Below are 144,179 nucleotides of genomic sequence, written 5' to 3'. Positions count from 1 at the left end.
TTTTTTTCTGCTTCCACCTGCTCCGTTTTACTCTCTATTCTTAAGCAAACCCAATCTAATAATGTTCTTTGCATTGGCACTCCAAGGTGTTTATAATTACAGTTACTTGCCGTTTTTTTTGTTTGTCTGTAGTATGTTTTAATAATAAAAACACATCACTTTCTCTAACGTTCTATAAAATTTATAAATGATTATAACAAATATAACTTTAAAAACTTTTTCTAAATTTTAAATATTTTTCAACTTCTTAAATCTCTTTTATTTTTAATTACTTATTTTTTTGATTAAATCATTTTTAAAACTTTTTCTTTTATACCTATACATACGTATTTTATATATAGCAATGTAATAATACTTATATTAATTACATTATAGCCTTATTTATAAAATTAAATATCATAAACCAAATTTTATTACAAAAAAGGCTTCACGGGTATATCCAGCGAGAAAAAGTCCTTTCAAGCTGCGAAGTGAACAGCCTCTTGCTAGATCTGGATCCTCGCTATGTACTTTCTTATCAGCTTAATTTGGTACCTCTTATGGACGTTACCTTTTTTTTTGCATCAGAAAGTTTTTTTTCCGACAACATTTTGTCTTTTCAATATGTGCAATGGCCACGTGTTTAATAGTGATGAAAAAAAGCGGCTTACAAGTTACTTAAAAGTTTGTGTAAGTTTTTACTTTTGACTTTTTTTTTAAGAAAAAATTTTTCTTAATGTATAAGTTTGTTTGGAATTAGTTTGCTATTAATAAAATTTACTTTTAATATTTAATGCACGACTTTTTTGTTTCACATTTAACTTTTTAGCATTTTTTTAAAAAAAGATTGGATTTAATAATTTTATTAGTCCTTTATATTTTTTTTAAGTTTCTACCTGTAACTTGGTTGCCGTTTAAAATAATTTCTTTTTAAACTTTTTTTTTAGTAAGTTTCTGTATTTTTATATAGATAAGGGTTTTTTTCTAATTGCTGTTCATCTTTTAATTGAGTATATAAATAGTATAAAAAGTTTTTATTTTTTCTTTTATAGTTTTTATTAATCTTTTTGAATAAAAGGATTGAAATTATTTTTAATTTAACTTAGTAAATATGCACTACTACTATTTAATGTGCTTTATGGCTTTAAATTTTTTAAAAATAAAATTTACTGTTGTTTATTTTATATTATTAATTGACTTAATTTATTCAACGATTTTTAAACATAAAATTGATTTTTTTAATATATTTTATATCTTTTAAAAGTCATCGATTTTTTTGTTGCAGATTGTTGATTTATTAATTATTTGAATATAAATAACGTTGATCTGTGGATTTATTTTTAATACTAATTTTATTTAAATTAAAGAAAGTTATGTAGTTTTACTATTCTGTTGCAGACTTTATATTATTATTCTTAATATGTTTATAACAGGATGCTGTGATTGTGGATCCTCCATTCGGTGCTCTGCCTGTACTAGTCTCTTCGGCGCTGCGCAAATTACTGGAGAGTGTATACATTTTTAATTTAATTATTATTATTGTTTCTTAATACAATTTTTATTTTTTTGTTATACTTCCTAAATTAATTTAAATTAAATTAATTTAAAATTTAAATATTACTTTTTTATTTAACTATTTAATTTTAATTGGTGTTTTTTATATTTATAATGTTAAATTTTTTTAATAAATATTTGTTATAATTTATTATATGAAACGTTTTAGTTTTTTGTTATACCTTTTACAAATTAATTTTTATTTTATTTTTAATTTTATAGATTTATTTTATTTACATTAAATTTTACTGGCCTTTCCATATAATGTAACTATTTTAAAAAAAATTATAAATTTAATGATTTTGATTTTATTTTTTATAAATTTTCTTCCAGTTTATTTACTATGAAACGTGATTAAATCTTTTTTTAGGGTTTTTCATTTTTCATATTTATTTTTTAAAAAATTCTTTCTTTATTTTTTTAATAGTTAATTTAAATTATTCAAATTTTTTTGATTCTAATATTTGTTAACCTTTTATTTTTATAACCTTCCTAGCTGTATTGTCATTTTTTATATTATAATATATACAAAAGTAGCGAATAAAAAAAATTTTGTTAAACGTTTATTTTTGTATAGTTTACATAATTGAATATTATTTCATTTTATATAAAATTTGTAAAGAAAAGATTTTATACGTTTATTATTTTTAATTTTTAGATTATTTTAGCAATTTTTTAATGTCTAATTTTTGACTAGATAGAAAATTTACACGAGCAATTTAATTTTATTCTAAAATCTTGTAAAGGCTGTTTCTGTAGTCTTTTTATTATATTTCAATTTTAAATTTTAACGAATTTTTTGTGAAGAACTTATTTTTATTGCAGATAATTATATTTTTATATTTAATTTATTATTTTATTTGTATATAAATTTGATTTTTTTAGTTTTTTAAAAATAAATCTAATTTTTTTATAATTTTTTTTTATTAAATTTTATATTTAGTTATTATAAGAAATTACTAACTTAATGAATTTATAACTGTATAATTTTGAAATTTATGCAGGTTTTATTATATTTTAATGAATTTGATTGATTTTTTATAGGTTTAGCTCATTATATTTTCTGATTCTGGTTTATAATTAACTTTTAATAATTTACTGAAAAGGCATCTTCGAAATTTATTAAAATCTTTTGGATCTTCCCTATTTTTTTAACATCGTTATTGCAAACATGCGAGCCCTCACTGAAGCCGCTTCACTACCGCGTCAACTACGACAACCACCACGTGTTTAAGAAAAGAAGGTTTTAAATTTGCTTTATATATAAATTTAATAATTTATACGTAAAGAATTTATAAATAAATATTATTTTTAAAATATATTTCAGCAAAAAGATTTTTTATATTTTTTTTTTGTATTTAAAAATTTTATTTTCGAAATATTTAATTATGGTAAAGTACTTGAATATAATTTGTATTTTCATTTATTTTTATTATTCATATTAATTTTTTTGAAATTTTTTTATCAATTAGATAAATTTAGCCTTTTTAATTTTACTAATTTTAATTGGTAATTTAATTTTTTTTAACTGTTTCGTTATTATGGAAAAGTAGTTAATTTAAAAAATATTTATTACTACTAGAAAATTTAACATTTATGCATTGGATTTTCTATACTTAATTTTTATATATTATATTTTTTTATATTTTTCTTTTTGATTTATATAATTTTTTTAAGTTTTTAATTTCTTTTGAAGGTAGAATGTATTTTCTTCTAGTTTAAGTAAATTTTAATTTACGAAATTTTTGTTATAGAAAAGTATCTTTTTAACTTTTTATTTTAATTTTTTTTTCTTTAAACAAATTTTTATTAAAAATTTCTAATTTATTTTTAATATAGAATTTAATATTTTTTAAGTAAATTATAATTTATTAAATTTTTGTAACAAGAAAGTTGTAATTTAGATAGTTACAAAGGTTTTTTATTATTAACTTTTTATATATATTTAATTTGTTACAAGTAAATAGCATTAACTATTACTTATATTATGAATTTTTTAATTAAACTTGAATTTTATTTATAATTATTTTTAGAAATGAAGATATTTCATTGGTGAGAATATTTACGAACGTTCCTTTGAAGCAGATTTCTTTAGCAGACGTTGATGGTTTATATTTTTCGCAAATTTATAAATTTTTAGATGAAATATTCATTGCATTTTATTTTTTTATTTCTCATCTTTTCGCAGTTTATTTAATTATTAGATTTATTACATTTTTTAATTGTTTTAAGCAAATTTTGTTTTGTTCAGAGATTTTCAAGTTTATTTTTTTAATTAAGGTAATTTATATTTTTTTTAAGTTAAAGTTTTTCAGATTTATAAATTTAGTATTTGCTTGATGTGAATTTTTTATTTATTAAATTTACTTTTATATAAATGTTTATTTATTTATTTTTCTTTTTATAATAAAGAATTCGGTCTAAAGAAATTTTAAGTTGATTTTAAAATTCTATTAAAAAAATTAATATGTAATCTTGCATTTTTTTTTTCAATTTTTCTAGTTTTTTTCAAGTTTTATAAATGCTTATAATTCTTTTTCTTTTTTTTGGTTATATATAGATTTTCTTTTAATTTATTAAGCAATTTTTTAAATATTAAGCTTTACATTTAATTTTAAATTATATAAATTTTTGTATGCCGGTTTAATTTTTTCTAATTTTTTTTCGAATTTTTTTTATTAATTAAACTAAACTTTATTTTAATTTTTTTAAAAAATAAATTAATTTATAGACCTTTAGGTCATCCTCAAATTATTTTATTGATTCAGGTTCTTGTTAGCAATCTTTAAGGCACTTTTATAACGCTTTTGCTCTTTTTTTTTTTAATATTTATAAGTAATTTTGATAGACTCCCTGATTGTATAAAAATTTTTATTAACTAATATTTTGCACGAGCATTGATTATTTATAAAATCTCATTTTCGAAGAAAGGATTACATTTTTATTTTAGTTTCTATCAAGTTTTCTTTTACTAATAAAAAATAGATTTTATTTTACCACAACTATTTTTTTAAGGCTATCAATTCTGTCGGTATTGCGAGATTTGGGTCAGCCAATACAATTGGCACTGCCGGCGTTGCAACACGTGCACTTCCGTTGCGGGGCGGAGGCGGTATGTTCACTGCAGCGAATGCAACACGTGTGTCAAACCTCACTACATGCACTGCGTCGCCTGTAAGAAATGTCTCCCATCTCCTCATTCCTGCGAAAAGTTTTTCTATATATTCATTTTCTCGTTGACTTATTATTATTATTTGATAAAAAGAGAAAATATGAAACTTTTTGAAGAGAACTTATAAAATTTTGAGAGCAGCATGATTATTTTTTTAAAAAAATTTAGTGCAAATTTAAATAAAATTATATTTTTATTTATTTTACTATTCCCTTTTTTATTTATTATTTATTATTTACTCATTAATTTATAATATTTTTTAATATATGAAAAGTTTAAGTAAACAATGCCATTTTTTTTTTTCAACTTTTTAAAGTTTTTTCTAAATAATTTAATTTAATAATTTACAATTCATTTTAATTTATAAATTTATATATACACACATTTATTTTAATTTGTATGAAGATATATTTTAACTTTTATATAAAGTTATAAATTTCGTTAATTTCTTGGTTTAATTTTTAACATATTTTTTGGAAGTTTTTATATATTTTAACTTTTTTATATTGAATTAAATTAATAAAATTAATATAATCGAGTTCATCTAATTTATTAACTCAATTTATCTTATATTTTTAATTCTGCTTTTATTCTTATTTTTGCAAAGTTTTTACTAATTTAAACTTTTATTTAATTTATTATGAATTATATTAATTTTGTTAACTCGAGTTAATCTTTTTTAATTCCTTGATTTTTCTTTTTTAATATTGTATTTTTATATTTTTATCAATTCTTTTTTCCTTATAAAAACTTCTAGATTTAGAACTTTTCAGGAAAACGTAAAATTTTGTGTTGTTTGCGGTGAAGAAGGCCACACCCGTAAATACTGCCCTTCAAAAGTTTTTTTTTTAAATTTTATAATTCAGTTTTATTAACTTTTTATAATTTATTCTAATTTTTTTTAATGACGAAATTAATTTAAGATTTTTATTTGTTCTGCTCTTAAAAAATTTATACTCAATTTTTAATTTTTTGTAGCGATTTCTTTAAAATTTATATATTTCAATTTAAATTTCAAAATTTTCTCATAAGTTTTATTATATAACAAAATACGTCAATTTCGTTGCTATTTTGCTATAATTAAATTTTCAAATTTTTTTTTATTGTACAATTTTCTTAAAAAATTTTTAATTCTAGAATTAATTATTTTTTGCCTCTTTTATAAGTATTTTTATTTGTAAGCCTAATACATATTTTTAAATTTTAATTTAGAATTTATATTTTATTATAACCTTATAATTATTATTTTTTTAAATGTTTTGTTTAAAATTTAATTTCAAAGTTTCCAAACTTCTTTTCGCAGTGAATTTATTAGCTATACTGAAATTTTCAAAAAATAATTTTATTTTTTGTTATTGCCAAGAAAAAGTTTATTCTTTTTTAAAAAAAAATTATCAATAATCAGTAAACTTGAAAAGTTCTTTAAAGAAGAAGTAAAACCATAAAGTAAATTTAAATTTTTGTGTAGATGAGTAAATTAATTTACATATTTTTTATGTTCCACTCATTTTTTAATCCTTTTTTTTTTTAATTTTTTTCTGGTGAATTTGCAATTTTTAATTAGTTTTTTACTTTACAAATATTTTTTTTATTTTTTTTAGATTTTAATTCTAAATAATTATTTATTTCGTTTAATTTTTTCCAAGTTTATTGTTTTTTTTGGTGGATATTAATTAAAAAAACATTTAAATTTTTTAGTAATAGTTTTTTAAATAGAATTCAAGGAAAAGTTGAAGTTTGCATTAAGAATTTCAGCAGGAAGTAGTCAAATTTGAATTTTGGATTAAATTTTTAAAACTTTATTTTATACGTATTTAATAAAAGCTTTTTTTTTATTACTTTTTTTTTATGACTGATTTTAAAGATACCTAATTATATAAATTTCTTTTCGGAAACAGTATTATTACTGCCGCTGTTAAGTTAAGATTTGATTGCAGCTTCAAATTTATGTACAAATTATTTAGAGATTGAATTCGATTATTATAATTTTTAAATAAAGGACCTTTTTTCTCTTTTAGAGCAATATTTTAACTAAAAAATGAGAAATTTTTAAAATTTGTAGCACGTTTGGTTCATTTGGGACTTTCTTGCATTCACTTATTCGTATTAAGGAATAGCGCGATTAATATGAGTATTGGTACGAAATTCTTGTTATCTTTAATATTTTAAAAGTAAACTTTAAATTTCTATTAATTGTAGAAAGCAAATCTAATTAAGAAAGATTTCTACTACCGAACAATTGTATTTTTTCCCTGGCATCACCGGTTTTTTTCTAGCAAACCAAGATAAACTCTGTGTTTTCTACAAAAATGGCAAAATTTTTTTTTTAATAAAGTTCTGTTCTATGGAACAAAAGGAATACTTGCATATGAAAGGATTTTGTCAAATCTTTTTTTTAATATAAAATTTTTTTTAAAAATATAGTTGCTTACTTTTTTTTTTAGATACATTTTTGAATATTTTGGTTAAAAGTAAATCTGTGAAACTTTATAAAATTCTCTCATGCAATTTCGATTGGGCGTAGTTTGATAAATGATTAATTAGTTCCTTTTTTTGTCTTCGTACGTGCGCTCAATTTCCTTATGCAAAGCTTCATATTTCATCTTTTCCATTAGATACTCCTGCCTGCAAAAGTGCCTGCGCGTATTTGTATAAAGTAATTTTTTTTTTAATTTAGAATATTATAAAAACGCACCAAGCAACTAGGGAAGCCAAGGAAAAAGTATAAACGGCGCTATTGCAAGCTAAGCGGATATTTTGTTTAAGTAAGAAAAGGCTAAATCCTACTCCGGCCCCGGCTGTGTTGTAATTTAAAAAAATTTAAGAGATCTATTTATTTTTAGAAAGTGAAAGGTAATCTCTTTACCTACAATCCCAGTTAAAAGAGAATCTCTAAAACAAGGCATTTTTTCAATCGCTGTTTTTAAATTAAATTCTTTTATACGAGCTTTAAGAATTTCCAAGTCGAAATTGCCCATTTTTTAAAAAAAAAAAATATTTATCCTGTTGTGTAATGCAAATTTTTTTAAGCGGTAATTTCGAATATAAAAAAAAAGTTAAACGGTTTTTCTGAGTACAATTTTTTTTTATTACTTCAAGTTTTGTAGGAACCAACTTTTTTGGTATTTAAAGAAAATAATTTTATTAAAACCCCAGCTCACTGCCTTTTTTAAAAAAAAGCTTTTGTTGTAGGAATAATGCTTTAAAGGTAATAGTAACTCAGAAAATTTTTTAAAGAAGCCTATCGTGGTGTTTTCCTTTAACAAGAACTTAAACGGCTGGGAGAGGCCTCTGGGCAGTGCAGTTCGGTGGAAATTGTTAAAACCTTAGATTGTCGCGCGAAGACCCCGTCATTGCAAAAATGCGTATTTTCGCTGGAAATAATATTTTATTATAAAAAAGTTGTAGCTGCTGCTAAAACTATATAATCCTTAAAAAATATTATTTCCTAAAAATAATTTTTTAACGTAAAGATTTTGAGAAGAGTTTTTTTATTATGAACAAGACTTCCATGCTTCCAGTATTGCTTATTTTCAAGTAAGGTTGACCCTTTTTTTAATCTTGTTGCTAATAGAGTCGTAAAGGTTCTTCTATAACGTTTAGAATTCATAGAAATAAAATTATAAAGGATCTAAATACTTTAAAACGAGTCAAAGTTTTTTTACACTACAAAAACTTTTATGAAAAAGCTCACCGCGGTCATCTTATAGTACCTACTAGCTAATAACACTATTCATACAGTACGTATACCCAGTGCCAGCTAAGACGCCTAAATACAGTTACATATCGCCACCAGTTCCACGATACCTGCAAGTACCCAGCGTCCCAAATAAGAGACGGTTTTTTACCCCCGAGCATTATTTATTAGTTTAACCTACTTGCGAAATTAAAAGGAGGACGGACATAAGAAACAAAATAAAGGTCACTCTAAATTCGTAGTTAATAAATAATAACAAAAAAAAGAGTATAGAATTAGACTTTAGGTTGTTACAATATTATATATAATGGGTATCGTAAATAATGTATATGGAGTTATAAATATTTTTATTAATAATAAAATCTGCTCAATTAACAATAGATAAGCTAAAATGACCTCTGCTACTCCAAACATATATTCTTAATACTAGTAACTTTTTCTATACAAGGTGAACTTTATTTAAACTCACTTTTTTAAGCTTAAATTTATAGTCCACTTCAATTTATCTTTAAAAAAGTTTTCTACTTGGCAGTCAACTATAAATTTTATTATAGTTACAATAAATTTTTTATAAAGAATTGTTCGTCACTTATTCTGAGCAATAAGAATTTTACACCTTTTTTTATAGCCCATTTATTAATACTAAAGTTCTCTGCTAGACCGTCGTTTATAAAGTTAGTAGTTTTGGATATAAAGTAATTAAAGGTTTGTTCGTCATAATAATAGTTAAATTACTTCAGTATAAATTTAAAATACTGGGCATTTTTGATTTGGCGTAGGATTTTATAACTTCTTACTTAAGAGTTTTTTTTTGTTAGCAACGAGTTTTGAAAAAGGTAGAAAAATTTATTTATGGAGTCATAAAAAATATAAAAATCTAGGAAATGATAAGCTTAACTACAAAATCCTTTTTCTTTTAATAAAATATTAGGAAATTTACTAAAGAAAGTTTTAAAGATTTATTATGGTTTTTAAGTAGTTCTTATAAAAAACTTTAATAGCGTAAATAGAAATTATTTGTTTAATATAGATTTAAATATTATTTATTTCTTTGTACCATTAAGTTTCCTTTACACAACAAAGAATAAATTTAATCAATGGAGTGAAAATGGATCCCAATGCACTACTAAATGTAAATTTAACTAATAAACTAACGCTAAATCAAGACTATAACCCTTTAAACCATGACTATTACCCTTTCTAACTATAGCACTTCTGTCAAAAAGTCATTCGTACAAAACAAACTAAAGTTTAAGTGGGAAAAAAAACCTTGCTACACTTAACTTGTCAGATGTAAATATCCTTTCGAAAATTTATAGACTGCTGAATTTATTGTATTTAAAAGTAAATACAATTATCAAAAGAAAAAATTTATTTATATTTTAAAAAATATAGAAAGAAAGTTAACTATGAAAATTAAAAAGCAATAATAATCTCCAGCAATTTGTTTTCAAATCATGTGGCCTGAAGCACGTGTTTTGTTCCTACGTGTGTCTCACATTTTTGCAACAGTGCAAAGTAAAGTTACAAGTAACACACACTTGAAATTTTTATTAAAAAGCAGGTGAAAGACAATCAACTACATTTGAGAGAATCCAAATTCAAAGACCACGAATTTTATTAAATAATGAAAACAAAAAATATTTCTAGTTTTTAAATTTAAAAAAAAATTTTAAATTTATAAATTAAATAAATTATTAAAATTAAGAATTCATATTAAGAAGAAGAATAATAATAAATTAATGAAATAAAGAAGAAATAGAAAATATAATAAATTAAATAATTAATCGTAAAAGAAAAAATTAATAATATAGTTTATTTATAGTAAAAATATTTAAATATTTAATAATTTAATAATTTAATAATTTTTTTTAAATTTTAAAAATGTTAAGCGAAGACTTAATTTTATAAGTAGAGCAACAATGCTAGCGCTTTTACTTTGAGAAAAGTTAAATTTCTTTCAAGAATTGTCCGTAATTCAAATTTAAAAGTAGAAATCTGAATAAAGGAAAATAAAAATCAAAAAAAACTAATTAACAATAAAATTTAACAAAATTTTCTCTTCTTTTTAAAAAGATGATCAACAGGGAACAAAAAGGAACGGAATCCGCAAGAGCCGTTGATAAGCTTAAGAAAAATAAATAGTGTTACCATAAAAATTAGATTTCTTATTAAGAAAATAATAATTAAATTAAAAAAAAAACTTTATTTATAAAAGATTTTATATTCAATTCGAAATTTTATCATTAATTAATGAATTAATAAAATTAATACTATAATATTTACATTTAACTTTAAATTTAAGGAAGTAAAATAGTATAACAAACTTTTAGAAAATCTTAAATCGATAAAAAGTTAAGACTGAATTTATATTTTTACTATTTTTATTATTTAAAATAATAAATTCAAATATACAATTTAAATTTAATTATTAAGTAAAATCTATAAAAAACCTCTAAAATGTCTAAAAATTATTAATAAACCTTAAAAAAGTTAAAAATTATTAAAAAAAAAGGTTTACAAGATGCTTTCAAATTCAAAGCGAATTTTATTATTAAATTTAAAAATAAAACTAAAAGCTGAATTTAACTATTATATTTAATTACAATCAGTTTATAAATTATTAAAGAGGAATTTATAGATTTCTATTATTATAAATTTACCATAAAACGACTTTCTTAGAAGTTAATAAAAAAAATCAACTTTTTAATTTAAGTCTTTTTGTTATGAGTTGTTTTGTTGTTTACTTAATAATTAATATAATTCACGTTAATTTTAATTTTAAGTCAAAAAAATTATTTTATAAAAATAAAATTTAATTTAAAATGAAAAAAAATTTAAAAACTCTATAATAAATAAATTAAGAAGTTTTAAAGTAAAAACACAAAATTTGTTTTTCTTATCTAAAAACGTTAAAAAAATTGATCTTAATTTTTAATTGTTTACAAAATTATATTTATAGAAATATAAAATTTATAATACAAAGAAAAATTATAAAAAGGGTTCAACTTTTAATCAAATCTAGAAATTAATAATTAAAATAAAAATTTATATAAAAAAGTTCACATATAAAATTGTTCTTGTAACAAAGACAAAAAAATAAATGATCTTAAAATTTAAATTATGATTAAAATTTATCTTAAAGAAATATTTTACTTTACAAAGAAAATTTATTAAAACTGTTAGACTTTTTAAACAACATTAGTATTTAATTTTTCTATAAACTAAAAAAAAATTGGTTATATTAAAAAATTTAGTAAAAGTGTGTAACTTTTGATGCAACATTCAGAAAATTAATAAATTAATTAAAAAAAAAAATTTTACTTTTCTATAAACAAAAAAATAATTGATCTTAAAAATTAAAATTTAGAATAAAAGCGTTAATAAAAATTTTAATTTATAATAAAATTTAATAAAATTGTTAAATTTTTAACCAACATCAAAAATAATTTTTTAAAAAAATAACCACAAAATAGTTTTCTTGTATATAGAAACTTTAGGTTAATAAAGTGATAAATTTAACGATAAAGTAAATATTAAATTCCTCCACATCGTTTTTGTATTTGAAATTTTATTAAAATGCTTTAAAAAAATTTTATTTATGAATCAAAATTTAATATGAAACGAAAAAGAACAAATAAATTTTAATTAAATTTGCAAATACTAATTTTTAAATAAATGAAAAATATAACGAAAAAATGTTTCAAAATTAATTTCTATATGTAATATATATATATATAAAGCAAATTTTAAGCAACGTTATAGTTAATTTTTAATTTAATATAAAAAAAGCCCATAACCTTTCCGCAGTGAATTTATTGTTTATAAAAAATAATATAATTTTTGGTAAAGTCAAGAAAAAGTTATACTAAATTTTTTTCAAAAAAAAATAAAAAAATGCAGTAAACTTTAAAAGGACTTTTAAGATGGATGGAAACAATAATATAAACTGCGAGGTATAATAATTGAAGAGTAGAGTTTTAAGTAATTTTTAAGCAAATTTTATATATAAATTCTTTTAAAATGTACTTAATTAACTTTTTTTAAATGTATATCTTAGTTAAACTATTAATAAAATTTTTTTAACTTCGAAATTAAAATTATTAAGAAATTTATAGTTATCCTTTATATTAATATTTTTACAAATAGTATTATAGATGACCACAAAGTTTTGAGTATTTTTTTTTAAGTAAAGTAATATTATAGTCAATCATATTAGTAAGTCGAAGAAATAATCCAAATAAAAAGTAAAAAAAAGATTTTTTCCTCAATCCAAAAGCAAAATTAGATAAACTTATATAATTTTTTAAATTTAAAAAAAAAAAATTACTAGCATCCACTTAAAATAATTGGGAAAAATTAAATTTAAGAAATTTCAAAAAAGCAAAAATTATAGTTAGACTTTTTTATAAAAGTTCCAAGTTAAATTAATATGAATGAGGAAAAACTTTTCAGCTTGCAAAACAAACAGTTGAATGCAGTCACGTGACAGCCGTTCCACGTGCTCAAAACAGAAGCCAAAAAAGTCCATCTCCGTGACCGACCACATGCGCACACCAACTGTTGCTTTCAGTGCAGCGCTATAGAAATAAAATTTAAAATTTAAAAATTGTAAATTTTCTGAGAACTGAGAGATTAATAAAATATTGAAGCAGAAGATTCAAATAATAAAATTGAAACATTTTTAAAATTCTAAAGGAAATTAATTGTAGAATTGAATACAAATATAAGCTAAAATAATTATATAAACATTATTTTTTTGTCAGAATTTAAAGAGGGGACGAATAATAAAATCAAAAATATTAAGCTTTTAAAAATTTTGCTAGAAATTTTAAAGTTTTTTTATTTTTTCTGAAAATTTGAATATGGCAAGTAGAAATCGTTTGCTGCAAAATTCCAATCTTAATAGAATTAATACAATATAAAAAACAATCTAAATATAAAAATTTATATAAAATATTTGCTTCATTTATAATAATAATTTCAAATGTTTGAAGCTAAAAACTGAAGGTGACTAAATATGATTTTGTTTTGCTAAAAACTTTTTTAAAAATAGAAAAAAGAAAATTAACGAGCACAAAGTAAAATATAATCATTAAATTTCTTTTATGAAAAAAGTAACGTAACTCGTGAAAATATTTAAAAAAAAAATTTATATAAAATTTAGCAAAATTAATTAAAATTTAAAACTAATTTATAAAATAAAGAAAACCGACCATAAAATTCTGTTTCCAAAGAAAACGTCGTTGTAAATCTTCAACAACTTTTTAAAAAATTCACATTTATACATTTCTATGTATTAAAAAAAATTAATTATAATTTAAAATTTTTTTTTATTTTATAAAACAACCAAAAGAGTTTTTAAAAAGTGGATCAAAAAGTTTTTCTACAAAAGCAGCCGGAAATGCTTGCGCTGCTCTAAAAAAAGTATAAGGAAAATTATAAAAAAAAAAAGTGAGCTATTAGAATTAAAAAATTAAAAAAAAAGTAATAAAACTATTTAAAATTACCAAAAACTTTCATATTTTATATCAAAGAAATATAAAAGAAAATCAGAATACTAACAAAATTTTAAAAAAATTAAAATTAGTTTGCAAAAATAAAATTTTCTTTAATAAATGATTGGAAAAGTTAAATTTACCGATTAATTATAATAAACTCAAGTTATCAAAAAAGCAAAAAAAAAAATTAAAAATAAAAATCTTTACACAATTAATAATTATAATTAATAAAAATTTAAATAATGCTACAATAAATAACAACTTCAAAGTAATATAAATAAAAATGTTAATTTAAAATCTTAATTAACTTTTTAATTATAATTAAATCAAGTTGCAAGCAGAAAAAAATTAAAAATATATTTATATTTAAAAAAATGAATTAAACTTTAAAGAAAAGTAAAATAAAAGGAAATGTTGATTTACTAAGAAGTTTTATTAAAGTTTTTTTTAAAACATAATAAAAAGAAAAAGTTAGTAGAAGTCACACTTTATAAATATTTAAAAGTTTTACTAAATATAATAGGTAAAATAAGAAAGTATAATAAGAATTTTTATTTACTTGGAAGTTTTAGTAAATAATAGTAAGGAAAAGAAAAAGTTACAAAGCAGCGACTTCTACAAGATTACGTGAGGGCACAGCCTTAATTTCTTTCAGCTTTAAAATTTTTTTTATTAATTATAAAAATATTAACAAAATTCATAATAATAGAATAAGTATTAATTTAAAAAATAATCCAAAAAAATTATTTTAATTTGAATTTATAAATTATTATAAAAGTTAAAAAATATTTAAAAGTACTAAATTTATTAATAATAATATTTGTATAAATTGATTTACATAATGAAAAAGATTTTAGACTATATTTATACAAAAAAAAAATGTTAAAAAAATTTTGCTTTATGAAAAATCCAAAAAGCGGAAAAGTTGAGAAACAAGCATATGACATTCACAGATTCTCAAACTTTATAAAAAATAATTCTAAACAAAACAGTCGATCTAAATTTATATTAAATTTCTAAAAATTTTTAAGTACTGACTAACACTCTTTTTTCAATTATTTCAAAAGAATAAAGAAATTGTTAAACTATAAATTTAATTTCCTAAAAAATTTCAAAATTATAATTTAGAGAATAATTATAAATGTTTTACCAACATGCGACTAATCAATAACATAATTTTAAAGTAAAATTTATATTATTAATAAAAAAATAAAAAATTTAGTAAAAATAATTATAGTTCCGTTAATTTGCTTATTATTGGTAACTAAACAAAAATTAAGAAAGCAAAAATACTAAATTTCATTAATAAAAATAAATTCTGCAGTCAGAAAACTATTAATATAATCAATTTCACTAATAATAATAAATTTATAAAATCATTAAACAATAAATTAATAGAAAACTAATTTTTAAATAAATGATTTATTATAAAATTTTAAAAATTAAATTCTGGACTGAAAGTAATTTTAGTACTAAATTTCTTTTACTAACAAACTTTTAATCACTATATTTTTAAAACTTTATCAAAGTAGTTTTTGTGAATAATTCTTTTTGTAAAAAAAAATTATAATTCAATCTTTTTTAGAAGAATTAGAGCTAATAAATTTCTTAAAAAAGGCCAAACAAAAAAAATAATTTATAACTTCTAGCTGAATTTTTAATATAAAAATCTTTTTGAAATTAATTTTTTTTAAAATTTAATTAAAAATCAGCGCAAAAACTTCTGTTAAATTAATTTAATTGTACAAGTTTTTTAATTAGTTACCAGAAAGAAATAGTAATAAGATAAAAAAAAAAAAAAAAGCAAGCATATTTTATAGTAAATAAATTCCCCCGTTATTTTTTTTTTATTTAAAATTTACTAAAGCAAATTAAATTTAAAAAGTAGGTAAAAAGAATAAGTAGAATAAATTTACTTTAATTTGAATTATATTATTTAATTTATTTATTTTTTATAGAAATATGAACTTTAGTTATTTTTATAAAGAAAAAATAAAACAATCTGCGAAAATAATATTTTCAATACTAAAGTAAAAATAAGTACATAAGGAAGCACAGCAGAATCAAAAAACTGGCTGGCGCTGGAATAGCTCAAAAGTAAACAATTAGCAAATAAAATCTTTAGTGAATCAATAAGAAGTTCTTCTTTTTTGAAAAGTTCAAGACGTTCAAGAAAATACTGAAACTATAATTGAAATTAAAAAATTTAAAATTTCAGAGATCACAACCATAAAATTATTATAATTTATAAATAGAAACTTTTAATTTAATAATAAATTATAAATTGTTAAAATATTACTTATAAATTTAAATATTATTATTTCATAATCACAATCAAAAGATTACTAAATTAAAATATTCAAACTTCTAAATTACTTATTAAATATAAAATGTTAACATTTTTTTAATTAATAGTAAATCAAAAGTTTAAGATTTTTTAAATAATTATTTTAAAAGATTTGATTATTATTAAGGAACTACAAATATTGTTATTAAATAGTAGTAACGATCAAAAATTCAAATCTTGCAAAAATTTATTTAAATATTTAAATTATTCTTTAATATTTTATAAAAGTTTTAAATTTATAAATTCATAAAGTTTTTAACGTAGTAACAAATATTTTTAAATTAAATTAATTTACAAAAGAAATAGAACTTTAATTATTGTTAATTTATTAAAAATTAAAATAACAAAAACTATAGTAAATCGCTAAAAAAAACCTAAAAGAAGAAATTTAAATATAATGAATTCTGAAAATATTATAAATAACTTAAACGTTATCATTTCTAATATTAAAAAATCAAATTTTTTCAAAAAATTTGCAGATTTATAAATTCCTTAATTTTTCGTAGTAAATTAAACAAATTTAAAATTCTAGAAAATTTTAAAATAATAAAAATTTTAAATTTTGAGTTGAAACCAAAAAATAAAAAATAAAAAATTATAAAAATCGCCTGAATAGTAGGGAGCTCGTTTATTAAATTAGCAAGCTCCACAACTTTTTCATTCTCAAAATGTTTCAGTCGTGTAAAGGAAGAAAAAAGTTTGCAAAATATTCCTTCATCTGGCCGATAAAAAAAATTTTTTTAATTCATTTTTTAATAAAAAAAGTTAAACGAGAATTACTGATCTCGATTGTATCAGTAGAGAAGGTAACGAGTATTTCATGATCTTTCATATTTCCCTCATCTAACTAAAAAATTTTACAAATTTGCTTAAAAAATCATTTAAGGAAAATAATGACCTAATCGGCTGATCTTTTCTTCAACAGAAAAATTCGGATCTTCAAATGTACCTTTGTTACAAAAGAGCTCTTGAAATTTTTCCAATTTTATAAGTTGGCTTTGGTCTGTTTCTGTTGTTCCAGCTTCAGTAACAATGATCTCCTCACTTTTAGAATCTTAATTAAAAAAATTTACAATGAAATAAAAAAGTAAAAAAAGATTCGTTCTATAGAAGACAACCAACATGACAAGCGCCGATATTTTCTTTATACTTTAAAAATGAAAAATCCTGAATTAAATTCAACGAACGTAAAAAAGCTGAGATCGTATTAGCAAAAGGATCATCTTCTATCTTCACCTCTTCTAAAAAAATATTTATAAATGGATGAATTTTCCATTACTTACATATAAAAAGAAAGCAAACAGAATTAATTCGCCTAAATTATTTTGATAAAAAGTTAAGAGAGACCCCCATATATACAATCCGCGCAATAAGGACAAACGTAAAGTTCATGGAGTAAAAAACTTAAACGAGAGAGACTTGAGAGAGTATATTTAACTAAAACGCAATTAATTTTTATAAGAGAAAAAGATAAAATATATAAAAGAAAAGAAGCAAAAAATTACTATTAGAAAGAGCGTCGTGAACGAACTCCAAAGAAAGAGGTAAAGGTAAATCAATGTGATGGCAAAGAAGGAATTCAATTATGTTTTCGCAAAACCATTCTGGGATGGAGTTGAAAAAACTTACACTTAAATAACAATAAATTACTTAAAAAGAAAGAATAATAAAAAAAGGTGGAACTACCTAACCAGCAACCCCTTGGAATTAATAAAAACGCTTTTTTTGCTTAAAAATTTTAGTAATAACTGCCAATCTGGTAACGGTGTTAGCTTTAATCAGCAAAACTTACAAAAAAATTTTTAAATAAAAAAATAGTGCAGTCTTACTTTATTAAGAAAGTCTGTTGCGGTGTTGATCGGATACTCACAGTATTTAAGACAAGTCAACACACCAAACCAGCAAGAAGGGATTATAAATTGGGTCATGAACGGAAATAGCTTTTTTTATCGTATAACTAAATTGAGGACTAATAACAACTATAATAGTTTAAAAGAGTTCCATCGATTTTTTCAAAGCGGGTTATGGCTAAATAAAAATAGTATAGTGTGCTTTCAAGGATTAAAATTAATTAACAGAATCAGGTAGGCGTTTTACTGAAACTGGTGGAGCCAGTTGGCAATGTATTCTTTTAAAGGCAGTCTCTGATTTGCTTTTTAGCGCTGGTATACTACGGCCGGGCTTCTTACTAAGACCTTAAACTGCTTAATCTGAATTTCTCTCTTCTGCGGGTGTTGGAGCACGAGTGCACAGCAGTATACGCTTTTTATAAGCTATAATTACTCTCCCGAAGGACTGAAAAAGCGGAAAATATCGGGCCCGGGCTCCAGTCATTCGGCCTATTGTGGTGGAAAACCGCTAAGAACCACCAGCGAGAGAGGCAGCCTTGGGCACAAGACCCGAGGCAACCTGAAGACACCAGCTACCATTACTGCCAGCCAAGTCTCCCCGATTATGAGCTCCTCACCCAGTAGAGGAGCTCTCTCTTTGACTTTAATTTTAACTTTATTTATTTAAGCGTTTCCTGGTGCTCGTCGAGTTAACAACTTCGAATACACGAGCTCTTAAACAGGTTTTTAGTTGTCCACGAGTTCAAGTAAAATTATTATCTTAATATTTGTCCTTGACGTTCAGTTTAATCCCCCAACTTAGCTTTCAACCGTTCATGCTAGGAGTGCATCTCGTAAACGGCGGTATTGTGGCACCGTTCCACAACTCATAAGTGTGTTCTTTCGTTAATAGGGGATTAGGGTGTCCAGCTATCTGTTTGTAGGGAACGACGGCGTCATTTTTATAGAGTGGTCAGCAACTCAATCAGTAGTCCTTGGTGCAGTGCATCATTTGCCAACAAACCACGGCGCGGTAGTTTGTTTCGTCGCACTTGAAGAGAAGACGTTATTACCGATAAGTCCTAGGCTCAAAAAGAATAAGCATATGTTATAATCGGCCGAATGCACAGCGCATAAAACCTTAAACGTAACTTTACTTTTGCTGCAGATAGTATAGCACCTGGGCCGCTACCTTGACCTTCGCCACCACGTAATTTACGTATGGACGCCACGACAACGATTACTATAACGACCTCCAGGTGTTTTCCCTGGGCACACCACGGCATTTTTAATGCCGTTAAAAATGAAAGAAGTCGGCAGCGCATGGCGTTTCTTCGTTATAAAAAGCGCCTTGCGCTTTGCTGTGTTAATGGAGAGGCCCCATTGACGACATCAGCTGGCAGGCGCGTCGAGATAAATATTGTAAGCGCTGACATAGTAAAACGGGTAACTTTAACGAAGAAAAATCATCGTATCATCCGGTGTTATGAAGATCCGCGTGTGGTGGTGAACTGGAAGAGAATTGTCGCTCGTTTAGAGCTCGAATAGCAGCGGAGATAGAAGAGAGCCTTGCAGGGCCCCCGCGGTAAGATAGCGTGGCGGCGTCAACGCAGTGCCTACTCGCATGTTGGAGACCCTGCCGTTTAGGTACAACTTGAGAACTTCTCGTCCGCGCGGAATCGACAAAGAACTTGGGTTGCTTACTAGGTCGCCGTGCCATACTCGGTCAAAAACCTTCTCAACATCGAGAAAGACCGCTCCGGTGACTTTTTTAAAATTAAAGGTTCTGGTCGTCCCTGCAGTAAGGCGAAGAATTTGTTTGGGTCATTGAGTGCCCAATGCGAAATTTAAACTGAAACTCTGGTAAAATTTCACGAGCGTCCTTAACCGCCGTCAAACGATTAGGTATCAATGCTTCAGCTATCCACTGCTGACGAAAGGCTGATAAATCGATGGTTGTGAGGCTCTGATGCCAGTTGCGATGCCTTAGGTAACATCACGACTACTGCCGTTTTTCCTCGCCCGGAATTAGCCGAAGGTCAACACCGAGTTGACGAGGCTGCATAGATGATTCTGATCAGCCTCTGGGTCTTTTTGATGCCGTAAGGGCAGGGCGCCTTTCGCTTCGACAGTAATTTGAGGAATGACTGATCTCATCCTTGGTAAGGCCTCCAGAAAATCACTTGTATCGGACGAGTTAAAAATTAGGCACAAGGGGAGCGGTGTCAAAGGATGAGGGGGTAGACGGCGAACACTGGGCAGCTAGATGATCAGCAAAAAGTTTCGCTTTGTCCTGATCGCTTTCGGCTACGGTATCACCGTTGCGAAGTGGCGTTCGAGTTGAATGGACACGATTTTTAACTCCCTTGACAAATCCAGGCGCGACTTATGTCACCAGCTTCCAATACTTCGTTTAATTTGTCACTCCATAGGCAGTTTATATGCCATCAGCTTTTCCTGATATGCCGGTGGAGGCGGTTTATAACTAGTTTCTCTGCTGCGCATTAAAAGGCCGTGACTTCTTTGGTGAGTCTCCATCGCTCGCATATTAATGCCTTTAGCCCCTCAGAAAGGCGTTTAAGGCGGTACACAACTTCACGGGTCATCGTTGCTTTGCTGTGAGCTCCTGTCACCGCGCGCTCAAATTCGATAAAAGCAATGTTTAGTTTGGTGAGAGTTTCGAGCAATTCCAAATATTTGTTTTACCTTCGTGTAAGAGCGGGGGGCTGTCTCTACTGCTCCCTTTGCATCGCCCAATTCGAGCAGATCCAGGCAAATGATCCAATGACAATTCATTCAGCGCCTCAATAGCCATTTAAGGCATATATTTTTTAACACGGCGATTTCATGCCCATTGTGCCCGTCTTCCTCGCCATGTGTCTCAGCAACTGTGGTCCTAGAACTCCCAACCCGCGTTCCTCAGGGTAAGACTCAAGGGTGTAGCCGTTCCGATTTGCAACCCGGCTGTGCCACACAGGATGTTTACAGTTAATAGTCCCGCATAGAATGACCGGAAAGTTCCGCACTGTAAGAGCGTCAAGATCGGACAATGTGACTAGTTGGCTGTGCGGTTTATATATCGAAAATCACAGCCATGGACCCCTGTCTAGCCAGGTGAGGGTAGCACCAACTGCCTCGATTCCTTGCAGAGCTGCTGCTAACGCTATTAAAGGATGTTGGATGTTTCGTTTGATAAAAATCCTACGCCAGCACCAGTGTACAACCGAGCCTGACGATACGTCGCTAAGTTGTAGATGTTAAATGACACTTAAGGAAAGAGCTGTTTTGCTGAAGACACTGATATCTATTCTTTCGTTGCATTAACTCCTGCAGAAGGTGTTTTTTCTTCTGGACGCCCTCCGCGCTCCAAAGCAGCAACCAGATGGAATTAAGCATTTGAAGTTTAGAAGTCATTGCAAACAAATTCTAAACCTTTCACTGTTTCGAGCATAGTCGAGGAATTCGTCCTCAAGATTGCTAACAGCTGCCTAAGTCGGTTGCGATCGCAGTCCTTGTTGTTGAGTAAATAGCCAGTATTATCAATGTGAGTAAGATTATTCGAAGGAACTTTTTTAAGTTAAGTCTACCACAACGTGATATAAATCATACCTTAGTGAACAATGAAGGATATAAAAAATACAATATAATTTACTGAGGGCGGGACAGTTGTTCATACCCCTACTGAGGACCAAATCAAGAAAGCTGGTCGTGACCTTGATGAGGCCTATATATACCTAATTTCAAATAATATTAATAAAATTAATCACAGTTATTAATGAAGTGCCAACGAGTGTGAGTGACCTTAAGAAGACACAGTTAAACTCAACTTGTCTTATGTCAAGAAATTTAATCCTCTATACCCTTTGACATTAATTAATAAGGTGGTTTACTTTACTTTTTTAGTCCGCTTGTGTTTATCCTCTTCAGGAGGGGTTGTAGCCTGAAGGTGTATTATTATAAGTTACGAAGGCGAGGTTAATTTCGCAAGAGTTGGAGAGCGAAAAGACGCGTTGGTGGGAATGGAACTCACGAAACGATTAGAATGCTACTCTGATGAACCATCTTGGACGCTTGGGGATTTACGTACAACATTAAGCCAAACTAAAGTAACTGGAAATTTGGGACACGCTTTTTTTAACATGATATAAGGACAGCCAAACTTTCTAATAACGCATCTAAAGATTTATATTCGGCCCGTATGCAAATAATTGCGTTGACTCTTGGAGAAGTTATTTAATTCTCGAAGTTTTACGTATGTTTAAAAGAAATTTTTAAATTTACCACCTAAGATCTCCGATCAAAATCCGCAAGAACTATAGGAACAATTGAACAACAATTCTAACACTAGAACAGAAGCTGAAAGTAATGCTGATACGTTTTATACTCCTGTTCAAAATTTCGGAAGTAATAGTAATATATTAATATATACAAGTAAAGACCTTTCTGTCAAAAGTAATAAGAGCTACGTTTCGCTTGAATTCAAAGAGTACAAATAGGATTTGATATAGCTGGTGAAATAATTTGTTTTAATACTACCGTTATTAAAGTGAAAAGAAACCGTGATGAAATAAAATTTGAGGACGGCGAAGTTATTCATGATTTGTTTAAAGCACACCAAATGAAACGAAGTTACCATTTTTAAAAACCCGAAAGAGGCGCTCTTAGATCAGACATGGAGCCAGCTGTGAAGGAAGAACTTGCCATCCTTGAGCCGTAAATAATATTTGGGATATTGTTGACATTTATACTTTTAAGTATACAACTTGGGCATTCAGGGTTAGAAAGAATGGGAAACAGCTAAGATTTGTTTTAGAGGTTCCTACAAGTGCATGGAGCCTATTACCCTGAGTCCACCTGCTCTGTATATTTAAAAGACTGCCCGACTTAATTTTAGCTCATCAATATGAACTGGCGCAGTTGCAAATGCATATGCGAATGCTAATCTCGGTTTTAAAGTGTTAGTTAAAGTTTTAATTGAGTATCACTTTAATAGGTATACTTGGATAATCTACCTGCTGATATGTCGCTGTTGGGCAACATAGAGAAAGGTTGTCAAGCCCTGTAGCCTTACGCATTCATTATTCTAAAAATATTCTTCAGAAAGGTTTTAATACCTTAATGTCTTGTCCCACTAAATTAATAGTCGCTGACGAATTTACCTAATTTCTTACAGGAAAGCCTTTTAATACTATTAAGTAGTTTCAAGTCCCCATAGTTAAAATAAGGATCCGGGGGGGAGTATGAATTTATTATATCCTAATATTTTAAAAATTTATAATTATTTTAGAGGACCAAAATTTAGTTGCCTTTCAATAACTAGTTTCTAAAAAATGGTTCGAACCGGTAGGCAGGACAGGAAAGACCAAAGATTATTTATAAACAAGTTTCTATGTTATTAATATATCTATAAACCTATTAAGTAAATGAAGCGGCTACCATTTTATCTTTATTTTCTTGAGGCTGTCAGAGTTGCTTCACACCTAGCGCACGTTATGTAAGAGAGCGTTAGGGCTGTTTAAACCCAGGATTAAAGAGGCAAAATTAAGCGGTTTAAGATATTCTAAATTACAGAGTTTAATGTAGGGAAATTAATTTATGATATAATTAAAACTGTCCCTTTTTCCAATCTTATTCAAGGCAAAACTCGCGTCAGTGTATATTTCTATAAGTTTTTTTTTTTTGCTCTAAATTTTTCAGCATATTATGCTACCAATACACCCTGCCTACTTTGCTCTTCATTGACTTGTTTAACTACAAAAAATCTATTTAACTCTTTTTTTTTTTCGTTCTACTAGACTCTAATTTTCGAACAAACTCGCCTTTATAGTGTTCTGTCGCCTTATCTATGTTTGCATTTTTTGTATACATACTATAAGCTAAATTGAGGTATAGTTAGCAGTGATAAGCAAAACCCTTAAGAATCTTGTCGTCCTCCGCACCCTCACTTTATGTCCTTAATAATTTCCATTCCCACAATTTTTTATGTCTGTAAGCTTTCCAACTTCAGAGTATTCGTCTTATAATCGTTGATTCATGTTAAGGTTTTTCCGTGTGGCCCATAGATGTGCTTTTTTCTCTATTAGCTACTCTGTTGCCCGTGTCAGAGTGGAAATGTTTGTCTCTCTACGCCTTCTAAAACCAATGCATCACTTACACTGATGTTACCTCCTATTTTACATCCTATATAATGTTCGCATAATGGCAGAAAATCACTGCATTTAACTGGTTTATCATTAGCTCAACTAGCAGTAGTGACTCTTTTTGGTGGCTACTGCTTTTTCAGAATCCAAAATAATAATTATCCTTTGTCATACAAAATTCTTAAGCGGAGTAAATTGCTATCGGTTTTAAGGATGAACTGCCCAATGATACGACTTAAAAGGCCGTAAGAGGTTTATGAGGACAATAAGGGGCTTTAAAGTCTCAAATGTTAAAAAAGTTAATAATAATAAGTGTAAAGCATACCAAATAGGTACAAGTCCTTATAAACATAATAATGTATGAAAAAGAGAAAAAAATAGCTAACAAAACCACAAAAGAAATTTAGAAGATATAAGGATCAAAACCAAGGACATATAAAGAGACACAAGACGCACTTAGCCGTAGAGAATGTATTATCAATCGAGGAGCTTTCCACCGAGCGCAAAGGGTAGGTGGTAATTAGATGCTTAAGGTAATAACGTCGTATCACTCAAAGCCTCTATAGTGACAAAGTTTCTCATTATACTCTTAAAACACCTTCGCAACCATTAATAATAGAGAAACATAGAATTTATAAGTGCAAGCACAAACTTGATATTTTGGTTAATAATTAAAAAAATATTTTAAAATTTAAACGGAAGTTATCAAAAAATGGCTTTTTTCATCGTTCGATCAAATTGTAACTATGAGTACTTTGAGCTCTCTATCAGAAGCAGTGACAAATTCTAGCTTGCGATAAAGCGTTCTTCTTGTAAAGTACACAAAAATAAAGACAGTGCTCTTTAGCGACTAGGTTTCACATCAAATCATTTTAGAAAGATTAAATAATGCCTTCAGGGTAAATTACTCATACTTAGCATGGTTTCCCTAATAAATCATGGAAACTAAAAAAAATCAACGTTTGGAGTACAAATTAAGAATAGGGTGCACCGTTAGAAAATTAACTTTTTAAACTTTATAATGCGTTATAGTAATAATAAATTTTATGAAATAATTGAGAACAAAATGAAAAAATAAAGACATAATACTAATAGAAGAATACAAAAAAAAAGATTAGAGAGAAAACGCAAAAAAAAATAATAGGATAAAGCTTGAGGGCTGAAGTTATTGTAAAAACTTCTTTGCATTTACTTAAAAAATCGAATTCTAAAAGTCAATGAAAAACTCAATATCACCAATCAAAATTAGTTTTAAAATTGATTTTATATTACTTTCTTGTTATATAGTTATAAATTAAACAAATTACAGAACTACGAACTTAAAGTCCCAATACTTAAAAAGACTTTAGCATGCTTAAACAATATACCTAAAGGCCGTCAATATCACTGGACGAAATACCCATTAACAATTGCACCCTTAACAGGTTGTTATAGAAAATTAAAAGGCACTTCATTGAAAATCTATACATACTCGTCAAAGGAAAGCGAAATTACTCTGACGAGCACTCATTTTTTCATTTGGTTTTGAAAAGACCTAATTTAAGGATTTCTAAAACGTTACACATCTCACTTTTAATAAAACAAAACCTTTTAACGATAGATGGAATTCACGGGGTTCAACCGCAGTAATATAAATATTTTTAGTACCGGTTTATTTATTATACAATTTAATGATATTCCTACCAACAAAAGTGCCGGCTTCACGTTGAAAATATTAATAAATAATGCAAGGCTTATCGTTAAACGCCTTCTCCAACCGAAGCGTATTTTATTAAACTTTCTATAGACTGAAATTCCTACCGTCTGAATAATTAGAAGTTACCTTTTTACACGGGACTACTTTTCTTCATATTAAACTTAAAAAATGTTATTCATGTGTATATACAAGTCTATATCTCATAAAGGTTAATCACCCAATTTACCATAGGAAACTACATTTAATGGACCACGATAAAAAAACTCTAAATGTATACAAGGAGTGATACTTGGCCAATACCATTAACACATCTGTAGAAAGTTTATTGTGAGATGACCGCCGAAACTAAATATAGTCTAATATAATATAAATTGTTTGTGATTAAGCAGTCTGCGCTCGACATTACCGAGCATCCGCACAATTCATTAATCATATAAAAGCTTAGAGCTAATTGTGTACGCTATCACACTTTTAAGTGCTCGTAAATTCGGTGTTGCCTTTAACGATCAGATTGAGCGCCCAGAAAAAAGTGATGTGAGAAAATAAAAATGGGCTTCCAATGAAAGAAACTGACACAAGTGTATCCCTCTATCTAGAAGTTCAGTAAGCAACTAGAAAAAAGGGTTACAAAAACTAATAGAGGCGCAAACACTCTTTTTCATGCGTCCACTATAATAACACCTCGGGCTCATAAAAAATATTAGCAAGGAAAAGGTTAGTTGGCCCGCCACGAGGTTATTGATTACAGCTAAAGATAAATTATTAGTTTCTTTAAAGGAAAAAGCTACGTTATTTTATAACGGGCTTAATTCGAAACCAAAATCACTTAAGTGTAGGACAATGTTTAAAGAAGTTTTTCAGGAGCTACCGCGTACACTAAAAATATGCACACAGATTATATAATTGTTCACGGCACACAAAAAAAGTTCAAGGAGTGCCAAGCAGATAAAATTCTAGCGTTTAGTTCTTGGAAATATATCTAGGATTATTGGAATATCAGTGATAATCAAAGGTTTTCAAACAATATAGAAATTTTCACATAAAATTTATTATTTATTATTGTGACGCTTTGCTAATAAAACAAATAAAACCGGAATTAAACATCGTAAGTTCTACGCTGATAAGAAGACTAAAAAATGATACCTCTGACAAGAGTATAGTTATTTGGATATTTTTATTACTTTAAAACAAGAAACTAAAAAAATTTTATTTAGTAATTTATCATTCAACATACTACATTCGTTGCCTCTGCCCTAATATAAACTATGTAAACTATCATTAGTTTCACAGGAAAGGTTAAGAAGGGTAGTCTCAGAATATAGAGCTTTTTTTTAACCACACAACTCTTAAATTATAAAAGTTTATTATCCTTTCTTCCTTTTTCCCCGTATATATACAATAATAAAAGCCAGTTTGAAGCCGTAGCAGTACTGGCATTTTTAAAAATATACTCAAGTAATGTTACAATCGTTTATATTTTATACGCAGAGAGGTAGGTTTATGGCCGTTTGTGACTAAAGAGATAAATTTAACATTAACGAGGTAACTGAGAGTTTCACATTAACCAAATTGTGCTTGTAATCATTCTGAGAAGGTTGCTTTGAAGAATCCGGAGCCTGTTAACATGCAAAACCGTGCAGTAGAACAGGCCTAATGTATATTTCATATGAAAGGAGTTTAAAAAGATAAAAGACAAAATTTAATTTTTAATTTATCATTACAAAATAGTCAATATAATGCTTCCATTTTGGTGAGGAGGTAATAATAACTACAAAGTGTTTTACTAAACCGCTTCAGGGAATGATATAACATCTGCGCTTCAATTATCCCCCTTTTTTTATATCGTAGAGATGAACACCGCGTTATAACACAGGCTAAATATATGCCTTTTCAAAATACCAAAATAATTTTTATTTATATATATTAAGTTGACTTAGGTTGTATTAATTAAATGTTTACTCTGGCTCCATGTTTAAACATGTTATAGCCGGTAAGTACCTTGAATTTAATATCAGAGTCGGTTAAATTTTATTCAGCAAAATGTTTGATTATGATTTTAAAAGAGTTGGTTATTGATGTCTCTGTATTATAGTCATATATAGACCTCTGTAGGTAATTGTGTTTTGTTAATGCTATATATTCTTAATAAAATGTTAATACTTACAGCGACCTAGTCGACATTTATTCAAAGAAAAATTAGAATTAGAATTAAAAACTATCGATAAACCTAGTTTATTACAATTTTTATTCTGAAGCAGTAATGGAAAAACAAATTTATATATCGCGAACTAACCATAGAGTTAGTTTTACGCCACAAAAAACCTCATAATAAAAATAAGTTACTTATCTATACTGACCAATAATCTCGAGCTAATTATTAGATAAAATGTTTATTGGAATAGATAATTTAAAAATAGATCTAAAAAACTAACAAAAGTTTAGACGGTATTCATCAGCTGAAACGTTTTAAATTAGTTTTACTTTTCGGCCGACTCTTAGTAAATTCACGTGCAGGGCATACATTTGGCAAGTTCAATCTACTCATAAACTATTACTTTCCTCTGAAATTATCTATAAACTTTTGTAATATGAATTTATAAAAATTCTTATTTTCATCATTAAAAAACCCCTTTGCAGGATATACCCACTTAAAAAGTTTTTATAGTCAACTTAGGTAATACAAAAAAGAATTGCCTAGCTTAATTTTTTTTTTTAAGTAAAAAAAATTTTCGTTTATCATAAAAATGATTTCAAAATATTTTTTAATCTAATTTTAACTTTTTAAAACCGTTTACGATGGTAAAATAAAGGTATTTTTTCGTTTTACAAAAAGAATGTTTAGGAAACCTCATCTATACCACCTGTTTTCAGGCAACTGCTGCACTTTTATATATATTATTCCGCTCATCCGGACTGGATAACTTTTTTTCCAGTATTCCCTCCTTTGCTTATAGCGCTTCGAATTTGAAATTTTTGATAGGTACCCGCAATGCCTTAACATTTATTTTTTAACAATTTTTATTCAATTTAAAAAATTATTCTTTGGTACATATATATTTTGTTATTTTTATTTTTCATTTAGTTAATGAACTATAAGGTTGTGGTCAAAAACTTTATTTTAAAAATTTGAATTCTATTTCTAGCTGCCTATTATATCAGAGCTCTTGTAATAAATAATATAAATCTTTTTTTTATCTCTTAAAGAAAAAAACCTTTTGAAATGGAACCTAAAGGATACGTTAAAGAAGTTAAAAGTTTCGAAGAGTTAAAAGTTCTTTTGAAAGAAAACAAAAAGGTAAGACTTAATAATTTTGGTTAATACGTATTATTTCTCTGCGCATTTAAATTATAACCGTGAGACCTGTAACTATATAAATAGGTTGTTGTAGATGTTTCAGCTACCTGGTGCAATCCTTGTAAGGCGATAGCTCCCGTGTTTGAAAAGTTAGCAGCGGAGCATCGAAATTTACTTTTTTGCAAAGTATAATATTTTAGTGTAAACATTAATAACATTAAATTATAAAAGACTACTAGGAGTTAAATTCTTAAAAATTTCTGTTTTTGCTTGCAATCTTTTATATTTATATAATGTTAAGCTTTTTTAAAATAAAATGGCAACTATAATACTGAATATTATTTCATTCTGCAACTTTTATATCTTCAATTTTTTTGTTATATCATAAATATTAATATTATCACTGCTTTATAAACTTTTTGTAGTAAAGATTCTTATAATACTCATAATAATGTGCTCGCGTGATAGGTCGATCTGGACGAGTGCGCTTCTATAGCGGATGCGTATGAAATCTCCGGCGTCCCTGCCTTTTTGTTATTTTTGGATGGAGAATTATTTGACCGTTTAACTGGAGCAAAGTCTAATGAACTTACTAAAAAAATTGAAAATTTAGAAGAGCACAAATAATAAAAATTATTAGTTTCCAATAATAAAGATAATTTTTGTTTTTAGTGTTTGCACTTTTTTGATAAATGTTTATGTATAAGTACCTCATAATTAACATAGACGAAATAGTAGCATTTTTAATTTTTTTATTTTTAAAAAAAGTTTTTATCAGAAGCAAAGAGATAAATACAACCAATTAGTTTTTTCAAACTTATTTATTCTTGGAAAAAACATCTTGAATAATAATTAATTGTAAAAAAGGCGCTAATTTGTTTTATTTGTATTAATAAATTAAAAATTGATTAAAAAAATTTTTTAGATGGACCATTTTTTATTGTAAACTATTTTAAAGAAATTATTTTTAAAAGAAACCTTTAAAAAAAAGGATGTTATTTTTAAGTTGTTATTTATGCTATTAAATTTTCTTTGCGGAGTTGGCGCAGTTAACTAAAGTCTCAAGTAAATAATCTGTCGCCTTCACTATAATGAATTTCTCTTGCAAAGAAATATTATATTATTCCCAACGCAGTATAGGTTATATTGTACACTTGAAAGTGTCGCGGTAAAAGTTTTTTCTGTAGTAAAATAAAGTAAAATTTGTAAGGAGACATTTTTTAGTAAAAGTATAAAAAATAATTGTAAAAGAAATTAAGTTGAGAATAATTTCTTTATCGTTTTCCTTAAAAGTGTTATATGGAATGGCTCGTAAGATCTTATGGGAAGTATTGTAAATAATAGTTAAAAGGTGAAGTGCACTTAAAATTTAACAATAGTAAAAACATTTTTCGAGGTTTATAAAGTTTCTTGAAACTTTAATACGCTAAAAGACTTAGTATAATTTTAAGATAATCGTAAATCGATAAAGTAAAGTTGCAATGGTTTTGTTTTAAAACAAATTAACAAGATAAAACCTTTTGTTTTACCCAAAGAAAACTAAACTAGAAATAATAAAATAAAACGTGTATATTAAAAAATAATCTAATACCTCAGATTCTCAAGTTTTTATTTGTGTGTAACTTTACAAGGTTTTAATTTTTTTTCTATATATTTAATAAATATATTTTATTATTAATACATTTAAAAATTTAAAATTATGCAGTTTATTAAAAATGTGGTAAAACTTTGTTAGTGGTAAGGAAAAAAAGGCTATAAATTTTAATTAGGAAAACAGTAAACGAAACAGAAAAACTAGCTGGAAGTACGAAGTTGCACTCTACTCAGCTACTCAAAAAAAATTTATAAAAATTTTGGTTTAAAAAACTTAAAATTATCCATGTATTTCTTTTCAAGTGCAATAATTTTTAGTTAATTTAAAGTTTTTTAACGCAGATATCACGCTAACTTATAAGATATTAAAAATAAAAGTAAAATAAATTTTTTTTTAAATTTTTATAAATTAAATATCTAGTTACTTGCAATAATTTTTTTTATAAAAAAGCATAAATTTTAAAGCATCCTCCTGTTTATATTATCAGTTAAATTTAATTCACTACTCGAAAATTATCGGTGAAAAATTAGAAACACTAAAGGTACCTTACTTGAACTATAAAGGAATTTAAAAATTTACTTTTATATTTTTTGCTTTACGGAAAGAAACCTAAATTAGACTATAAATTTTTAATTTTTTGTGTTTCTTAGTATATTTTTAATTCAAAGGCAGTATAATATATTTTATTGCTGTAGGAATATTTATTTTAAATCAATGTCTCACAAAACTCTTGAAGAAAAACTGCTTCTGGGACTTGAAAAAACCAGCGATAGCAGCAATAACGACTCGGATCAGTCCAATATTGAAAGTGAAGAAGAAAAAAATTTGGAGCCCTATTACGAAGTTTAAAATAACTACTTAAAGCCTTGGATTTTTTTATTCAACACTTACAATGAGAAACTTATAATAATTCTACTATTAAATATGACAAGGAAATTCCAGCAGTAGATGCAAATAAAGGCGCAAGCTCTGGCCCAAAGGGTGTACTTCAGGATTACAGAAGATTTTTACATAAACAAACAATACAAAATGCTAAAAATAAATTAAAATTAATTGAGGAAGCCAAACGCTTCTCCGTTCTCGTGAGTACTTATAATATAATTATAAGTATGTTATAGCCTCTTAATTATATATAATATTATTAGAAAAAAGAAGATGAATATGAAGAGCCATTTTTTGATGATCAGTTTTTAAATGAATATAAACTGAAAAAACTCAGCGAAATTACAAGGGAGATAGATTCTCTAAAGTAATTTATCCATATTAATATAAAAGTTGTTCTGTAAAAAAGTTACTTTTTAACAATTCGCTAAATTTAATAAGTCGTAGTTTCTTTGAATTATTTTATAACTTTTACTTAGTAGTTAACGGTTTATAGATTTTATAAATCAAAAATTGGTAAATTTAGAAGAATTTTAATCAATAAAAAATTATTTAGATCTAATCTAAAATAAAGTTTTTACACAATTTCTGCGCTTTTAACATAAACATTTTTATATTTATTTTTTTTATTAAGACAACTATAACTTAAAGGTCTACTAAATATTATTCTATCGGTTATTATACAAAAAAAATATATAAAAGTACGTTTTCTTTTTTTTTTTTTTTAAGAATCGAAACTTTTAATTAAAATACAGTGTAATACTTGATTTCAATAAAGTTCTGTTCTTCTTTACCCTTATAAATGAAAATATCTCGATTTAGTAATTTATCTAAGTAAGCTTGCTATTTTTAACAAAAATAATAAATACGCAAAGACAAGTAGTATTTTCATAGAGAAATAAGAAGTTTTCTTTATTTATTTAAATTTATTATCTAAATAACAAAAAATAGGCGTTCTTATATTTTCTAAAGTTAAAATTTCGTAATTATTTGACTTAAAATCATTGTTTTACAAATAAAATTTCAACTTCTTTGAAGCGATTTTTTCGGCATAATCTTGTGTATTCAAATTCTGTTTCGTGATATATAGAATTTAATTTTATTAAATTTAAAAAAAGCAAGTTTTTCATTATAACTTTAAGTAAATTATGATCTTTTAACTGAATATAAAAAAAAGCGTGTCGATATACACTCCCTCTGTACTAAGTAGTTATAAAAAATATAGTAATAACTTTTTTACAAAACGATTTCTATTGTTGTTTTTATATTATTTTACTATATTACACGTTTTGTTAATAATAATTTATTAAGTGATAATATTAATTTGGTTGTAGGAAATTTGGAACTTTACGCGAAATTAATATAAGCAGCTACTTAGAAGAAATTGATGGTGAAGATCGTAAAACAAATGTAGTCGTTCACTTATATGAGCCGGTTATTATTATTTTATCGATCCTTCTTGTTATATAATAAAATAAATAATAATGTTTTTCTTATTATTTGTTGAAGTTTTTATTTTCTTTAAGTATATAATTATAATTAAGATATTTATAAAAACTATTATTTATTTGACAAGTTATAACTTCTTACAAGCAATTTAATAAATAAAATGAATAATAAAAATTATAGAAAAGATTTTATTGAATTTAATAAATAACAGTTACAAAAGAAAACATTTTCTATAGAATTAAATAATTAACCAAGAGAAAACGTTTAATTATGATTGAAACTCAAAGAAAACGAGTTCTTGTATATTACAGACTACTAAGTGGTACAGTTTTTAGGTTTGTAGAGAGTGAAATAATATTAAGGAAATAGTCTTGAATCTGGAAGGTCGCTGGAAATTTCTTATGAAAATACAGCCTTTGCTTTATTGCTAAAAAAAATTTAATGGTGCTTTAGTTATATGAAAAGCAATAATTTCGTTAAATGTTCATTATAATCTGAGAAGTAAATAAGTTTTTTTAGGAATACACCTATTAAAATAAAATATTTCTACTACCTGCAATTCATTATTTTATGTACTTTTAACTTCATTTCTTGCTTTTTAAAAAAATTCTGTTTAACAAATTTCTTAGTAAGATTTTACAATCTTTTCTACTGCTTAGCTATTTGTAGGCTTATAGTCCTTTCAATATAGTTTTAACTTTAGAGATCAATCTTTGATGAACAACAATTATTAAATAAATATATTAATACTAGTTAATAATTTGTTTAAACCAATTTATTGCTAAGCTATATTAAAAATAAATTCATACTAATTTTTTTAATATTATTTTTCATATTTATAAAAGAGCATTCCTTTATGTCGCCATATGAATACTTGTTTGAGCCTTCTTGCACGCGACTTTCCCCTTGTGAAGTTCATCTATATCAAAGCTTTGACAGTTAGCGAAAAATTTAATAGTGACGTTGGCCTTCCAGCTATACTTATTTATAGAGGCGGTAAATTCTTTACTTTTAATACCTTTTGCCTTTATACGTATTGTTGGGCAAAAGCGACTTTAGAGCTTCCCGCTCAATTTATATTATTTTAGTATCAAAAACTTAAATTTTTTCTTTAAAATTTTTACTTTGTTTTTTATATTTTTATCCATTTTTACCATATTTTTGGTTTTTTTTTAGATATATTTTTATATTCTAACTTTTCATTCTTAAATCTTATAAAAGTTTGAAATTTTTTAGTAGAAATTAAACTAAAATTGGTATAAAAATATATTTAAAATAGATTCCATAAAAATATAGAGAACAGCATAATATTTTGATTCTAAATTTTTTTATTTTACAATTATTATTGTCAAAGAAAGGGTGATTGTTTTAAACAAATTTTGAAATGTATTTTGATTATAACAAATATATTTTATTTTGTGCAACTCTATTTTCAGCACATTTTTCATAGAAATAAATATGAAATATTAATTCGAGACTCCAATATAACTAAAAGTATCTAAAACCTTCTTTATTTATTTACCACCAAGCAAAGTTTACTTTACATAATAAGCTCTGCAGGTAGTTTAACTATGAACACATAATTATATACATAGTTAATTGTAAATTTAGTAACTATTTACTTCTATTCCTTTTGAGCAAAGCAGATTTTCATTTTTATTCCTTAAATATAATTGAATATTTCCTGTACTATAGCTGTTACGGTTATTAAATTATAATACATGCAAAGTTGCTGTTTTTAAAAATTATATATTAAAACTTTTGAACACCAAATATACTTGACAAGGAAAATCTTTACTTCCGAATTCACTAAAAAATGATTAGTTAATTATTATAACATAAATTTCTATGTTGAAGCTTATAAATTTTTTTTTGCATTTTTATTGTAAAATATACTTTTTTGATTTAATTTCGGAGTAAAATCGTATAATCATAATTACCAGGAAAATTAGTTGCTAATCTTGTTAACGTCGTTGACTATGTGGGAATGAATTTTGCAATTCCAGAATTGAATCAAATGCTTTTAAAGTACTTTTATAGTTAGTAAGCGTTTCAAAATTAACTTATTATATTGATGTAAAAGATTCAAAGTTATTAGTGAATATGATTTGCTGACACTAAAGCAGAAAAATCAAGAGGATTTAACGAAATATAATTAGTTCTTAATCTTGGAACTTTTTAATAAAAGTTTAAAACACTTCCGAGTATGCTATGTTGGTTTCGGTCAGTTCCCATAATATTTTTATTATGCTTGATAGAAAACTTATGTAAAAGCTTTTGTAGTGATAATGCCTTACTTTCTCCAATCGAATGCAAATTAAATTTACTAAATAACTAAATCTAATAACTTTCTTTATTACATTTTTTATTAACCGCATCAAGAAATATACCAGTTTTCTAATCCAGCTGCTTTGGGAAAATCTTCTCTTGGTGCTACTAACTATTTCTTAATGATATTGAGCATTATTAAGTAGCATTAAATAAATTTTTTTATGTTTTTAATTTAACTTTTTTTTAGGCACTAAAAATGATTAATTATATTATTCTATAGGTATGCGTTGATATTTATTTTAAATTAACTTATCTTTTAGCACTCTTGTATATTTTTTTTTTTATAAAAATTATTTTTAATTTTTGTAAGCGCACAGGCATGATTAGGGGAGATTCATACTACCCTAGTTTTTAATTGCAAATATAATAAAAATTTTGGTAGTTACTATTTATGATTTTTTTAAGAGTAAAAATTTAAAGACTCTAAAAAGTATTTGGAAGAGCACTGACCTAATAATAAGGTGAGGATTCGAAAATTATAACAAAAAAAAATTAAAAAAATAATGGGCCATCAGCACTTTTAATTTTAATTAGACGTATCTTTTTATTAATAATATTCTTTTAAAAACTTACGTATTTTTTTCAAATGTTTTTTTGAATTATGAAAGTTTCTTATAATATTTTTTGCTTGTTAATATATATAAAATAACTAAATAATGGAAAAAGTCCTCGAACAAGTAATTAAATAAAATATTCTGCAGGAAAGTGGCAGGTGCCTCTCTTAAGTATAAACGCTAATCACTTAAAAGTTAATTAATTTAAATCATCACTATGTGAAAAATAAGTCTATTCAAAAAAATAATTATAAAACTTGAAGAACTAATTAATCTTCTTCTGAAAAGAAGGAGACATCAGTCTCCGATTCACTTCCAACAGCACACGCTTAATATTAATAAAAGTAGAAGGTTAAACTACTATTAAATAATAATGAGTAAATGAAAATAACAAATCTCGTGGGGTTCCACTTTTTCGAGATTCGAATTTTTCCTTTCAAACGAAGAAATTTGTGTTTCCCGTTTAAGTGCAGTATCTTCTTGTATGGCTGTGTTAAAAAAATTATCAGCAAAAATAATTTTTATATATATTTTTTCAACCATCTAAACGAGATAATTGGGAGTGTAATTTGTCTAACTCTGAAGGATATGGCCTGCTAAAAGGATGAAGTTCGTAAGCCGAATTCCAGCGGGGAGGAGGGGCAACAGAGTAGGCGAGTAGGCCCGCATACTTTATAATATTATTTACGGGAACTTCCCTTTCTAAAATTAAAATTAAAGCTATTTAACAAATTAAAAAAAAAATTAAGATAAACTATTTTCAAAAAAGGTGCGATGCTTTTTGCTCTTCTCCACAACCTGCTCTAAATTGTTCTCAACTTGTGAAAAATTAAAATTAAAATGAGAGTGAATAAAACCTGAAGCAATAAACCTTTTTTTAAAACGGACAAAACATCTACTAATGCTTTATCTACCCGCTTAATTAATTCTTCCAAATAATTTATATGGCTTTGGAATCTTTGATGTTCAACTACTATCGGAAAAAAATAAGTATAAATAATAAAATAAAAGTTAATAGAAGTATTATTAGTATAAAAAAAAATACATGTTCTTAGTCCTATATTTAGTTCTTCGTCTTTTTCAAATATTTTGGTCAGAACATCAAGGCTGGACTCTGGTTTCTTATTACAATATTTATTTAAAAGTTTTATATCCTATTGTATTATAATGTACCAGCGAATCTAATGAGCTAAGAAACTGGTTAAATAACTCTTGATACTCACCCACTATTTTTTTTAATCCGTATTGGATGGGAATGCTTCGAAAAGTGTCTAGTTTATCTTCCATACACTACTCTTTTATCAGGTTAGTGTCAACAAAAGTTTTTAATCGTTATAGGTAGGCCCATCTGAGATATATTTCTAGTAGTATTAAAATTAAAACTAGAAAACACTACTATTTATAGTGTTTTTAATAGAAGGACATGAAACTTCGTAACTTCTATCGTTAAGCGTTGGACCGTCTTCAGTGAGAACACATGATGAACTTTGGGGTGTTATTCTTATCACTTTGGTCAAAACGCCAGGAACTCTGAAGTTAACTTATTTTCGTTAAGATTTTTTAACAGAATCATTTTTTTTTAAAAAAAAATTAACTTCCCCTGTATAGACTTCTGAAAGGGAGGAAATAGAAAGAAATTAGCTTCATGCATTGCAGGAACTGAAGACGTGTTAGTATCCAAAAAAAATTCGCTAGTAAAATTCTTTTAGCTTACTTATTTGCAAATGTATAGGTATATCAGGAATTTTTTGTTTAGTTGACTTAGGTTTCACCCTTTAACAATGCTTTTCTTTTAATATAACGAACTTTTATAAATACTATTTTTTTTTGCCTTTTTTTTTTAATGCCTCTAAGTAGAAAAAGTTTATAAATAGTTGTTTAAGCTTCAATATCACATCACTGAGAATTATAGTTATTATTGACAGTCATCGGTCTGTGTTTGTTAAGCACACCCATTACAATATTATTTAGTAAAATAATATAGTAATAATATATAATATTTTCACGCCCAACTTGTCCCTCTTCTTCATCTACGAGTTCTAACAGTTAGTTATCACGAAGCTGTGGCTCCAATTCCACTGGTAGATGAAAATCTCTTTTATAAACTATAGTGTTTTTTTCAACTCCACATACCCTAATTTTTGAATGTAATAATAGTAATATTTTGGGTGTATTAATCTGCAATTCTGAAGTGTAATATTTCAATAGCTTTTATTTCGTTAATACTTAATAACTTAGAAGAACAATACAGTTAAGAAATAAACTGGCAGCTAGCGAGTTAAAGATACGTTAATTTGTGGATCAATTTTAAGGACCGAATACTAACAGACTAACTATATATTCCCATTTTATATTCATTATAATGTAGCCCTACTCTAATTAATTAGAACGCTCACATATATCAAAAGCGCTACAGAAAATTCAACTCTCTTCAACTTATCCTTTGTTTGTGTCATCAATATATGTGTAGAGTGAATGGAATAAATAGTAATCTTGCAAAGTACTAATTTTATTATATGAAATAAACAGTGCGTTGAAGATTTAAGGGGGTTAATAAAAATTTATTAAAATTTTAAGGCATTCCAGCGCTAAAAAGAAAAAGATATTGGCAAATACTACTATAGACTAAAGGCTATCATAAGTAGCCAGACATCGTAAACTATTAAATGGCATACTTGAAGTCGTACGCTATAATAGACAAGCGCCGACACCAATATTTTTTAGGGTGAAGCAAACAAATACCAAAAAGCTAATTTATAAATCATATCAAAAATAAAGAAACAGAGTATGTAGGCAATTTTAAAATTTAAGTATAACTTTACGAACTAATAACGATTATTATTCTAAAAATTTATCGCATCTGTATAACCCAGTAATTTAATAAATATTAAAATTTTTATCGTAATTTTCTAACTTTGCCCCAACCAATAGTTAGGCAAGGTCAAAGTAATGAGCGCTGTTCATAATAAGTACATCCATGTGAATAAATAAAAAAAGTCGAGGCATTTCTTTAACAAAAAGTGCAATATATATCATACTAGCGAAATAAACAGGTGTGGGTCTGATGTTCTTTTTCTCTCAGTATACTCTTTTGTTTTTCTTGTTAAATTCTTTTGATAATGAATAGTGTGCCAAGCGATCCGTTAGTAAGGGACTACCACATTGTAAGGTTAAATACGTAAAACCATCGTACCGGAGTCGAGAGTTGTCGTCGTAGCTCAGCGGTTAAGAGCACTGACGCGCATACTCAAGGTCTTAGGTTCAATTCCCACCGTGCGACTTCTTTTTCAGTCATTGATGGTCGTGTATATAACCTCGCCCTCATAAAATCTAATAAATTGTTTCCAAAGAAATATTGACCAGATGTTATAGCATTAGTTCGCTGTGCAACGCGTAATAGGCACAATCCACGGACTGTGCTTTTTGATGGTTTTGCATTTTGACGTACTTGGAACGAGGAAGCTATTACTAATGTCTTGAGTCCAGAAACCATGGTCAGTTGAATTCATAAGTTTTTTGCTGTCCATTTAAATATTTAACGTTTTAATCACTGCCTTGGCTTTGTCACTACATACCCCTCACGTAGGCGTCACGATAGAAATAATCTTACGTGTTGCGGTTGCCGGGAATGAAAGGGTTGTCTCCTTAACTTAAATGGTTGGAGAATAAAGCACCTATAATTAGCCTCGTGGGTTCGAGTACCTTCATTGCAGCTCTTATTATCTGAACTTGGTGAACATGGTTAGGCTTCTTAAGAACAACTCTTAAAAAATTTAAATATTTATCAAACACCGAGCAATTTATCGTATCCCAAGTCGAAGGCGGCCTAGCGGAAGCAAACGTTTTTTATGGAGAACGAATAACAGCACGAGGAAGACTGTTAATGGGAAACGCTTCTAACAGGCGTTAGCTAAACCCTCTTTTAACAAAAGCAAAGAATTTTTGGGTTTTACCTGGAACTGAATATTGTTACCAAGTTTGGGTTTCCTGTTATTTTCAAAGTAATCTTTTTTGTCAAAAACACGGATCTTATTAGTAAGCTTCTCATGTGAATTTTATTGACCCCCCACGTTAAAGTATGTAATGAAAGAAAAGATTCAGCGAAGCGACGAAGGATGGATTTTTTGTATACAAGAAATAATTAAAGATAAATTACATAGCTCTCTATAGGTTTGAGAAATTAATTTGCTTTTTTCAAAGAAGCCTTTACTCTTTGAGCTCATTTCAAAGGGTCTTAGTAAACCTTCACTCTATTTTGATCAAAAGTTTTTCGATTTCGTAAAACACAGAAGCTTATTACCTTTTCAGAATAAAGGACGTGGCTCGTCCACGCGTTCTGCAACTGCCTATTCCGGCCACCTTTTCCACCACAACAAAAAGCTGATGGGTACCGATCACAGCTAGTTGTGGGTCATCACCGAGTTGACGGAACAATATGTAATTCAAAATAGCTACATAAGTTGTTTAAGCAGGATCATTAGTGATGCCTTCAGGGTCGGGTTCTTTCGGCTTGGTGGTGCTATAATCGTTTTTGAGGAATTCTGTGGCATTCAACTATAATGGTCGAGAAAAGAGTGGCTCACGCACTGAGCACAGTAATTAAGGGGTGGGCGGCGGGCGCTGAGCAGTAAAATGCTTCCCTTTATATTTGTCAATTTCAGCTATATCATTATAATTGCGCAGTGGTAGATGTTGTGTGCGTTTGCGATTTTTAACTCACTTGCAAATCAAAGACGTTTAAAAAGATTGTCAAAAGTAAAAGTGCAAATTTTTGCTTTTGCTATAAACCGACCAATTTTATTTAAGTTAGAGGCACAACTCTCAAATTATAATAATTGTCCAGGCACTTTGAAGCATTGGCTACTTAGAAGTTAATGATTGTGCTATTAAATCTTACTCTGGTTGGGTAAAGGTGTTAATAACTGGTTCTAACATGTGGTGCGGTAACTATTTAGAGGTTAAGATTGCTTATACTTAAGCTAATCTTACTTAAATCAGAAAAAGCTATGAGCCATATATAATTAATAAGAAATGCGCTTTTACACTTTATTTCTACTTTGTACTTTACTTCTTGTATTGCTAGTAGGAGGCTCTTTTAGCGGTCTAGGTACGCTAGCAAGCTTTTCTTAGTGTAGCTGGTGTAGCTTGCCCTTAACGCGCTGGGCAAACCATTACCGCTCGCGCTCTAGGCATGTTATTGTTTGGCTTATACTCGTATACAACACAAATATTGTGCGTTTTTAAATATATACATCTTATATATATACATATAAGCAAATTAATATATTACATTGACTTCATATTAGTTGTCTTTCCGTAAAAATTGTTACGAAAAATCATTAATTCCCGGTCGATTCAAGTTTTTATGGTGCAGTTATTCGCTTATAGTAAAATAGTTATTTACCTTCTACGCCTTTATTAATTTTCTTTTAGAATTATCAAGTAAAGCACAAGTCAGGAAATCTAATACTAAAAAATTTATCAAAGAATACTACTTTTCAAGAATTATGTCGAAAAATATATGAAGAAACCCGCATCCCTGCAGAAAACCAAAATTGTGGGTGTTAATAATTAGCTTTTTTACTTTTTTTATTTAAATATGATCTTAATTCTCGGTGGGTTCTAAAAAGAATTTATTTCATCTTGATCTTGAACATAGTTAAGTCCTAGTGAGTTTTTATATACATATATATTATATACGCATTATTAAATTCTATAGGGGTTTCTTTATCTAATTTCTTTCTATAATTTTTTTAAATAGTGTTGTATGGTGTTCCTCTGAAGCCAGTAAAGTTTCAAATGGAGGATGAGATTTGCTCTATTTTGCCGAATGGTTCGTCAATGTGGCTGGAAGAATTAGTAATTTTTTATAAAACTTTTGAAGATGAAAGGTTTATTTATATTGTAAATTTTATTTAGAATGCAAGAAAGCCCCCTCCTTACGATAGCGTAAAGATGGAAAGGCATGTAGTACCAGCTGATAACTCATGCTTGTTCAGATCAATTTGGTAATTTTTTTTTAATTTTTTTATGGAGAGTTATAAACCTAATTAAAATATTTGATATAAATTTTGTGTATGTTTAGCTTTCCGCGTTGTAATCTTGTATTTCTCGAGTATTTTGACCTATTTTTTAATATTTTGGTTAATTTTTTAACTAAATTTCTTTGATTTATTAAGCGCCGCTATCATTAAAAATCTTTACTAGTTTTATGTTTTTATTTAGTTTTAAATTTTATTAATTTTTTTAATCTCTGCAATTTGTTTAAATGAGTAATTATATTATATAATTTGAAAAAAAATTAATTACGCTTGGAATTTTTAAATTTTAATTTTTAATTTTTTTTTAAGCTTTTTATTGGAAATGGAAGATTCAAATTCTCCCGACTTTCTGCGCAAGATATGCTGTGAAGCTATCAAAGCAGATCCAGAATTTTATAACGAAGGATTTTTAGGGAGCCCCAACGAAGTTTATCAAAATTGGATTCTCAATTCAAATAATTGGGGAGGTAAGCAAAATTAATGTTACAACTTGATTTTAATTTTTTTAATTTATTTATTTTTTATTAAATTAAATTTAAAGTGGTGTCAATTTAAACAATTTAATTTAAATCAAAAATTACTTGTATATTTTAATTTAATATTTAGCCTTTTAATAATCTGTAAATTCATACGATTTTTTTATGTAAATTATTTTGCTGTAGTATTAATTTAACAGTTTTATTTGAGTTAAATTTTTTTCTTTAATTTTATTAAGCAATATTTTTTTATATATCCACTAGCTCAATTCCTTTATACGAATTTTTATCTATAAAATAATTAGTTTTAAGATATTCTATTATGAATATAAAAAAAAAGTTAAATAAGGTAGAAAATTAAATAATAAAGTTATTAATAAATTTATCTTTCATTTTCAAATACATGAAACTGATTATAACAAACAATATTATATTATTACATATTTATTTTTTTTATTTTCTTATTATTTATTTTTATTATTAGTGAATATTTTTTTTTAAACATTTATATTTTAATTTTTTTTTAGTTTTTTTCGAGCTGGTATTATTATATTATCAGAATATATAATATAATATTTTTCATTTATTACAATCTAAATTATATAATTTATATATATTATATAAAAGTTCTGTTTTACTTAAATTTTTTTAATTATATTTTTATAATCTAAATAATAAATTTTTTTATATATAACTTAAATTTATATTATTTTTTCAAGTAAAATATTTTATAGCAAAATTGGCAATTTTATAAATTAAAATTTTATTATGTTTTCTTTTATGAAATAAAAATATTATAGAAAATTCTTAATTATAATTTTTTTTTATATTTATAAATTATAAATTAATAATTTTGAATTTTAATTTTTTTAGTTTTATAATTATTATTACTCTTTTCCATTAGTTTTATATCTATAAAATTTATTTATTTCATTTTTTGGTTTCTTTATATTTTTATATATTTACTATAATTTATAATATTCAAATTATAAAATTAAGAAATTTTAATTTTTTTTTTTTAGTTTTACAATATTTTTTTTGAATCTCTTAATTTTTTTATATTTAGGGGCAATTGAGTTGTATATATTATCGAAATATTTTGAGATTGAAATTTATACTTTTGATGTCCAATCGAACCGAGCCGAAGCGTTCGGGCAACAAAATCAATTTTGCAGGAGAATTTATTTAATTTACGACGGAATTCACTACGATCCTCTAGTCAGGAGTATTATAAATTTTTAAAAAGTTTAATAAAAGTTTTTAATAGATAATCTGATTTCTTTATATAATGTTTATAATTTTAGATAAATTTAGAAAAAATATTTTATTTTTTAAAATTTATCTTTTAATTTTTGTGGTTTACTTTTTTTTTAATATTATTTTACTCATTTTTTATTTTTATATAATAGTTTTCAAATATTGTGAAAAGTAATTTAAAATTAACTTTTATTATTTTCAAAGATTTAGCGTTGCGCTTGAAACTTTCTTTTGTTTATATAATTTTTTAACTGAATTTTATAAAAAGTAATTGAAATTTATATCAATAACAATTGTTTACTGTACTATTGTATGTTTATGATTTTAGTTTATTTATTTTTTATTATTTCAGTGGAACACCCACTGAAAACCTGCTATTTTTATAGATAAAAGTTTATAAATTTAGAAACTACACGTAAAGCATTTGATATTTTTACTAGTAATAGTTAATAAAAATTCATTGGAATTATTAAGATTTTATAATAAATTTAAAATTATTTTAAAAGTTAATTAAAAATGATTTCAAGTACGACGAATTTTATTTTTTTCTGTTTTGCTAAATTTTAGAATATAAATAGAAAAATTACTAATTTTTTTATAATAAAGCATAAAAAAATTTTAAATTTAAGCATAAATACAACTTTATCTCTGTAGCTTTTAAGCTTGTATAAATGAGACTACTTTTATTATAATCTTTATAAAGCTTTTAAAAATTATAATTAATTTCAAAAAATATAATCTAATTGTTTTAAAATTTCAGAAATTTTTATTAAATTTTGTAGATTTTTGTTTTTATTTTTATAAAAAAAGTTAATTATAATTTTTTTAAAACTTTTTTTTGGGTTTTTGTATAAATTAATTATAATTTTCCTGTATTTTTATTAAAGTATTACAAATTTTTAAGATAATTGTATAAAATTTAGAAAACAAAACTTTTTTATTGGAACGTTGAGTTATTGCTGATTTTATATAAAAATTTATTAAAATCTGTTTTTTGGACAGCTCTACTTTTTAGTATTATTCTTACTGTAGTTAATTATTTTATAGTAATAATAATAATAATAATAACACTAAATGCTGTTTTTTTGTTCAGCATTGAAAGACTTTTATAATTAAAATTATTGTTTAAAAGTTGTTCGGCTGTTAAGTTATATTATTATTCTTATTGTTTTTATAGAAAAAAGTTTATATTTTATAAATGTAATTTACAAATGATTATCATTTTTTATAATGTTAATTTTAATGTAATTTTTGTAAAACATACTAATTTAAATTTTTATTCGTTAGTATTATCGAGTGTATAGAATTAATTATTATTATAAGTTTTGTTAAATTTTGATTTAACTTTTTACCAAAATGTATAACAATATATATAACTAAATTGTGATAAAGGATATAAAAACTTCATTAATTTGTGTAATTAAATTGTTTTTTAACTGTTTTTAATAGTAATAAATTTTATTATCTGTAAATTTTAATAAAGATTTTTAATTTTTGTTTACAAAATTGGATTATATTTCCTTTTAAATGAATGTTTTTCCTAAAGAAATTTTTTTAATTGTTATTCTTTTAGAGCGAAATTTAATTACGTAAATATTTGTAAAATTTTTTTAACTCGATTTTAATAATCCAAGAAATATAATATAAAAAAAACTTGAAAATAGGAATTTTGGGGGGGAAATTATTGGAGATTTTAAGTTCAAACTTTTTTAAAAATTCCTTTTTCTTTTTAATTAACATTTTCTTTTAATAAAAATTCGACTTAATTTGATTTTTTATGCTAAAAAATACATAATTTTATTTTAAAAGTTAATTTATTTTTTACATTTTTCTTTCTAAATTTTTTAAAAATTAAAATTTTACAGAAACAAAATTCCTTTATTTTGGAAATTTAAAGTGTAAATTTTTGTTAAATTATTTAATTTTTTTTAATAAGCATTTTTCTATAAAAAAATTTATATTAGAAATTAAAAGTGATTTGTCTTTGATGCAAATATATTTTATGATTTTATTTAACTTAGTAAAACATTTTTTTTAATAGTGAAACAAATTAAATTAATTAAATTTTCTTAAAATTTTTTTTAAAGAAATTATATCGTATTGGAAATTTAAAGTAATTTATTATTGATGTCAAGAAATTTCAATTTATTATTTTGGAATTTTTTATTATAGTAAAGTTTATTATATAAAAATATTTTACGTAAAGCTTTGTATTTTTTCTTAAAAATTTTATTCAAAATAGAAAATTTTGCTAAAAAACTTTTTTGTATTGAAAATTTAAAGCTCCTCCTTTTTTACAAATTCATTAAAATTGAATTTTTTATTTTATTTTAGGAATTTATTTTTGTTATATTCTTTAAATTTTAAGTTTTTAACAAAAGTTTAATCTTTTTATATTTTATTACTTTTTTTTACTTTTTATTATATTTTCATGGAATAATTTACTTTAAATTATTTATATAATTTTTCAATCATCTAATTTATAATGAATTGTATATATTTTACTTTTTTTTTTAAATTTCCATTATTTTAATTAGTTATAAGGATATATGTTACCAGTATTTAAATTTATTGTTACTTTTATAAGAAAAAAACTAAATATCACAACAAAACTTATTTTAAAAAAAGAATTTTTTTAAATGTTAAAATTTTAATCTTTTACGAATCTTTTTAAAGAAAATAGTAAATCTATAAAATATTATTAAATTACTCAAGTATTTTAATTTATTTTAAATCGATTATTAATGAATTTCGATAGAAATTTTTTAATTTTTTATTTAATCAGGAAATCTGGATAATAAAGAATTAACACGAGTTTTTGATATTACTGATGAATTTTCTTTTTCACTGGCTAAAAGTTTTTGCAAAACAGAATATAAAGTTTTCTCTATCATCATTTAAATTTTTAATTCTACAAGTTAATTTTCTTTTTAAAAAAAAATTTTTACTTTTTTTTAGGAATACTTTTTTAATTTTGGATTATTTTGAATTTTATTTATTTTTTTGCTAGAGAACTTTAACATTATAATATTTTAAGTATTTTTTTAAATAATATTATTTTAATTTTTTTTCTTCATTTTTATAAAGGCTGAATTCAAGGTTTTTTACTTTATAAAAATTTAAATTTCTTTTCTTTAAGTTTTTGAGTATTTTTTTTATTTAAATATAATTATATATCATATACAATTTTTTTTGAAGTTTCCTATATAAAATAATATCCCGTTTTTTTTATAAAAGCTGGAATTTGTTTTTATAAACTTATTAAAAATTAAAAATTAGCTGTTTTTTTTATTACGTACTCGAGAATTTATATTAAATATAATATTTTTTTTATACAATTATTGTAGTAGTTTTTTATAAAAGGATTAAATTACTTATTTTTTAAATACTAAAATAAATTTATTCAAAATGTAAATTAAATTTTGCTAATTCTTTTTTTATATTTTTAATATAAATTAGTTTTTTATTTTATATTAACTTTTTGCTTTAGTAAAGCTATTATTGTATAGTTTATAAATAATTATTACAATAACTGTTCTGAATTTCTTTTTAAATTTCTAAAGTAATTACAATCCAACAAAATAAATTTAAAGATTTACAATTTTAATTTAAATTATAATTTTCAATGATTAGTATTTATAATGTTTTTGTGGATTAAAATGTTTATATAAAATTTTTAAGTAGTTGTTATTATACTACAAGTTTCAAATTTATAGTTTTAATTTCATTTATAATTTTTTTGTATACAAAAAATCTTTCTTTATTTAATTTTTTAATTAGTAAATTCAAATTTATGATTATCATTCTACATTTTGAAGATTTATTATGTTTTTTTATTTTTTACGGAGTAATTATAAAATTTATAAACATGATAATAACAAAAATTAAATTTTGATTTTAGATTTATATTTATAATTTTTTATGAACAAAACCATCTCCTTTAAGTTGTGATTATTACTCTACAATTTAAAGATATAAAATAAAGATTTTATTTTATTTATAAATTTAATGAGAACAAAAAGTTTATTTTTAAAAAAAATATTTAGTAGCAATTATTGTTATACAAAATAAAGATTTATAACTATTTCAGGCAAAGAAATTTGTCTCTCCTTCCAACTTTTCTATTCGCTGTATCACCTGTGGAGTTTTTTTGATTGGAGAAGCAGAAGCTCGACTCCACGCTCAGCAGAGCAGTAATATATATTTTTGTAGTTATAAATATTTCCTTAAATTAGTGAATTTCAGAAATTTATTTTCAATATTTTTTTTTTATAAGAATTAATTAAAATATAATATAATCAAAATACTTTTTTTTCTAAACTAAATTTTGGGATTAAAAATTATAAATCAACTTTTAATTGTAGTTTAATTAATTAACTACTTTTTAAGTTTATACGTCGATCTTTTTATTTTTTTTTAAAAAGGGAACAAATTTTATCTTTTCTCTTATTTTTTTTCTAATTGAAAATTCTTAACTCTTGTACTGTTGATTATTATTTAATTATTAAAATTTGGCTTTTATATTTTATTTTTTGTTTTATACTTTTAATTTTTATTTTTATGACTCCGTATTTTTAAATTTTATAATCAAATAATAAAACTTTTATTTAATTTATTTTATATCTAAAATTTTTTTTTTTAAAATCTATTATTACTAAAATAATTTTCATTAATTTATTAAAATTTAAATCTTTTTTTTCTAATTTTTTTGATTTATTTATAGTTCTCGATGTAAATTATAACGTATAGAAAATAATTATATATTTTTAAACATATAATAAATTTTTTTGAACTTTTTTTTATTAAAATAAAATATTTGATTCCTTTTTCAATCTATTAAATAACTTTAATTTTTTAATTTTTAATTTTTAACTAATGAAATTAATTTTTTAACCATTATTTAAACTTTATTACAATCCATAACTACTACGAAATATTTACTATGCAATTTTTTTAAATATTTAATAAACTTTTTTTTGTATTTAAGTTTTTTCTCCAAATTATTTTAAATTATTTATAAATTTATTAATTTTTTAGATATTTTTGTATATTTAATGTTTTTATTATTAATAATTTTAAATATTTCTTTCATATTTTTACTATTTTTATACAAAATTTTTATTTGGTAATTAATTTATACGTATTTAAAATTAATTTAGTTTTATTTATATACTATATTTAAAAAAAATTAAAAAAATTTAGTTTTTAATTAAATTGTAATCTCTAAGAATAACTTACTTATTTTATAGATTACTTATTATTTATATTACCAATTATTAATTTTATTGTTTTTATAATAAAATTACTTTTCTTTTTTATTTTAATAATAGTTATGAAAAGCCGTATTGTCTGTTACATAAAACTAATAACTATTAAATTAATCTAATTAACATAATTTAAAAACAGAATATTTTGATTTATTATTAAAAATAATTTTTATAACAAAATTATTGTAAAATAGATCACACCAACTTTGAAGAATTTAGGGCTGATGTGGGCGGCTTATAGTTTTCATAATAAAATTTTCTTCTACAATTTTTTGTTAAAGATTTACTAATTTATATCTAAAATTACAAGTATCGTTTCAAAATTTGATTAGAAAGAGTTTATTTTATCTGCCTCACAAAACATTTTTGTTGAAATTCTTAATCGCCTCATAAGAGATTATTTTTCAAATTTTTAATTTTAAATAATTTAGAAAGATTAAAATCTCTTATAAAAAGTAAATTGATAACATAAAGTAATACGGCATTTCTATTTAAAAAAATATTTAGACAAAGATTTAAATTTGTTTACAGCGAAATTATTTACTAAGAATTTAAATTTAGTTTGCATTTTCTTTTAAAAAATCTTAAATTTTTTTTTAATTTTGTGCTAAATAAGAAATCAAACTCACTATATCAATTTTATTTAAAAAAATGTATGGATCACTGAAAAATTTTTAAAAGTTTTTTGATTGGGTCAAATAAAAACATTTACTTAGTTTATGCTATTCGTGAAGAGAAGTTTTACTTTTTAATATTAAATAAGAATTATATTATAAAGAAGTCTTTCTAATACCAATAAATTAAAAAATATATGAAATATCACGTAAGAAATTAATTTGTAAACACCTCACTCTCATCAGGTTAAGGTTAAGGGTTAAGTTAGGGTTAAAAAACAAATTAGCACTAAATAAGATATTTTTTGTCTTTTTAAAAAAAAAAAATTAAAAAAATATAGGAAGTAACTAAAAGCTATTAATTAAAAACTTTTTACCTTGTTTTTTTATAAGATATTACAATGGAAAATTATTAAGCATTTACCATATATTACTTATCGTCTTGTTATTAAAAATGTTAAAAAATTACTTGGAAAAACAACAGGCTTTGGGTTAAGTACTTTTTATGCAAGTTATTTAAAAAAAAATTAGAACAATCTACTTTGAAAAACCATATAAGCATATAAAATTTAAAGAATTTCTACCTTCAGGCTATTAAATAAATTAAAATTTATTATGAAAAACTAAGTTAGCAATTAAAATTTAAACTTTTTTACCATTAAGATGTTGGTCATTATCGCTTTGTTTAAACTTATAAGATGAAAGGAGTTTTTAAGAATTTTATGAAAAATTTAAAAAATATGAGAAATGCTATAAAAAAAATAATTTTAATACCTCTCACCATCAATTAATCCTTAATTATTATCGCTTTGTTTACAATTATAATTGGATAGGCAATATAGTAAATTAGTATGAAAAAATAATTTAAATGTTTTTTACTAACAAAATGGACGTCGGCTACTATTTCTTGCTTCAAACTTATGAACTGAAAAAATTAAAAGTTTACCAGGAATTATTTAATAGACATTTATTTAACAGATTTTTTACAAATAAGTTAGTTTTCAGTTACCGCTTTGTTCGTATATATAAATTGAAAATATTAAAGGTATACTAGAATACTTCAAAATTATTTTATTTCTTATATGATTATCCCTTGGAATTGCCATATTAAAAAAAAAAGTTTCTCTACTCTAAAAATTTATATAGACTTTTCACCCGCTACTGCTGAAGTATGACTTAAACATGTCTTGCTACGATCTTTGGTGTTTCGTATTCATCTTTTATTAATTTAAAATTACTAAATAACCAAAGACAAGCCAAACTTTTTTTTGCAGCCTACAAAGTTCACGATACGATATTTTGCGAGCTATAAAAACTATAATTTAACGAAATATACAATAAAAAAAAACTTACTTTGTTATTCGCTTTATTCAAATTAGCTACATTACAATGGGATATCATTCCACTGCAGCAAATAGATTTACAAAAAGATAAACCTTTTAAATTGTTAAAGTATAATATTATCCGTTGACAGGTGTGCTGACACGCCCTACTAAAGGTCTAATGTCTGGTGCACATCTATGAAATTCCTTTTTGTCCACTTTGGCTAACCCGTAAAGATAACCCGTATGTGTCTTTTCCAGATCATGAGTAATGATTCTGGTAAGTTTCATAAATTCATTATTTTTACCCATTGTCCTTCTTAGAACTTGTATATTTTAAGAAGTTGAGTTATATAATGTACTTAAAAGTAGACTCCGCTAAAAAGTGTCACATTTCATAAATAGTTAAATTCATGTTATATCAGTTTGAAAATAAAAAATTAAACTTATAATAAAATTAACGCTTATATTTAATAAAGTTTTAAATCAGTGTTGCAAGGTGTGCGCTGAAGAACTTTATTAAAATTTATTGAAGACAGCATTTTTCTTACGATATTTGCTCTCAAGTAGTCTGAAATAGATTTTGCTTAAAAGTTTTTTCTTTGCTCTCTTATTAATTACCTTTAAAGTATATTGACATCGAAAAAAAGCTTATTATGATAGCTAAGAAGCTCTTGGCTATTGCAAGAGAGAAAATTGATGAAGGGCTTAAACAAATGAGAGTTTATTTTTAAACGAAAATCTTTTGTAAAAACTCACCGCGCACTACCGGCTTTGGTAATAGTTCTGTAAATCTATATTCCATCCTAGAAAAATTATAAATAAACTTATAAAAATTTTATAATACTATTTAAATGCTTAAAAAGTACGTGGATGAACTGAAGAAATTAAGCTGCAATACTTAATAGTTTTATAAATGAATGAAGGGAAAAGCTATACAAGCTCGTTAATATGTATATCTTAAAAGGAAAATTACTATACAAGCAAGTTAATATTGAGATGATTAGTAGAAAAATGCTATAATAGCATGCCCTGTGTAGATAATGAAAAGGAAAATTTTACAAGCAGGTCGAAATAGAGTTGACTATTAAAAATGCTATACTAGCACGTTAATGTATGGCTCACTAAGAAAATTACTACACAAGCTCGTCAGTATACAGTAGATTAGTGGGAAAATAGTATATAAGCACATTAATACGAATATAATGGAAGAGAAATTATATACAAGCACGTAATTTATATATTAGAGAATGCCATAATTGAAATCTTTTAGACTGGCTGGATTGGTATAACTAGTTCTTTTGCTGGTACGTCCCAAATGGATGAGGAAAATATGAGACTTGTTAGCTAGTAAAAAGTGTTTCATGGATAATTTTAAACTATTACAATCACGTATGGAAAATTTTTTTATATGCTTAACAAAAAAAATTTAATCTTAAAGATTAAATTTTTATGAATGTTTTTATAAATATATTTCTACCGAACAGAGACACAGGGTATATATCTTAAGAAGTTATAATAAAAAAAGTTTGCTATGAATCTGGCTTTAAAAAAATTACTCATATATACTATTACTAAGAAGTTACTTTTTTTGGGACATAATATAATTCAAAGAAAAAAAAAATAATTAAATTTATATGAAATTTTTGCAGCATTTTTTATAGCTGGAAAAAAAACTGGTATGCACATATTTCCTTAACATAAAGTAAAGTTATATAATTGTTTAAGATTTAAGATGAACGGTAACAAAACTTTCACTGTTAGGGATCGGGATTACTTTGTTTGCGTTTTTAACGAAATGCTTAAAAATTGAATCTTTGAAATTCTTTTATTTATAGAAATGTGTACTCTTTAAACTTCAGAATTTTGAACAAGACAAACTCTACAATGTGAATATTAATTCCTCTGCCATCATTAAATTTACTTTACATATTGAAACGCTTTCCTAAATATAAAATGATTTTAAAGAAAATTAGGATTCACAAAGTTAAATAGTAAAATTTATACACTAATAGTCTCTAATAAAAAAAAAAGGTAAAATATTAAAAGCGAACTATAAAAATTGTATTATCTTAAAAACAATTCTGCGTGGGTCAAGCAAATTTTACAAATCGATTGAGCGCGAGAAACAGAATCTCAAATTTCCTGCAAATGGGAAGGCCCGAGTATGAATTCTAGATGTTAAAACTTCCAAGACTGCCAAAAAAGGAAAATTTGACAAAAGTTCTGACTGAATAAAAGCTAGGGCTTCCTAAGCACCTTTACGTCGAGCACATTTTTTTGAGCAACCTTGAGTATTACTAAACAATTGTAGTTCATTCCTTTCCTCTGCTGTTTATAATACTTCCAGTTACAATCACCTCGACCAAAAAGGATACCTACTAGTCCATTATCTAGTGTCAGTCCTGTTTCTGTGCTCGTCGTGTATTAAAAGCCATACAGAAATAGAGTTATACTTTATGAAACTGTAGCAAACTAAAACAAGGCTTCTTCAAACGGCAGTTCCGTGCTCTATATTTATAGTATTTCTTCGGATAATTTCGAAAAACCTGAGCCAATCAATATAAAATTTTCAGACAATGGGTTTGTCCGAATATAATTAAACTTTAGTAAATTTTGGTCTCCTTTATTTTTTTTTTTGTTAAAACACAAGCATTGTGCTTTCTTATATAAATATGACACCAAATAATGGATTAAAAGTTTTTTATCGTGCATCGAGCTATCCAATACCAAGTCTATAAATTAGTACATGGCACAGCGAGGCCCTTACGCCTCTAACAATGTATATGTGAGGCTTGAATTTAAATTTTAAAGGTATTTATTAATTAAAGTTTCCCTTTCATAAAACTTTTTAAGTGCGAGTACCTCCTAAAATGTCCTTTACATACCACTATTATTAATATTAAAAAAATATTAATTACTCAAAATTTATATATAATAAAACTAAATTCTGAAATATTAATAAGCCATGAAAAATAATAATTTTATAGAAAAAATTGTTTTTAGTAAATAAAAATGTAAGTTTATCAACAAAATAATCAAGTTTTATAAGGAGGTTTAAAAGTGCAAATCGATAAAATTTTAAATAATATTAACCACCACTAAAAACTTTATATAGAAAATTTTTATAACAAATTTATTGTGAAGTTAATTATAATTATTATATATTTTATAATTATAAACACTCACAGTAAAAACTAACGAACTAAACATACAAATAAAAATTTTTTTTGAAAAATTTAAAAGTGGAGGTGAAATAAAACCATGTATAATTATAAATAAATTCACTTTCAATGTTGTTGCAAAAAAAAACAAAATTATATTTATATAAGTAAAAATAATTAAAAAGTATATTTCCAACTTTTTTTAAAAAATTCTAAACTATGTAAAAAACCAACTTCCCAAAATTCATAACTTCAAAATAAATTAAAAAATAATTAAATCTTTTTTTCTATAATTTATTTATATCTATTATTTCTTATATAACATATAATAATTATAAAATTTTAAAAGTTATTTTAAATAAATTGTTTTTAATTTAGGATTAAAAAAAGGGAATTTATTTTTTTTTATTTTTTTACAAAAAAAAGTTCATCTGCAACACAAACGCACAAACATATTCTTTAGAAAATTCGGAACTAAAAAAGCTCGATAGCAGAAAGTTTCTCATAGAAAATTTTATACGATCAATAATACTTCGCATTTCAGCATTGCTTTCGTATCTGAAGTAAATTTAATTATTATTATTTATTAATATTAATTTTTTTATATCATCATAAATATTTTTACTAAACAGTGTTATATAGTAAAATTGTTAATATATATTTATATAAACTTCATTGTAATCTTATTACTAAATAAACTTTAATATTTTTTAGTAATAATTTTGTTATTATTATATATTACAATAAAACTTTGATTATTATTATAACTTTAACTCTTTTTGTTTAATTATTATTATAAATAACTTTATTTCGCTTAATTATAACAATAATTAAAATTTAACTTTTATTATTAATATTTTTTTTAAAACTTTTGGTTTGGTTATTATTATCGTTATAACTTTACCTTTTTATAGTTATTTTGATTTTTATTTTGTTGTTAAATTTATAATAATTATTATTATATAAGATTTAATTTCATAAATTTTTTATTCTTATAAAAAATTTTAACCTGACTATATTACTTTTATCAATACTTTAACTTTTATATTATTATGATTCCCTATTTTTAAATTTATTATAATTATTATATTGATATTACTATCTTCTTTACTAATAATTATTATATAATATTTATTTTCATAACTTCTTCATTCTATAACAACACAACCTCTAATTATTTTATTATTATTTAACGATTTGTATTAAAACTTTAACTTTAGTTTTATTATTATGATATTATCGCTATCTTCTTAACTAATAATTATTATTATGTAAAATGTATATTCATAACTTTTTTATAATAATTACCACGCTAATTATCAAAAGATTATTTTTATTTAACAACTTTTAATATTATCCTATAAATAACTTTACTTTTCTTATTAATATTTTTAATATTTTTATAGTAAAAATTAAAGTAAATTATAAGTATATATGTTTTACTTATAATTATTATTATTAACGCAAATAAAAAAACCTCAACTTCAAAAAGTGATAATACATAAAAATATTCAAAAGGGACATGCTTCTCCTAAAAAAAATAATAAAGTAATAATGAAAACAAAAATAAATAGTCTTCAATATAAATACCTAAAAAAAAAAAAAAAAAAACTAAAAATTTAACTAAATTCATTAAAAATTAAAAATAACTTTGTTAAAATAATTAAAAGTAAATATTAAATAAATTTATTATTAAAAAATTAAAAATTTGAGGTACTTGCTTTAATATTGTGTGGACCAATAATAGATAAAAATATAAACTACACCACTAAAAATGAAATTTTTCTTAAGAAAATTTCAAAATTTAACATAATTTTTATAATAAAAATATTAACTATAAAACTAATAAGTAATATTCATAAAAAATATAGAAGTCTTGTGGTTCACTAATAAATAAAAAAGATGAACATTTAAAAATAAACTATTCAAAAGATTTTAAAAAATTACTTAAAAAAGTATATGAAATAAAGAAAATGCGTAGTTCAAATAATATAAAAAAACTGATTTGCAGATTTTAAAATTTAAAAACTTCATACTATACAAAATTTTTAGAAAATTAGTTTGAAAATTAAATTCTAATAAAAGAAATTGTAATATAAAAGATTTTGAAATACATTTTTTATAAATAAAATAATTATAATAAAGAATAAATACGTGCCATTAGTAATAATATAATATATATATTGAAAATAAATAAAATAAATTTATAATTATTTAAAAATTTTAAAAAAAATAAGTAATTGAAAATTTAAAAATAAACTAAATAAATTTCTAAATTTAATTAATTTTAAAAAAATAAATATTAAAGTAAGTTTACAATAGATAAAAAAAGTAAACCTCAAAAAATATATAATAATTCAAAAGTGGTGCAGAACAATAATGGACAAAAATTTATACTTAAAAAAATATAATCTTAAAATAAATTACTAATGAAAACAAAATTTTAGAAAAATATAACCAAAAAAATGTAAATAAAGTTTTTACGTGAAAAAAATGTTAAAGAGGATCAATATAACTTGAAAAACTTCAAAAATTGCAATTCTAGCGGATATCTTTACAAAATTGGCGCCAAGGATTCGATTGATTTTTCTAAAAAAAATACTGTAAGTAACGGCTCCTCATTAGTTTTGATGTAGCCAAATTACTTTAATCACAACTTTAAGTAGTAAATAATTTTGCATGTAAAAAATTTATTTATAATTAGGTTCTTTAATGGAAAAGTGTTATTTAACTATTTCTGTAGTGAACAGTAAAATTTATTAATGCTTCTTAGAGTAAACAAAAATATATTTCAATAATAAAAATGACATACAATATAAAAAGTAATTTAGTTATAAATTATAAAAAATTCGAAAACAAAAATTGAAAAAAAAAACTTAAAATATTAGGATATAAAAAAAATATAGTATTATAATTTTTTCATTATATTAGAAAATAACAATATTTATGGTAATAAATAAAAAAAACATTTAAAGCGATGCAAGAAAGAAAAGTAAATCAAATTTCAATCTTTAAAAAATAATGCCAACTAAACTATAAGTGCCATTTTGAACACATGCAAATAAGGCCAGTAACGGCAGTACTTTGTGGCTTCTTGTGTAAATAACGCAATTTATTTTTAATAAGAATTAATAAAAGTTTGTTCTCCACTAACAATAAAGATAATTAAGGCAATAAAATTGGAAACTATAGGCGTATAATAAATGCAACTAAAAAATAACTAGCGCCCAACAAACATATAAAAGCATGTAACTAAAGCAGAAATTGGTAGCTATTGATGTAATATGAACGCAAATTACTTTAAGGGTTGAAGAATTAATTATTAATTTGCTCTCATAGAATTGTATTAAAAATAAATTTGTAGATATTTAGATTATAAAGTTGTGTAAATTTAATCATAATTAGTTGCAAATTATCACAAACTAAAATTTAATTTAAACTTGTAAACATAATTAGCGACCCATATACTACCGGTAATAAATTCGTATTTGTATATAAATTTACTATAACTGCTATTAACCAGAAAAATTTCAAGCACACTTCAAAAAAAATTAAAAGTTTACGTTAAATTTATTCACTTTATAAAGATCCTGCTTAAATACTAGAGAAAACTATAAAATAACGATACAAATAATAAATTATAATAAAAAAATTAGTGATGCACATAGTCAAGCCTATACAAGCGAGGAATAGTAAAAGGTAAAATTTAAGATTTAAGTATAATTCGTACTGGTACAAAAAAAATTTTAATAAATTAGATAATTTTTATAGAAATATTATTTAGTTTTTCAAATTAATAAATTACGAATCCACTATGGAATTGGATAAAGCAATTTTCATCATCTTCTCTGTTTGCAAGGCAGAATGATATATTGACTGTAGTAGAATAGGAAGAAGCGAGACTTGAAAATAAAAAAATTAAAAAAAATAAACTAAGTTAAAAATAAATTAAAAAATTTTGAACACTAATTAGAATCAGAAAAACTAAAATACGTTATATCTTTATTGACAAACTTTTATTTATTTTGAAAGTAAATTAATTAATACTTATAAAGAAAAAATTTAGTGAAATAAAGTAAAATAACTTTATTTTTTAGCGAATGATTTAAAAGGCTATACCTTTAGTAATACAAAAAAAACAATAAAAAGTAAAAAATGTAATATTTTTATAAACTTTACCTAAATTAAGTGCGGAGGTGAGAAATATAACGCAATACAAAATATAAGGAGTAGTAGAATCCGAAAGAATGCGATGCAAAAAGGAAACATTTATTTTTGGAAGGCCATAAGTAGCATACAAGGAAAGTAAATACGCAAGTATAGCGGCTATTATATATATATAATTTTTAAAAAAAAATTTTTAAGAGACTGCAAACTTTCGAATATTTCAATTAATAAAAACCCTTAAAAGATCTTTTTAAATACAATTCTGAATTTGAAAAAAATAAGCTTCCAAAGGAAAAAATCGAGTTGACTACGATAAACACTTGCAACAACCACCAAAGAACGATTAGTTTGTTGCTCAGCAAATATTCTTTTAACTTGGAAGACTTTACCTGATTTTCTGAGAAAAAAATTTCAGTAAGGCTAAAGCTATTTAATAAAAAAAAAACTAACTAAAAAACTTAAACTTCCAAAGAAAATTGTCAAAAAAGTTTGGTTTTTTGGTTTCCTTGGTACTATGTTTACAAGATGTAGTTTCTTTAACAGTAGATTCTTCGTAAATTTCAGAACCATTAAATTCATAATCTGGATCGATATTTTTTTTATACCATTTTCTCTTTAATTTAGATATAGCAGAAGGATGCAGGTTAGACGAAGAAAACTCGAATTTAGAGAAATATTCCTTCCAAGCTTCGTTTTCTGAAAAATTAAAATCTAAAATAGGATCTCCAGGCATCGTAAAATTTACTAATAATTATTAAAAATACACGCAGAGAAACCTGAAGCCTTAATAAATAGGAGCTGAGCAATGCAGCAGAAACTAAGATAAATAGTTACACTAAAGTACGCGCTCGTGGATCCAACTATTAGGCTCGCCGTTTTTTAAAACTATTGCTCAATTTTTTTTTTATTTTGTACTTATTATTTGATTATTTATAATATGAAGAACTTAACTTTGGAAGCAACAGGAGCTGTAATTAAAGATTTTTCAAGCCAATAGTAAAACAACTTTATTAAATTTTTATTATTAACTCATTATAACATTTGCTATAGATCTGGCTTTCTAAATATTCTTACTTAGATTAATTAAATGTAGTTTAATACTAATTTAGTTTTTATTTAGTTAGTTTTAGTATTTTTTTAAGTTGCTCTATACTTTACTTTTACTACATAAGAAGGATCATAATTCATTAAAAAAAATTCTATTAAGTTTTAGAATAATATTCTTTTACTTTTGCTTTTGAAAATTTTGGAAATTTCTAATTTTTCTAATATTAAAAAAATTTGAAGAACTTTATAACTCAATTCAGAGTTATTCAAATTTAATTTCATATTTTTATTTTTTTTTTTAGAGTTTTTTAATGCACTATTATTATCTAGTCATCACGAATCACGGGTGATTAATTTATTAACAAGAGATCCTTCCCTCGTTTGGTTTACTCACGTAACCGAAAAACGTTTTACTTTTTACAATAAAAAATGGGTTTTTTGTTATGAATTTTTTTTTTTTGTTATTAGTTCCTCAGTGGGTTATCTTTGAATTGCTTGCGCTTTCTAAAGTTCATCGCGTTGGAATATTTTTACATGGCGAAAACAATCAAAATCCAAAGCGTTAGTCTATTTAATTTATTATTAATAGTATTAATTTTGTTGTTATATTTCGTTATTGATGATCTATTTTTTAATTATTTTGATAACTAATTTATTATATTTATTATTGTTTTTCTTTATTATATAATAATTTTTATTATTTTTAAATTTTTTCTAAAATATATTTATAACTTTGAAAGTTATTTTTGTTGAATAAAAAATAATTTATACTAAAAATTTTCTTTAAAAATTTTAATTATATAATAATCTAACATTAATTAAAATCTTTTTCTAAGCTAGATAAAAGTATTTACTTTTTAATCATAATTTTTTATTTTTTATGAATAATTTAATATTTTTCTTCGTATTTTTTTAACTTTAAATTTATACTTGGCTGTCTAATTTAATATATAGCTTTATATATATTTAAAGTTAAACAGTATTCTTTACTATTTTCTAAAATAAAACTTTTTTTTTTAAAAATAAATCAATTTCAATTATTATAAATATATAAATAAGCAATCATTTTATTGTAAATTCGTTTTTTAAAAAAATTTATTTTTATAAAAAAAGTTATAAAAATTCATGTGATAACTTTAAGAATTATTAATTTTAATTTTTTCCATTTATGCATCATTCAAATTTATTATAAACTTTTGGCAATTTTATATTATTTATAACTCTTATAAAAAATATTTAGTTTAGAAATCTAACTTTATTTGCCCCAACATCAAACCTTTTTTTTATAATCATATAATATTAAAGTTTTAAGTTAAATTTGTTTAAAGTTTTCAGTTTTGTAATATAATTCATAGTTGATAATTATTATAAAACCTTTTTTATTTTAGTTAATATCTCATAACAATATCATTTATAGTCTGAATTTTATAGGATTTATTTTTATTATTATATATTATTGAATCATTTTAAATAATAAATATTTAAAGTAAATTAATTCTTTTTTTAAAAGCACCTCTTTTATTTCTTATGGCTATTATAATAAAATTAATCAAGGTAACCATTTAATTTTTAAAAAAAATTAAAATATATTCATAAAATTTGTTACTTAAATATTTATTTAAAATTTACACATTTTATTTTTATTATTAAATCTATATCAAATTAAATTTTAATTAATGCTCATCTTTATTTTTCAGATTAAGCATTTTATGAAGTTATAAATTTAAATTTTTTTTAAGTGTTGTATTTTTTATACATTGATTATAAATATATTTTTTTTAAGTTTATTAAACTTTAATTAATTAATTTTTTCTAAAAATATCCAATTTTTTTAAAGTAACTAATTTTAAACTTTTTTTAAGCTCATCTCTAACATTAGTTTTTGTTATAATTATAAAGTTATTAACAATATTAATAATTATTTTATTTTTACTTTTATTTTTAAAAACTTTTATATGTTAATTAATTTTTTTAAAAAATAAATTTTTATTATTATTAATTTCACTTTAGATCTTCAAGTTTACTTCTCGCTGGACGGAATTAATTACAAAATTATCGTAGATTCGCCGCTCGAGCACCGAGCCGGCGACTTTTTGTATGATCTCCATTGCCCAATGGAGACTAAGTTTGTCAAATACGTGATTGTAATTGAACTATTTTTTCTTATAAATTTGGTTATAAATTTATATGAATTAAAAAATTTAGTTTCAATTTTGTTTTAGAATTTTAATAATAATTATTATCATAAAATTAGTGCACTATTTATATAAAAATATTTTATAAAGAAATAAAAAGAATGTGAAATGTTTTTATTGAAATTATTTATAAAAATAATTAATTTTGAACAAAATAATTATTTACAAATTTATCAGGAATTTTCTAACTTATTATTATTTATTAATCGTTATATAAAATATTTAATTTTCCATTAAAAAATTTATTTTTAGCAAACCTTTTTAAATTTATTATAGCATTTTGTTCAAAGTAGCAAAATACTTTTTTATTGTTTACTTGTAGTAAATTATTATTTATAGTTAAATACATTTAAAAATATTTATGAAGTTATAATTCAAAAATAATTATAAATTTATAATTTAAAAATGACTTATAATTAAAGAATTTTTTAAATAGTATAATAAAAGTGAATAAATAAATAAATATTGTTAAAAATATCTAAAAAACTATAAATTGGAGCCTTTTGATGTAGAAAGGTTCAAGCTGTTACCAAAGAATTTCTGCATTTAAGTAGAAACAAAATTTTTTTAGCAATTTTATCTATTTATAACAAGTATTAAGTTTTCATTTTAAAGCGTCTAATAAATGTTATATATATAATAAAACTATAAAATAAACTATACAAAATAAATTTATGAATAAATTTTCCTTTTTTTGAAAATTTTTAATATTATTTTTTTGTGGTGTTAAATATTTTATAAACTAATAAAAATGTACCTTAAATTTTTTTGATTTAAAATTAATTTTTGTTTGAGAGATTTAAGATCTTTTGAAGGCGAGCATTATATGGAAAACGTTTTTATTATAACAACTAACAAACTAATAAATTATTTACGTTATTTTTAAAAATTGGTTAATTTAAATTGAAAAAGTTTATTAACAAATTAATCGTATAAATTATTAATTTGTTGCTTTTTCTTAAGCATTTATTTATGCTTTTAAAGATTTTTTTCGTCAATAGAAAATTTTTTTTTAGTAAAAATTTATTTATAATTTTAATAAATTCATTTTCAATAGAAAATTTATTCTTTAGTAAAAGATTATTTTTATTTTGAAAAGCAAAATTATTTGACTTTTTGCTTTATAAAAATTGACTCTTTTTTAATAAATAGTTTTTTGGCCCTCGCAAGATTCAGTTTTTAAGATGTTTTTTTTGCGTTAAATTATTTTGTTAAAAAGAGTTTTATATAAATTTGTTTCGCTCAATTAGTAAAACTGGATAAATATTTTTTTAAAGTTTCGCTGCTTTTCTTATTTATTATCCTTAAAATTTTAATTAAAAAGCGCCGTGACAGTTAAAAAAATTTAGATTTATTAAATTCTATATTTTATAAATTAAAAGTAAATTTAAAAAATAATGCGTAAAATTTTTTATTTGGTGAACAGATAAATTAATTTATTAAAAAAATTCGAATCGCTGGTTTCAATTTTTGTTTGAATTACTTTTGTTTTCTATAAATTTCTTGGATTTTTTAGAGGTACTTGTCTAGTAATCTTCCTTTTTTTTTAATATTTTTTGAGTTTTTGGCTACGACAAAATTTCTTTTATAAAACGTACTTCAGAATTTAAAGAGATGATTTTTTAAAGCAATTATAAAATTCGAAGTGGTTTACTAAAGTATTAACTTTAGTTGCAGTTTTCTTGTTTGGAAGGAGCACCTGTTTTTTAGTTACAGAATGCTGTTAACTTAAGTAGCGTTGGGAAATGTTTATTTATTATTTAAAAAAAGGAATTAAAATTTGTCAAAAAATTAATTTTTTAAAAACTTTTTTGATATAGAAGTTTCTACCGCTTTCATAAAAGTTTTTTTTAAGCAAAATAAAAAACTTTATTAGTTAAAAAAATTTTAAATTTATTAATTTATTATATATAAGTCTTTTTTTGACAGCCACTAAATAATTTTCTAAATTTTTAAATTTAAAAAATTTTATATTCTTGGTTGTGCAAAAAATTGACAGTAAAACAATTTTTCTTTTTCTAGAAAACACTAAAATATAAGTAAATTGTACTTTTCTATCAATTAAAAATCTTTAATACTGCTTAGCAATCCTAAATTAAATTTTATTTGTAAAAAAATTTTGAAAATATAAAAATTTTAAAGTAAAAATCCCTTAAATATAATTTTTAATCGTTAACGTAAATTACTTATAAAATTTTTACCTTAAAAAATTTATTAAAGATCATTTAAACACTGCAAAAGAAGAAATTTCTAGCAAACATTATACTTTAAATATATATATTTACTACAAAATTATATTTGGTTTTTGTTAAAAAAAGATTATAATTTTAATTTCTCTGTAGACAGAAAATTTTGGAGGGAGTGGAATTTACGTTTCAAAGTGTTTCTGTTTTGGTGTTCCTGTTTAAAAGTTCAATTCACATCGAAAAATATATAAGTCGAAGAAAATTAAAAAAATTTAGCGTTAAACTAAATTAAAACACTTTTTCTAAAAAAGATTTAAGGAAAAATAAAAAATTTTGATAAAACTTTCTAAAATTTTCTTTTATTAAAAAGTAGCTATTTAATAAACTTCTAATTATCTTTAATATAATGTTTTTATAATATTTTTATTTAAAAAAATCTTTAAATTTCAAATCCCTGATCTTTCATGCATTGCCGGTGAGCCTCAATTAGATATTTACATTCTTCTTCTCCCTTTTCTATTAAACTGTTTAGAAATGAATAATATTTTATAATTAAGGTTTTTATCGGAACAAAAGAAAAAGTTACGTGTTAAAAAAAAATTATAATTAAGCATATAAAAAGGTTGGAAACGATACCTAAAAACAATTTCAAAAAAGTAATAATTAGATATAAAAAAGCACGAGTAGCAAACTAAATATATATTATAAATGGATAGTGTACTTGAATTTAAGTTTTATATATAAGTCAAAATACGTCTTAATTGGTTAAGGAAAAGTAGCGTTCTTTGCAAGTATTTAATATTACAGTGGTTAAATAAAATCTATATTAGTAAAGAAAAGCAGCGTTGTTCGCAAGTATTAATAACAAAGGGTTCAAATAAATATTAAAGTAGTAAAAAATCGGTGTTATCCGTAAGCATTTTTAATTAAAAAGAAAAGCAGCTTTCTGCTTAAAAAACCAAGTGTCTCTGGCTTTTCTTGTAATGGGACATGCGCAACAAGGTTTACACTTCTTGTCCTTTTTATTATTTTCTTCTAAGCTGCGCTCAGTTTGTATAGTGCTACTCTGAAGTTTTGAAGGGAAGGCTCCCATTTCTTATTAATTTAATATCTGTGCTAGTCGTGGTACTAAGAACATGCGCTTTTCCTGGAGGGCACGATAAAAAAAAGTCTTCAGTATTAAAACTCGTGGTTGCTGGCTTCTTTTAGAAAAAGGTTTTTTTTCATCAATGTGAGGGGCGCAAACTTTTTCTTAGAAGTGTAAACTGTAAAATTTTCTACATCAAAAATGGGGCCTGTGTTCACTTTAAAAAACTTATTTTTATATAAAGATTTTTATATTGAATAGAAGGTTAACTTTATGAAAATATAACGAATTATAACAGGTTAATTTAGGATAAAGAGCCTTAATTTCAGAGAATGTGATTCTACCTACTTTTGCAATATGTGGCAAATAAGCTTGTTAAATTTTGAATTTTCAGGCAAAAATAAAAACTGTACAACTGACCTATTTGGGACTTTTAGTTGTATTTACTTAGTTATATCGTAATTTTAACTAAGCCGGATTTTTTAAATTTGCTTCTTTGGGTGGTGTAACCGAAAGATTTCTTTCTTGGATTTTGTAAGATTATGTAAAAAATTATTTTTATTAATACCGTACTTTACTTTTCCTTGTCAAGGTTTAATGCCATATCCCCTTTGTTCAAATTTTACCGCCTATTCCATTTTTTAGTTTTCTTTTAACTGAATCTTGCTCATTGTACATAAAAAGCGATTTTAGTAATGTTTATATAGTCACTTTAACCTTTTTTTTTATCAATGTAAGCCAAGCCTCCTCCAACTACCACAAGTATATTTTTACCTTTTTACCTTTTTTTTAACTTGTACTTAGAAATTCATTGAGCATGAGGGATGTGTTAAAAAAAAAGATTTATAAATCAATTATTTATTCGTCCTCCTACTACAAGCTATTTTTACAAAGAGAATCGCTTAAGAGCACAACGCCCATTTACAATTCGCATAGCAGCTAAGCAAAAGATATGAGCAACCGCCTTTAAAGCTAAATAGCTCGGCAGATGTCAGCGGGGGTTGTGTGTATATATCGTGTCGTACCGTTTATAACAAATAGGTTTCTATTTATAGTTTCTTATTATTAATGGATACATTCGTAGACTAAAAATTTCATGTTTGGGAACTTCGTAGTCTTCATAAACTTTACATATGTAAGGTGGAAGAGCATTGATTATGCTTGAAACAAGTGTTTTCACTTCACAAGTTGTGTTCAGTATATATTTTTCGGTTGTTTGTCTAACGAGCTCAAAGCTTACCTTGACGACCGCATCTTTCCATGTATGAGCGATATATACTTGCTCTAAAACTATTACCAGTGAAGGAGTCTTAAAAAGATCTCCTTTATCACTCTTGATTTTTGCACTAAATATGAGTGACGCGCCACCGCCGACAACACGCAAATTGGTCGCCTTATGCGCATATGTTAGTATACTACTTTTCGTCAAAGTCGCCGGACTTATTGCCTTAATATTTGCAGTGCTATTAGTCGCTCTCGCGAACTGGGTACGGTGGAAATTTCTATAAAAGCTAAAAAAAGTAAAGCCATTTCTATCTCGAAAAAAAACCTGCACTGCCACCGTTGCTGGCCTTTATAAGTAAGGTAATATCATGGCGTTCCCAGAAGTATCATATTGGGGTCAATATTACTGATAAATATTTAAACAAACGCACGGAAATCGTGTCTTGTAAAAGATCAAGCGAGAAAAATAAGCTGCTAGACGTCATGATAGAAATGAACCTCCAATCTTAGCCCCCTGGCTACCGTTTATTAACGCAACGCATTCGCCAGCAGCTACGAACGGCTTATCAAGCACACCAATGGATAACTGGCCAAAGAGCTCAGTAACGAATTATGTAACGACGCATATTATCACTTTGCGTAATGCGTGCTAAAAATTTGTTGTAATAATAGTTTCAAGAAGGTTGCAGGGCCCGATTCCATCACCAACTCTACTTTAAGGCACCTTACAAAAAAGTGTCTTAGGTACATTACAAATCATTATCTTTTTTACAATTTTTCCAGGACTACTGCAACCTTGCAGAGTTTGTGTTCAATTCAAAGTATAGCAAGAAATTGCCAGTTAGTTGAGGAATATCCCCCCACAGTCTTTTGTCGTGCCTCTGAATAGTGGCAGAATCGATTATCTTTAGGAGATTACATAAAATCCTGAAAAAGAAATATTTACCGAAGATTAATTCGGCTATAAGCAGTTTTTAAGGTTTTCTGAGCACCTAACTAAGGCCTTTAATAATAAAAAGTTAATAGTGGCCGTATTTATGATGTTGAAACGTTGTTTAATAGGTATGACCTACGGGTTGCTGTACAGGACGGTCCAATTAATTATTTCTATTTCGTTTATAAGACTTTTCCACTCGTTTCTACTCAATCGGAGAGTTATTAGCCAAAAATAGGCGAGGTGAAGTCAATTTCATTGAGCCAAACTACCGGGATCCCACAAGGATCTTTATTGTCACCCCTACTGTTCATAACATTTGTATTTATTATACCCAAACTGAGCACAGTTTTTAAGCTCAATAAGCTGGCAACCTCGCCATTTATTGCAGTTCCAAATCACATCTTTTTGGCTACCAGGCGGATTTAAAATTATCTTACCATCTTGAAGCTTGGTTACAAAAAGGGAGAATGAGTATAAACTCGTCAGAAAGTATTGCCTTACTTATCTCGAGGAGCTGAAGAATCTCCAACAGTAGGGAAGTCACTTTATTAGTAAGCCAAATTACTCGTGGTAGATTCATATCAAGACCTGGGCGTTATAATAGATAACAAATTTAATTGGAAAGCTCATGTGGGTTATATCACAAAGAAAGCGAATGTTGCTAAGGCGAGTTTGTATTTCCTTCTCTGCCGCCCAAGCAGGCTTTCACTACATATCAAACTTCTCTACACGGCGTATATACAATCCTATTGCTGTATGCCTCAATAGTTTGGGCTTGTACTTCGGAGGGAAAACCTCAGAAGAGTTCAGTTATTTCAAAATAGATGCTTGCGATGATTACTAATGCTCTTCAGTTTTTGAGCAGTAGTCTGCTACATCGAGACTGTCGATCGGAACCTATAAACGTCCTTACAATAAGCTGCTGACAACAGTCTCAATGATACAGTCAACACACCAATAAAGTGCTGGTGTTGATGCGCTAAGGTACGAGCTCAGTTGGTATATTAAATACAAGCGGCCGAGGCACGTACTAGTCAAACAAAAGCTTGTAAAATATCTGAATGCTCAGTGGGTGTTCGTAAAGATGCCTTTGCAATTATCTTTAGTTTTTTTTTTTTTTTTTTCTCTTGGTCATTAAAAAGACCACCTACTCTTTAATAGGAAAGGAAGATAGGTTAAGCAGTTACAGATTTTGCGACCTTTCATATAAAATGTCACTTTATAAATAAATATATAAGTGAATAATTGGGAACTATATATACCACTCATTAAAATCATTGTAACTTTTCTAAAGTATAATATATATATATAAAAAATTATACGCCACGATTTCTATTTGGCGTACGTGGAATGAAGCGGATAAAACTTGAAAGCTTCTTGCTGTCTCTCCTATACTTTTCCCCGTGAGTGTAAAAGAACACTCCAGCCATTTAAGAAACAAGTACAGCGCTTTTTTGCCGAAGAGATGACTTTATTTTCTTTTTCTAAATTCCGTTACTTTACGCACCCCTTTAAACTTCAGTTAATAAGATTATTAAATGAACATGAACTTAATAATTAACGAAAAGAAGATTAAGTATCCATTCGCCTCCTAACTTAAAAAAAAGGCCTAATAAATTAATGTTTTTAAATGAAGCGAACTTTTCTTAGTGTTCTTAGGCAAAATGTTTTGGGGTGTGAAACTATAAAGGAAAAAAAATATGGATTAAATACCGTGTAAAGTGAAAAGGATGACCGTGGCACTATAATATTATTTAAAGAGCAAGTTTTGACTTTAAAAGTCAAAATAAGCTGTTGCTGAAGTTCACCGCTGCCCTGTCTATGTTACGATTGCTTTACGGTAAGGCCTTGTTAATAATATCTTTAGTGCGAGCCTAGTAAGATTTTTATGCTATACTCTCGCGTAATTAAATATTGCTATTGGTATAAGTAGCAATTTATAACTACTCTGCATAAATTCCAAAGATGAAGCAGTAAAAAATTATAAATTGGTTGGCGTATGTTAAGTAGATATAAATATATAAATGAGTTTGCTTTAACTCAAACTATATGATTTTATTTGTAAGCTAATATTTTTTTAATAGCTCGAAATTTCGGTATTTATTGACCTGGTCGAGCATTTGAAATACTATTTGTGAATAAATTTCAAACCTAATTAGTTTATAAAAGTATTTATTCTTGCTTAGTAATCTAAAAAGTTTGCTCGTTCTGATTTATTCTTCAAGAAATTAGCTTTTGTTAACGCCTATGGACTAAGTTATTAACATCAAGTTGCACCAAGACTGGAGCAATACGAAACGAATCAATAAGGTTATAAAATACGATAAAATTTAGGGGTTGATATAAGAGCAAAAGATTATTACTACAAGGGTAAAATTTATTTTTATATATATAGGATGTTTTTTTAAATAATTATCACACAAACTGCTGTTGTAGATAAGAACATACTTCATACAACAAAAGTTATAAAGATTTTAATTACAATTATTTATCTTGTCTGTCTATCCTCGTATATTCTAAAGCAGTGTTTATATTTTGCTGTAGAGCCTTTACACAGTCTTTTATTGCTGTTTCCTCATATTCGCTTAAGGAGCCCAGTTCATGAATTTTTGTAATACCTTTAGGCCCTAAAGATACCCGTGTAGCGAAGTAGTCCACCCCTAAAAAAAATTTAATAGTTACTTATAAGTAAACGGCTTTTTTGATTATAATATTTGTTCAATTAGTACCTTTTATAAGATTAGTTTTGACGTAACAAAATTCCTCGACTTCTTTTCCTGTACAAGCCGTAATAATTGAGTCTACAAACCGTGCTGTTGCGTCTGCTATTGATAAAGTAGCGCTCCCTTGTCCTTTCTTCGCTTCAACGATTTCGCTACCTGCATTCTATAGGTATAATCTAACTTTTACTCTGTTACAACTTACACACCAGCGCTTCGTAGTTTCTTAAACAAACGATCAGTCTCTTCTTGGGTTAATGAGCAATTTGTTAATTTTGAAAACAGAGGAACAATAGTTTTTTCAGAGTGACCCCCTACGATAGGCACTTGGAAGCCCTCCAACTTTTGTATTTAGTAGAATTATTTTAGTAGAATTATTTTATTAAAGTCTATAAAAAGTTCAACATACTAAACATGTATAGGCTACTAAAATCTACCTCTATTTTTAACAATATAGCTGCAAATAAGTTTTATTGTTCTATCACTATATCTTATCAGTAGTATATAACAGGTTAAGCCTCCCTTTCTATAATATTAATAATGCCTTATAAAAGTTTAATACATTTTATATAAATTTTTACTTTAACATAAAATAATTTTCTATTAATAGACTAATTAATAATTGAAATTAACCAAAAATTTTAATTTGCTTATAATTCTAGAGTTAAAATTACTTATACCAGCAAAAATAAATTGGAATATTATAGAAGATCACGGAGAGTACAGTTCATATATAGCAAGTACAGGAATATTTTTTTCTTCTGAAATAAATGTATTAGCACGGGAACAATCAAGTTTAGTAACGCCAAAAACACGTCTTTCGCATTCTGCAGGTGAATAAATTATAGAAGTTTATTTTAAGATAGATAATTTGTATAACCCGAGATGTTGAAACTCTTTAATGTTTCTATAAATACGGGGACGAGGGAATTCACAGGGTTCGTCACAATACAGCACATTGCTTCGGGGCACGCACTACTCCAATTTATTAATATAAATATTACTTATAATAAGTATAGAAAGGCTTGTTATTATCATTTAAATATATGAGGTGGTTTTAAGAGAATTTACTTAATATTATAAAGTTTATAAGGCAAGGTGTAATTAAGTATGCTATTAAAGTTTTATAGGTGATAAAATTCGCAGAATTTATTAAAAAAACTTTAAATAAGGTATTCTAAGTAAACTAAAGAAAATCAAATAGTGATAATGTGCTCTAGTTTCTTCTAATAATGAATATACATATGTGTGTGTGCAATATAAAGTTAGTAGGTCGCGCTTTCATGGTGGTACTATTAAATAAAAAATTAGATAAAAACTATATATGTTGAAAAGTTATTTTTTTTTCGCACTCTTATTCTTTAAGAGAAAAATATTAGCTCGAATATATAAATTTATTAATAACATAATAAGTGTATACTTAGCTATATTTTCTGCTGCTTTTCGGATAATACCGGCATTAAGGGTAAAAATGTCGTCCCGCGTCATTCCCGGTTTACGTGTAACTCTTATAATAATCATTAACTACTATCATGAATTAAAAAGTATACATATTATCACTACCCTGCAAGTATGACGACAATCCGGGCACCTTGCAAAGCTTTGTATATACTACTACTTTCTTCGCCGCAATCATAACTCACCTTAAATTATATTCAAGGTTGTAAGGTTAAAACTTCTAATGAAAAAAAAAATAGAGTGATACTAGTGTAGGGGAATCAATATGAGATAAATCCATTGCAACGCCTTTAAGAGATTGCGAAACGTCATACAAAGACAATTGAGTTATATTATTGTTTCTCTTCAGAAGTAAAGAAAGCGGTTGCCCGATGCCTCCAGCGGCGCCAATTACACAAACTTTGAAAGTCATTTAATATCTTCAGCTTACATAAAAATAAAAATTAAATACAATATAAACATATATTAACGGAGCTAAAATGAACTATTCCTGTTCTATTGAGCATATAAAACCTTGAGTTAAGGCTGCCAAATTCTGTTAAACTGATAAAATATCTCTTATAGCTTGATATAAGAATGCAGAAACGTTAGCCATCTAAACTTTCTTTTAATTAATTCAAAGAACTTATTGGGTAACATGAAGAGCCAAAACTAGAAACTTCCACAAAAGCTTTTAAGTCTGAACTCCTTTGGCTACTATATCGTTGGGCGCGCTTCTGGCTTAAGTTTCTTTTGTGTTTAGTTTTAGCTCTACTGCTACAGAAAGTCAGTAGTACTTATCACGAAAATTTTATTGTAAAATTTATTTATTAATGGAGATCTCGTTAATGACTAACATATATAAGTTTGTTCATATAAAATTAAGCAGAAAGGCTCATTAGTATCAAGCAAACATCCTACTAGTAAAGCCTAGTTGACTAATTGCCTTACCACCACTTATTACAGTCGAGCTTAGAGGCTAGTAATTAATACTTTAGTTGCACTATAAACTATATAGGAATTTATATAGTTAAGGCCTAAATGTGATTTTCTTCTTAGTAACTCTATGTGTCATCAAAGTTTTGATTAAACTAAATTATTTTAAAAATAAAGACCAAATGAATGATTAACTAACCCTAGTTTCCATCCTCTCATATTTTATAAAAAATAGATTTATGAAAACAATGTTTATAAATTTTTTCCTTGTCCCTCTACAGATCTATAATGACCTTAAAAATAAGAAAATAAGGTGGAACTTACTATACCCTTTACATTTTTGTATTTTAAAAGTAAAATTCTAACTAAATTTTCTTTTTCAGCCACCACGCAGATCCACCTAGTAGCGACCGTCTTTTAAACTTTACCTTTGCGGATACGGTGCGGCCCATTGTAGACATTAGCTAGCGATGTCTCTAAATATCGACTGACGTATAAACTTTGATGAAGCGTAGATTGTGTATCCTTCAGCAAGAAAAGGGTTGCGCGTATACTGGTTTTCAGGGCTTGGGGTGCCAAATATGTACAGCGGGAACAGTAGTGAAAGCAGACTCTGTATAATTCACGCAATAAACTGGCGAGGCAAATAACAGCGTAGTGCCGATGCGAATGCGTAGACACGACCGCATAAAAACGACTCAAGGAAGTTGTAACACTTTAAATTTGTAAAACCAGCAAAGTAGGATAAAAGTTGCCGTCGTAGATTTAAAGTGCTAGACTCGCATACTTCTCGTCGGGGTTTGAAACCACCGACGCGACCTTTTATTTCGGTCTCTGATAGCTACGTATTCAATCTAATTCTCATAATTTTAATACGTTGCAAAGCGTATGAGTCACTTAATTTGCACAGATTGTACAAGGGGTCTTCGTGCAGAACAAGAGCTTACGTGGCTTTTTTAAATTGAAAACCGCGAACTGTACTTTCTACGAGGGCTCCTTAGCTGCTGTCGCGAAGTGAAATGGCTGTATCATTAACCGGCGACACAGCATTCCTTTAAAAACGCCTTCAATCAAGTACATAAAGGATGTGAAAGTATAGTCTTATCTTAGTCGGAAGCCAAGCTTAATTAAATAAACAAAGTAACACTATGGCAAAACATAATACTCTCTAACATATGCTTCTGTAGGCTTATTAGATATCATTTCGAGCATTACAGGAGTATTATAATACGAGCCCAATAACTATCTGACACTCACTTACGCAGATCCTTTCTTGTTGCTGCTCCTCAGGCGATTTTTATGACTAAGTTTGACATATAGTTACCAAAAAACAAAATTATAGGCTGTTTGGTTGTCAGTCGCTGTCCTTTGATTCAAAGTTAACTCCATTTAAAAAAACAGTTAATTCTTTTACAAACTTGTCCCACCAATTAGTTGTCAATCTTTTCTATAGCAAAAGGCAATAAGTTCTTTTAGATAATAACTCACTGCGGAAAACTAATATTTACATGAATTATAACAGTAATATCCCTAAAAACTGTGTGAATAGTTAACTAGAAGTTGTTTTTTATTAGCCTTCAATTACAATAAATTGCTTGTTGTTTGGGTTAGTAAGTTGTTGTAGATGTTCACTAAAGTCCTATGGTATACGTAAAAAATGCTTAACAGCATAAATCTAAAAAGCGTTGCTCTAAAATAACTTTAACAGGATAGCAAAAGAAACTTAAACTATTGTTAGGTCTTCCCTTAAAAACTAACAAGGATTATTTCAAGTACTTCATATTTGCTGCTAATAACATTTTAGAAACCAGTTTAGGTGTTACCAAAAGTAGATATCACACAATTGTTGTCCGAATATTTTTAAAGAAATAAAATAGAAATAAAGTTATTTAAAATAATACTATAAGTAAAACGTTGACAAGTTTTAAGGAAATCCGCAATTGTTTTCAATATTCCACCTAAAGATAATTTCTTCGGTTTTTATATACATACCACCTTAGAACAATAGCTGCGACCGCATCTAAAAATTTTCAAAATATAGTTTTGGTGGTTCGTTTAAAGTAAATAAAAAAGGATGTGATTTCACCAACAAGAAAAAGTAATAGAAATGAACTGTCCCTTTACTCTAGATGTCATCCGTCAAGTTTTTTTAATTATACTTACGACAAAGTTTTTAAAAAATATAAGATATTTTTAATTCGTGACACAATATACTGGCTACAACGACTTAGAAAAAGAAAATGCGGGCCTTTTTGAAAATTAGTAATTATTCGAGGCCAAATTTTAAAATTATTTAAGGTTTATAAAAATTTTCGCTCCGCTATATATATAATATATATGGTCAAGTAATTATTTTTAAGTATATCTTACATATTTAAAAATTTGGTAAAATAGTTTGATATAATTATCAAATAGAGATTAAAGGCTTTATAGCCATCGTGAAGTCATTATATAGTTTATACAAAAAATGACAAGCGGTAACTCAATTTGTACGCAGAGATAAAAGCTTTTAAGCTACTTTGGAGGGGGTTCGCGGTCCGTTTTGTTATATTGCTGTCTTTGAAATGATTCAGTTTATATTGTTATTTAGCCGAGTGGGAAAAATAAGATTACAGAAATGGTTAATAATTATACTCTCCTTACTTTATAGTATTGAATACGTGTTATGCCTTAGCAACAAGTAAAAAGTTAGGCTTATTTACAACATCAATACAATATTTTCTAAAGGTATCGAGACTATACAGCGAAAGAAAAGAAGCGTTGGATGAGAGAACTCACCACTTTGCTACTTAATCGAAAACCAAAAATGAGTAATTTCTTAGAATTCAAAGACCATAAAATTGTTTATAAAAGGTAACTCTTTTCTTCTCGTCTTTTTTAATAATTTTTAAATTTACATTTTATAGATATGCTAGTTTACATTTTTGTTTTGCTATCGAAAACGAGGACAATGAATTAATCACTTTAGATATTATTCATTACTTTGTTGAGCTGCTGGATCGTTATTTTAGAAATGTTTGCGAATTGGATATTATTTTCAATTTTCACAAGTATTCTTTAAATTTTTCAGTTTACACTTCTCAGTATTGTTAAAAATACTATTTTAAAGAGCTTATTGGATTTTAGATGAACTTATAATATCTGGCGAGGTACAAGAGTCCAGTAAAAAGATTATTATGAGATCTATAATAGAACAAGACCAGTTTACGCTGGCAGAAGAAGGGAAGGATTCTCACAACAAAGACTTACTTGAAAACTATTCTAGAAAATAAAATTAGTAGTAAAAATTTTGGTTTAATAAATCTTTATATATGAAAAATTAATTTTTTAAGAGATTCCCTTAAGATTTAATATTTTAAGTTTATATATATATATATATTAAAATTGATAAGTTACAAAAAGATGAAAATATTAAGTAAAATCCCGAAAGGGGTTTCAGAAAATTCTTTATTGCGTTCGCTTAAAAATGAAGCTAATTGATATATATATTTTAACTAAGTCAATATAAAAAAATAAAAAAAACTACGCCTACTGGTTAATATCAAAGATTTTAAAGATTTGTAAGACGTTTATAACTAAACTTTTCTCTAAAGAAAAAAGTAGGATAATATATTAACTTTAAAAAATTGTGATAAAGGCTAGTAGGGAATCCAAAGTTGATCCCTCCCTTCGATACTTTTTATATATTAGTAAACAAGATTAGTCACCCCACTGTAGATTTACAGAAATCAAACTTACAAAGAAGTTAAAGTTTAACAGGAAAAACTATTGTGGAACGCATATATAAAAGCAACAATGAAAAAAAGTCTACCAGATATGGTTGATTAGTTTTGTAGTAACTCGTTGTGATGACCATAGATTTATAAGGCTACTAGTGCTTAAAATTTAAGTTGAGGTAACTCAACCTTGTTTTAAGTTTGGGAACAAGAGCATAAAGTATAAAGTGATTAGGTAAAAAAATTAAATATTTTTTTAAATAAGTAAAATGGTTTAGTTTGCTTTGTATATTAAGAGTTCTGAGATATATAATTTAATAGTAAATTTTGTTAACTACTCTCTTATTACACCGCCAGTATCCACTTCTCCAAAAAAAATTAAAATAGCGCAGAATTGACGGAAGGGTTATATAAATATAAGTCAATTTATTTTTGTTAAAGACTTCTACAGGTTTGATCACCTTTAACCAACTTTACATTATCAGCCTTAAAAGTAAAAAGAATTTTAAATAACCAACTTTAATACAGTCAATTCAAATGACCTAAAATTACAGGTAGAAAGGTAATTTAGACTCTCTTTACGTGTCGGTTGTACTAAGACTATTTACTGGAATGAAACGTAATATTACGGGGGTAGACATTAAATTTAAAGCTTCTTAACAGTTTTCCACTAATCTCAACAACGGAGAAAAACCAAAAATTGAGAGCACGCAAGGTTCTTCTAAGTTATAATAAACTACGCGGAAAATTTTAATAACTGAATTGAAAATCTGAAGATCAGAAATATCATGAAGGGCAGATTTACACCGCACAGCTCCTGCAAACGTAAATTAAGAAGTTCATTTTCCTTTAATAAATAATTATGAAACACTCTACTATGAAAGGGCTAAAGGATTGACAATTTATATTAAAAACTACTTGGTAGTGCTAAATACAAAACGTAAACTAGTCTCCAATATATCTTAATATAGATATGACTCCAAAAAATTTTAAATAAAATTAGTAGTTTTTAGTTTTAATAACTAAAACAATGGTGCATGGAGGATCATAAATTAATTTTTTTTTTTTATAGATAACTTTTCCTGGTGCTCGAACGAGTCATTAACTTTGAATACTCGATCTTTCTACCAAGAGTAACCACAGACCATCAATTAAAATTTTTTGAGGACGAAATTAAATAAGCGACCATCAAAATCTGAAAAAGAGTGTCGCGTCAGTGAAAACGAATCCACTACCTTGAGTTTGGGCCTCAATGCTCTTAACCGCTGAGCTACTGTATGAGAAATCTACTTATATAACCTGTTACAACTTATTCTAGTCTTATGGAGAGGTAAGGTTTCATCTTTTTTTTTCACCTTTAAAACAAAACTAGCACAGAATGCGCGTCATGTGGACGACAAAAAGGTGCCTTGTCCCATGACTTGCAAGTGAGCTCGCTCGCTGAAAAGCTACTAGTGTGCCTGGCTAGTTGAAAGATAACGTTCAATGGGTGGAGGGCTTCATTCGAACAAACCACGGCGCGTTTTATATTACGCAAAGCAGCTTGCTTTGTCGTGACATCATGGCCACTTGGATAAGGAAAATTAAGAGTTTGTGCACAGTTCTTTAGACAAGAGATCGAAGCGGTATATTAATTTACATGTTAGAGTGGCGATCATGGAAGCCAGGATCAGCGCGCTTTCAAAGCAGGCAATATTATCACTCTGCAGGCTGGCCGTGGTTAGCATTGGGGGTCACGGTGGGAGCGTGGTTTTCAGGTCAAAAAATTTGTCCAGTTAATAGAGGACTGAGTGATAAACTTCGGTGTACACAATAGCGAATCGATCACCCTCGAAAGACATATCTTTTAGTAGGACGACGCCCACTTTGTCCATTGTGACTGTCCTTGTGCTGTGGGTTGAGGATGCGCAGTCAGCGCTCATCAGCGTAGACCTCCAGAATGTGGCCAGACGGGTAATCACAAGGAGGGCGTTTTAAACGGAGGGAGGTAGTAGCTTCCAAAGGAACTTAGAAGGAGAGGAGCACAGACGGGGCCCCTGGGCAACCAAGCATAGGGAATCCCCACTGCCTCTATACTCTGCAGAGACTGGCAAAGATATAGGATAGTAATAGATGCTTTAACGTTGCATCAACTCCTGCAGACCGCATTTCTCGCTCCGAACACCGTTCGCAACCCAAAATAGGAGTCGAATGTGATTGCGCGTCCTCTGTCTAAGAAAAATTGGGAACAGCTTTTAATCTTTTCGCAGTCCGAGCATGTGGACGGAATTCTCGTTTAAACCGCTAAAAGTGGCTGTAATGTCGGCTGTGAATATTGTTTCTTATGTGACTAACCAGCTGTCTTTTTAGAGGTGGAGCTTTAAGAGTCAAAAATTTTAATGAGTTTGGATGAGGCCTTGTTTCGCGTGGGAAGCGTAAGGGGCCCGCGGGGTACGAGATGGGTACTGACTGTGTTTAGTAGTTGACCGTTGCTTGGCTTTCGCAGATAGAAGTTGCAGTCGTGAGGATGGTAGTGGGCACCTTCTACAATTTGCACATGTTGCAGGAACTTCACGTGATTAGCGGCATTAGGCTGTCAAGTGGCCCTCACCGCTTTTTACACTTCGCGGGTTTGCAGAGTTGAAATTTTCACTATCCCCAAACACCTGGTAGCGGTGGCACTGTCAGGAGGGTTACTTTTTCATAGCTCATTTACTATAACCTGAAAACCGTTATTGATTTCAACTGTTTTTGTCGATCATATCTCCTTATATGCACGAGTACCATGGATAAATTTTCCCCGTGTGTAATCTTGCTACACAATGGGGCTCTTTTTTTTTTAAAGCACTGGCTTACTGGAAGCGCTGTTTAATCTACTGTCCCTCTTCTAGTGAAAGGTGCGGAGCTTACACCCCCTTAGCAAACAATGATGCGATCAACTAGAACGGATACGCTGTATCATCACAGCTAAATAGTATATATCAATAAAGACAACAGTAAAATTATGAAAATACTATTGCATGCATATAATGAAATATATAAGTTTCAGTACCGCTATATTGATGTATACTATTTAGCTGCAATAACAAAGCGCATTCGTTCTAGTTGATACCGTCTTGGTTTTGTTAAGGAAGCCATGGATTAAAAATGTAGGTGTAATTAATTGTACGAACTGGGCGCCTTCGAGTGCTGTAAAATTTTGCTAATTCTTCTGATTGGTAATGACTTTCGGTTTATAAGTTGTGCGCGGTGTTTAAATATGTAAGCAACTTAAATTCTAGTAGGGAGGGTAGTAAGAAGAATTTGTAAGTATTTACTTATATTATTATAAGTTCTTGACATTTAAATAGCTTCTCTGTAAACTGTTTGAGAAACTGACTGTAACGTAGCTTTTCTTTCCCATTCTGTTTAACATCAAATTTAACATTTAACAAATTCCAGCCATAATATTTGAGTTATTTTTTAGATATTTATTATAGGATTTGAATCTTATATATTTGAATTACAGTTATATTTAAAGAATTTATTTTACTTATAAATTATGAACTCAACTTTTACCTTGTCAATTTTGATATTCTTTTGTAACGTCCCTACGCTACTTTACTAATATTTTATATTATAAAAAGCACTTTTACAAGATTATCAAGAGCTTTTTACAATAAAAACCTGTTTTTACAGCTTTTAATCGTGTTGAATTTATGAAATTCGTTATATATATTGTTTTTTGCTACTTTATTAATAAAATATCTTATAAATTACAACTTTGTAGAACTAAAAATGCAACTTACTTCCGGATGTATACGGGTAATTTTTATTAATTTGCAGGATCTATAAGTATGTAACTTAAATAAGGGTTTATTTAAAATAAGTTAAATTATAATTTGTAGGCGATTCAAGACGATGAGCAAGTTGTCAATCCCGTTGTACAAATAATTAATATTAAAAAGTTACAGAGCCAAAATCAGAATACTAAACAAGGCGATCGTTATCGTTTAACCATCAGCGATGGAACGCACTATCAAGCAGGTAATTGTGTAATTTTAATTTCCATAATTCTACATTTCTTTATGGAAGTTTTAATTAAGTGAAAATTAAAATTTATTGCCATAAATTTGTTTATTTTTTTATATTATTTTTTATATAACTTATGTTTGTTTTAATTTTTGTTTATAAGTTTTTAAAAATATTGAATGTTTTTAACTCTTTTTTAAAAATTTTAATTTAAGAAACTTGTATATTTTCAAAATTTCGTTGATTTTTTTATTGTATTATCTTTTCAAAGAAATTTTTTTTAAATTTAACTTTATATATAAAATAAATAAAAATTTGATTTTAAAATATTATATCAGGAAATTTATTATATAAATTAAAGAAAATGTAACTGTACTAATTATCATAAGTAGATAACAATTCGGTGATTTTTTATTAGTAAATTTTGTTTTGAAAAAAGAGAGTGAAAAAGTAAGGAAATTAATTTTTTAGTTAAACTACAATTATAAATAAATAGAATTTGAATTTAAAATATTTGAATGTTTTATTATATAATTTATAGAAAATATTCTTACTTTTTTTTTGATTTTTTAAAGAGATTTGTTATTGGACGTATATAATAATTAAAACCAATTTTTTATTATAAAAATTTGAATATAAAATAACATTGAAATTTTACTTTTTTTGAAAAAAACAAAAAATGATAAAAAATTTTTTAATTAGATTATTTTAAAAATAAACAATTTGAGTATAAAAAATAATTTATAGAAAAATTTAAAACACAACTTAGACTAGTTTTTAATTTAAAAAATTTGAATATAAATAGTATATAGAAAAATTAATATTTTTTTTAAAAACGTAAATTGTGAAAAATCTAATTTCTAATATTATTTTTTAAATAAGAATTTGAATTTAACTTAATTTGTAAAGATTTTTATATTTTTTTTAAAAAAACTTTAAAGGTGATAAATTTAAATTTACTTGAACTATTTTTTAATTATAAAAATTTGAATATAAATAATCTAAAGGAACTTTTAATAGTTTTTTAAAAGAAAATTAAAATGTGAGAAATGTAATATATAATTAAACTATTTTTAACCAAAAATTTGTAAAAAAAAACAAATTGTGAAAAATTAAATTTACTTAAATTATTTTTTAGTTATAAAAATTTGCATATAAGTAATTTATAGATAAATTGATAATTTTTTGAAAAAACTTTGAGTGAAAATTTAATTTATAATTACATTATTTTTGTTAAATTATTTTTGATATAATAATTTGAATATAAATAATTTATAGAAAAATCAGGTATTTTTATTCAATTTTCAAATTAATTTCCTACAGCGATGCTTGCCGTCCAGCTTTCGAGTGTTGCTGAATCTCCACAATTTCAGAGAAATGCAGTAATCTGCTTGTCTCGTTACGCTTGCGGAAATTACCAGAATAGGAAGTAAAAGTTTTATTATATAAAAGTTTGATAGTTATTATAAATTAAAATGTTTTTTTAAATTTTTTTTTTTAAATTATTAATTTCTTGTAAAATTATTATTATAATTATTTTTTTTCAATATATAAATTTTTCCAATATTTTATATTATTATATTTTCTATTCGTTTATTATTATTATTTTTAATTCTAAATTAATATTTTGTTATATATTATTAAATTTTATAACATTTATAACATTTGTAAAAATCTAATTGAGAGTGAATGTTTTACTGTTTTAATTTTTATATATTTTTTCTTATTATTTTTTAATTATATTTAACCTTTTTATCTTTTTCGAATAAGTAATTTAAGTAGTATAAATATATCTACTTTTGTGAAAAATATTATAAATAAAGTAAAAGTTTTATATATAAATTTTTTTTGTTTAAGTTTTTATTACCTTATAATTCTTATTTTTAACTTTATTATTTCTTATATTTTCATTATTAACTTTATATTGCGTTTATTTTTTTTATCTAAGTTTTATTGAAATAACTTTTTTAAGTTTTTATCACTTATTTTTTGAATTTTTTTTGTTTAATTATAATAAAAATAAAAAGTAAAAGTATTTTTATTTATTTATTTATGTAACTCACGTAACTTGATTACCTTTTATATTTTTTTGAATTTTTTTTATTTAAAATAAAAATAAAAAGTAAAAGTTTGTATTTAAATTTTTTCCATTTAATTTTATAATTTACGAATTAAAATGATTTTTTTAATTGTTGATAACTTTTATGTATATATTGGGTTTAGAATGGTAATAAAAAGTAAAAGTATTGTATATACAACTTTTTTATTTAATTTAATTAAATATTGAAATCATTCAAAAAAAATTTTTTGAATACTTTATTTTTTTTCTTAAAATTTTTTTCTAATTTATAATTAAAATAAAAAGTCAAAGTCTGTACTTAATTTTTATTTTTTTTATTTATCTAATTAACCAAATTAAATAACTTCTTTAAATTTTAATTACTTTTTATATTATATTAGATTTTTTTCTCATTAATAAAATAATAAAAAGTAAAAATTTTGCATATATTTTTATAAAGAATCTAATAATATACTAATTGAAAAAACTTTTTTCAATTTTGATTACTTTTTATATTTTTTTTAATTGTTTTTCTCTTTATAGCTTACTTTAAAAAATAATGCATACGCTTGCAGAAATTAAAAAAATAAAAATAAAAATTTTATTATTATTATATTTTAAAATTTTTTAAACTTTGCATTTTTTATTTTTTCTATACAAAATCTAATTTTTTTTTAACTTTTTTATACAAAAATGAATTCTTTTCCACATGAAATCTTATATTTATTTATTTTTATTTTATTTTAATATTGTTAAGTTTATAAATATTATATATATACATTTATTTAACTTTATCACTAAGAAAATATATTATACTGTATAAGTTATTTAATAGATTTTACTTTTAAATAAAAAATCTTTTTAAATTAATTTTTGGTATATATAATATTTATTATCACTTATAAATATTTTATTTATATTCTTTATATTTTCTAACTTTTTATATAAATTCTAATTTATTAATATTTATAATACTTTCTAAAATTTTATTTATTATTATATTTAATTTATTTTTTATTAAAAATTTCAAATAAGAAGGAATTTTTTATATAAACTTTGTACATTTTATGTTTTTTAATATAAAATATATTTAGATTTTTCTAATTTGTTTATTGATTTTAATTGTGAATATTAATATTTTTATATTTTTTAAATTTTTATATGAAAATATTATAATTATTATTTTTAAGTTATTTTATAAAAAATATTAATTTTTTTATTAAATTTTAGTAAAAGGAATTTTTATATAAACTTTAGGCATTTTATTATTTTTTATATGAAATCTACTGAAATTAATCTTTGTATTGATTGTGCTTATAAATTATTAATATTATTTTACATATTTCTAAGTTCTTATATTATTTTTTGTTTTTTAGTTATTTTTATTAAAAATATTTACCTTTTTTAATGCTAGTGAAAAGTATATCTCAAACTTTAAATCTCATAAACTTTTCTTACAAATATTATTATTATTATAAACTTTATACTTTTTAGCTTGTTTACTTTTTCTATTATTATTTTACAGCCTGTTTATGCATAGTCTAACCTGCTTGCTTTATTTTCATTATTATTATAATATTTTAATAGTTTTTATATATGTTAGGTAAAAAACAGTTAGCTTTCGACATATTTTTACTACTATGAATTTATTTCTATTTATACATATATATTTATTTATAAAATAATTAATAAATATTATCAATATCTTTATTTTTTTTTTTCGTGTAGGATAATATTTTTACCTTCAGATATTCATTATAAAAAATATATATTAATTTTTAGATTTTTTTTTACTGGAACTTTTTTTTTGTTATAAATATATTTTTTATTATTAAAAAAATTATTAAAAATTTTAAGTATTTTAATTTCTTTAAAAACTTGTCAATTAATTTTTTTTTTAAATTTTCAGAATTATTTTTGTACTGGAACTCCAATTTATAGGAGTTGAGCGAGACACGATTGGCTGTCCAGTCGATATCGAAACCTCACGGGAGCATCCCGCGCCCAACACGGCTTCCGCGCCGCGCATGCTTTCATCCAACATCAATGTGATCAATAAAAATAATGAAAGTAAAAGCAATGTAGAACCCCCCGAAAAGCGCGCTTCTCTGCTGCTGTCGGGAAAAGTCGTTCCAATATCGGCTATTAATCCCTACCAATCGCGGTGGACTATTAAAGCACGTGTTACCAACAAACCTCAAATCAGGTTTTCTTTTTTTATGTTAATATTATTCTAGACTTTATTATATAAAATTGTTTCTTTTTTTTTTTTTTTTAAAAATTTACATGTTGATTCCAAAAAAAGTTTTTATAATATAAAAAAATTATTTTTATTAATACCTTTATTTTACAAGTTTATGGTATTATACTTTTTTGGACGATTATTATTTGTATATTTATCTTTTATACTACTAAAATAATTCAAAAGTTATTGTTAAAAATAAAAATAATTTTTTTGATAAAAATTATATAAGTATTTTTTAATAGTTTTTTATTATATTATTTTTTATTATTAATAATTATTATGAATATCAATATAAAAGCAGTTACTTTTTTTTTGCTTTAGTATTTTACAAAATTTTTTTAATGTTTTTTTATTAAATAATAATAAGTAAAATTAAAAAAAGTAAATTTTTTTTGTTACTAAAAATAAATAATATAATAAAAATTTAGTTAATCTTATTCATATTTTTATTTTTTCTATAATTATGATAATATTAAAGATTTTTATATATATTTACGTTTTCTGTCAAAATTATTATTTTTAAGTCTACTTTTATATTTTTTATATATTATATATATTGCTTCCTTCATTATATCTATTATAAATAACTTTTCTTTATATTATTGGCTTATTTTTTCGTCACTGATTGGATAAAAACTAAATTTATTTTTCAATTGATTGGTTCATTAAATTTATAATTTATTTACAAATATTATTTTTAAAGGGTTATTATATTTATACTTTTCTATTATAATAATAAAAAAATTTTAATGTTTAGTTGTGAAGTTTGTTAATAATCACAATAAAATACATAAATTTACTTATAATAAAACTTTTATTAATAAATTAATATTTTTTATCCTTTTTATAATTTTTGTTATGTATTTTTATCATTGATAATTATTATTATTTTAAAATAAACTTTTAATGATTTATTATTTTTATCTTCATAATTATTATTATATAATTATATTATCTCTAGTTATTATTATTATTCTTTTCAGGCATTATACAAATGCAAAAGGCGAAGGAAAACTTATTTCCTTTGACTTGACAGACGAGTCGGTAAGAAATATTATAGTTGTAGTTTTTTTTGACTGTTAATATTTATAACTTTAATAAAGTAAATATAGAAAGTTTTAACTTTTTAATATCTTTTTTCTAAACTTTTCAAAAGTACTTACTTTTTTATATTTTGCAAACTTTTATGAAAGTAAATAAATAAAGTCTAAACTTTTTATTGTAAGTTTTAAAACTTTTATTGAAGTAAATAAAGAAAGTTAAAACTTTTAATTAATTTTCTTGAAACTTTTTTATCAGCAAATATATAATTTTTATATACTTTAAAACTTTTTTGAAGTATAAAGAAAGCCTAACTTATAATATTTTTTTATTTTTTTATATTTATTATTTTTTATATATATAAAAGGGTGAGATTCGATGTACTGCGTTTGGTGAAGTTGCAGAAAAACTTTCTGATTTGCTGGAATTGAATAAAGTTTTTATGATAATATATAAAATAATAAACTTTTTTTAATTATTTATAATAAATATTTATAAAAAAGTATTCTTTTTTTACATATCGTTTTATATAGATTATTTTCTAAACGTTGCATTTTTAAATATTATATTTTAAATAATTATTTTTAAAAAAAAAATTTTGCTAACTTTTTTTTAGGTTTATTATTTTTCTAACGGGACTGTGAAACTGGCCAATAAGCAGTTTTCTACCATTAAAAATGAATATGAAATTACTTTTGGCCCAACTGTTCAGTGCCAAGAGTGCAAGGAAAATACTGAATCGGTCCCTCGTCTGCATATGAATTTTCTGCCAATTAGCGAAATCGAAAAGGCCCCTAAAGATTCCCTATTGGGTAATTTCCCCCCCCCCCCTTTTTTTTTTTTAGTGTAATAATAACTTTAAAAGTTTTGTTTTTTTAATAAAAAAAGTAAAATTTATAATAGTTATAAAAAATATTTATAGTAATTATAATTAATTACTAATTTATTATAAAACTGTTTAAAAATTTTTGATCATGAAGTTTATAATAATAAAAGTTTTTTGAAAAGTTTTAAAAAAAAATTATATTGAGTTAAAAAATAATAAAGTTATCACTTTTTAAAAAATATAACGCTATACATAAACTTTATTAATAAAGTGATTATAATGAAAATAATAAAGTAAAAGTGAGAATGCAAATATAGTAATCATAGTATAATAGCATTATAATATAATAACTTTTATCAATAAAATAATAAAATAAGTAAGAAAAATAAACTTTTATTGATAATAAAGTGATAATAATAATGAAATAATATATAAAAAATAATGAATATAAATATTATAAATTATAAAATTTCATTGATAGTAATTATAAGTTTAATATATTATAAGTTTTATTAATAATAAAATAATAATTATCAAACAAAAATAAAAGTGAAAATAATAAAAATAAATATTCCAATAAAAAAAACTTTTAATACTCGTCAAAAGGGAAAAAAAAAGTATTAAAAAAAGTATTAAAAATATATTTTAATTGTACAAATAAGTAAACAGCGAAGTTACTATTTTGTTTTCATATAAAAATAAGACTAAAAATTTTATGAAAAGTTTTTTTTTTTAAAATGTAAATAATAAAGTTGTCATTTATTATTATTATTATAATAAAAGTATTTATAAAGTTTTAAAAATGTAATAAAAATAAAACTTTTTCTTTAAGACGTTATTGGAATCGTTAAGGAAGTCGGCGATCTCTCAGCGGTTCATACTAAAACTGGAAAGCGAGTTATTATTATTAGTAGTACTAGTAAAGTTGTATATTTTTTAGAGTTTTTAGAGTTATTATATTTCATAACAACTTTTATTAAAAGTTTTATAAATAAGTATAATTGTTACAATAGCTTTCAAAAAGATCATTAACAATTGTGGACGACTCTCAAACTGAAATTTCTTTAACTTTGTGGGGCGAAAATGCGGAGGTGCAGTAATTTTAATGATCAAAAAATATCATTTTATTAATGAATGTTAGTAAAATAATACTAATAATAATTATTATTAGTGTTGCTTTAATTGTTATATATGATAATAATTATATATATTATTAGTATTGCTATATTACACAAAATAATAGGAAGTTTTATAAATATACTAATTTATAATATAAATATTCATTAAAAATAATAAGTACTTTATATATAATAATAATAAAATATTATTATTGCTCTATTCATTATTAAAAATAATATAAAGCAATAATAATAATTATGCAAAAAGTAATAGAAAGTCTAGAAATAATAGAAATCATAAATTTATAATTGCAATAATACTTATGAAGTATAAATAATGATAAGTATAAGATATTTACGATTGTTAACATTAATAGTATTATATGAAACTATAATATTTATATGTAATGAGTATATTATTGTTATATTTATAAAATATAAATATTACAATTCTTAAATATTTTTATTAGAATAACTTTTTAAAAAAATAAAACTATTTTGTTATTAAGTAAAGAAAAGTGCTTATTAGTAGTACTCTTTTGTATATATATAAATATATTAATATAAAATTTTTATTAAAAAAGGTAAAAAAATCTATTTATCTTTTTTTTATATATAAACACTACAAAATAGTATTATTTAGTATAAAGTAAAAATTATTATAAAAAATATTATTTTCCTTATAAATATGAAAGTATTATTTCTTTAATATTGAAAAGTAAAAATGAATAATAGTAAAGTATTCTTATTATCCGTAAGTAATAAAAATGATTATTTATTGTTTTAATAAAAAAAATTTATTTTATAATATATTTGTATTTATATATATATAAACATATAAATATTATTTCGTTATTAATAAAAAGTAAAATAGAATAATTATAAGAGTATATATTGATTAATAAAGGATTTCTTTTAATTCTTATTATTTGTATTTTTTTTATACATACCAAAAAATACAAATATTATTTCGTAAATAAAAAGTAAAAAAAAAAATATATGAACTTTTTTATTACTATTGTATAAAATATTTTTTATTAGTTTTCATAACGAAAATTTTTATTTCTTAGTATTATTTTTATATATTTATATATAAGAATATATAAATAATAGTTTGTTATGAAAAAGTGAAAAAAAATAAAATATAAATTTTATGTAATAAAATTCGATATATAAATAATACTTTGTTATTAAAAAGTAAAAAAAGTAAAATATGCATTTTATGTAATACAATGCGATATAATATTATTTATTCTTTCAGTATAAAATACTTTTTTATTAAAAAATATTAATTTTTATAAAAGAATAATTTTTTTTTCATAAAATTTATTGATTATTATTTCAAAATTTTTTGTTTTTGTATTTCATTAAATTTAATGATTTTTATATTTTATTTTTTTGATCTTCATATAATCGAATGACTTTTATTTTTATATATTCTAAAAGTAAAATTATTTTCTTTTGTTATTATTTATAACAAAATTGTCGTACTTGTATATTGATATAATATTAATAATTATACTAATGCTTAAATATACTTCTATAATAGTTCGATATCTTTTTTTAAAAATATTTTTTCGTTTTAGGTTTTTAAAAATAATACATAAATAAATATTTTATAATGTATTAATATAAAATATTAATTTTTGTATTGATATATATTAAAAGTTTATATTTAATATATAGTTTTATATCGATTATAAATATTCATATTGTGTTTGAAAATATAAAATAAATGTTAGATAATAATTTTTTTTAACCATAAATAAGTTCATTATGTATTAAATAATAAAAATAATTATAAATATAATATAATAATAGAATGTCTATAATTTTTTTGACAAAGTTTATAATAAAAAAGGAAAAAAATACTTTTATCTGTAGAACTTTACTGTTCCCGCTGCCGAAGCTCCAGTGCTTTGCGTCAAAGGAGCGCGTGTTGGGGACTATGGCGGTTTTCTATATATACAGAATTTCTTTTTTTAGCACCTCCACTATTGTCGGAGGCGCCGGGCCCCATGCGGGCGTCTATCTCGAGATATAGTTGTTAACGATTTGTTAAATATGATGCTTAGTCCAGTAAAAACTTTCTTATTCCCGTTATACATTTTTTTTATAATGAAATATTAAATATCTTGTTGGGGCTTGCAGCATAATAAAACGTATATTTACTGGTAATTTACATTTTTTTTTAGTATTTTAGATACACTTATTATTAGCAAACTTTATAATAATGTTTGTATCGTTTGCTTTTTATAAATATTTATTTAACTTTTTGCAAAAGTTTTTGTTTAGTATGTTTTAAAGTGTTACTACACTAATAATAAAGTAAATAAAAAAGTTATAAAGTATTATTTCATTAATAATAAAGTATAATAAAAAAGATATAAAGTTCTTATATAAATAACTCATATATTTATTATCATTATTATTCTTTTGTTACTTTAACAAATACTTTTTATACAGTTTAGAATTATAATTTTTATCAGGAGAAAGTTTTAAAGTTTTTTATATTTTTTTATTTTTTTTTTTCCTTTATGCTAACTACTATTATTATTTTTAGGAAAGAATTTATCAGCGCAAATGAGCAGCATAATAACCATCAATCCGGATGTTAAAGAGGCGCATCGCCTGCGCGGATGGTCTATAGTCGTACACCATTCTACGTTTTCTCTTATAAAATATTGCACCAATAGTAGTGCGTTTTGCTAACTACTCCTCCCCGTTGCTATTTTGATGGCGGTTTACGGTACACAAATTTATTAAAATAAACGGAAGAAAAAGGGGCGGCACATGCCAATGCGAGCACGTGATAATATGCTCTTTTTGCGCTGTTTTGAAGGCAATCACCAATAACATTTGCATGCCTTTTAACCTTAGCATTTTAATGGTAGAGTTTTAGGGCCACCCATGTGCGTCTTCTGCCTGACACTCAAAAATAGGTGTCGTTTTATTGCAATATTATTGGTTTATCCCTTTATATTAGTTTCACTAAGTATGCAAGTGCTGCAGGGAACTTTTCTACTAGTAACTCCTTAAACAGCGTATGAATTGTTTGCCGTTGGTTTAGATATATCCAATTCGATTGCTTTAACTCCTGTGCATTACTACAATAAGTTTAAATATTTTGGTTATTAACGAAATGAAAGTTTTCCATGCGTTCTTAAAAATTATTTTTAAGCTTGACTACTTAAGAGCGGAATGATTAACTAATTACATTTTAATAAAATTTTTTATAGAGGTATTACTGTGAAAGTTTAGCAGTAGATATATTATTTATATATATAGTTATATTATATAAAGCTTTTATTCATAAAATTTTATGCTGATTTGAACTTATACTTTTTATTAAAACTTTTTTTTTCTTAATATCGGTATTTATTATTGGCTATGCAAGGTACGACTCTATTGGATATGCTACGCACGCCCAATCTCTTTCTGGCGTTGGAGCCCCAACCAATGAGCGTTCATGGACAGATCCACGCAAGCCACTGTCTTACTTGAGAACTGCGCCGCCTAAGGAGTTTCAGGATTCCGTAAAATTTATTATTTTATTATTAAAAAGATAATAGTTTTTATATCTACTTAATAAACATATGTGGTCAGCCTGTTTTTTTTGTAACACGTGGATATATCACGCTTGCTAAAAAGGATCGAGTACTTTACAAGGCCTGCCCACGTGATGGCTGCAATAAAAAGTTAAATGGTATTTTTAGTATTTTATACTTTTTATTAGTTTTATAACTTAGAATTTTTTACAAAGTAAATGTTTATATAATAAAATAAATAATGAAGTTTTGGATATATAAAAATAATAATAAAAATATTTGGAGCACAAATAAATTTAAGGGAAGTATCTATTATTTTCATATTATTACAAAACTTTTACTTCTCTTACAATAAATATTATAAATACGTAGAAATATTTTTTTAATTTTTCTTATTACCATTAGCATTTTTTTTAATATAATAAAAATTAATTAGTAAATATAAATAAGTAGAACTATATTTGTCTTCATATGAAGTAAGAAGTTTGTAAATATTCAAGCTTTTATAGTTAAAAGAGAAACTTTATTCTTGTTGTTTACTTCATTATATTATTATATAAACATTAAAGTCTTCTATAATAAATAATAAAAAGTTATACCGAAACAGTAAAACTATTATTATATATATCAATAATTTTTTTTATAATAAATGAAAGTTAATAAAAAGTAAATTTACTTTATTATAAATAGAGAGATATAATAAGTTATGATAAACTTTTGAAAAGTTTTAATCATAAATGTTAATAAAAAATTTCTATTTTTAATAAATAGAAAGATATAATTATGAATATATATAATAATTATTAATATATTAATACAAATAAATAATAAATTAAATAATTATGAAAAATTTTGATAATATAATAAAAAAAAAAGAAGTTAATAAAACTAATAAATTTATATAGTAAAGTTAACAATAAAAGTTCAAGCCGATTATATAAATAAATAAATATTTAAATTTCGATAATAAATAGTGAGTCGACTATAAAAAATGAAGAAGTAATGTTAAAATATAATACTTAGTTATAAGAAGGTTTACTTTTAATGAATATTAATAAATTTTAATATTAATTTATAAAAGTTTTAGTAAATTATAATATAAATATTATAGTAAAGTTTTAATATAAGAATTAAGATATATATATATATATATTAAAATTTTAATAATAATAATAATAAAATACCAGTCGCTTACAAAAAATAGAGGTAACATTATGACAGTAATAGTTGGGAAATTCTTTAGTAAAGTTTTAATAATGATATGAATCGCTTAAAATAATAAATAAATTATGAGGCAAATAAATATTGAAAGTTTAATTATAATAATAAAATATGAATTGCTTTAAAAAAATAAATGTAAATTAATATCAAAAGTTTTTAAAAATAATAATTCTAAATATGAGTTTCCTGTTATATTAAAACATGAGAGGCTTAAAAAAAATAAATAAATGTAATAAAGTTTCTAGTGCTATTAATATTATTTTTTTAATTTTTCAAATATTTTAAAAATATTATATTTTATTAATAATAAAACTTTCATTTCTTTATAACTTTGATAATACTTTTCATCACTTTTTCATTTATTATTATTATTGAGTTTATACAGTTTTACTTTACTTTTATTATATTATTTTATTCTTTTTTTTTAAATTGATATTATACTTTTTTATTTATTTTGTTTAGAAAAAGTAGTTAATATTAAATAAAATTCTTTGTAGCGGTATTATCATATTTTTCATAATATGGACCTTTATTATTTCTGTTTTGCTAATGAGAATTACTCCTTTTGGTGAGAATCATTATTTTTTTACCTTGCTTATAATTTTTTTATCACGGGAATTATGCTCATATCAACTTCTTTTAAGAATACAAAAAATAAGAAATTTAGAAATAAAAGAGTTTCATAGCTTCATTATATTATGTGTTTGTCTATATAATATATGAAATTATTTAATATTTAAGGCTAATAAACGTCAGTAAAATCACATTCAAGAGAGTGAAAGCTTTTGCGGACGGTTGACCACCTGTAATAGTGCTATTCATTAGTATATGGGCTGGCTCCTTATTTAACCCTAATGCACGTGTGCGGCGCTCCCAATTTTTTTTTTGGAGTTATTAAATTTTCTGACTTTCTTTTTCTAGGCGTACTTTCCCACCAATAAAGTTATAAATCATTAAATATAAAGAATTTTTTAGTCATTTGGTTCGTAATCTTCTTTTCTATAGCAAGTTGGCTTCACGAGCGACTGGTTTAGTTAACAAGTTTGAAGAGTAACAGTATTAACTTTTTCCTTCGCTACTATAAATAATAACTTTAAAATATGCTAACTACAGCCTTAAAGCAAGCAGAAGTTCAATATTCATTAGTTTATAATAATAATAATAATTAAGTACGCATATATATAAGAGTAATACTAGTAACAATTTATATATTTTTTTTAACTAATGGTAGATACCAACTTTTTATTGATTGTACATTTTATTATGAAAAAGTAAAACTATTCATGTTTTTTATATTAAAATTTATTATTATTAAATATATTTTTATATATAAAAAAGTTGCTTTTTATCGTTATTTAGTTTTTTTTTTTATATTAAAAACTTTTTTTTATAAAGAACATAACGGACAGTATTATTGTGAAAAGTGTCAAGAAACTTTTGATCAGTGCATAAACCGGTTATTATTATAATGTTAATTATTATATATTAAAAAAACTTGGATTTTTTTTAAATTTATAAAATTTCAATTATAAACTTTTTTTTATCAAGTTTTATATTAAAAGCTTTAAATATTATTAATAAATATATTATTTTTCATTAAATAAAACTAAAAATATTAAAAATAATAATATGTAAAATATAAAAGGTTTATATAGTTACTAGTAAAAAAATTTATAAAGTTTTAAATTATAAAAAATTTACTATTACAGTTTTATATATAATTATTTAATTTAATTATTGTTTATTAGTATATTATTACTCTTTTTTAAATTTAAAAAATTAAATTTATAAAATTTCACTTTTTATAGTTTTATAATAAATTATATTTATAATTATTTGAAAAATTCTAAATATTATATATATCTTATAGTATTATATATTTTTTTAATTTAAAGATTAACTAATTAAAAAAAAATTACCTTCGAAATTTTTTAAAGACTAGAAATTAAAGAAACTTTATTATAAATTTCTAACCTTCTCCCCCCCCTCCCCCCTTTTTTTTTTATTTTAATACACTAAAGTTGTTTTTCTGGTAAACTTTTTTTTTGTTAAAATTTTAATTATATTTTTTGAGGGAAAAAAATAATTTTTTTTAACTAAATTTTTTTCATCAATAATAAAGTTTAATGCTTCAAGTATGTATAGTCGATGCGAGCGGGAAGACGTGGGCCGTGGCGTTTAGCGATTTGGCTGCGCATCTTCTTGAGGCCACTCCAGATGAAATGGATGAGCTTCTAGAAGTAAATAATAATAATAAATTTAATAATATTAGTATCAATATTAATTACAGGAAATCAAATTTTTTTATAAATATTCTAAAATTTAAATTCTTATAGTTAATTGTAAATTATATAGTTTTATAAATCTAAATTAAGTAATTATACTTTCGGACTTTTAAGATAAGCAAATATAAGTTTCCATTTCAAAATCTCCACAAAAATTATTTAATTGTATAAGTATAAATTATTTGAGAGTAATAATGATGAATAAAAAATAATGTTGAATTTCAAGTTTCCTATAGCAATTATAAATTTTATAAGTTCCATAATTTTTATAAGTTTCAATTAAATAATGATTTCAGAAGTTGAGCATTTAATATATAATTTTGAAATTTAATATAATTATAAATACTTTAAGTTTTATAAGTTTAATTTAAATAAGAATTTTAGAAAATAAAATTTGTAAAAATAATTTTGAAATATAATTCTTTTATAATTATAATTTTAAAAGTTATCTTATTTTAAATTAAATAATTATTTAACTTGTAAAAAATTATTTGGATAATAATTAAAGTCTTTCTAAGTAGTTTATATTATTATAAGTTTAATAAGTTTAAATTAAATTTTATTATACTTTCTGAAAATTAAAAATATAAAATATAATATTGGATTTTAATTTCTTGTCTTTTATAAAGTAATTTAAATTTATAAGTTTAACATATATAATAATCTTAAAATTTTAAATTTGGAAGAAAATTATTTTTAAATTATAAATTTTTATATATTAATATTTTGATAATTTTTTTAAATGTAAATAATAATAAGTAAAAAATAATTTGGAAATTTAAATCTTTTATAAGAAATTTTCATTTCTACTAGTTTAATAATGTTAATTAAATATTTATAAAAAATTAATAAATAATTTTTGATTTTTAAAAAAAATATATAAATAACCATAATAATGATCAATAATAAATATAAATATTTATTAAAAAGTTGACATAAAAATATTTATAAACTATAGAATCTTATAATAGTAAGTATTGTAATAATATAATAAATAAAAAAGTTATTTACTTGTAAAAAATAACTTATAATTTTTATTTTTATAAAAAATTAAAAGAAGTTATAAATCTGAATTGGATGAGATTAATTTTAATAGTAATTATATTTTATAGTAGTAATCTCAGAATATTTAAAATTAGTACATAAATAAAAAGTAATAATAATATAATAGAAATAAAAGTTATTTATTAATAATTAAAAGTAACTTTTATTATATTTTGTTTGGAAAACTAATTCTTTTTTAAATAATTTTAATTATATTATACATATTCCTTAAAAAAAATTTATTATAAATTTGAAAATATTATTTTAAACTTTTATTTTTTAATAGAATAATAATTTATAATAACTGTATAAATTTTAAAGTAAATGAGATTATAATAGAGATTTTAATAGTATTTATAAATTATTCTTTTTAATTTCAAAAAGAGTAATTATTAAAGTAGTAATCCTTAAAAATTTTAAATTATAATTTGCATTAAAAATTAAAAAATTATTATTTTTATTAATTATATAATAGTAACTCAAATTTTAATATTTCCTTTTAGCACGAAACGCGCTATTAAATTTTACTAGATTAAATTGACAACGAAAAGTGTTACCAAATTTTATTTTATACGAAATAATTTCTTTTTTTAATTTTTTTTTTTTCAATATTTTATTAATATTGTATAATTTTTAAATTTACTTTTTTATTAAGAATGACGAAAGCGCTTATAATCGTAAGTTTGAAAATCTCAAATTCAAACCTTTTTTGATGCGGCTTCGAGCAAAAGCAGATAATTTCCAACAAGAATTGCGAATTCGTTGCGGACTTCAAAGCGTTCGATCGTTGGATTATAAATCTGAAGCAAATTATTTGCTTCAGGAAATCACCAAAATGCATTAAATAAAAGGTTTTTTAAAATTTTGGACTTTTTTTGTTAGTAGAAAAAGTAAATTAATTTGAAGTACTGATCCAATTTTGTACTGTTCTTGATGGTATACTAATTTTTCAATATTCAATGACGAAATTAATTATACAACTTTATAAAGATATATATTTATAATAGATCTTTAGTAGAATAAAACTTATAAAATAGTTAGAACTGGTTGCCAAACTCAAAAACCTTTAAAGAAGGTTAAAATATAAGTATAGCTTGTAATTTTATTTAAAAAAACTAACATGTGGTCACTTATAGGGTAGGCTTAAAGAAAAAATTAAAATATACCTTTTTTTTGTGGATGTAAAATATATTGATAACTCTAGTTTCTAAATTTTCTTGCTCTTTTTCGGAATAAGACTTGTCGCGGTGTAAGCAAGCAGCCTCCTTATAGTGCACATCTTAATTTAATCAATAAAAAAATATCTATTTCTACTTGGCGTAGTTAAGAACCAACTTTTTAATAAAATCTGACTAGAATTAGTGTATGCTTTTCGTTTTGTATTGTTCATGCTAACTTTATGTAATTTACAACTACGCTTTTTGCACGCATTATCTTTAGTAGTGAAAAAGGTTCTTAAGTGGGATTCTCTGTGGAACAAACTATATACTAGTAATTATCAAATAGAGGAGCTAAAGGAACTATCATTGACACTTAAGTATAAATTCACTGCAGAAATTAAATTGCCAAAAGGAAGCTATTTAAAATTTTTTAATTTTGATCAAGTTTTTAAAACATTTTGAAAGTAATAAAGCAAGCGATAAATATCCTTTACTATTGTATTTTTTAATTAAATTTGAAATATGTGGGGTTTATTAAATTATCTTGCAGTAAGATGTGCAAATAATAACCATTTAATTAATTTCGTAAATTTTATTTTTATTAAGCATTATTAAGCAATAAAGAGTGAAAATTTTATACTTTACCTTAATTTACGTGAAATATTTATAAAGAAAACATTACTACGCTGTAAAGCGTGCAAATATTATTCAAATTACTAATTAATTTTTTTAATCAAATCCTACTTAAAAAATATTTAAAATATTGGTTCCTCTTTTCTACTATCTTATTTGGTAAAAATTAAATTTTCAGCTCTAAAGTTCCATCTGTAAGTTTCCTGTAAGAAAAGTTGTTCTTTTTCAAAAAGATTTCCAGAGCCTTCTTAACTTTGCTTATGCCCGTCGAGCTATGCCGGCCAGATCCCGTAATAATTTTTAAAAACCCTTTAGGTGGATCTTCTGATCTCCTTTTTACATCTATATATATATATATATATTCAATTAGAAATTAAAGATAATTTATTATGAAAACTTGAAATTTTTGTGTTTATAAAAATATGTATAAGTTTTTTATAATAAGAAACTAAATAAAAATTTAAAAATTAATTTTGTCAATTTTAAACAGCTGTTAAAATAAAGTTAAGGCCTGTAAAAAATAGTTATAGTAGAAGTACTCGTTTTAGCAAGTTTTAATGACGACAAATTAATTACTTACATTCTTAAAAATAATATAAGGCTTTAATATATAATATATTTATATAAGTTGCTATAATAATTAAGTAGCACGCTTAAAAATTATGTATATTTTTATTAGAAAATATCAATTTTTTAATAATTGATTTAAATGAGTAGAATAGTGAAGTAAATAAAGACTATGCAATACCCGACATTCTTGATACAGATTTGCAGAGAAGCAATAGTAAGCTTTTTTTTGTGTTATTATTTATACGCTTTTGCTAAATTAACTTTCAAAAAAAATTATGATATTAATAAATAATGGTAATAAAAAAAAATTTATATTTAAGAGTAATTTTTTAAAAGAAAATTTTAAAGTAATAATTTGGTATGAAATATAATTTACAATAAAAAATTTAAATTAAGCAGAATTGATTGAATCAATAAAATATTATTTAAAAAAATACACATATTCTCACCAGCCTAATAAAATTAATAACAACTAAAAAAAACCAAAAATTATATATAATATGAAAATTTAAAAATAATTATTTTTTTAAAGTTAACTAAACACATAATTAAAAGTAGAACTTTACAGTTCTCATATTTCATAAACAAAAATTTTTCTGACAGTAAAAATATATTATGACTGCTGTAAAAAATTAAAAAATAAAAAAAAAATTCTAAAAAGAAAACTTTGTATAAAAAAATTTTAAAAGCTAAAAGTTAAATTTTATTGCATATAAAAAAAATTGATTTTTAAATTATAAGTTACTAAATTTTCAATTATCAACTGAAAAAAAAATATTATTTTGATAAAAAAAGGAAATTTATCTAATATTTTACATTAAAAAGTAGTAAAAATAAAACAACAAGCCAAATAATTATTAATTAATAAAAAAAAATAAAACAGTAAAATTTATAAATATATATTAATATAATTTAAGGCTCATAATTTGAATACAAATAAAACGTATAATCTCCATTTTGTTAATCTTTTTTCATTATTAATTAGTTTGCAAACCAAAAAATTATAACCAGAAATAATTTAATTATTATTAACAACTTTATTATAATAATTTTTTTAAAAAAAAAATTTTAATGAAATATTTTACATTAAATTAAAAAACAAATTTCATTAAGCGCCTATAAACTTTTTCATTATAAATTACTTTTCAAAAAAAGAATTCTCTCTTTCACAAATAAGAGCGCCTCCTTCACGTGGAGCCCATGCAAGTCCATCAGCATACAAGAATTATTTTTATTGCTTTTTATATGTAAAAAATATATTTTTTATGAATGTCAAAAAAATATATATTTACTTATTATTCTAGTATATAAACAAACCGATTACAAACCGATTATTAAATATATATCGACTAGCAATAATGTTGGCTTCTTTTATCTTGTCACTCAGATTGTGGCCCTAATATTATAATAATAATCATAAGAATAAGATAAGGATCATAACAATAATAAAAATATAATACCACATCGGACAAATATGCGGCTACTCCATAACGTTTACTTCTATATTCCAAAGCTGCCTTTTTAAAATAAGATTTTCGTATTTCACAAAGTGTTTTAACCTAAATTAAAAATTAAATAAAAAGAAAATTTTGCATTATAAAAAATAATTTATTATAGCTGTACTACTTACACAACAATTTAATAATATAAAATTTGTATAAAAGCTTGTTTGATATAAGCATAAAAAAATATATTGTAATATCAAAGGCTTTAAATAGTTTCTTAAGAAAAATAAAATCCCTTTCAGAAAAAAACTAAAAAGTATATCAAAAAATTTAATAAATTTCTTCAACGAAAATATAAGTCGACATTTTCTTTGACAAAAATTTCTTTAGTATATAATAATGAAATAAAGAGTATTATTAGATGTTTATTTGGCCAATTATGGCAATGACGTATATTTTTTATGAGCTAAACAGTTTTATATAACGATCCATATATTTGTATCAATAGTACTATAAAACGTAGTGATAACTTCTTTTCTCGCTTCTTCATAGGACAATTGACGGTCAACGTTTACTTGATCGTTGTAAAAAACGTCATCCTCCATTTCAACATCAATAAACGAATCCAAAACGCCGGATTCACTAAGAGCAGGTTTTTTTGGCACTGAAACTATTTTTCTGTGAGGCTCACTATTCGTTAATAATTGGTTCTCTTTAAAGCCCATTTCCAATAACTTTTTTGATATTTTTGCAAAAGTGCAACTAAAAATTTAAAAAATAAAAAATATTAAAAACTCCAAAAAAAAACTACACAAAATGTCTAAAAGCATTAAAAACTTTGTTATTTAATAAATCGTAGAAGACAAGTACAATAAAAAAAACATTACAAAATAACCAAGTAAATTATTAGAAATCATACCCTATGAAAATCAATTTTAAATTTTGTTTGACGTTTAGCCCATCAATATTGTCATAATAATTTTAAGATTAATATAATTTAAACAGTGACGATAGTTTTATTGTATTCATGTGTTTAATAAGTTTGATTAATATTAAAATATTAAAAACCTTTTTCATTATTTATTAATTAATAGACTACAATAAATTTAACTTGTAAACAAACAATAAAGTTACGGGTATACAAAATTTAATACGCAATCATTATCAGTATAACACTATAAATATAAAAAACTAAAAGAGAGGTTAAAAACTTCATTAATTTTTAGTAGAACAATAAATCCATTAAAATAAATAAACGTATTATCAGAGAACAAATCCAACAGTAGCGATTGGTCCACATCGGGAAATATTGCGTGTAAATGCTGGTACTGAAATTTTGAAGCTAAAATATATTTTGATATAAAAAAAATTTACTTTTATTCCAGTTGAAATTACAGAAGAAATATAAGCTCAATAAAATTAAAAAAAAGACAAAAGAAAACGTATTTATAGTAATAATTTGGCGCTAAAGTCAGCAAAAATATCTTGGCGGAATTTACTTTTATTAAATGACCAATCAAAAGCAAAAAAATTAAATTAATTAAAACAACCAGTTGAGTGTAAAATATTCAATTATAAAAATAAAATACTATAGCTTTGCGCCAAAACCATTTAAGTGTTTAACTAATAAAAGTTAATTAAACCATTAAAATTAACATAAATTTAGCAACAGAGCGCAGGAAAAAAGTTATTAGTTAAAAAATAGTTAGTTTATTTGAAGAATTACAAAGTTATTAGTATAAAAGAAAAATTAGATTTTCGAAGTAAAAAAAGTTTTAATAATTAAAATAATTTAATAAAATTCAAAAAGATGACAGTTACCAAGTAAATAGTTTTGTCTAAAACATAACAAAAATACCAGAAAAAAGGAATTGAAATTTGAAGTAATTAGTAAAATAAAAAATTCATAAAAATAATAATTTAAAAGTAAATGCTTTATAACTAATAAAAACAAAAAATCAAAATAATTAAAATAAATTAATTTCTTGAAAAAAATCACAAACTGCAAAGTTACCAAATTCATAAAAGAAAGTAAAAAAAAATAAAAAAAAGTTTAAGTTTCTAATTATGTTAATAACTATAATAAATTTTACGTTTTCTAATAAAGTATAAGATAAGGCAATATGTTTATAATACATAAATATCAAATAACAACTACAAAAAGAGTGATAAATTAAAACTGAAAAAAAAATATAACAAAAAATATTATAAAAATCTCCTAATTTTAATAATTTTATATAAAATTTACTAATAAAAATTAACACCCAAAAAATTCAAATAAAAAATAATACAGCAAATAAAATTTATAAAACTTAATTAAAATCGGCATACAATATATCAAATTAAAACTATATAAAGTAATAATTATAGAAAATTTATTTATATAAAACCAAAATATATTATAATGACAAGCATTCCAAAAAGAAATCAAATTTATTTTAGTTATATACAATAGTTTCAAAAGTAAACTTTGGAAAATAAATCAAGTGATAATAATAAATAAAAATTTTATTTCAAAATAATTAAAAATGAAAAGTATTCTATTATAATTGTGATAAAAAATTATTAAAAGTAATAATTTAAAATAGGAATACCCATATCATCATAAAAAAAAGAATCGGCCTGATTTTCATAATTCAAAAATGAATTATTTCTATTAAAGAAAATAGAAAATTTGGTTAATAAAAATTTATTATAAATTTAATAATAAAAGTTATATACTTTATTAATAAAAAATTATAATTAATTTCAAAACAAAAAATAAATTCAAAACTGCTTTGTAGTTTTAAAGATATACTTAACTAATTTTTATTAATAAATTAAAAAATTTATATTATAAAAAATATTTACTTAAATAAATATAATTTTAGGAATATAAATTAAAATTTTATAGTAAAAATAACTCTTCAGAAGCGGCATGATGGGACTCAGCTCGAGTCTTAAATATATACTCAACCGTACAAGCAACAGATCTGCAAACTTGTAAATAATCATTTAATACATTTTTTTGATAATCTGGAAAAAGTTCACACAGAAATTGTAAACTTTCTTCATAAAGTTTGCTTTTCTGCATATAAAATTTTAATAGAAAGTATATTATTAAAAAGTTGAATTCTTATAAATTTTTTCTTTTTACTTGAGCTTGCGATCTCCGATAAGTAGTTACTGCAGAAGATGAAGAAACACTATAAATTATTTTACTTGTATTTAAATTATTATCACCATTATCTTTTTTTTCAATCTTTTCTATGTTATCATCAATAGTTGTAGTAAAATTTGTGCTGGAAGTGAGCAAAACTTTAGGTGACAGTGGGGATTCAGAAATCATGAGTTGAGGGGTTAACGCCTCCACTGCTCGATTTAAATCACAATCACAAGACAAAATCACCTGTAAAATATAAATTAAGTAAAGAAATTTATATAAAAAAGTAATAAACAATATGTAAGCAGCTGAAAAAAGACTTAATTTACTTCCTTCAAAAGTTCTTTATCAATGTGGGGGAAAATTTGTCCAAGGGAGGCCACAACATCTTCAGCAATAGTAGTTTGTTTTAAAAAAGGCTTTATATATATATTTAACGTACTTTAGTACATACCCTAAATTACAAATAATATAGTATAATAAATAATCTAACTTTATAATTCTACTATGTTAATAATAGATAGCCTTCTACAACTTAAGTGAACTATTTAAAAAAAAAATTAAACAAATAAGACAAAAACAATGCAGAGAAATATACATATGAATATTATAAAGAATATTTTATAATAAAAAATAGATAAAATTTATACTTTTTTGGTTGGATCGCTCATAGTTTAAAAAGTGGCTACCATAGCACAAGAGGTTTTTTTTTTGTAACATATAAAAAGGTTTAAGTTTTTTTTTTTAAACTTTAGATAGCGCCACCCTTAAAGAAAATGGCGTTGGCAGAAATTTAAACTTTAATAAATAGTCAAAGTCGGAAGCTGAGATATTTTTCGGAAGAGCTGGAGGGCTCTCATTGATTTTTTAAGTTTGGGAGACAAGAGAGATTTTTGCACGAGGCGTCAATATGCTTTGAAAATCGGTTCATAAAATATCAAAAAAAGACACGCAGTGATGTGTAAAAGATTTTTTTTGTGTTCCTATATTTCATAAGGGGGGACTATGGTCTGAGGAATAAGTCCGCTTATCATACGAAATGTTTGTGTGTACTCCAAAACTTTATCAAACTTAATATTTTTATATTTATCCTAGTAACTTAAAGGTAGATTGATGATAACATGCTCTAATACTGGCTAAAAGCTTTAAGTCTTTAGCTCTTTTCAAATTTTAGTTGAAGTAACAGGTCAGAAAATTTTTTATTATAAGTTATTATTTATAATAGGGTTTCCGTTATCTTCAAAATTGTCTCAAAGCCTCTGGCTAGTATCTGGGAGACTACCATAAAGCTGTGACCCCTTTTCAAACAAAGATTACTGATTCTCTTAGATAGTTCTTAGATATTATAACCTTAATTCTAATTGAAGTGGAAACGAGAAAGATTCAACATTTATATTGCAATGTTTTAAATGGTTTACAAAAAAAGTAATAACAAAAATACATTTACACCAATTTTACTTCACGGTATTCCGTCGCACTTGATGGACGTTCTAAACCCTTTAAATGGTATAAATCAATACAAAATTTCAGTTTATTCATACTTACCAGGCGGTTACAATTTTGTGCAGTATAAAGATTTTTGTAATATATAAAGATTATAAAATCTAATTACAGCACCCGTTTAAGCAATTTTTCGCTTAATTTTAAACTTGGAGAAAGCACTAGCTTACATTGGTAAAATAATCTAATTAAGTTAAATTTATATTCTCAAATCTTTAATCAAACAAGATCTGCAGTTGTTTTGTTTTATTTCTGTCAATACTACAAACTTTTTACATATATTATATATATATTAATTAGAAGTAATGTCAGCCTAAATGGCAAAGAGATAATAAAAAACCTTTAAAAGACATACTCTAGTACGAGGTAATTTTTAAGGACGTTTAAAAATTTGAAAAAAATGGTCTCAGAAATGAAATGTAAGGAAGATCGTTATTCCAATACCACATTTTCTAATTTTTTAATTACGAAGCTTACCAAAAATAAAGTTTAATTGATTAAATATTCTGGAAGCAAATTAGAATACTATATTAAAACAATACTTTGCTAAAATGATTAATTTCTTGTGTTAGATAAGAGTTTGATAATTTATCCTTAAAAAGTTTAATTAACTTAAGTTAATTTTACAGAGTAAAGACTATATACTAATTAAAAATTTAAAAAGCCTTTATTTTGCTAAAATTATAAACTACTGCTATTACAATCAATTTTACGCTGTCCGACTGTCTTACACTTGATTTATTATAAATATAAGTATAAGATTCATTTTCAGGCTAACAAAGTTTCTCAAAAATTAATCATCACAAATAAGCGCCAGAAGTTAAAAACAGTTAAACTTACCTTCCAAGAAAAGTGTTCAAAGTTCTGGAAGCTTAAAATAAGCCATTTATTGATATTACTACCCAATGAAAACTCACAATATGCATTCGAATCACCACTACTAATTATAGAAAAAGTAACCCTAATCCTGTTTTAAATAAAAGCTTCTAAAAAACGTGCGTGAACTACAAGATAATTATTTATATTATCTATTTGACTAGTATAATTTATCGCGCAATTCTTAATGTTATTATTAGACTGATTAGTTACAAAACTTTTATAAACTAGTAATTATACAAGTTAATATAATTTATTGCTATTAGAATAATTATTTTTATCAGAAAAGTATCTATTACCCTTGTAAATATTAGCCATATAAAATAATTTAACTTACATAATTCTGTAAGGCTGATTAAAACAAAAATTATTAAGAATTTTTCTTTAAATGTTATGCACTTTTTCTTGAGTATTGGTTTTAAGTATAAATGACCAAACTTAATTATTTATGTAAGTATTAAGTTCTTATTATACTGAATTTTATGTAATTTTTTATAAATAGATATATTTTTTATATCTTATTATATATTAAAAGCTTATTATACACTTGATAAATACATGACTTACACTTTTTGTATATTACCCAGCGAAAACGAAGGTTTTAGGCTACTCAGTCGCTTCTGTTTCTGTCAACACTATAATATGCTTATTGGGAACATTTTGGCTTCCATTTTTGATTAAAAAAATTAATAGATCCACTGCAATATATATTCTCAAATTTTTGACTTCTTCAGCTATTAGTGTTTTAGTTAGCGATGCTTTGCTTCACCTAATCCCTGAGGGTTTTGATCTGCATTCGCATGTATAATATTAATATGCAGTCTTTCTTTATAAAGTTATAATTAATATATATAGTCTAGTTCACATGAAAATCACATTCAAAACTCTCATGAGCACACATTCTCCATAAAACAACTAATCTTTAGGTAATATTATAAAGTTTTTCGCTTTTTTGCACTTTTTATTAGGTTTACAAAAATAATTCATAGTTATATATATATATGTATTGCATTCTTCTTTAGTTTATGGGACTTTATATAACTGTTATATATATGAAACCTGCACGTTTCATTATTTATTAATTACTTCAATTATAAATCAACTTTACCTAATAACTTTTATTATTATATTATGTAAAATTTAAAGGTCTAGTCTTGTGCTTCTAGGCGCCTACGCCATATTTCTTATAGAGAACTGTTTGAGCATATTTGGATTGGGGCATTCCCACGACTCAACCTCTATTTCTGGTTTTCCTTCTATTATTTTTCACATTAACTATAATATATTTTTTATTAATTCATGATCTCTCTAGAGACAAACTCTAAGCAAAACAACGATATACAATTTACTAATAATATCAACGGATGCTTGAAACATGAGAACTGCTGTGCAGAATCCCAATTGGCCACTCACAAAGGCAACAAAGCTCTGCCGTGGTTTAAGCGACTGACTTCTATGGGCTGGCTTATTTTAGTAGCAGCTGGACTTCATAAGTTTGTGGACGGCGTAGTGATAGGTGTTATTTAATAATTAAATATCATAATAGTAATAATAACATTTATAAACAATAAATAAAAATTATTATAAAATATAAATAGAAAAATATTAAAAATAAAATAATAATAATAATAATTATAAAAAGGCGCTTCTTTTAATTTCTCCTTTTCGAGTGGGCTATCGTCTTCGATAGCTATTATGTTACACGAAGTCGCTCATGAAATTGGTGATGTTGCTATACTTATAGAAAATGGGTTAAATAAATGGCAAGCGCTTTTCGCAAACTTAATTTCTGGTAATAAAAGTAATAAATTTTACAATAATTATATTTATTGTAATAAAAAAAACAGGACTTACGGCTTTCTTAGGAGTATTTGTAGGCTGGCAAAGTGGTGAAAAAAGCGTTCCATACATTCTTCTTTTTACTGCTGGTACATTTCTGTACATTGCTTTTACCGAAATGGTAATATTTTTTATTAAAGTTACGATAAATCATACTAAATGTTACTTCTTTAGCTGCATCAGTTAAATAATTTCTTGCCGCTAAATAAAAGTTTATCTTTTTTTATAATTAATTCTGGATTCTTTTTTGGATATGCTTTGATGGTAATCATTGCTTTATACGCTGAAAACATATTACCTTCGCAATAAAATTATTTATTTACCAGTTATATAAAGCATTCTGTTTGTTTTTAAAATGAATTAATTTTTTTTAAGAAGCTTAATTATCCCACTCAGTTATATATATTATAAATAGTATGCCCTATTTTATTTAAGTTAAGATTTATTTTACATGACAAATTTTTATGCAATTAATTAAAAATAAAATTAAATTTTGTTAACCTTGTTTAGAAACTTTATAAACTTACTATTTTATGAACTTAACTTTAGTTTTCAAAAGGAATAGCAATAATATGTTGGCCTTAAAAAAACTAAAAAATTAATAAAATGGTTTTGCCTGAGATAAAATTACTTTCTACTTTACAAAATTTCAGTATAAAATATAAAATATTAAATTTTTAGTAGCAGAGTCAATAAAAGATTTAATTAAAAGTGCAGTTTACTGAAAGCCTTTTATAATAAAATTGATGAAGCGCACCGATAGGCTCTCAGCACAGCAGACAAGAAAAAAGAGCTCTATTACTAGTATGATTAAGAATTTAATTTTCTTATTAACTTAAAGTAAATTTCAGACACCTTTTTGTTATATCTTGCACATTTTTTAGAATCAACAACTACCTAGAAATATCTTCAACTGCTCCTTATTGTTCACCACTTTTTTATTTTTTAAGGAATAATTAGTTCGAACCATTTTTAAAAAAAAAATGGCGAAGGAAGTCTAAATCACTTAAGTGTATGTTAATCTTTTAAAATAAGATATACGTGTTTATCCATCGTACTCTCCAATGCAGGTACGACCTACACCACAACTCAATTGGAGTCTAACAAAAATTCGAGTAACGCTATATTCCCCCTATATCAAGCCTTCCTCCAAGCAAGATTTTAATGACTAATCAAAGCACCCGACAAGTTGCAAGTATGTTATAAACACTTGCTGGTCAATCGTTATAGCTCTATAAAGAGCATATATGGTGCGCGCCCGTGCCTTAACCCCTACAGAAGAGGAGGAATTTAACTGAGGCTCATGCCCTCTTTCGAAGACCAGTCGTATTATGCCGGTGCCTTAAAATTATGTTAAGTGTAAGTAGGCGGTGAGAGGTCTTATTATGTCCTTATTATCCTAAAGGGTTAAGGGGTTTTCTTCGTACTAGTAAGCTGTTATTAATATATAAAGATAAGCATGTTTCCAAACTTAATCTCTATACTATTTTAAAAAAGCGCTATATTAGTTTGTTGACTTACTTTATTACAATTACCCTCATCATTATTCCACAAGTTGACCTCTTTTTTAAGTATATTTCTTCTACATAATTCAAGCAAAGCTACAATCTCAGTTTTCAAATTTGCTGTAAATTCTAATATATATATATATAATAAATACATATAACTATACCAAGGCCACTTGGACTATGCAAGCTCGACTATGTATTTGTTTAATTGTTAAACTCTTTATAGAATGGAATACTTAAGTTAAAAACTATTAAATATGATTTGTAAAAACAGGTAAAATTTTATAAGCATTGATAAAATCGTTTGTAATAAGTAAATAATTGTAAAAGGGACAATAACAAAACAAAAAATTTGTTAGTTAAGCAGGTTTGAATCAAGAATTCGAGTTAAAAAAGCTAAAAAGGTTACAAAATCCCTGTTCACCTACATTTTTTTATCTATCCTTATAGCGCTTAAAGGAGATAGTTGCTGCATAGAGACCAAATTTTTGTCTTTAAAGGGTTGTAGACTGATTTTTATTATACAATAACCTCCAATTACGTTTAACTTATATATTTCGTGTGCCTTAGTATCAGTTAAATTACTAGTATTTTTCGGGTGCTTAATACACTTGCACCGTTATTAATAAGTAAATTTTTATGCCTTGTAAAAAAAAAAGTAATCTTAAAGTTTAAAACTTGTTCATCGCTAACTTTAAAGAGAAATGCTATATGTTCGTTTAAGTTTTATCGGTTTATTAATCTTCAACGTCAAAAGAATATCCCTTCTCGTCCAAAAAAGATATTAAATGTTTCGCGAATGAAGCTCCCATTGTAACTCCAGCTCCAATAATTAAAAACACTATATATAAAAATAAATATACAAAGTCTTTTTTTTAATAAAAACGAATACTTTTAAGAGGAGCAAACGGAACTCTATAAGGAGGTAACTCGTATAACAAACGCCTGGTTTTAAACTTCTGAACCTTAATATCACACTTATAATCTGCAGTTTTTAATACATATATTCATTAAAGATAACTTAAAATTTTTTTTTAAAGAAAATAAAAACAATGAACTACTAAAGAAATTATGATTTACAAAGGAAAAAGACGGACCATTTTCTAAAGTTTTTCCTGTAAAACTACGGAAGCAATAATTAAGCTTTTTATTGAACGCCATTAATTTTTATTTTGCAAATTACATGGAAGCGATCAGAACAAACAGGTCGTATTATTTCACTTGGCTAAAGTATTAGTAACAGCGCTCTTAAAAAAAAATTAATTTCTCCTTAACACTTACTAGATAGTCGCTTCTGTTCTACATATGCCTTCTTCTGATTGGAAAAATTCACATTGCTACCTAATACAGTTCGCAATTAAAAATTATAAACCAACTGGAAGCTTCTGATAAAATGCTCAGATGGCACCATCATACCTCTGACTTTCCAGTAACAAGTAAAGGTCAATGTGGCCGCCATAGTAACTTTACTTTCGTCATCCTCTTAAATGATTAATGGTTCTCGGCATTGAACACCATAATTTTCGATAAGCTTATATTAAAAAAAGAAATTTGTCGGATAAAACATATAAAACTGTTCTAAAAATCATCTAATAAATATATATGAACAAAAACTAACGCCACTGTTATAACCTTTCAGAACGGTCTACTTAAAAAGGTACAGAAAGTAAAAAGGATTTTTTACTTTGTGGAAGAAAAAAAAACACGTGATTTTAAGTGTAAAACTACGCTGCCTACTTGAGGTAAAAGAATCAGCAATGGATTGCCTAAACAAGGATAACCGAAAGTTCCGATTGCGCAACCGCTTGATTTATAAGCATTTCACTATCTCTATTCTTAAGTTCGTTAAAAAATATCAATAACTTTTTCTTCGATGTCTTTCTTCTTTAGATTAATAAAAACTAACAACTGTATAATTTTTTTTAAAAGAAAACAGGTAGTGTATTTTGGTTAGTGAATATTGTCCTAAAAAAAAGTAAGAGTTAGCAATTTAAGAAGGATGCGTAAAAGCTTATTTGCGATTCCTATTTAGTTCCAGGCAAAAGCGCGTCACCTCGCTTACAGATCTTAAAACTTTTAAATAGTTATTAATACTTTTAAAGATAAATTCAGTCGTAGTCTCACTCTCCGACAGCTTTTAGTATCCCTTAACGCAAAAGAGTGTAGTTTTTCTTGTATTCAATGTAAAAGATGAAACAAAATCGCAAGTAAACTAGCAAAATACTAGAATTGTAGAACAAAAACACATGTAACATGAATTAATTGTAATTTTTAACAACAGCAAATATTTTTTGTGGGTGCCGGACTTTATTAAAATTTATGAGGGATTGGCGCCGGTAAGAATTAAAACTTACGACCTTGAGTTTAATTTTTTTTTTTTCAATTCTCTTAACTAGTTAGCTACGGCGAAAACCTTTAATCTAAATTAAAAGATGACGAATTGAAGCTGTTGCCTTACACTATACGAACCACCATAGCAAGCTAATGCTAACAAACAATTAAAATATTACCAGCCCATACCAAAAAGGCATATGCGAGTAGTCAATAAATGCGTACATGATTAATTATAGAAAACACTACGAGCTATAATACTAGTGCCTGGGGTTTCAGGGATCTCGGGTGTGAATGCTTCGGATAAGTGTTAGTGACATCAAAGACGTTACTATCATAGTAAACCGGAAGTTCCTTAGAATAATAACCTAAAGGATATGAACTATATATAAAAACCAGGTTAACTGCCTTTTCCTGCTTGTATGGGGTAGTGCACGATAGCTCACGATGGCGTGCTAAGACAAAAGCTTGAATTTTAAAGCAGTTTTGAATTTGCTCTCTAAAATTGAAAGCAAACATAGTCCATTATTTAATCTATGCTTAGGGAATGCGAAAGTTTTAGATCGTTAACAATGTTTCCTTTAGTTTGCTAAGTTCAGTTCTGTCTCTTCAAGCTACTTCCCCCTAGTTTCTTAGGTTTATAGTTTTAGCTTTTCTTTTAGGCTTATTAGAATAGTTTTGTTCAGCTTTGGTAGAACTCTTACCTTAACCATGTTAGAATTATCCCTTCGAGACTCAAGCATTTCTTTATTATTTTTTATGTTTAAATATTTTACCCTATATAAGTTAAGCTATCTTAAACCACTCTTTGTCTTATCATTTAATTCAGATATAACAAAATTTACGATCTTTAAATCTTTATATGGTATAAAATAATATTTACATGCTAATAATGAGTTAAAAAAATCGACGAAGAACTATACAGAAACCAAAGAAGCAGTCCTATGATGGAAAGTGTACTAAATATTAAATTTTACCCGATTACTACTTTAGTAATGAATTGAGGGGACCAGAAATAAGAGCTTCTGGCTGGACCCCACAGGAGGAAGTCGGTTTAGCTTTAAACTGAACCACCAATTAATTATTTATTTGCTTACAAATCAACAATGAAGGTATATCGAATAAGAAAAAAACGTGAACATTTTTAACTGCAAAGAATACGTGTATTAAACGCGTGCCTTACCATGGATGAATGAGTTTATTTAAAGAAAATATTGTTTCGTCAAACAATTAATTACGTTAAAAAAAAATTAGAAAATTAAAAAAACACAGTTTGCATTGAAGACAGTTATGAACTAAGAGTTTCCAAATTACTTAATATATTGAATTCATCTCCTTTACGTTTAAAACTCCAGCTTGTAGTATGAGGTCTTTTAGTGTTAACGTACACGAACCATTTCTATTAAATTGCTCAGCCGCACCGACTTCAACCGAGCCAATTGTAACTTACAGAGGCGTGAGGGTTAAAGGTTAGGGTAAATTTATAAAAGTCACAAGGAAAGCAGCTCTTTTTTTCTCTTTTCCCTGACACCTGTAGTTTTAGTTACCCGCGAGCTGGGTCTTTCTTGTGTGTAGTAACATACGAGTTGGTTTTAAAAATATTATATATAACCTCTTAATGTTAAATAATGTTTATTATACCTATATAGTCGCTTATTATACAGTGTTATCACCAAGAAAAGAACTAACAGATGCCACTATCACAACCACATATATATGCATACCTTTACGGCTGACTTCAATAAATTTATTTATTTTATACTCCTAAACTCCGCAGAGCTTTACTAGCCGTAAGTTATATAACCTTTTTTAAGTTTAAGGAATGTTTTGGGAAGGCTAGCATCCTTTTGATAAGTATTGAGGCCCCATACTTTAAATAACGGCACCTAACGACCAGCCTCAACTTCTGGCTAGTTTTGATATTTCCTTTTAAAGTTATCAAGGATAATTTATTAGAAGTAGTAAAAAATAATGTCTAAAATATACAAGAATGCGACTACAATGAAACCTATGAACACACCAAAACATCTTATGGCATAGGCTTCTTGCAAAGACAAGGTGATAAAATATGATCAAAAACATACACGCACATCCTTCTAACTATATCAGAAACTAATATAGTTAAAATAACACAATTAATAACCATCTAATTAATGCCAAATATATTTTTAAATTCACACTAGATAGCTGCATTCAGCAAGTATTCCGGTTTGTTCATATTTCCTCGGCCTTAGGTTTCATCTAGCAGATTATTATTTAGGAACATTTAATATGGAGTCTCTCCTTTTAATCGCTTAAACCTAGCCCAATTAACCATAGATAAACTATTCGATAAAGTTATACTTTGCCTCATTCTTTAACTAAAGTTTTAACCAATTTGTGTGACCCCAAGGCAGAAGGCAAATATATTTATTTATAGTTTTAATTACTCTTTGGAACAGCTCGATTTAAATACGATTTTTTCGGTTATATTATTTTAAGCAACATTTATATTTTTTTAACTTTTCACATTTTTATTAAAATATCTAACACTTTTTTCGACAATAGTTTTCTAAGTCTTTTATAAATAAAATATTTTTTTTCAGTTCAATCCTTGTTGTCTGAAAATGTGAAGGATAGGGAAACCCGTCGTTACCATTTACTTTTTTTAAAAAAAAGTTCATATTTCTGAATTGGTTTAAAATTAAACATTTATAATGTATGACTTATATATAAAAGCGGGGAAGCGCATCTCCAAGGAGAGAAGGTGATAGTAGGCCTCAAAAACTGCCCACGAACTCTATTTCCTAAGAAAATCCGGAACATGTAGCTACTACTAAAAGAATGAATTGAACTATTTTAGATGGAAAGCTCAAAGTATTAAATATGTTGACTCGAGCTCGAGCACTAGAAAGTAAATAAACAAAATTTTGTCACTAGTATTTCCTCTACAATACGAATAGTTCCACTTCTTATTAAAAATTATTTTTTTAAAGATGACTTTTTTTTAATAACTAATTATATTTTAAAAGAATAATGAACTACCTTCTAATATTTTTGTTTTTAAAAAGCTTTTTGTGTCTCCTTGTCAACAAGGTAATATTAAAGGAGTACTCGTGTGAAGGTTTTAACTGCTAGCTGTAATTTTTTATTATCTATAATATATTAGTTAGTTATTTGAAGAATAAATATTTTACATCTAATCTTATAAATACCGCTAGATTTTTAATTAAATATATACTTCATTCATATATTTTTTAAGCCTTCAACACTTTTATAACGCATTGAAGCTTAAAACATATTTTAATTAAGTCTCAATCTTTCTCTTAACCTTTTTTTAAACTCTCTAAAATCTTATTTAGTAAAATTATATCATTAATCTTTTTTAGTAAATGTTTTTGTTTTGGTAAGACCCTGGAGTTTAATTTGCGCCACATTTCGAATTGACTTCGAATCATTCAATGCTAACCTTTAAATATTATTATTAATTATATTTATGTTAATAAAAATGTGATTTATAAATTGTATTTTTAAATATTTTTTTGATTTTTACTATAAATACAAATAAATACTAATATATTAATTATAGACTATTAGCGAACACTGGACTTGAAACTATATAATAAAATGTTTCGTTAAAAATTAATAAAATTTAGTAATTAGTTTATTCATTTTTTAGTAAAAATAAAAAGAGAATTCATAAAAAAATATTATTATTATAATTTATTTATACATTTCGATAAATTTATATATCTTTATTATTTTACTTAGTTAAACTTATATAAATTTACGTTTTACATAATTTTATTTATTTTACTAAATAAAAAGAAATAATTTTCTATATTGAACAAATTTACTTTTAAATTTAATATTCTTTTCTTTCTAAGATATATAAGAAAAGTTTAAATATAATTTAGACATTTTAAATGTTTTAATTATTTTAATATAAATTATTTCTAATATAAAGTTTTTATAGCAAATCAGTTATAATTTTTTTAAATTTTATTGTGTTAAATTAATTTAAATTAATTTTAACTTTTTTTTTTTTTTTACTTTTCTCTATTTTTTATAATTTAACACCCAAGTTTAAAAAATATAGGATTAAATCACTTTCCAACGTTGGAGGATATTATTATTATACGCATACGTACAATTCGTATAATATTAATGCTGTGCAGTAAATTAATTAATAAATATTAAAATTAATTTTTTTTTTGCTTGCGTACCTCAATTTATAGTGATCTTGTTCCCAATTTACTACTTCCATTGGTGATGACTTCTACGGCTTATCCTATTTATTAACTTGTATTTAATTTTTTTTATAAAAAGAAACTCTTAACGGAACTAAATATTTTTAGGGCTCTGCAAAAAACCAAATTTACGGAAATTAAAGCGTTTCGTCATCTTCCTGATTTGCGAGATCTGTAATTCTGCTTTTCGTGTATTTTTATTTTTTTTTAAATATAATTGTATTTTTAATCTTTTTTAATTAACTTTTTTATAACTGAATTAATTTTAAAATTTATAAATAATAATTAAAAAAGTAAATATTAATAAATAAATACGAAAATTATATAATAAATAAAAGAAAAAAATAAAGGAGGAAATAAGTTCAAGTAAATAATATTTATACTAAATAAAAGATTTTATTAATAAATTTTATTATATATTATTAAAATGATAATAATAATAATTTATAATTAAACAATATTTAAGTAAATTTATATAAATTAAATTTTATTATATTTATAACCTATTCTTTTAGTTTTTTTAATTATATATTTTTAAAAATTGCTTCAGACATTTAGCCGAAAATAATATAAAAGGGCTTCACGGTTACATGTTTAAATCTCTCAGTCAGTTGACAAATTTGTACTAATTATTATATTTAAATTTTTTTGTTTAAATTTATATTTGTTTTTTACTGTATATATAGTTTTCTTTTATTATTTTTTATTAAATATTTTTACTGTTATAATAATTTTTTTTACATTTATTATAGTTTTATATAAAATAATATAAATTATATATATATATATATATTTATTATTAATATAACTTTTATTATTTTTAATTTATTATTTAGTATTTTCATTGTTATAAATTTATTTTACGTTTATTATATTCCTTATACTGTATTTCATCTTTAAAGGAATCTTTTTAGCATTGGCATAACTTTAATATATAGAGAAAGTTTTTCAAGGCTTGGAATTTACTAAAAAAAAATGTAAATTTTCTATTCTAAATTTAATCTGATTCACTTTTTCCAATTTTTAATATCGTATATAATTTTAATTTAATTGATTTATAGTTATTTTAATAAAAGTTTTAGTTTAGCTTATTTGTTAACATTTATTTTTCTTTATAATTTACTCTATACTTTAATAGAGATTTAACGTCTATGAGATTTCTGAAATTACTGAATTTAGTTAGAAGGGGCTTCCAACTTTATAATCTCTGTAACTTTTTTTAATAACAATCATTGAAATTTTTAAATTTTCTCTCGTACTTGGCACCTTTCTTCTAACTTGTTAATTCCAGCGGGAGCTTTTTAGCATCTTCCCAATGTATTTAATTTTTGAAAAAAAATTGTTTCGTTTCGTAAAAATAATTTAGTCAAACTAATTTTTTAAGGGATTAAAATTATAATTCGATAACTTTCTTTCCGCTCGAGCTTTCTTGCTTCCTTTGGTTTGCAGAACTGATAATTTTTAATTTTTTCAATTTTAATTTTTTTAAAAAGCAATTAACACTAATTACAAATTTCTTACGCCATTTGCACAATTTCGCTGTTGTGCTGTAGTGAACCTTATAGTTTGCCTACGTTCTAAATTCCTTGTATATTCACAATTTTTAAAGTGCACTTTTGAAGATAAAGTTGTGACTTACGAGAAAAAATTGCCATAACTCTTATTCAGGAGGAAAACTTTATAAAGAAATTATTGATCCATTTGAATCCGAAAAAAAATTTCAATTAGATAGATTTTTAAACCTTTTGCCTAAAAAGCCAGAAAGTAGTTCTGAATTGTCCTGCGCTTTGCACGGATTTATTAATGGTGTTGAGTTTTATTGAAGGAAACGGTTTCACTGTTGCACTGATTGCTTACATTTTCATCTAAAAAATTCAATTTTCCTGCTTCTTTATAGTATAAGTTCAAAAAAAAGTTTTTATTAGTTTTTATTTTATTTCATTTTCCAAAGAAAAAGTATAACCATAGTAGAACTTTTTAATTATGAAAAAAAAGGATGGATCACTGTTTTGCAGTTTAGTATTTAATCAAATTACAAAATTTATAAAAAAAAAGTATAAATCACTATTTTGTACAGGAGATAATATTTAGCGTTTTAGTAGAATATATAATATTTCCACTACATTTTATATTTTAATTAACACCAGCTACAAGAGCGGAGGATGCTAATTTTTATAACAATTTCTAGAAAAAGTAAACATAGTATAGCGGGGCTATTCGCATTTACTATACAAGTACTACACCTTTTAATTAACATTTTTAGCCCCATTCTTTTGTTAAGAAAAAGTTCTCTTTGGTGTAATTACCTTAGTTTTTCCTATAGAAGAATTGATTATTCTTTTCTTTCGTTTTATGGGATTAATTAGTAATTTTGTTTCTTTTTTGAATAGTTATTTATAGTAATCGAGTTAGTCCTAACGGTTAGGAACCTTATTTATATACCGCAAAAGAAGTTTAAGAAAGAGCATAACTCTTTCACCTGTTTTAGCCGTAATAGTTAACAACTTTATTTTCTTTTTGCAAAGAAGTTTAAGAAGAGCATGACTCTTATGAAACCTTTAAACACCATCTTCGAATATCATAAACAATCTTAATTATAATTATTTCATCTCTTTTTAATATAAAGTCGGAAAACGCTTACTTATAGCGCAAGTATATTTTTTTCTAATATTAAAATAAGCAGGCTTGTTTGTATAGTTCTAAGCGAGATCTTTCAAGTTGAAATATATATATTTCTGGCTTTTACTCCGGCTTTATTGTAAGCCTAAACCTAAAGAAGTTAGCAATAGCTAAAAAAATTCACTCAATAGTATTAATAAAATAAAAAAAAATCGTCTTAACTCTTTTGTTGTATACTATATATAAACTAATAATTATGATTAAAATGGTAAGGGTAATCATATTATTTTAAATACCAAAGAATATTACCAAAGAGTATCACCTACGATTATCAAATTTTTATAAATTCTATAGTATCTTATTGTTTATAAGAAATTTATAATAATTTTACCTTCGTTTATTATAAAAAAATTCTTCATTAAAAAAAATAACGATCTTTAAAGTTCATTATAAAAAAAAACTTTTTAAGCGCCGAGATTTTTAACATTTAAAAATTGAAATTTATTATTTTCTATATTACTTATTTCTATTTATTATGCTTCATCTTAACGTTGGCAATTATAGAATTCTAATAAACTTTAAACGTTATACAAAGCTCCTTACGTTTTACTATCAATACTTAAAGAGTAGTTAGCATAGCAGAATTTCAAGCTTTTCAATATACTATTTAAGTAACTCAAACCTAGAAATGTTTATAAGGGTAATACCACTTTAATTACTTGTGTAAACTATATTATATATCTTTTTTTACATTTTTCTAATATATATACTTTTTATCACTTTTTGTGGTAGTGTACAAATAACTTTTTCAACAGATAAACCAATTAGCTCCTTAAATTGGGCGTTTTTTTGGTCTCAGCCAATTATCGGGGGTTATAATCCTTTTTATTCAATGACTTTTAGCGTTAGCGTGTTTCCCACCACTAGCCCTGACGGCTGACGATTTTTTGGCTGATAGCTCGAAAAGCGTTTTGAAAGCATGTGGACTTTAAATAGAATTCTTTATATAGGTTTTAGCTGAACGTTATTATTATTATTATTAAACTATTAATAAAATATATAAAATATACTAACTTATGTTTGTAATTAAAAGTTTTATAACAAATTTTTGTTTGTAAAAAGGAATTAAACTACCACAAAATAAATTTAACGTACCATTAAAATTTTTTTTTGTAAAGTCAAATAATTAAAAAATTTCATAAAAATAAATGGCTAGTAAAAATTGATTAAAAACCAAAAAAGAATATAGTAATAAATTTTTATTTGAAAAATATTTCTTAAAAATTTCTAAAAAATAAAATCTTGTATAAATAATTAGTAATATTAGTTTTTGGAATTTTCTGACATCAAGCATCTTTTCTTTTGAACTATTTAATGGAAATGTAAACGGACGGCTGCATAACTAAGCAGTTGTATTTAATAATGTTTTATATGTTTATACATCTTTTTTTAACACCCACAACAAGCAATAACGAATTTCATTTAAAGCAAGTATATATAACAACTTTAATTTTATTAAGCCAAGAAAAAATTATAAATAGTTACTTTAAATGTTATAAAAGCACAGTAAAAAGTAAAAGTTAAGTTTACATATAAGTTAGTACAAGCACAGTATAAGGGAATTACCCCATCTGGAAATATAAATTTTAAAAAGAATTATGATAATATAAAATCAAAGACAGACTTAGGTAAATACGAACTAACAAAAAATAAGTTAGATAAATAATTAATTAGGGAATAAATTTAAAAAAAGTTGAAAATATTACGCTTTATAGATTTTAATAGATGGTACTATAATTTTTGAAGGAATTATCAAACTATCAAATAATGTAATATATAAAAAATTTAGTTTTAATCCTTAATTATAATAATTTTATCTTTTACTTTTAATTTTTTTATAATTATTAAAAATCATTTTATTAGATAAATAAAAGGATCTACAAAATTATAAATAGTATTAGTCCACTCGTAGTTCCGTCCTTTACTAGAACGAAACTAACTAAAATTTCCACTTCTAGTTATTTGATTTATTCTTCATAAATAATCAAAGTTTTTTTCTTCAAAATATATATAGTAAATTTAAAAGAATTTTAGTCTGACTCGTTAAAAGTACTTAGACTGAGAAATTATTATAAATTTTAAAGGAATTAAAACTTAAAGTTTTTGAGTTAAGCCGTGTTTAATATTAAAGTCACAAAACAGAGTTATAAAGCTATTCACCATTAAAAATCTCATGTAAATTCAAACTTTTTAAAATTAAAGGTAATTTACGAAAGCAATAATATAAGACCTTAAGTTGTACAGACTAAAAGTACTTAACAAACTTAAGTTTATAATCTATTTTTATTTTTTGGCCAGGTAGGCGCTTAGATAAAAAGGAGAAAAGTTATTATAATAATAATAAGTTTTTTTACGTTTATAATATATTATAAAGTATAAACTTAGACTATACCTAGAAGAAAATATTATTTGTTTTAACTTGAACTATTTTGGTAAAGTTTTTGTTAACACCATCTAAACAAAAAAAAATCGAGAAAAAGGAAAAAAGTAAAATTCACCTCAAACCACTTTTTTCTCCACGTTTACACTTATATGAACATGAGATTTCGTTATAGTTAAATTAGTACCACAGTTTCGTAACGACTATTGTTGCACATTCTTCTAGAAGGTAACATACTAGATTAGTTAAAAGCAAAAAAAATTGCAGCCATTTATCTAGCAGATAGTTTTGAAAGTTTGTTCTCTGTCTTATAGGTTAGTATATAATATATTTGAAAAGGTCGTCGATATTTCGATAAAACCAATGATAAAGAATAATATTATTTGAACTTTTATTAGAGAAACTGATGTAAACTAATTTTTATACTAAGCGCTTAAAATTACCACTTGGCATCAATAATAAGCAATTATTTTGTTGAAACCTTTAACGTACGTTGAGTTTTTAAAAAATATAGTTCGTATAAACTTACTCCCGAGCCCCAGAAGAAGTATTACTTTCTCTAATATAAAAAAAATGAGAAAAAAGGTAAAACAATGAACTTTTCTTTTCTCTCCCCCTTTTAAAAATACATAACAATACAATAAATATCTCCTTTTGCAGTTTCTACGTTAAACCAGGTGTGACTCTGTTCACCACTAAAGGGGCCACTGAAGAGATCCTATAAAATATCACGAATTAGTTTAGAAAAAAGATTAAGGATTGGTGGTAAGTTCAGGCCCAAAACTTGGCTACTTGCAACTCTATTTGCAGTAGGTACCTGGAATCTTTTTTTTTTTAATCTATACTTGAGGTTGATAGTGAAAATAAGGGTTAATTTATATAAATATACTTTGTTTTTTGACAACTTAAACTATTAAAGGAGAGAGCTAGATGTACATCAAAATTTCCTTAGTAAACTTTTATATTTTAATAGATACATTAAAATAAGGTACGCCCTGAAGGGAAAATTTATTACAGGAAACACTTACATATATATAATCTGCGCAAGCTACAGTAGATTGTTCTTTGGTTAGTTTTTATATATTGCTTCTTAAAAGCAGTAAAACATGTTGTAGATATTACATTTTTGTTAAAAAAATGAAACTAAAGTTTACTTTAAGTCATTCCTAAAATTGATTTTAACTAGAGTAACCACACTATTATTATTTTAACTTTAAACATAAATGGATAACTGTTAGTTTGATTGTTTGAAGTTCAAAGAACAATATACTTAAAGATTTTTTACTCCTAGCTGTTAATAGGGGTTTACATTAATGAAAGTATATTGAGTATATGTAATCTACTTTTAACTTTATTAAACATTTTTTAACTTAGCTGCTTTTAGGATGAGAGAACTTATTTTGTATAAAATAAAAACAAAGCCCTGGTTCTGCAAAAACAACTTATAATGAGCCGAGCAACCAGATCCATTGGAGATTGGGAATGCGTAAAGAGAATTGGGGAGGGATCCTTTGGAGATGTTTTCGTAGGAAAACATAACAAATCTGGAAAATTGGTAAGTTTTAATAGTCTAAAGTAGAAAAACCTGACTTTTTTAAATATTCTTTTGGAAACGAAGGCGGCTATTAAAGTTATAGATACCTCCAAATGGGAAGAAAAATCGAAAACGAGAAGAACTAAGCTGTTAAAGAGAGAAATTCGTTTCAGTCGTTTGCTTTACCATCCCAACGTACTTGACTATTAAGATGACTTAAATTATTGATTAACTTAGAGGTGCTTTTGTTAAAAAGATTATTAAAATGATTGATACGATGGTCCAAGGCCCTAAAGTTTTACTAATTTTAGAGCATATCCCTGGAGGTTATTTAAGAGAAATTTTTGTTGATTCTTGATTGTTTTTAACCAATTTATCAGGAGATTCTAGAGGCTTATATTGATAGTCAAGAAAATCGTAAAGTCGATGAAGATATTTGTCGCCTCTTATTTCGTCAAATAGTTGATTATTAATCAATTCCAAACAAAAAAGTTAGTTCTTACTTCAAAAATTAGGTTTCCGGGGTTGACTACTTGCACAAAAACTCAATTATTCACCGGTAAGAGCGCAATGTTTCCGTTAAAAACTTTTTAATCAATTATTTTTTAAATTTTAGAGATATTAAACCGGCCAACATTATGCTTGATGAAACTCACACAATACCAAAGTTAATAGATTTCGGGTTGTAAAACATCTGTACGATTTAAATACTCTTTAGACTTTTTACTAAATTATAAACTATAAAAAAAAAATTTAATTAAAACTTTTGTACTCTGAGATTTATAGTATTTTCTCTTTTTTTCCCTTACAAACAAGTTTTACAAATGCTTATGATGAAAACAAAGCAATGTACTCGTTTCTGGGCTCTCCGCATTATGCGGCCCCTGAATTACTAAAGGGCATAAAATACGACGGCCCAAAAGTAACTAACTCATTATTTTTTTCCAGATGTTTTATTTATTTATTAATATTATTGTCAATAAGGTAGACATATGGTCCTTGGGAGTAACTCTTTACACGATGCTCACGGGAATGCTGCCCTTTCAAGCTGCAAACTTAGAAAAACTTATTAGTACACATAATCAAAGCGCAAGTAAGTCACTTACGTAATTGGCCACCTCCAATTGGATAGTATAATTATGTTGCCACCAATCAAACATTTTTTTTTCCTTTAGTAAATATAATATACTGAACTGTTCACTAACAGTGTACAGTGCCCGAGTACGTTCCAACTGGAGCAAGCGACTTGATAAAAAAGATGATTGTTCGTGATACAGAGAAACGTATAAGTATGGAAGGCGTGCGCCATCACTATTGGGTCATGGAAGGTCACGCGGAACCGCCAGTGGACCTGGCCATTCCCAGAGAGACGCCAATACACAACATCGATAGAGAAGTAAGAAATAAAAACCTTCCGGCACCCGACATAATTATATATAATATTAGGAAACTTTACTTATTGTGCTTTTATTTATCTTTTTTATTATTGATTTTTTTTAACTAACAAAATTCATATAAAGACTTTATTATACTTTTATTAATATATTATTAAATTTATAAATATATAGTGTATTAATAAAAACGGTTTACCTTCCAGTTATATTGTTTGTATCAGTGTTAAAACAAAAATGTTTAATATTAAGAAATTAAATATTTAATATTTATATAAAAGTTTATAATATAAATTAATAGTAAAAAAATAAGTTAGAAATATATAAAAATTGGTAGTTTACTAACTCATATTTAAAAATAACAAATTTTTTTAAAAAATAATGATTCTGATACTCAATACGCCGCATAACTACTTAAAGGCAAGCAAAATATACTTTTCATTTTTTTTTTGATAATAAAAGTCGTTTAAAAGTGGTCTGTTCTTTGGAAAAAACATCCAGATTATTTTTTTTTTGTAAAATAATTTGTTAGTTACCTTATAAATTTACAAAGTCTTAATATTGTTTTTATTATTTTATTTAACGAAAATAGTACAAAACTACTAAACCATATATAATCATAGAAAAAACTTGTGTACCTAAAAAGTTTTTTATAAAGATTACTAAAACTAGATAAATTTACTATTTATAGTTTATAGTTACACAATTAATATTATTTATACATGATGTTAAATAGTACAAATATGTAACAACTATATATATTGGAAAAAAAGGAAAGATACACACATTAACTTTAATAAATAAGTAAAACATAAACTTACCATCTCCCTAAATTTTAATAAGGAATAAATTTATATATAATCATCACTTAAAAAAAAAACAATTTCTTAACGCATTAACTGTTTTTATAGCTCGTATGAAGTAAAGGCACATTAAGGGTTAAGCCGAGGGCAACTTGTTTCTATAAAAGTTCACATGTCCTCGCTCTTTTTCCTTTTAATAAAAAAAAAAAGCGAGTCGTTGCATCTATAAACTTTTATAACAATAACCTCCACTTAACCTTCAGTTATGCTGCGAAAGTTTACTATTTATCATCATTACTTTACTTTATATTAATAAATTTTACTCTTTTTCCTAGAATTTTTTTATAGGTTCTTTGTGTTTTTTTTTAGAAAAAGCATTAATAAAAAATTTTATAGTTTTTCTGAACAAAATTATAATTATTATATTACTTTATTACAAAAAGATTTACTCCCTTTTTCAAAAATTCTTATTCTCATAAATTTTTAAAAGTTAAAATGTTTATAAAAAAAATTTTTTTTTTAGTTTTTCAGATAGTATCCTTTAATAAAACTGACAACTTTCTGTAAACTAAATTATAAAAATTAATTTTTATTTAATAGTTCCTTTATATTTTCTATAACAGGTTTTCAATGCTTTAAAAGATTTTGATTTCAATGATGAAGAGTTGAACTTCCGGGCTTTAAAAGTAAATTAAATATTTACTTTTACTAAACTTCTTATAAAATAAATGTTTTTAAATTTTATATATAATAAAAGTTTTAAGAGTACTTTTTTTTTAAATTAACTTTTTTTTTACAGTAAAGAGAACTTATTATAACAAAACTTACGCTAGTAGAATTAACGCATGTCTTCTACTTATTTTTTGCTATAATAATAAACTTTACTATAATATTATTTCTTTTTTTTTATTTTTATAATAAAAGTATATAAAGTTTTTAAAACAACTTTTTTTAAAGGCCGCTTCTCCAAGCAAAATAAAAAATGTTTATTGCTTACTTGTTGAGGCTCGAAACAGAAAAGAAGCTGAAAAACTCAACGGTTTAACTTTTAATTTATTTATACTTATATAATAATATAAACCTTTCCTTCAGTTATTTTTAAAACTTATTATAAGATTATACATAAAAGTTATTAAGTACATATATATATTTTTATTAAAAAGCTTTAATATAATAAAATTTTTCATATCTTTTATATAAGCGATGTATATATTTCAACTATTGTTATTGAGTATAATATTATAATTTAATATTATTAACTTTCTATTAAAAATTTTATTCTTAAGAATATATTATATATATTAACTTTTAATAAATTATACTAAAAGTTTTTAAAAATTAACTGTTTAATATTTCTAATTATTTTTGCATATTATTTATTTATCATTCGCTTAAGCAAAACTTAAATATTGGAAATTTAACATTTAATATAAGAATTGATAATAATGAATTCTTATATTTTTATAAATTATTAATATCAGATAATAATAGAAAATAGACTTTTTATCATATTAATGTATATATTTTTTAGTTTTGATGTCTATAATAAACTTTTCGTATATAATCAAATTTTACTTATTACATTACTTAAATCCCTTGTTATTCAAAAATTCATACTACCTTCAATATATATTTCACAAAAATTTTATTCTTCAACGATTTCGAGTTTTTAATTTTCGAATGTTTAAATTTTTATAATAATTTATATTTCTATTTTAATAAATTTTATTTTTTATTTAATTATATAATTTTAAATATAATCTTATTAATATTATTTTATTCAAAAGTAATATTAAGTTAAATAATTATTATAATAAAAGTACTAACAAAAATGAAAAAAACTTTTGTTACTTTTTTTTTAAATACTTTTATTCGCAACGATTTTAATATATCAGCTTACACCATGCAAAATTAACATATATATATATATATAAAGGTTTAATTTAATAATTAAGCAAAAAAGAAAATTCTGCAATGCCTGTAAATTTTAATTACTAAATTAATATTACATTAAATAAATTATTTAAAAAAAACGTAATAATATTTAATTATTGTTCGTTAAATTTTACTATATAAAAAAATATTAGCAAATTTAGTTGATCTATTATAATTTTCAAACAAGAAATTAATATATATTAACTATACTATTATTATCTATTTATAAAACTTAAAAAAGTCTTAAAAGATAATTAACTCTAAAAGTAAATAATATTTTTAAAAAAAAATTAAATTCATATTATATAAACAACTTTGCAAAAAAAGATGTGGGCTTCAATTACTTAAAGTTATTACATTGGTATATATAATGTTAATGCCATGAAAACAGGATATATATAAACAAGTATTTTACTATTGAACCAAAAGCTATGAGGACTCAAGAGCGTTTTCCTTAAATTTTTTTTTCGGAAGATTTTATAATAACTCTAAATTAACTAAAAAATAAAAATATCTTAATCATGATAACTTTAATTAAAATAGATAATAAAAATTAAAATCGTTTACTTTTAAAAAATTAAACAAGTTTTTAGTAACCAAAAGAAGTAACATACACAGCAAAGATCCCCATAAAAAAACGTTAAGCAAATCACAAGAAACTTAAAGCCTATAACTGATGCTTTAATAGAAATAAGCGTTATAAGCGCTACAAAAAAATGTTTTTACATCACAAAAGTACACACATTCACAAAAATATAAATCGTTTTTATAACAATTACTGATGTCTCTTTGGTAAATTTATTACTTAAAAAAATTATTTTATTGTAAAAAAACAAAGTTTCCTGGAGTTTTTAAAGTTAATATTGATAAAGCAAATAATTTTAAGTACGTCTCAAGTTATATTAGGAGCTACAAAATTCGGCGGACTTATAGTTTACGCGCGCCAAGTGAGCGCCAAAAAGGAAGTAAAAAAATTATGAATGTTGGTTTTTATAATCTTATATGAAAAGCGCCAAGTGAAAAAAAATATATTCTAAAGTTTTCGATTTTAAAAGTAAATATATCCATATTAAACAACGTAAATTTCCTCCTTTAGCAATAATAAACAAAACGAGAAAAGATCTAAAAAAGTATGGAAGTTATTTTTAAGTCGAAATTATACATATAGAAAAGAAAAAAAGTATAAAAATACAACACAATAATGAAAGCAAACTAAATAAAACTATAAAGGACTTTATACTGCTACAATAATTATAAAAGGGAGTAAAAAATTGCTATTCTAAAATTTGAAAAATAAGGAATTCTTTTTTAATATTAGATTTACATGGTGAAATACATTATTTAAATATTTACCTTTTTTAGAACAGTTTTTGAAATTAAATAATCTATAAATAATATTTATGCTTTAATATATAATTAATCTAAAGTATGTAAACATAAAGCACATTCTCTTTAAAGATAAAAACTTTTTTCCTTTAAAGTTTCATAAAAAAAAAAAATACTGAAGCTTAAAAACCCAAAAATATATCGAAAAATAAAATTTTCTTAAAAAAATTAAATATTAACTTTAAATGTTAATAAATGAAGTTCGCTAATATAATTTGCAGTGTTTAAAATTAAAATTTGTAAATTAAATATAAAACATCAATAGTATTTTATATTTAATCCATTGATGTAATTTATTAAAATTAAATAATTAAACAAATTAAATAAAGGTAGCCAATCAAGCCAAGCGGTAATATTTCTATTCAAAACAAACATTTGGTTAAGTATTATTGCTTTCACAATCTTAAATAATAATAATAAAAATTTGCAAGCCACACTCTCCAACATCAGCTTAATTAAACATAAACTTTAAATGTAATATAAATTAAAAAAAAACTATATATAAACTTAGACCAGCTCTATTTATATCAAAAAATTAAATTTAGAAATTATAGTTATTTTCAAATTTTTATATGCCACAGAAAAAGAAACTGCAACACGCCAAATCAAAAAAGAGTCTATCAAAAAAAACACTCCTCCCAGGAAACCTTTGCCTCGAACAAGATCTACAGAGTTTCCCCACGATAAAAAAGTTTATACGGAATTTGATAGGAGGAGCAGTATGAATCCTTATAAGGGTCATCCAGATCATCATAAAGAGAGAAAAACGGGATTTCAAGGAATGGTGAAAGCAATATTCTCGCCTTTCCACAAGAAAAAAAATATTTAACTCAAACTCTTTGTGATAAATGAACTTTTAAGCATAATAAAAGTAGACAAAAATTATAAAAAGCAATAGATTTTTTGCACAAGTATACGTTAAAAGAAATTTAAAACAAAATATAATGTGCTAACTATAAGACTTATAACAAGAGAAAAACTTATTATGGTCGTAAGTCTAGCAGAGAATTTAAATGCAAACGGGAATAGTTTTAAAAAAAAAAATTAAAAAGTAAATTTCAAATAACAACTTAATTAGATCAAAAGCTGTGGTATTCAACAATATAAATATAAAGTATTTACCAATAACGTAAATAAAGTATCAAAATATCTATTTATAAGATAAAATAAAATAACAAAAATACTAACAAAAAATAAATATAACAAGTCAATTAACTATACTGTCTACAGAGTTAAGAATCCAAAAGTAATTTTTTGAATGCAGTTTTTATTCATAATTTACAGTTTCTTCAAACGAGAAATATATCAAAAGAATTAGAAATAAAACTATTTGATAGTATACGTTCTTTAAAGATTATAGCAAAACACAAATAACTTAGTAAACAGCTTTACGGTATATTAACATATAAAATAAATCTAACCCTAATTTATAAAGATAAACATAACTGTATACAATCAAAATTCGGAACCCAAAAGCTGCTTAAAAAAATTCTATACGCAATATTGAAAAGTTTTTAAACTTAACAGTAATTTATAAAAACTAAGAAAGATTTCATAATCAAAAGTACTTAACTTAGGGATAAGGCTATTTCAAAGTAAAATATAATTAACTTAAAAACCAAGCTTTTAAAATAAAGCAATGTATAAAGTTTCTTATATAGAGAGATAATAAATAGAAAAAAGTAGGATTGAAAAAATAAAAAATTATAAATTAAGATGAAAAATTATTGGATTAAAAAACAAGAGTAATAGAGAGAACTGCACTTAAAATAAAAAGTTTTTAATTTACATTTAAAAACATTAAATTAATAAAATAAACATAGGTAACTTCTCAATTACTTGAATTAATTTAAATTTAAATTATAAAATTAATACTATAAACTATTAAAATATTTATAAGTAATTAAAACTTTTTTTTCCATTAAAAAACCTGTTACTAAAAAATTTGAAAATCTGATCCAATGTAACCAATTTTTAAATAATAGCTTTAGCTTAACACGATAAATAAGCACTACAGTTATTTAAAAGTTTATAAATAAATAAAAAATAACTAAATTTTAAGACGGAAAAAAATACAAATTAAAACGGGAAATAAATAGTAATCATAAATATATAATTTTTGTGATAACTATTTAAATAATTCCGATTCATTTTTTTTATTTAATAAAGACAACAGAACAAACTGTTTATCTCCCACGGGTTCATTAGCTATGTATACAACTAAAAAAGACCGGGACACTTACCCAAGTCCAATGCTTGAGCCGAAAAAAGGGGAAAACTTTAACTAGTTGAATTTTTTTAAATTTTATAATTCGATAGTGGTTCGTCGCACAAATTTACACTACGCAAGAAAACTAAAACAGAAGTGGAATGAGCGGTGTAGTATTTTTTTTGTTTAGAGATGCGTAATTGTATATATAATTATAGATAAATTAAAAGATACTAATTTTTCATGGTATAAAAAACACACCAATATGCTTGATTAAATTAGGTAACCTACTCTTTATAATGGTTATATAAAGAGTTAAATTTCACGATCACCTATTATTTGGATATAATTAACTCTAACAGTTCAGTTCGTCATATACACCCAGTGGGGTGGGCTGAGGGTTTGCTGGCCACTTGTAAGCGAACTTACGAGTCATAAAAAAAAGTCATTCTCGCTAGGTAGTTATTTTAAAAGCTATAATTAAAAATTATAGACTTTGATTCGGGCATGAGACGTGCGACTACTTCTTACCGAGAGCTAGTTCGATTATATTTTTAAAAAAAAATTTTTACAATAAATTAGGATGGGCACTGATTTAATTAAAATTGTTCGAGTGGCTGTTTTACTAAATTACTAAGTCATTTGTTTTATTTTCAGGATTATTATACTTATATATAAATTATGTAGATTATTGACTGCATATCATTTGACAAAGATATTATTATGTAATTTTTAAAAAAAGATATGGTCTGTAGCTGAAGAAGTTGAACTAGAGGAAAGGTATACAGAGCACGAAAGTAAAGTTAGTACAGAGTAAAACTAAAAAAGGTTAAATTTATTAATCACATTACTTATCGCCTAGGTTTCTTTGCTTAATTACGCCTAAGAAGGTTTCGCTAGATAAAAATTCAATTTTACTCTTGAAAGAGTTTTATCAAATTTTTGTTATAATTAGGTAATGGAACTCTACTGGTGCTTTCATTGGTTTATAGAATCGTAGATGTGTCCCCTAGTTAAAAAGTTTAAAAGAAATTTCCAAAAATGCCATTATTTATAACTCCCTATATATTAATTACAATCCCCATTATACATAATATTGTAATAACCTAAAGTCTAATTTTATTCTTTTTTTCATGTTATATAGACTTGCCTTTCAAAAGTCATTGTACAACTTTGTTTTGCTTGGTAGGACAGCGGTGGAGCATTCTCCAGTTCATCACGTTATTTTAACGGATATAAAAGCCATTTTTTAGTTAAGTTGGACTTAGGTTTTATCATCTGTTACAATTTTTAAAACCATGGGTCATCAAACTAACAAGCATATTATACTTTAGACACTGCAAAATCTATTTTGAGCTTTTCAGAGTTACTAAATAAACTATAATTGCGACGAGGTTTCTCGTTTGCGCGGGATTATTTATTTGTTTTTCTTTGAATTAATAGCTATTGTGGACTTCTAAACAGAGGCGCGAGAAAGACGTAGGTTGTCTATAAGGTTAGCGCTATATTGAATAACTAGTAGTTAGCTGTCTATAGCAGTGGGTAATTTGGCTACAAAAATTTTTTGAATAATTTATATATGATGAAAACTAAAAAATTGAGATTTTTAACCTTAAGAAGATAATATCATTGTATGGCGGTGTAAAGTTAGTTTTACACTAACAAAGTAAGAAATTTTAGAAGCTTTAGTTTAAAAGGCAAGGTAGTAGTTAAAAATAAGTGGTATTTAATAATATGCAAAGGCGAAAAGGTGGTATATTGCACACTCTTAAAATTTGTTCTTTTAAATAGCTACCAGAATGGCTTATAGCGCATTTAAACTTGAGAGCAAAGATGGCTCTTTTTACTGTTTTCAAGTTTTTAGTAGAATTATTTATAAGATTTTTCCAAACTATATTTAAATTACATGCGAATGTTTTAAAATTTTACTTATCAGACCTAAGGCCTCTTTATTGTGAAAGAGGAGCCATAAAACGACTTGTTTGTTTTATCTTGGCTGCAGGGTCAGAGGCTCAGTGTTAAACAGTTTATTTATTTAGGGATTCAAAGATTTGACTAGAGGCAATATATAATATAATAAAAACAAAGTAGGAAAGGGGAGAGGCACGAATTGCCTTATAAATAATACATCATATGCGTAGCCTTGTAGTTGAGTCTCTGTCATTTAATTAGGGAGGAAGTACTTTTTGGTAATACACTTTAAGTTAAGTTTTCTCACTGCTGTTGAGAAACCCCGAGTGAAACTTAGAGGTAGCTTTTTTCGGTGTAGAATTGACACCCTTTGACTGGTGGATAAAAAGGTAATGTCATTTTTAAAAATTAAATTTAAATTCTAGTTAGTAGGGTCCCATTGGACTTAATTAGTTAAGCATCCTGTTTCCATTATTTTAAGTGCTATATATTTGCAGAGGAAACAACCTGAGGGTACTGCCAGTGTCGCATACAAGTCCTTGAACGTAGAGACCATTAACTAAGCAGCCTCGTTGATATAACAATGTCTTTGAAAGATTAGCTAGTACTTTTAGAGAATTACAATGTATAAAAATTTTGTGATTAGTTAAACCTGCTAAAGTTAAAAGTTATTTTCTTTAGCGTCAAAATTAATATAATCAAAAATTTAAAGCTATAAAGGTTTTCTATAAGCTTTATGGCAATAAGCTTTTATATACTGTTGTTAACTTTCCCTTTTTTCCACCGTTGCAGGCGACAAACTTGTAACCTCTTTTGAAGGAGGGTCAGTCGATCTTTTCCTTTTTTTATCAGCAGAAAGAAAATTCTTTTACTTAAGAAAGGAAACAAATAAATTTTAGAAATCTTGATAACAAGTGCACCTTGCAAAAGTTTATAGTATAAAGGAAAAAAACCATAAAACTTTGTAATTTATTGTTGGTGGTAAGAATTTCATTTGCTCAGGGGCTTTTTACACGTATATATACTGTTATTAAAAAAATACATATCATACTATTAGGTGTTATATTATAGAAATTGTCGGATATAGAATTTTTGATGTGGCTAGAAAAGAGTACTTGCTCCCTGTTCATGCAATCTTAACAATTCATATCTAGATTTTGAGAGTTGATACGCATGTACTTATTAAGCTTTTAATAGCTGTTATATAAGAAATAATTTGGTTGGGATTCTGTTTTATATAGTTGGTTGTGCCAGAGGTATAAGCGTTATTTTTATGTTTACTTGAATGTTTAATAGGAACAACACCACCAACGACTGTTTTCTAAACTTACATCCAATTTTTAAAACATATTATAATATATAAATAATTGTTACACTGTAAAATAAGTTCAGCAACACGTGAGTAAACTCCAGTTTGTAGTAGTGAGGTCATACTCTCACGACTTGTGCGTGCACAAGTATAAAATATTCCCGGTTTGTCGTCTTAAACAGAGGCCTTAATACAATAATACTAATAGAGTAGTAAGGGACTAGAAGGTTTTGTGAAACTTAATCCTTTACTTAAAAGTGTAGGCGAGCAACGCAGTTAGTACTACACCCTTCACAGTTTACGGCTCCTCAAAGAGACTCTCATTATTACAACAACGCCTACAAGCTACTTGGAAACACTTGCCAACTGAGGCTGTCAATGAAGGATAACCATTAATGCAAAGATGCACTGCATTGCCCCATTTTTTTAACCTCGAAGGCGTTACGATCCCAAGGGGTTCTCAGCAGCACCGCGCACTCTACCGCAGAAGCGCAATGTCCCTTACGTAAAAAACTGCGCTTCTAAAAAGTGTTGCGTACGCCCTATTATGGCCCTGGTTCACGCAGCTGTTGCTTGAACGTACGAAAAACCATTAACCATTGCACTCCTGAAGACGCAAAAAAAATGCTCCTGCGACCAATGACAGGGCGCACTTTATTCCTACAAACTGGATAATGAAGTCTTTTACGGAAATGCACCTACTGTTTTTTTTTATAGCCTATGGGCTCAGAAACTTACATACGAACCTTGTATAGGCGCATTCTGTCAACGAATTTGTAAGCTGTCCGCATATACATACTATGTATATAATAAAGTACTAAGACACGAAAACCAAGTACAGGCTCAAAATAAACTAAGTTATTAGTAAATTTAGTAGCGAGCATCTACACAAATCTTTAATATTAACTATAATCTAATAAGTTTTAGGAATAAATTTTTGCTTCTTTTAATTAACGCGTATTTTTATGTTATTACGAGAGGGATAAGAAATTTTTTCAAAAGTCAATTTTTGGTAATAATTTTTTTGTTCAAATCTAATGGCAGCCATATAACTGAAAGTTATGTAATAAGTTGCTTCCGCTGTTACTGCTATAAGCAAATAAGAAATTTCGTATTTTAACTAACCGTACGAAGTCAAACGATACACCGATATTTTAGAAAAAAGAACAATAAACGATTGATACTGTTACTCTAATATAAAATTAAGCGGTTTTCAACCCAAGATGGCTCCTTTGAACAGAAAAATCCTCCCCTCCCGCCTTGTTTTGGTTGCTAAAATTTAAAAAAGTGTTCCCCATACTAGCATCGCTTTTGGCGCTCTTTAAGTGAATGATTTATTACAGTTTTCTACTATTGTCGAACTATAATGGTATTTTATGATTATTACTACTGAAACTTGCCTCAAAAAAAATTTTTAGGACTTTGATAATAGTTCTTAACTATTCACTTACACGTCAATTTTTTGTCGTGAAAAAAGTTGTCTACGCAGATTAACTGTGTGGTTAAAGTTTTCCTCTTAAAGGATACTAAGTGTTCACCAACGCATAAATATTTTCTACCTTTTTACGCAAACCTGAACGTAGTACACAATTATTAATGAATAACGGATGCCAGCGTAAAATTAGCTTCCAAGCACTTTGTACTAGTTATGAATAACTTACCCAAATCTTAGTTTCACGGAGGAACTGTTTTATCTTTTCTTTAGAATCAAGTTTATTTAATTATTAAAAGCAATACTAATATATATTCACCATATATATTTGTTACAGGGATTTTTTTAATTTAATGAATTTAACTTTTTTTTTTAAAATGTGCTATTTTAAAATAACTTTTTCTTTATAAAAGTTATATTTGAAAAACAAAAATTTCCATCTAAAAAATTGGATTCAGTAAAATATTTACTTAACATTCATGAGTTCACTGAATAGTTATATCTACGTAAAGTTTAAAGTTAAATAATAAAATTTAAAAATTTTGAAAAGTTTAATAAACCCGCATTTGAGACACGAAAAGAAAACAGTTTGTCCTTCATCAGCTGAACGCAGTTGCATTGTGTGAAAGGACATTTCAGGATGTCCACACTTGGGACACTTCTCCTCAATCTGTTTCTAAAAATTTAAGCCTTTAGATCAACACTAAGAAAAAATCCACTACCTTCGCAGCTTTTTCTGTATATTGAACTTGTGACAATAGAAGTGAACGAGAAGAAAATGCGTCTTCTCTACTCCGCGTTTTATTTTTACTTTGTTCGTATACTTTCATGATATAATGCAAGAAACTGTCATAAATGGGAATATGTTAAAACCTGAAGCTTTTACGGAATTAAAACACAGCCCGCATTTTATAAAATCTTGGCCATCGGGCAAAGGCAACAGACTACCACACTCTGAACAAAATGGTGGATTACCGATGCGTTGAGCCTCCATCTTTAGAGACATAAAATTGGTAAGTAAAAATAAAAAGCCACCTAACTAGAATTTAAGGTGTAAAATAAAAAAAATAATAATACTTTTATATAAAAAGGAGAAATTAAGCGTTCAAAATATGTCTTTAACAAATCTAGCTAAGCATCAGTAAAAAGAGTTATTTTATTTCAATATTAACTACAAAAATTATATTTTAAAAAAAGAGTTGTAACTTGCTAAATATCAACAACTTTTTTTATATCGAATATCAAACTAATGACAAAGTACACTTTTATAATTCTTAAAAGAGAATTCCGTGGGTTCACTTTTATAACGAAGATTTGCCGTGACAGTGAGTGCGTGAAGCTTCTGTACACAAGTTGCGTGCTTTAGTCTTGAGAAGGTTTGCTGCGGTGGTGTGGCAGTTGCAAAGTAGTTGCACACTGCTAAGGATATCCACGAGAGATGGATTTTTCGGGTGCGAAATATCTACTCTACCTTAAAAAAATATCTTGATTAATTCCTTTCGCAAGCCTTCTGTTGCAAGTATTCAAGAATAAAAAGATATCAATTTTACTGAACAAAACCATGTTTAGACTTAAAACACTAAAAGTACTTTTATATTCAAAAAAAAAAAATTATTTTAAAATTAAAAAGTTTTAACCCAAAGTAAATATTATACGGAAAAAAATGCTTTTTTAGCTATAAAGATTTACAAGGATGTAAAAAAAAAAAATTATTGCAAATTGTTTCTTCACCTTGTCGGTTAGAATGAACTATGCCAGTGTAAAATTGTTATACTCATATAATAAAGCTAGTTTATGTTTATTAAGAGAATTATTCGATTTATAAAGTGTATATTCTCTCTTCTATTTAATAATTAGAGTCATTTAGAGTACAAAATTATTCTCTGTGCTTAGAAATATTCTAGTCTTTTAGTATTTAAAAAAATACTTTTTAGTCTTTCCCATGCTTAATGACTAATTTTTTACATCAGGTAATTTATTTTTTATAAATAACAATAATTTTACATCCTTGTACATCCTAGACAAAGGACTAACTTTTACACAGACAGAATTGCTTAATACTGAAATTTGATAAATTATTCTAAATTCAGTTTTATTCTTGTCTTTACCATAGTGAGGTTATAATGCTAACATCTCTGGGGTTAATGGGTACTGTACTTGAGTTTATAACTGATGTTTTATTGATATGGAGAATTCTTGCGTTCATTTGAGAAGATAATAATTCGATTTGGTTGATAATTGTTCCGTTTATTAGATTTGTTTCAGTCATATCGTGTAGATTTTTGGTCTAGGGGTGTAGAATTATTATAGCCCTTTGTATACTAATACATAAAAATGAGATAACCAAGAGAACTCTTTAAACCGATTATAACTAGTTTAAACCTATTTGGGGTAGAATCCTAGTGGGTTGTGCCACCTTGAAGGTAGCAATACTAAATAACTTGTAACATGGTCAAAGCTAGAAGAAATTTAATTCTTAAATTTCCTGGATCCTCACGTAATGCGGATGAAGTCAACTAAGGCAAGTTAATACCAGTTAAGTAGTTTAAGTAACATTGAAGAAAAGAAGGCCTACCTAAATCGTTCCCTTTGCGCTGTTGCTTACTTTCCAGCTATGTCCTGCATTTTCGCTTTTATCACGGTTTGAGTAGATAATAAACGCAAGTACTGCATCTGCTAGTGAGTAAATACTTTTAAAAGCCTTGGGTAGAGTTTTTAAGGTGCCTTTCTGAAAAGAGAATTAAGTAACACGTAATAATAAAAATGATACTATTTTTTATGCTTAGCTCATCAATAATGTCACATACACTATATAGTAGGATTTAGTAATAGTTTTATAACTCTAAAACTTCGACTGTTTAAAGCGCGAGCCTTTTGAGGTTTCTCGGCGTAAGTTGTGTATGGGGTTGGTCGACCTGCTGAGATAGTAGCCATCGATATTTCAAAGGACTGACGTTGGGCAGAAATAAGAAAAATTATCTGGAGTTTATATAATGATTTTTATCTTCCGGGTACTGAATTCTAGTGTTTTAATAAAAGAGGTTGTAAGTGCTTAACTCGTAGCGTGGTAAGGTCCAAGTTGTTACTTTGTCAATCTCTTTCGGACACGTACGATCGTTCACAGTCATGAGAAAGATGCTCTCTAAAAATTCAGAGACTGATAAGGTCATAATAATAAACCTTAATTATTAAACAATATCATTATACTACAACTTACAGGAAAGGCTAGTCAGTACAAACTGATAACGACCTGGACTAAGAAAAGAGAGAGAGAATAAGGTAAAACGATGCCATTCCTAGCTTTCATTGATGGTTACGCATATCTTATAATATTATTACCAGTAATGCTAGAAAAAATGGTGCAAACTAGCACCAACATATATTGAGACCTTTTTCCATCTCTCTTGGCTATATAAGAAAAAAATTGAGTACTTACTTTGGAAGCGCCTAGCAAAGGCTATATTAGTAGTAAGAGTATTTTCATTCGAACTGTGCGTTAGCTTTTACCCCTTAAACTTCCCTATGTATAGGTAAACCCTAAGTTCCAAGTGACAGAGCACACTACTTATAAACAACCTCAGAGGTTTTAGTATCAAGGACGATTACAAGGTGGCTGAATCGTTTTGAAACTAGTGTCTTCTCGAATCTTGGAGAGTCATAAGCCCTGAAGGCGCAAAGTACAACATTTTGTAAATCTTCCGTCCTTGGATGGTTATGTACACAATGATAAAGCCGAAGCCAAACTACCGTATAAATCATATATAACTACCTCCACAGTGGTTGCTGGATTTTCCTAGGAAGCTTCTAGCTTACAAGCACTTGCACGATCGTAGGTCTGGGGGCGCAAAGGCATTCCTATGATAAATATATGATCTAAAAGTTACAAGACAGTTAATTCTCTTCGTACCCAACACAGCTGCTAAGCAGGATCTTAAAGAACAGTTGAAACTTAACTCACTATGTAATTTACTTAGCAATTGCCGTGGTAGATAGCCCAATCAAGTGAATAAGTTACTTATAAAAATAACTAAAGAGCTTATATACCTAACATTTTTAGCAAAGTTATATAGTGTCTTTTAACCTGCTTAATTATACAAAGAAGTGTATATTTACTAATAATTTAGAAGAATTATGACATAAATAGGTCAGTAATAAAGCGCCGTAAGAGTGTAGTTACCTAATTAAAAAGTTACAGGCAATGTTTTTAACGATAAACTCATAAAAATTAAAGGGCCACAGCTACTCTAAAAGAGTCATCTGATTAAGTTATCTTGGCCCCATACGTGGTAGGGTTAGCTAGCCAAAGGAGATACAAAAAACCCGAAGGCAATATAATATTTTATAAAGATAAAGATGCTTTTATTTTAAAAAAATCTACTTATAAAATAAAAAATAGGATACTCTTTTTAAATATAACTATTAGTAACCAGTACAAACTCCGGAATATTGTCAGAAGTTTCAAATAACTTACAATTTAGTAAGCCCTTTATAAAGTTGAGCCCTCCCTCCCTTATCCACAATAGAAAATAGGAGTAATTTGTGGTACCTCTTAGCTTCCACAGATTACCATTTGCTTGGGTGTATAAAACAGCTCAATGTTTATTCCCTATACTTTCCTTACTAAAACTGTGTGATGACTTAAAAGAAATACGAGAGTTGAACTCGCATTATTTGCGCACAACACAGTAATTGTTTAACTTTTATTAACCGAATTTTTTGTTATTATAGAAGCACAAATTATAAATTAGTTATTATAATTTTTAATTTCAGGTTTATTTACCTCTTAACTTTTAGCTATTTAAAAGAAAATAACTATTTATTTGTTAGAAAAATGCAAGCTATATGGTTGAAATTCCCTAATGTTTATAAACTTACTTTGGGGTTTCAGTATAAACGTTAAATTTAGAAAAAATATTAACCGGTATGTTTAGTAAGCAAGAAGAATTGTGAGACTCCATTATGTATTTTTGCACGTTCAAAGTTTTTTCTTAAAGAAATAAACTATTTTTATTTATAAAAAGTTTATCATTCCAATTTTGGCTTCAGGGCACCTAGTTATCCTCCTCCTAGTTTTGGCTATAAACCGTCAATGAGATAAGTAAATAAATAAGAAAACCACCTTACAGGTGTTTTATTTGAACCATTCAACTTTTGAAAGTTCTCTTGTTAATTGTTATAATAATTAGTCCCATAACACTAAGCTAGGTTTGCGGAAACTCTCACATGATAATAACTACCCGCTACTTGAGAGAGCGATGTTATATGAAGCGAGAAAGCACCTCCCTCCTCCGCCTGACTGCGTAATAATACAGTACACTTAAGTCCTTGGCCCTTCTATGCCCACGCGTTTACCAGGTTGAGAGGGGTTTACATTAACTCATCATACTTTTTACCATAATAAAAAGCTAAGTTTTTTAAATTTGCCACCGGACAATGTTATATTTTATATATGTGCACCAAAAAACTTAGATAGGTGTCAAGCAGCTGACATGATATACTCTCTACTTTACACTTATATTGACGTAAGAAATTGGATTCAGCTTTCGCCCCTCACCCATCTAGTGCCACTCATTATATTAGACTTCGTAAAAATATTAAATTATAACTATTTTAAAGCAACCAGATAATTAAACTTTACCTATTTATTACAACTTATACCCATGTTAGCTGGCTTAATAAGTTTTGCTCTTATATTACTTAAGTGTCCACCTGTTTCTTTACATGTTTCTTGTTACTTTGCTCCTTTTTTTATTATGCGTGGACATCCAAAAATTTTTTCTTTTAAAAAGACCACTGCTAACTTTTTATTTAAGGTTGCCTGTTGATTGTCCCGTGAACCTAGTAATGACTATAATTTTTGGCCCTATCAAGATAAACATTTACTTTAAACTTTGTGAGAGGGCTAAAAACTTTAAACTCCAAAATGATATTACACTTGCATGCTACAGTCGTTATAAGTAAAATAATTATAACTTCGTATTTTAGAGCTTCTCGGTGTAAAAGGGTGTTTGAGAGGGCTCTCTTTCTGTAGAGAGGTGACTCTAAAGCTATTACTGATTAAAAATAAAACTACCAACTTTGAAGTACACCTCCATGAGGGCAAATTTTTTTTTTAAGAAATAGGTTAAGGGAGAGAAAACCTTCGCTGACTTCTGGAAGATAAAGTAACAGCTTTACAATTAAAACTTTGTCACTATTTCCTTTATAGTATTTGTTATTAATATGTCATAATTGCTATTGTGTACTATAATGTAATTATTAACTACATGCTAATAGATATTAATACTAATACCATTTTATTTGCCATTATTTAAGTATTGTAAAAATTTTATATAAAAATTTTTGCATCTAACGTTGTATTCTAACTTAGTAAGAAGATGTTTTAGGTAGTCTATATTCAAAATGTAAGAGAGGTTTGTAATTTTAGGGAAGTCTCTGTTATATATTGCATTGATCTTCAGATACTTTTACGCAGTTTCCGGATAACGGCTTGGTATACTTTAAGACGGTTCAATTTTCACGATGTAATAAGAAAAGGCAGGCTTATATACCCGAGGAGCTCCTGTGAACATTCTTAAAGTCTATTTGTTAAAAGTCGAGGGAATAGACTCAAGATTTTGATACCTTTATAAGTGGAATATAGTTTTTTAAATGAATTTTTCGCCTTTTTATTAAAAATCAAACATAATAAACAAGTATTATTTCAATACTTACGCTATATAGTTAAACAAACTTTGAGGTTTTGCTTTTCAAAAAATTCAAACTTATAATCCCTTCAGCGGGTTGTAACAGTTTGCAATATGAATTTAGCTTAACTCTACTTTCCAATATATATGACTTATACACTAATACTTTAGACAAAAATTCTCTTAATTACTACAACTTAAATTTTATATATAAAAAATTATACTTAAGGAAGCTTGGAATAGTTAGTCAAGACTTTAACAATAATAATTCATTTTTTTTCAGTTTGCAGTAGGACTCAAAGGGATGTAAAAGCAAAAATAAATTAAAAATAAATTAAAGGTTCTCTAGTCGAAGTTCGCAGCCCTTTATATTTGTAGTATATTATATTTTTTAAGGAAGCCTCACCGTGTAAAAAAAATACAGTGCTTATGACTTTATACGATGTCTGTTTCTTCGTCCCGACGCCTACTCAGTTTGTTTTTAATCAAGCTAACCATTAAATAAGTTGAAACGTATTAACCTTTTTCCTTCGATTAAATATATTTTAAATGCTTCTTTAAGTTTCCGACCAACTATATAATGCCGTTTTTTCTGTTTTAATGAAGTATAATACTTGAAGCTAATAACCTTTAAAGTCATTATAAACATTTTATTTAGTGACTTTATTTTTTTTAATTTATGTATATTTACACTTTTATTATAGTTGTTTTAAATGTTTAACCCCTCATAGGTTATTGGTTACTATGTTTACCACTTGTCGCCTAGGTTCAAGTTGCAAGGATAGGTTTATGGAAATTGACCCTAAACGACAGGCTCGGTCACTAACACAATCTCTGGTAAGTTTGAGTACCATGTTCTAACGGATTAAGCAGCAACCAACAAAAAATAAAGAAGGCGTACACTTAGTTTCCAGTGAACGTCTATTTAAAGTCCCAGGGTTTGCCCTTAAAAGGTTAAGTTGATTATTTTGTGCTAGGATTTGTAAATATTGAATTGCATACTGCTTGATGTTTTTTTCCATAAAAAAAATCTGTGCGGTGTCCTGCAAATTATTTTTAATTACAGTCTAAGGTACTAAAATAAATAATTATTAAAATACCCAAAGGTAATAGTTATGCTACGATACTTTAAAAAGAGTTTATTATATTGTTTGACTTTAACAAAATTTAAAACCATTGAACGCTATTATAGAGTGTAAGAAAGCTGAAGGTAGCACTGCAGTAAAGAGTTTTTTTGCTCAGGATCAACATACTATATAGGTAATCTACGCAGTTTTTCAACGAAATGATAAAATTTATTAAAAAGAAAAACAAACCTCTAGAGATTAACACAGATATATAGAACACGGTGTGAAGTCAATTATGATTAAAGGGTGTTGTTTTTGGCCCACTGTTATTTTACGAAGGATGTGAGAAACACTTTACAAAATAGTGATTTTTCCCAACAAACAAAAAGGGGTGATAAATTAGGAAACAGATTTAGGTTGAAAACATACCCATGAAAGATAAAAATTGTTTAAATTTCTGAGATTATTTTTTCTATAAACAAATTTTAAACGCGTAGCCTGAAAACATACTGTTACAAAACTGGACAGATACACAATAATATTAATGGGTTAGTGTTGATGTTCTAAAAAATACTTTTTATGGAATTTGCTTTCTAGCCTAAGTAATAAAATTTATTCAGTATCTTAAATTAAAAAAGCTCAGAAAGAAAAATTTACTACTATGAAACTAAAAAGTAAATCTGCGTCCTCATAAAAGCTTTGCCTTTCGACCTTATAATAAAGAAAAGCTTTGAATATTAATTCTAGGAAGTTACTGTATAAAATAATTGCTTAAGTGTGCCTAAGTTATTTTAAAAAGTTCCATAATAAAAATACTAAACTTCCTCATTTTTTCTTTAGAGCTTGTTTGTAGTTCCTGCTCACTATATGAGATCAATTTTCATTGTAAAAATATTGAATCAATATGCGCTTAACATTTGATATAAAGTTTTATTATTTCTGTTATTTGTAAATCCCTCTCGAGAATAAATTTTCCTTTTCTCCAAGGTCTTTTTTGGCAATTGATGCGAGAACTTTAGTGATCCGTAATGATATAAACCAAGATATATTTATTAATTTTAAGGAAGCGATTCACTCGCTTACCCCGCGACCAAAATCCAGAGAACGAAATTTACTAGATTTATTAATACTTGGTGCTCGATTGAGTAACAAACTCGAGTAACTTAAGTTCTATTAAGTGTGGGTGCTTACATTTCTAGTAGAGTCGCGTTATTATATCCGAGAAGGAAAGCTTAATACGTGTGAATTAACCACGCACTAGCGAAGCAAATTAACTTTTCAGTCAAAAGGAATCCAGTGCTTCTTGCCGGATGCGCTTTTCTTAAAGGTGAGCTTAACTTTTGCAAAGGGTTTATATACATTTGCAAAGTTATTAATTTGCATTAAATACCTTTTATTACTATCTGGTCCTAGTACACATACTTTTTATATACAATTTACATTCGGCGTTGATACCTTACTATGAGAAACTTTTCTACTTGCGGATGCGTTTGCCGTACTTTTTTATTAATGTTGAAAAGCATACGAGAGGGCTGGTTTAATCACGGATTTTTAAACCTAATAGTCTATACTCTTTTATTCCGACTCCTTGTATTTCTTTCTTAGGCAGTTTTGAGGTACAAGATTTTTTTTTAACGTGAAAATTTCCAGCTAAAACTAAAATAAGGAGGGTACTTAACTTTTTTTTAGCAAAATACAGCCTTCCACAAAAAAAATTACCGAATAACGTTTCTTTAGCCGAACTGACCCACTGAACACCACGTTATCATTATATTATTAAAATAGAATAATTTTCTAATTCTCTTTAGAAAGCATTTGCAGTTTTGTTGCTCAATAGACGTTTTTAATGGTAGATGGTATAAAAAAAATCCATATGAATTTGATTTGCGGTCCACTTGGCCTATGATAGGGCCTCGAAACCTTAATAAATGATTTCCTGTTCCCACTTTTTGGCGTGGTGGGGAATAATATAACAACTACGTATATATTTCTTATTTTCTTATGTATTCATTAGCAGTCTTTCCGAGTGAATGTTGTCGTAGCTTTTTCTTTTCTTAACTTATAATCTTCTTCAAATAGGCAATCAACTTTTTTAACTAAATTTATTTGAAAAAAAATTTTTGTACGGAAATTTAGATAAAAGAATTAGGCAATAAGAATTTTATGCTGTATATTGCCCATAATAATTACACTGGGTTCTATATTCAAAGTTTCCGTTATTATTAAAAAAGTTGCTAATGTACTCTGCAAAACTTTGGTTTTGTTAAGACTATGAAGTTCCTCAAAAACAAGATTTTCTCGATGTTTCGTAACAAATGCTAATAGGTGCCAAATACCGTAAAGTTTTCGTAATTAAAAGCATTCCTCTTTTAGAGTTAAAAAGTATAACATAATTAATTAATTATTACAGTCTTACATTTGTAGCTTTCTATGCGGTATAAAAATTTCTAAATATCTAAAATAGAACAAGTCCTATCGTAGTTTTTATGTTTGGGTTACTATCCTCTTTTACATTTGTCTAATTGTTCTTTTTTTGTTCTCAGTTATTTTTATTCCACCTCATTAGCTTCGGTACAATTTAATTAGGTTTTTTTGGTTATATTATAACTGGCTTTAAAGTATTTTAACTTGCCAATACTCGTATTATTTATGCAGAATATATTTTTAGTTTTTGCCAGTCCCTTCATAATATATATATAAAAGTATCTATTGAGATTTTCCCCATGAACAGGGAGGAAGGTGTAGTAGCGAAGGCCTTGCCGCTTGTTAGTCGGCGATTAGACACCACAGTTTCAATGCTCACTCAATAGGCCCGGCGCACAGAGGGTTGCGATGATGATGTAAGGGATCGACAGAGCTATTGGGACAGTAGTTGGCATAGAAAGCACGTGCCATAAGTGGTTAAAAGCTTCTAACGTCGAGAAATACTACGCCCACAGCTTTACTCAAATTGGAAACCCAACTTTGTCCATTGATTAAAGAGTAAAAGTTGTTGTATGCTTGTTGGACTTTGTTGAAGCCTAACTGATATTCT

At 25.1% G+C, this 144,179-nt stretch overlaps 8 protein-coding genes and 8 long non-coding RNA genes across 18 annotated transcripts in view; 10 read left to right on the top strand and 6 right to left on the bottom strand.

Moving 5' to 3' along the window:
• Nucleotides 1–5,521, top strand: part of LOC135145153 (rRNA N6-adenosine-methyltransferase ZCCHC4-like) — a 6,280-nt gene extending 759 nt beyond the window's left edge. The window contains exons 4-11 of the mRNA XM_064077251.1: nucleotides 1–86; nucleotides 425–506; nucleotides 568–669; nucleotides 1,413–1,490; nucleotides 2,640–2,776; nucleotides 3,567–3,640; nucleotides 4,549–4,707; nucleotides 5,463–5,521. The exon at nucleotides 1–86 is cut by the window's left edge and continues 200 nt beyond it. Coding sequence (XP_063933321.1) covers nucleotides 1–86; nucleotides 425–506; nucleotides 568–669; nucleotides 1,413–1,490; nucleotides 2,640–2,776; nucleotides 3,567–3,640; nucleotides 4,549–4,707; nucleotides 5,463–5,488 — 744 coding nt within the window. The 3' untranslated portion in view covers nucleotides 5,489–5,521. The remainder of the gene's footprint in view (nucleotides 87–424; nucleotides 507–567; nucleotides 670–1,412; nucleotides 1,491–2,639; nucleotides 2,777–3,566; nucleotides 3,641–4,548; nucleotides 4,708–5,462) is intronic.
• Nucleotides 5,522–22,128: 16,607 nt separating this feature from the next.
• LOC135145202 (uncharacterized) lies at nucleotides 22,129–23,443 on the top strand. Its single transcript, XR_010283364.1, has 4 exons — nucleotides 22,129–22,792; nucleotides 22,855–23,183; nucleotides 23,253–23,317; nucleotides 23,367–23,443. It is a non-coding gene; the product is annotated as an uncharacterized LOC135145202 (long non-coding RNA).
• An 8,075-nt stretch (nucleotides 23,444–31,518) lies between these two features.
• LOC135145152 (phosducin-like protein) lies at nucleotides 31,519–35,294 on the top strand. The gene is made up of 7 exons (XM_064077249.1): nucleotides 31,519–31,647; nucleotides 31,737–31,886; nucleotides 31,950–32,053; nucleotides 33,021–33,120; nucleotides 33,981–34,131; nucleotides 35,079–35,163; nucleotides 35,219–35,294. The coding sequence occupies exons 1-7, from the start codon at nucleotides 31,519–31,521 to the stop codon at nucleotides 35,292–35,294; spliced, it is 795 nt and encodes a 264-aa protein (XP_063933319.1).
• Nucleotides 35,295–36,276: 982 nt separating this feature from the next.
• LOC135145136 (uncharacterized) lies at nucleotides 36,277–37,479 on the bottom strand. The gene is made up of 8 exons (XM_064077242.1): nucleotides 37,444–37,479; nucleotides 37,194–37,381; nucleotides 37,066–37,141; nucleotides 36,892–36,993; nucleotides 36,776–36,838; nucleotides 36,561–36,722; nucleotides 36,413–36,508; nucleotides 36,277–36,348 (listed from the first exon to the last, which is right to left on the bottom strand). The coding sequence occupies exons 2-8, from the start codon at nucleotides 37,305–37,307 to the stop codon at nucleotides 36,290–36,292; spliced, it is 672 nt and encodes a 223-aa protein (XP_063933312.1). The 5' UTR covers nucleotides 37,308–37,381; nucleotides 37,444–37,479; the 3' UTR covers nucleotides 36,277–36,289.
• A 3,850-nt stretch (nucleotides 37,480–41,329) lies between these two features.
• On the top strand, nucleotides 41,330–49,317 carry LOC135145137 (uncharacterized). The gene is made up of 9 exons (XM_064077243.1): nucleotides 41,330–41,388; nucleotides 41,454–41,577; nucleotides 41,782–41,879; nucleotides 41,940–42,028; nucleotides 42,371–42,528; nucleotides 43,604–43,762; nucleotides 46,580–46,674; nucleotides 47,885–47,987; nucleotides 49,256–49,317. Exons 1-9 carry the CDS (start codon nucleotides 41,386–41,388, stop codon nucleotides 49,300–49,302), a joined length of 876 nt encoding a protein of 291 aa, XP_063933313.1. The 5' UTR covers nucleotides 41,330–41,385; the 3' UTR covers nucleotides 49,303–49,317.
• Nucleotides 49,318–55,643: 6,326 nt separating this feature from the next.
• On the bottom strand, nucleotides 55,644–58,443 carry LOC135145168 (uncharacterized). The gene is made up of 4 exons (XR_010283348.1): nucleotides 58,341–58,443; nucleotides 57,967–58,063; nucleotides 56,646–56,750; nucleotides 55,644–55,692 (listed from the first exon to the last, which is right to left on the bottom strand). It is a non-coding gene; the product is annotated as an uncharacterized LOC135145168 (long non-coding RNA).
• An 833-nt stretch (nucleotides 58,444–59,276) lies between these two features.
• LOC135145172 (uncharacterized) lies at nucleotides 59,277–63,983 on the top strand. The gene is made up of 5 exons (XR_010283349.1): nucleotides 59,277–59,324; nucleotides 59,706–59,782; nucleotides 59,844–59,936; nucleotides 61,386–61,519; nucleotides 63,913–63,983. It is a non-coding gene; the product is annotated as an uncharacterized LOC135145172 (long non-coding RNA).
• Nucleotides 63,984–69,488: 5,505 nt separating this feature from the next.
• LOC135145151 (malate dehydrogenase-like) lies at nucleotides 69,489–71,790 on the bottom strand. The gene is made up of 9 exons (XM_064077248.1): nucleotides 71,696–71,790; nucleotides 71,430–71,607; nucleotides 71,288–71,367; nucleotides 71,145–71,231; nucleotides 70,605–70,699; nucleotides 70,469–70,551; nucleotides 69,934–70,066; nucleotides 69,734–69,883; nucleotides 69,489–69,664 (listed from the first exon to the last, which is right to left on the bottom strand). Exons 2-9 carry the CDS (start codon nucleotides 71,592–71,594, stop codon nucleotides 69,489–69,491), a joined length of 969 nt encoding a protein of 322 aa, XP_063933318.1. The 5' UTR covers nucleotides 71,595–71,607; nucleotides 71,696–71,790.
• A 7,292-nt stretch (nucleotides 71,791–79,082) lies between these two features.
• LOC135145150 (replication protein A 70 kDa DNA-binding subunit-like) lies at nucleotides 79,083–96,034 on the top strand. The gene is made up of 18 exons (XM_064077247.1): nucleotides 79,083–79,097; nucleotides 79,562–79,596; nucleotides 79,680–79,818; nucleotides 81,127–81,232; nucleotides 83,772–84,068; nucleotides 85,091–85,151; nucleotides 85,516–85,584; nucleotides 85,765–85,960; nucleotides 86,807–86,871; nucleotides 86,988–87,065; nucleotides 88,977–89,046; nucleotides 89,656–89,734; nucleotides 90,490–90,628; nucleotides 90,699–90,798; nucleotides 93,257–93,317; nucleotides 93,984–94,101; nucleotides 95,846–95,867; nucleotides 95,925–96,034. The coding sequence occupies exons 2-18, from the start codon at nucleotides 79,570–79,572 to the stop codon at nucleotides 96,032–96,034; spliced, it is 1,737 nt and encodes a 578-aa protein (XP_063933317.1). The 5' UTR covers nucleotides 79,083–79,097; nucleotides 79,562–79,569.
• Nucleotides 96,035–97,147: 1,113 nt separating this feature from the next.
• LOC135145210 (uncharacterized) lies at nucleotides 97,148–99,762 on the bottom strand. Of its 2 annotated transcripts, none has more exons than XR_010283369.1 (5): nucleotides 99,510–99,762; nucleotides 99,014–99,112; nucleotides 98,882–98,949; nucleotides 98,696–98,790; nucleotides 97,148–97,325 (listed from the first exon to the last, which is right to left on the bottom strand). XR_010283369.1 is itself a non-coding variant. In XM_064077320.1 (5 exons), the coding sequence occupies exons 1-5, from the start codon at nucleotides 99,721–99,723 to the stop codon at nucleotides 97,150–97,152; spliced, it is 633 nt and encodes a 210-aa protein (XP_063933390.1). In that variant the 5' UTR covers nucleotides 99,724–99,762; the 3' UTR covers nucleotides 97,148–97,149. The 2 variants fall into 2 exon arrangements, 1 of the variants encoding a protein (XP_063933390.1); XM_064077320.1 differs by having other exon boundaries at nucleotides 99,529–99,762.
• Nucleotides 99,763–100,258: 496 nt separating this feature from the next.
• Nucleotides 100,259–101,971, bottom strand: LOC135145186 (uncharacterized). Its single transcript, XR_010283352.1, has 3 exons — nucleotides 101,902–101,971; nucleotides 101,593–101,651; nucleotides 100,259–100,340 (listed from the first exon to the last, which is right to left on the bottom strand). It is a non-coding gene; the product is annotated as an uncharacterized LOC135145186 (long non-coding RNA).
• A 4,003-nt stretch (nucleotides 101,972–105,974) lies between these two features.
• Nucleotides 105,975–106,599, top strand: LOC135145144 (uncharacterized). The gene is made up of 4 exons (XR_010283346.1): nucleotides 105,975–106,032; nucleotides 106,159–106,308; nucleotides 106,364–106,476; nucleotides 106,530–106,599. It is a non-coding gene; the product is annotated as an uncharacterized LOC135145144 (long non-coding RNA).
• Nucleotides 106,600–114,355: 7,756 nt separating this feature from the next.
• Nucleotides 114,356–115,399, top strand: LOC135145146 (uncharacterized). The gene is made up of 4 exons (XR_010283347.1): nucleotides 114,356–114,478; nucleotides 114,532–114,597; nucleotides 114,974–115,045; nucleotides 115,326–115,399. It is a non-coding gene; the product is annotated as an uncharacterized LOC135145146 (long non-coding RNA).
• Nucleotides 115,400–120,464: 5,065 nt separating this feature from the next.
• Nucleotides 120,465–121,350, top strand: LOC135145139 (uncharacterized). 2 transcript variants are annotated; one of them, XR_010283341.1, is made up of 4 exons: nucleotides 120,465–120,550; nucleotides 120,857–121,037; nucleotides 121,101–121,211; nucleotides 121,273–121,350. It is a non-coding gene; the product is annotated as an uncharacterized LOC135145139 (long non-coding RNA). The 2 variants fall into 2 exon arrangements; XR_010283342.1 differs by having other exon boundaries at nucleotides 120,492–120,550; nucleotides 120,867–121,037.
• Nucleotides 121,351–121,407: 57 nt separating this feature from the next.
• On the top strand, nucleotides 121,408–124,249 carry LOC135145198 (serine/threonine-protein kinase MARK2-like). The gene is made up of 8 exons (XM_064077310.1): nucleotides 121,408–121,477; nucleotides 121,532–121,575; nucleotides 121,633–121,698; nucleotides 121,833–121,938; nucleotides 122,001–122,109; nucleotides 122,224–122,412; nucleotides 123,834–123,896; nucleotides 124,168–124,249. Exons 3-6 carry the CDS (start codon nucleotides 121,655–121,657, stop codon nucleotides 122,286–122,288), a joined length of 324 nt encoding a protein of 107 aa, XP_063933380.1. The 5' UTR covers nucleotides 121,408–121,477; nucleotides 121,532–121,575; nucleotides 121,633–121,654; the 3' UTR covers nucleotides 122,289–122,412; nucleotides 123,834–123,896; nucleotides 124,168–124,249.
• A 9,591-nt stretch (nucleotides 124,250–133,840) lies between these two features.
• On the bottom strand, nucleotides 133,841–134,380 carry LOC135145140 (uncharacterized). Its single transcript, XR_010283343.1, has 3 exons — nucleotides 134,115–134,380; nucleotides 133,953–134,062; nucleotides 133,841–133,894 (listed from the first exon to the last, which is right to left on the bottom strand). It is a non-coding gene; the product is annotated as an uncharacterized LOC135145140 (long non-coding RNA).
• Between the last annotated feature and the right edge of the window lie 9,799 nt (nucleotides 134,381–144,179).

Source organism: Zophobas morio, unplaced genomic scaffold, assembly GCF_036711695.1.
Source record: "Zophobas morio isolate AGI-343-1 ecotype UQ-CSIRO unplaced genomic scaffold, CSIRO_AGI_Zmor_V1 ptg000131l, whole genome shotgun sequence".
NCBI classification, from domain to species: Eukaryota; Metazoa; Arthropoda; class Insecta; order Coleoptera; family Tenebrionidae; genus Zophobas; species Zophobas morio.
This window is presented reverse-complemented; position numbering and strand designations above follow the sequence as displayed.

Bases quoted from the DNA above. Each gene is read 5' to 3' on its own strand.
- LOC135145198 (XM_064077310.1), top strand. From the start codon at position 121,655: ATGCTTGATGAAACTCACACAATACCAAAGTTAATAGATTTCGG. The intron at 121,939-122,000 runs GTAACTAACTCA...ATTGTCAATAAG, and splicing joins TAAAATACGACGGCCCAAAA to GTAGACATATGGTCCTTGGG. The intron at 122,110-122,223 runs GTAAGTCACTTA...GTTCACTAACAG, and splicing joins TACACATAATCAAAGCGCAA to TGTACAGTGCCCGAGTACGT.
- LOC135145137 (XM_064077243.1), top strand. The intron at 41,880-41,939 runs GTAATTTTTTAT...AATTTTATTTAG, and splicing joins CAATGTGGCTGGAAGAATTA to AATGCAAGAAAGCCCCCTCC. The intron at 42,029-42,370 runs GTAATTTTTTTT...TTTTTTTTTAAG, and splicing joins TGCTTGTTCAGATCAATTTG to CTTTTTATTGGAAATGGAAG.
- LOC135145151 (XM_064077248.1), bottom strand. From the start codon at position 71,594: ATGACTTTCAAAGTTTGTGTAATTGGCGCCGCTGGAGGCATCGGGCAA. The intron at 70,067-70,468 runs GTACTTGCTATA...TAAATACAAAAG, and splicing joins CAGAAGAAAAAAATATTCCT to TTGGAGGGCTTCCAAGTGCC. The intron at 69,884-69,933 runs GTGTGTAAGTTG...TATAGAATGCAG, and splicing joins TAAGAAACTACGAAGCGCTG to GTAGCGAAATCGTTGAAGCG.
- LOC135145152 (XM_064077249.1), top strand. From the start codon at position 31,519: ATGTCTCACAAAACTCTTGAAGAAAAACTGCTTCTGGGACTTGAAAAA. The intron at 31,887-31,949 runs GTGAGTACTTAT...TAATATTATTAG, and splicing joins CCAAACGCTTCTCCGTTCTC to AAAAAAGAAGATGAATATGA. The intron at 33,121-33,980 runs GTTATTATTATT...TATTTATAAAAG, and splicing joins TCGTTCACTTATATGAGCCG to AGCATTCCTTTATGTCGCCA.
- LOC135145210 (XM_064077320.1), bottom strand. From the start codon at position 99,723: ATGGGCTTTAAAGAGAACCAATTATTAACGAATAGTGAGCCTCACAGA. The intron at 99,113-99,528 runs GTTATCACTACG...TTTTTAATTTAG, and splicing joins ATGAAGAAGCGAGAAAAGAA to GTTAAAACACTTTGTGAAAT. The intron at 98,950-99,013 runs GTATTATATTTT...TTATAATATTAG, and splicing joins CCGCATATTTGTCCGATGTG to GGCCACAATCTGAGTGACAA.
- LOC135145136 (XM_064077242.1), bottom strand. From the start codon at position 37,307: ATGGAAGATAAACTAGACACTTTTCGAAGCATTCCCATCCAATACGGA. The intron at 36,839-36,891 runs GTTTATTGCTTC...ATTTTTCACAAG, and splicing joins TTTGTCCGTTTTAAAAAAAG to TTGAGAACAATTTAGAGCAG. The intron at 36,723-36,775 runs GTTTATCTTAAT...TTTTAATTTTAG, and splicing joins TCGCACCTTTTTTGAAAATA to AAAGGGAAGTTCCCGTAAAT.
- LOC135145150 (XM_064077247.1), top strand. From the start codon at position 79,570: ATGCAACTTACTTCCGGATGTATACGG. The intron at 84,069-85,090 runs GTTTTCTTTTTT...TATTCTTTTCAG, and splicing joins ACCAACAAACCTCAAATCAG to GCATTATACAAATGCAAAAG. The intron at 85,152-85,515 runs GTAAGAAATATT...TATATATAAAAG, and splicing joins TTGACTTGACAGACGAGTCG to GGTGAGATTCGATGTACTGC.